Source organism: Peromyscus leucopus, chromosome 10 (genome assembly GCF_004664715.2).
Source record: "Peromyscus leucopus breed LL Stock chromosome 10, UCI_PerLeu_2.1, whole genome shotgun sequence".
Classification (NCBI taxonomy): domain Eukaryota; kingdom Metazoa; phylum Chordata; class Mammalia; order Rodentia; family Cricetidae; genus Peromyscus; species Peromyscus leucopus.
This window is the reverse complement of record NC_051071.1, coordinates 43,531,105-43,675,283: the sequence shown is the minus strand read 5'-3', so window position 1 is coordinate 43,675,283 and position 144,179 is coordinate 43,531,105.

The window sequence follows — 144,179 nt, the reverse complement described above, 5'->3', positions numbered from 1 at the left end:
CTTTGCACACTGACCCTCTGTGGATCTCTGTATTTGTTCCCATCTACAACAGGAGGAAACTTCCCTGATAATGGTTGGAAAAGTATGATCTATTAGTATAACCGAATGTCATTAGGAGAAGTTTCATTGCTTGGTTCTTTAGCATAACAGTAGTATTTGACTTTTTACATACTTCCATATTCCATTTATTCTCTATCATTGGCCACCTGAGCAGTGTCAAGAAGGGTTCTATCTCATGGACTGGGTTTGAAATCCAATCAGATCTTTATTGGTTAGTCCCACAAACTTGCTGTCACTATTGTTCTAGCATGCCTTGCAGGCAAGTTATATTATATATGTAAAGGGTTTGTAACTGGCTTAGTGTTATTCCCTTTTGGTAGAATGAAAACTACCTTCCCATGCTCTTAATACTATCACTAGGTGTGAAGTCTCTAGGCAGGCACGAGCTCAACTTCTCCATATTCAATGAGTTGAATAGGAATTGTCTTCAGCAATAATGCCCTGCTATCAGTTTGTGCAATCAATAGCCTTTGCGAAAGCCAAGGTTGTTTCAGAGATTCCCACTAGCCCTTTTGGTCAACAATCCAATTATATTTAACTCATTCAGAGAACGTGAGGCTTCACTTAATGATAAGATATGTTCAGTTGGGAATATGTCTTCCCTATTATTTGAAGATTCCATTTAAATTCTCTTCATATGTGCATGTGTTTTAGGAAACTTCTACTGTATTAATTTTCCATATGACCCCTTAAATGGCCCTTAATTTTAGCTGTACCTCCAGGTATTCTCTTCCTTACTCTTCTCTTTCCTCTTCATCCTGGTTTGATCTTCCAGTTTCAATAACCCGCCATCACCACTTCTTATCCATCCATAACTATACAGCTTATTTCCCATTTGCTGAATGTTCTAACCCTCCCTTAGTATCTTATTCTATCCTTAACCTTTGTAGTTATATGGGTGATAGCCTGCTTAGCAAAGATTTAACAAATAACTCCCACATATAAGTGAATACATACCATATTCATTGTGTTTGTTTGTTTGTTTGTTTATTTATTTATTTATTTATTTATTTATTTTGGATCTGGGCTACTTCAGTCAGCATGATTTTTTTCCAGCCTTTTTTACGTGCTCTTTCTATTAATAAAAATAAAGGCAGAATAGAAGATAATTTTTTTCCTGGTTTCAAGTCATCTCACTGAAACAAATAGCATTCGTTAATTTACACTCAATGGTAGTCCCAACTTCGGTATAAGTAATTGCAGCAGCCTTCCTTCATTTCATACTATTGTCTACAAAGCTATTTTAACTAATAGTAAAAATCCTTGAGTAGGGTAGACGTATTTCTCCCACAATTAAAATTTTATCTTCATTAATTCAAATATGTGCAAATTACTTTATCATAGCTGCTAAGGTACTTTTGATGATTACTTGATTTCTGAAACAACCCAGAGACATCTCTCCATCATTTTGACAGTAAGTATAATTTTGTGTGTACACTTTGGCTGTATTTCACAGGTCAGCACACTCACTCTAATATAGGTCTGCATCTTAGATTAGATCATAATTTCTTTTCTACTTCACCTTCATTGTGGCAGGCTATTTTATATAATTAAACAGTAAATCAATAGGTTAGCTTCTTTGTATCCTGTAAACAAAGGGGAAATTTGTATTCTGATTAACTATTAACTCATAAAATAGGACATTCTAAAGACTCATTTGCTTATTTATTTTATTAAACTAATTGTGAGTTGGCATCCAAGGGTCCTGATACTTATATATAAACCAGTAACTTCATATACATATAGACAACACTTAATTTTTTGGTATTCATTCTTCCTTTTCTTTGATTTCTTTTCTAAAATACATATTTTATTGTGGGAAGCATATGACATGATTTCAATACCTCTTTTAAAATACATACATACAGACTTATGTATATAATATGTAGATAGTATAAATTATGAATAGATTTGTATATGTTTACTATAAAATATAGTCATGAAATATAGCCATTGTAAAATGATTAAAACAAAGCTATATTTGTCTATCACCTCACATATTATTTTTTCATTCAAGAATATTAAAATCTTCCTTTAGCAATTCTTCACAATATATTATCACCTAAAAGTAAATTCTGTGTCATGGAGACTATTCCTATTGCTGGTTTAACTAAAAGTTTGTCTTTTCTCTATCTTATATATCTGTACAACTCCTACCTCAGGAAACTACCATTCTACTTTTTAATTGTATATAAATTTTACATTTTTTAGTTTATACATAAAACAAAGAGAATATTGTATCTTTATCATTGTATGTTTGTCTTATTTACATAAGGACACTGTGTGGATTTATAATATTTAACAGGATTTTTAAATTTTTATGTGAGTACTGCATTTACATTATCTCCCCCTTCCTCTTCCCTCTTTCAGCTCTTTCTGTACCCACCATTCCTTCTTAAATTCATGGCCTTTTCTTCTTTAATTATTACTATTACATATACACACATACACAAGTATGTGTATATTAACACACGCTTCTGAGACTATTGTTGTTGCTCACATGGATGACTGTTTTAGGACAGACTACTTGGGATTGGATGACATATCAGGATAATATAAAATGCTTATCCATGGAGAAGATGGATTTATTCACAGCTCAGTAGCCTCTGATTGCCTGTTCCCCCACCCATGTTAGCATGGTAACAGATGTCATCTATGTTGTTCTCCCAAGCATATTGAGATTTCTTGAGTTCAGCTTCCCTGCCATAAACATAAACACTACCTCACAGCAGACATCTTTGTCCTCATGCTCTTATAATCTTTCTTTTCCTATCCTGGATATTCCCTGAGCCTTAGGAATATGGGTTCTGTTGGAGATGTACCAATTAGGTATGGACACCAAGGTTAGTTTTTCTCTGAAAATTAACAAATTGTGAATGTCTGTGTTGTTTCCCACCATCTCCTGTGAAAAGAATCTTTATGTATGAGAACTTCCTTTATTGGTAAATTTCATGATTTGATTTTTCTGTATAGCTGAATATGAATGCATCATGTATATGGATTTCTATTTTATATTTTAAATTTCATTATCCATTCGTTTTTAAAAGGGTATTTACATTGCATTCATTACCTAGCTATTGTGACTATGGTGTAGGATGTCCAATAACTTGGGCATTAGCTGCAGAGTGGACTAGCTGGGCCATATGGACAATTTCTTATTGGTGTTTTGAGAAATAACCACATGGATTTCTAAAATGGCTACATCAGTTTACATTTACATCAAGAGTAACTTAGTGTTCTTCTTTTCCCACATTCTCTCCAGCATTTCTTGGTCAGTTGTTTTGTTGACTTTAGCCATTCTGATTGGAAGGAGATGAAATCTCAAAATTGTTCTGGTTTGAATTTCTCAAGTTTCTAAGAATGACAAACATTTTTAAAAGCTATTTCTTAGCTTCATTTATTTTTTCTTTTAGACTTCTCTGCTCATTTCCATATTTTTAATTGATTGTTTTCATGACTCTTTGTTTTTTGAGTTCATAATATAGTATTGGTATTACACCTCTGTTAGATTTAGAAATGATAAATATTCTCTCTTACTCCAGGTTTTATTTTGACTACAGAAGCTTTATAGTTTTGCATGGCACTATTTGGAACTTGTTGGATTTAATTCTTGGGTTAATGAATACTATACAAAATGTCCTTTCCTAGGCCTGTATCTTATAGGATACTGTCTATGTTTTCTTCTAGCAGTTTCAGCCTTTCAGAAATCACAATAACTTCCTCGTTCCATATGGAGTTGATTTTGTGGAGTGTGATTGGTGTGTGTCTAATTTCTTTCTTCTACATTTGGACATCAAGTTTTCCCACAATCATTTTTTGAAGATTCTGTCTTTTTTCAAATGTGTATTATGGACCATTTGTCAAAAATCAGAGAGCTGCAGTTACATATATTCATGTTTGTGTCTTCCATTTTGTTACACTGGTATATAAGGCTAGTTGTATGTGAGTACAATACTGGTTTTTAATGCTATAAATAGATAATATAGATTGAAATCTAGAATGATGATCACTTGAGTATTGTGCTTTTTGCTCCATATTAATTTTTCTATCTTGGGTCTTTTAAACTTTGATAGGAATTTTAGGATGTTTTTCTATTTCTGTGAAGAATGTGTGGGTAATTTGATAGAATTATATCAAATCTAAAAATTGTTTTTGATAGACTGATCCTTTTTACAATATTAATTCTACCAATCCATGAACATGAGTTGTCTTTCTTTCTAAATTGTTCCTAAATCTCACTCATCAGAGATTTGAACTTTCATTATAAAGTTTTACTTTTACTCATTGGTTAGGTTTGTTCTAAGGTAATTTATTGTCATTGAGGAGACAGTAAGTGAAAATATGTCCTTGATATCCTGGTCAGTATATTTGTTTGGTGATATATAGATGACACTGACTTCTGTAGGTTATTTTTATCCTGCAATCTTGCTAATATTATTATTCATTGCCAGAAATTTTCAGCTGAAATTTTTGAGATTTCTTGTATATATACAACATTGTGTGTTAATAGGGATAATTTGTCTTCTATTTGTATTCTCCTCGGGACTGGCCTCCTTTTGCCTTATTGCTCCAGTGAATGCTATGAGCACTAGATTGAAAAGGATTGGGGGTAGTTTAGAGTCTCTCTCCTGATTTCAGTGGGTTGTCTAGTGTTTGTCTCCATTCAGTTTAATGTTTGTTGTGAATTTATCATGTATAATCTTTATTATATTGAGGTTTGTTCCATCCATTCCTAGTCTCTCTGTGATTTTTATTATGAAAGATGCTAGATTTTGTCAAACACTTTTTCTATATCCATTGATATGATCATAGGGTTCTAGTCATTAATCTTGTTTTGTACCTATGTCCATCAGATACATACTTCTGTAGATTTGCTGTTGTTGTTATGTCTTTATGTGTTTTTAGAACACAAGGTCTTTGTTCTGGAGTGAATACAGGCAGAGGCAGAACACAAGATATGTATCTGCAGACTTGCCTGGGTGTATGGAGTTGGTGCAGGTATGTTTGGTTTTGGGCTTTCAACAGGAAAAGCCAGTGCATGCACTTTTGGAAAGGTGGTAGGCCTGGGAGTACGGGCAAGACAATGATAGCTGAAGTTCTAAGAGAGTTCTTAGTGATTTTTCTGTGTTGTCGCAAATGGTGTTTTTTTTTTTTGTTGTTGTTGTTGTTTCAAACTGTGAAATATGTTCTCTTTGACTATGTGATAAGCTGGCTTATACTAAAGTTCTATCCATAGTTTTTAGAGAAAATTATACTTAGTGACTAAACTTATCAGTATTTGTATAAGTATTCATAAGACATTGTATCCCACATATTTGCCATCATTTATTATATTCTGTAATCATATTTACCATCTTTAGCTAAAAGAAAATTACAAACCAAAACTGCAAGTAGCTTCTGTCTCTTATAGCTAATGATGGTGAACATTTTTGCATAAATAATAAAATTGTACTTGTTACGGTGTAAAAACAATTCCATTGTGTTTATGCACATTATATTGTCTTTGCCTTCCATGTGTTGATAGACACTTGGGTTAAACTCATAGACTGACTATTATAAATAATTAACATGGGCATTCAAGTATCACTGACTTATTGTTTGAAATTCCTTTTTATCTGTTCTTATAAGTTATGTCACTGGGTAACATTCAGAATTAGTTTAAAAAAATATTTTTAGCAATAAAGGTTACACAGTCCCCAGGAAACCTTACAGGCACAAGGCTTATTTTAGTAGGACAGATGAGTGCCGGGTGTGACTGCAATGAGACAAGTCCAACAGGGGATGATGCTTCAGGGGCTCTTTTTCTTGGAACCTGCCGTGAAATGTCAAAGTATTTCGAGATGTAAACATTGTGAAGTTCCTTCTTTTAGGAAATCAATCAACCCTAAAGGTAAGCAAAATAACGGCATACAATGGACCATTAACACGGAATCTCTCTTCACAAATTCATTAACCCACATAACCAAATTGTTAGTAAAGCTCTAAAAATCATTGTTTTAAAATGCAACATATCAAAATTTATATAGTATTTACATTGAATGAACTAGTAGTTTGGAGATAATTTAATGTGTAGGGGATAAATAGTATATCAAAATACTATTTCATTTTAAGTGGGGGCTTAAGCATTTTTTAAGTTTTGACATTAAAGGGGACCCTCAGAACAATGAACTCTTCTTTGATGCTAGAGTAAACATACACTTAAGAGAAATTTCTGCATGACAATAAGCGTTTCAAAAATGAAAAAATAAAATAAAACTCAGAACATCTCCATAAATCTATTTTTCTTTCTTCTTGACCATTTGTATCTCTTGTAGTTTGGACAGTCAGGACTTTAAAAGATTTCAAATGGTTTTTATTTTGTGCTGGAGGATGACTCCAGGTTTCTATAGTTGGCAGGTTGTGAGAATATATAGCTCACTGATGTTAGTAATGTTCTTTGGAGCTGAATTTCTTGAGAGAAGTTGAAACATTGTTAACTTTTAAGCCAACAACTGAACTAAAATTTTAATGTAGTAAGAAAAGCCTTGAATTAAGCAGTTATCTGACAGGCGCATTTTGCCTTCTTATCAAAAACTAATGGTCTTCCTACTGCACTCAACATAGACTGGTCATATAAGCAATTGTTCTTCCTCATAACTACTCTTAAACTTACTAAAAATCTCTTATCATCCAGGAAACAATAAAAAAGGGCATCTGTAAGTAGAATCAAAAAGGGCACTTAGTTCAGTGATATAATTCAGTAGACTATATTTATGTTCTTGTAGATCAAGTTCAGGAACTTGGGTTGAATTTAAAACTGCACTGTAACTTTCCTTTAGTGAAAGGAGGAAAAATGAGAAAAATTATCCCAATGAATTGTATTCTTTTTTCTATTTTCTTTTTTTTTTATTTTGCATACCGACAATAGCTTCCCCTCCCTCATCCAACTCCCATGCCCCCACATTCCCCCTACCCTACTTCCCTATCCATTCCTCAGAGAAGGTAAGGCCTCCCATGGGGAGTAAACAAGGTCTAGCTCATCAAATTGAGGCAGGACCAAGCCCCTCCCCTCTGCAGTAAGGATGAGCAAGGTATCCCACCATAGGGAACGGGTTCCAAAAATTATGTTCTTTTAAAAAATGTGAGACAACCATTTGTTAAAGATTTGTCTTTGAAATATAAATGAAATGCCAATAACCTGAGTTAGGAATCATTCATTCTTTACTAAAGATTTTTGGTTGCTGATAAACTGATTTATAGTGGAACCTGTAGAAGAATGATGGTTTCCCTGTAATTCTTTATATTAGGAGTAAACAGACAGATAATCATGAGGCTAAATTACTTTTTATTCATTATACGATCTCAAACAATTATAGTGTAAATTGTATTTTGTTGCCTTCTGGTCAATAAATAGAAACATGGAAATACATAAGAAATACACAGAAATAAGCATGATCCTGACTCCTATAATAATATATATGTTTACAAATGTTAAGACCATATATTAGTGTCTAATATAGAGAAGAAGACAAAAACAGCTTCAGCAAACTACAGCTGACCTTTGACAAACCTTGATACATTCTGATGTATGCACAAAAAAGGATATACATAAACCCATGATTTATTAGGCAATGCTTCACTAAATTGTTTATGAGAGGATAAAAATTCTGAAAATTCTAATATTTAGATTCAGACAAATATTGTGATTTGAAGAGTCCTCTCACACTCCTTGTCTTCAGCTCTCAGACTCACACATGCTAATTCACCCAGATGATAGGGTACTAATTTAGGAATGTTTTTATTATTTGTGCTTAACTACATCATTATCAGCTTAGAAAAGTTGTAGCATTCAAAATTTGTAGATGACAAAGGATCATCTGAATGACACATCACCCTTCATGCAGAAGGTATTCCATTATGGAAAGTAATGTGATGTTCATCTGTAATGAAGTGGAACCAGGACGACTTCTAAACAAGGTCCTTGGAAGCATGGATTTAGAAAGTCATGGATCACTGATCACCTGAGCATAGTTTTTTACTCAATAACCAGTAAATAAAGCCAAAAGTAGGTTTAAAGAAGCAAAGTAAACTTCCAAGAGTGAATTGGAGTTTTGATGTTAAATACAAAGTGTGGTTATATATGTACATTATCTATTACTGCTGATTCTGGAAGTTTCCTGTGTAGTAGGAATCTTAAAAGTTCTAATTAATAAAATCAAACCTGAGGCCAGTTATTGGGGTGAATGCTGGAAGATCAGAGAAGCAGAACAAGCCACAGCTACCTCACCTTGCCAGTTCCTCAGCTGATCCTGTTTCCTGAGACTGGAAGATTCTGAGTCCTCATCCAAATGGATCTCAGCTGAACTGCTGCTAGAAGCCTAAAAGCTTAACCAGCCAAATGCTTCTAGTTTCTAGTCTTCATGCCTTATATATCTTTCTGTTTTTGCCATTCACTCCCTGGGATTAAAGGCTCACTTATTGGGATTAGAGGCATGTGTCACCATGCCTGGCTGTTTCCAATGTGGCCTTGAATTCACAGAGATCCAGAGGGATTTCTACCTCTGGAATACTATAATTAAAGGTGTGAGTGCCACCATTTTCTAGCCTTTGTATCTAGTGGCTGTTCTGTCTCTGACCCCAGATAAGTTTATTAGGGTGCACAATATTTTGGGGAACACAATACCATCACATTTTCTGTATCTTCTTGATACTACATTTGCTTCATTTATCAGTGGAATCAAAAGCATCTATCATATAACTCAGTCATTTTCTTTGCATTTTTAGACTCTTATCTATTTAGTTAAATATACTTAAGATGATAACTTTATCAATTTTAATTAAAATTATAAGGGAATATCCTATTTACCTAGATGTGAAAATATGAATATATGTGTGGAGATATATTGTGCACCCTGTTAAAATTTATCTGGGGATCAGAGGACAAAGCCAGCCACTAGATTAGACATACAGGCCAGACAGTGATGGCGCACACCCTTAATCCTGTCACTCAAAGGGAGACAGAGATCAGTCTGGATCTCTGTGAGTTCAAGGCCACACTGGGAACAGAGCCAGGCATGGTGGCACATACCCTTAATCACAACATGAGATCTCATGCCATTGCTTGGGAAGCACACACACCTTTAATCCCAGGAAGTAATATGGCAAGGCAAAGAAATGTATATAAGGCTTGAGGAAACAGGAACTCACTGTCTTGAGAGTGAGGATTTCCTAGAGGTAAGAGCTTATGGCTGGCTTGTTCTGCTTCTCTGATCTTTCAGCTTTCACCTCAATATGTGGCTCTGGGTTTTTTATTATAAGATTTTTTTTTAAGATTCATGTTACATATATATGCATGCATATGTATGAAATCTCTAACAGTATCCTTGACATATATTCAATGTCACATATAACATTTCATGTATGTGTGTAGAGGCTGGTGAATATATAAGTTTCTGCAGAAAGTTGTATAACTATATATATGGAACAAAATGATGAAACTTTTACATATAAATAACTTGTAAAATGGTTGGTTATAAATATATTTCTAGTAGTTTTATTTACAAACTGAGAAGTGGGCACTTGTCCTAATTTAGATATGAAGAGTATTCCCCCCAAAAGATTCCTTTGTGGAATGTTTGGTCTCCAAAGGTGATACATATGAGGGAAGTTAATCTTACCATTAACACACAGATGGGTTAATAATAGCACAGGTCTATAATAGGGCTCTTTCCCATCTATCCTACTTAGAGGAATTAGGTCACTCGGGTGATACTTTGTCCCCAATCTTTTTTTCTATCTCTTGTTCCTTCGTCTTCCTGCTTTATATGGTGAGCGCTTATGTGAGCCATGTTCTTCCACCATGACATGTCTGCCTTGTCACAGACATTATGTGCTTTATCTACAGTTGATTACAGACTGTAATCCTGAAACAACTAGCTAAAATGAATCTTTGATCCTTTGTGCTGTATTTGCCAAGTCTTTGGTCATAGGGACAAAAGGGATGGTCACAGCATGGTGTGTTGAATAATGGGTTGATTTATTTCACCTCATTAATAATCTTATCAAGGAGTGTTTTTATTTTGTTTCACTTGCATCAGTATTTATCCAGGGTGTTGTTCTAGCTACCTTTGGTACAGAAAGCATTTTTCAATGTATATCCCCACCTAACTCTATGGATATACTTCCAGGCTCTTCAAGATTTCATAGCAATTATTATGAGGACAGGATACATGTGTGTAGAGGGTGTATATTAAATGATTCAAATATAAAACATATGGACAAAGGATTTTTCTTTCTCTCTTTTTACAACATGTATTAAAGGACTGTGTAGCTAGAGTTTTTCTGCCTGGCCCACAGTTAGGACAAATCTCTCTCATCCGCCAGTCCCACAGCCACTCAGACCCAACCAAATAAACACACAGGGACTTATATTGCTTACAAACTGTGTGGCCATGGCAAGCTTCTTGCTAACTGTTCTTATGTCTTAAATTAACTCATTTCTATTAATCTATAACTTGCCATGTGGCTCATGGCTTACTGGTATCTTAACATGTTGCTTCTCATCATGGCAGCTGGCAGCGTCTCTCTGCCTTAGCCTTCCACTTCCTGGAATTCTCTTCTCTGCTTGTCCTGCCTATGCTTCCTGCCTGGCTACTGGCCAATCAGTATTTTATTTATATAGAGTGATATCCACAGCACTTCCCCTTTTTTTTTAAAGGAAGGCTTTAACTTTCACATAATAAAATTACATATGACAAAACAGTTATCTAGCAAGAATTACCGTTACAATATCTAGTCTATTTGTAGCTAGCAAAATTAAAGAAGATATCCTATCTATCTTATATTTGTGAGTCTAAGGTTTCATATCCAACTTATCTCTTATCATAACTAAGGATATTCTTTGGGCAATCATCCAGATTTGTTTTTAGTATCTTATGTATACATTGCTAGATTGTGATTTTTCTTAAACTTCCCCTAGATAATAAATACTTACTTTTTTTCTTTCTGTTCTGAAAATCCACACAAATTCATATATATATATATATATGAAAGAAAATATGTTACATAGCTCAGAACTCAAAGCCTCACTTCAATGATTGTCTCTACTAACATCACTATTGAAAATATTGTAAGACATTCTATGCATAAGTTCTTTTTTTTACACATTACCAATCAGTTTTCTTTGGATTATATTCAGTGTACATCTTATACAGGTCTCAATATGACTTAATAAAAACATGAAATGTTAACTATGGAGGCAATCAAAGTAAGTCTAAAAATCTGTTGCAGTTTTTGTTAGAATTATTGTGAAGAAATATCTAATGAGACAAAACATGAGAAAGAACTGTTTTATTTTGACTCAAGGCATGAAGCTTGAAGGTTCAGTCCATCATGCCTGAAACTTAATGTAAAAAGAGATTGCTCTCTTTCTTTCCTTCTTTCTTCTTTCTCTCTTTCTTCCTTCCTTCATTGTTTCTTCCCTTCCCTTCCCTTCCCTTCCCTTCCCTTCCCTTCCCTTCCCTTCCCTTCCCTTCCCTTCCCTTCCCTTCCCTTCCCTTCCCTTCCTTCCTTCCCTTCCCTTCTTCCCTTCCTTTTTTGGTGGAGCTAAAAAAGAAGGGGGAAAAAGGCTAGCACCAATTGGGGTCATTCTCTATTTCTCCTCTCTCTCTCTCTCTCTCTCTCTCTCTCTCTCTCTCTCTCTCTCTCTCTCTCTCTCTCTCTGAGTTTGTTTAAAGTCTGGGGCTTGACTTTATATGTCTTCCACTATTATTCTCTATTTCATTTTTTGAGTCTCTCCCTGAACTTGGTCCTCACCAATTTGCTAGAATGGCTCTGGGGATTCCACCTGTCCAAGCAAGCACTGAGGTTACAGATGCATACTATAACACATGTTCCCCCCGCCCCACTCCCCGCAGGTGTAATAGCCAAAGAGATCAGAGAATTAGCGAAGAGCCACTGACTACCCTTATTCTTACCACGTAATTTCCCCCATGAGAGAGCTTCTTCCTGCCTGTTTTTTTACATGTGTTCTGGGGAGCCAAATACAGTTGTTTTTACTTGCAAAACAAGCACTTTACCCACTGATCCATCTCAGCCCCCTTTTCTTTTTGTTTAGTCTGGGACTCTGTCCCATTATGACCATGCTTCTCACACTAGTGGTAGGTCATCACTCAGTTAATTGTAGGTAGAAAAGTCCTCACAGAAACAACCAACCCCAGACATACACTGTGTTCAGGACATTTAATTCAATCAAGTTGACAACCAATTAATCATTACACTAAGTATTATGATCATGATAACACCATAAAATGACATTATAATTGCTTCTCTATCCCACATATATCAGAATATCCTGAACAAAAGCTATATTCAATGAAGAGTAATTTAAAAAATGGTATGAGATCTTATCACATGAAAAGGGACTTCAGGCAAAATAGAAATATGTAACTTTTATGATACTTTAACACTAGGTGTCAGATACACGTTTTGGGCTAATGCTTCCATGTTTTTTCCTTCTTTTTATTATTTTCTTCTTTCTTTCCTTCTTTATTCCTTTCTTTTTTTTTTTTAGTAAACTTGAGGTAATACCCAAGGAAGTATAAAATATGGTATACTGAAGGCAGAGTATTTTATAGTTCAGTCCATCAGTTTGTTATAATTGAATGAAGTTCTTTGAATCTGAGACCTAGTTATTGTAATTTGTGGGAAAAGTCTGACTACCAATTTAATATAATTCTTTTTCTAAGAGTGTAATGAACATTTGGAGGGTGGAATGAAAGCATGTCCTGGTTTAGTGTTGAATTATCTACTTCACATAATAAGCAAAGGAGAGAAAGAGAAATGGATGTTCTGTACAATTTTTCTCAAATGAGACAAATTGGAAGTCCAGTAATTGGCTGTAAATTCTGATTTCTGGTAAATTACCTAAATTTCAGATGCCATTTTATAGATTGACTTAACTTCTCTCTCTCTTCTTTCTATTTTTTTCTTTGAAAGTTTATTCACTTAATATAGTGCTTCCTACTTATATAATGATAATCTCAAAAGAATTTAATGTAATTTAAATGATTATCCAGTTAATTTTGATAATGTGACATCAAATTAGGTGGTTATGCCTTTATGATGATGGAAACTGAGGCAGAGGTAATTTCAGTTGCTTTCTTGAAATCTCACTCTGCCGTCTCTCTCAGTTTTGCACCTAGGAGGAACTGTCAGGAGTAGGTCACCATATTCAAAACTTTCCACAGACATTGCCAGCCAAAGCTTTTATGTTTTGCAGCTCATAAGCTGAGAGAGATGCTCCATTTTTTTTTGCCATTTTATGTACATTTGCTGAGAAAAATCTCAGCACTTACAAGCATAAAAATAAGGAGAAAATAGAGGATTCAATAACCTCTGTGGCATAAATGTGGTAAATTTATTTTCCCTATTATCAAAATATCAGGTTATGAAGGGAGACCCCAACATAAGGTAAGTAACTCAGTTCCTAAGACAATAAATAGCCTGTTGTGCCAACAGAGAATTTGGGTCTTATAGTAAGGTTTATTGAGATAATGTTAATGTTACTCCAATTTTTAATACATTTAATATATCAATAAATATAAATATTTGAGATATTAATACTACAATTATATAATGCTCTCTAAGTTAACTGTTTTCCTGTTTTCAAAATTAAAATAAAAAATGCCTTACTTCAAAACTTACCTGAATTTTATTATTGTATTATTACTCTGAAATGGAGAAACCCAACTTTTATAATGAAATTTGTCTCTTTATTCACAGCATTGTTTTCTAAAATACATGCATAGCTTGAAACACAATGCACCAAAGAAAATGTTAATATCTTATATAAAACTAAGGACATTTAGAGAGGTCATATTGAAACCTAACAGTTTAAATTATAAATAAAAATAATTACCAAGGAAATACTGAGCATAAATTGATAATGCCAGGCCAGAAATCATGGGTTACTAAACAGAAGGCTCAATTCATAGAGTTGTTTTTCATATTTTCCTTTTTTGTTAAGCTTTATGCGTTGGTGTCCAGAAGTCACTATTGCCTACTCCCTAAACAAAAAAATTATTGCCATTACCTTGGATTCCTACTAGAAATATGTGACAAAATCCTCCTGCTGAACCCACTCTTGTTTTAGAGTCAGAACAGAAAAATCAAGCTGGAACTAAACTGGAAGTTACTTCTTTATTGTCTAACTTTCCACAGTGTGATGGGAAAGTAAGTAACAAACAGTCTTTTTAAAACATGGATCTCGATGTAAAAGTACCTAACTGTCATAAAACATGTGCCTACTGCCTCAGGAGATGAATGACTTTTATAAATGTAAACAACTGTAGTCTTACAGGTATTGAGGCCTACACTGAAGGATGAAACTGTGGAATTGGTCAAAGGCCCATGGATGAGAAGATCATGTGTTCTAAGGTTAAAACTATTATTGCTTCTCTTTTGCTAAATGGACATGTCAAACTATTTCACAAATATTTATTTTTATCTTTCTAGACTATTGTTGCCATGAAACATGTTCAGAGATGCTTCTTAAACAGTAAGCAATGTTTAATGCACAGTGTCATAACTAGTCAATGTGCAGTGTAAAAGTGTGATTTTCTCCAATGGGACATTTATACAACATCTTCCAAACTCAGGGAGCATCATAGAAGAGAGTGAAGAAAGAATGTAAAAGCCACATGATGCGAAGGAGGTGGAAAATACTGTGTTGTCTACCAAACTCACAGAAACTACAAATGCAGTTTTCTCCTGGTTTTATTACTTTTCTACTGCAGTGATAAAACACCATGACCAAGATAGCTTATAAAAGAGTTTATTTGTGGATTAGAGTATCATAGGGATAAAGTTTGTGACCATCATGGTGGGGAATGTGGCAGTAGGTGAATAAGCATGGCACTGCAGCCTTAGCCTGAAGCTTACATCTTGATCCACGAGCATGAGGCACAGAGAAAGAGATTTGGAATGGTGTGAGTCTCTTGAGACCTCAATGTCCACTCCCAGTGATACACCTCCTCCAATAAGGACACATTTCCTAATCCTTCCCAAGCAGTTCCACCATCTGAGGGCCTAAGATTCAAGTCTTTGGGCCTCTGGGGTTTGTTCTTACTCCAACAACCACACCTGCAAAGTGCCTGCATAAGACTGGTCAAGTCAACACTTGGGCATGGATGGAGAGAGGCTCAGAGATCACTGGGGAACTTCTGGCAGTTGATGGCTGCTGGGGAGGAATAAGCCACTTTGTGCCTGTACTTAAATGGATACATCTATACTCACACCTATGAGGTAGCCTTAGTTACTGTCTGAATCAGAAAATGGAAACAAATGCAGAACATGAAGACATGTCAGGTGGAGGGAGATTTGTTAGGGTATTTGAAGGTGAGAGGACTGTGGACTGAGGAGAAAATCCGAGGATTCTTAAGATGTTTTTTCCTTTCTCCCCACTGCCCCTTTGTGAGAAGCTGAGTTTTTAATTAAATAAGTATGTATGGCTGAATTAGTATACTCCTATTAATAAAAACATCAAGTAGAACTAACATGTTGCCTACTGAGTGGCTCAAAGATTGTTTCAAGCTTTGATCCCATTGCTGAATCTATTACAAGTATTCGTTACAGGACATGGAGAAATCAATTAATAATGAACAGGAAGTTTCCTCCATTGTGACTTGCTTTCACAGTACTACAAAATACTATGCATGCTGTTGAAGGTTCTGAGGGAGTCAATAATATTATCTGCATGTGAATGCTGTGAACTGCTTTAGTGATCACCATATCAAGATATGTCTCTTAGTTGTTGTTCTGTTGCTTTAAAAAGATACCATGACCAAGGCAATTCTCATAAAAGAAAGAATGTGATCAGGCTTGCTTACAATTTTAGAGGGGTAGTCCCTGATCATCATGGGGAAAACAGACATGCATAGTGCTGTAGTTGTAGCTTAGGGCTTTAACTACCTACATAGGCAGCAGTCAGAGATGTCTAGACAGACAGACAGATAGAGAGAGGGGGAGTGACAGGAAGAAGGAGGAGAAAAAAGGAAAGGAGAGAAGAGTGGAAGACATGATGGGACAGGAGAGAATAGAGAGAAAGCCTGTGTCTGATGTGGGCTTTTAGAACTTCAAACTCCACCCTCAGTGACACAAACAGTTCCACTAACTGGAACAAGCATTTAAACATATGAGTTTATGGAGGCTGTTCTCATTCCAACCACTACAATTTCCATGGGTACAGTAATGGCACAATGGTTAAGAATTAATCAATGACTTTCTGATTTGATTTAAGACCCATTACACTGAAGGAAATATGTTTGGTACTTCAAATCTAGGCAAGAACGTATGGGTGGCTAATTTTCAGGCTTCAGGGGCAAATCGACTCCTATTTTGCTAAATGGACATAGTATCAAACAACCCTCTGAATTAATATCTTGCTACCTTTAAGTGATCATTGATCTCTGATTTTATAATAGAAGTTTCTTTATACAGTGGCTGATGGTTAACACAGAAACTCACATTGGGTCAAATATAGAGAGACAGTGACTGCAGTTTCCCCACAAATGAGACATCTATGTTACACTCCTTAAAAAGCTCAGGGAGAGTGGTGTGAGAGAGGATAGAAGGGTTATAAAAATCAGAGGTTGAGGAGGAAGTGCACAAAAGAATGTATTCTGGGCATGATAGGGCCACAACATTTAGAACTCATATGAATCAGTTGATTGCCCAAACTTTCTGAATAGAAATCCAATCAACATTCACATAGAGGAAAGTGGTACCCCAGTTGAGGGATTAAAGTTGATGGCCTCTGAGAGAAGCAGATACAGTGTTCTGTTATTAAGTATGTTGCTTGGGACAGTTCCACCATACTTCAATTGATGGTACAAAATTCAGAAGTATATAGACCATACGAATTGGACTAGGTAGGTTCTAAAATCTACAAATAAATAAGTAAAACTAAAAGTGACATCAAATTCTAGGTAGTAGGCCCATGGGGGCAGATTGTGAAGTGTTATCAGGAGAAAGCAAGGTTAAATATATTCAGTTTCTTGCATAAAATCTACCAGGTTGAACTAAATCCCAGGGGAGTCTTTGCCCTAGAGGATATGGGAATGGGGGATGGGTTGGAGGGGGAGCAGGGAGAAGGGGGGGACAGGGGAATCTGTGGCTGATACATAAAATTAAATTATAAAATAAAATAATAATAATAATAAATTCTTATTTTTTAAAAAATCTGGATATCTATCCATTTCTAGTGGTGACTTTTTCTTTTTTTATTTCATGATTTTGATTAGCATACAAAACTTTGAAGAATTGATGTTCTCACCCAGCAATGAAATTCTATCATTTATATATTAAAACACTTTAAAGCCATACCACATATTATATTCACTTGGTACTCTAAATATGTCTTAATGCATTTTAGAAGCATTTATATCTCACCTTTTGGGTGTGAGAGGCAATAGAGTGCATCCTGGGCTCAGGCCATAACTGAACAGAAAAAAAAGTGACTACTTCCATGTAACTGTACTTTTAAACATTTTCCAACTGAACCTTTTTATTTATTATTTTACATTTATAAGACATAGACAGAATATGATTTATTGTTTTATTGAAATTACAGTTGTTATTTGAGAAGCAGATTGTAAAATAGCATAAAGAGACATCCTTTGAAATATACTGTGGAATTGCAAAGTTTCAAAGAGAAGAATGTCTGTAAAACTACAGTCTTGGGAGATAAAAAATGAACAACCGAAATAGTGCTAGGGTGTCAATAAAATCAAATTTTGCCAGTTACAAGAATAATGAGCCTTTTTCTTGTTGTACCCAAAGGAGATTAATTTAAGAACATGGTTTTATGTATGCCCCTCACATTTCCCTATAAAATAAAAGTACTAAAAGTGGTCATTTGGGGGTGGTTTTAACTTTACTTTTTGTTCTACCTACAAAAAAGAAAGATATTGCATAACTTCTGTTATACACACACACACACACACACACACACACACACACACTCTCTCTCTCTCTCTCTCTCTCTCTCTCTCTCTCTCACACACACACACACACACACACACATACATTTTATTTGGATTCCTAAACAAATGTCTCTATGAGTATTCAATCAAAGAATATGTACTTATCAATTCAAATATCAAAACTGTCAGAAAAATCATATGATTTAAAAAAAATGACCTAAAATACTGAGAATATGCAAATAATCTGTAAAACTCTCCCTCCTTTCCTCTTTCTCTCTCTCTCTCTCTCTCTCTCTCTCTCTCTCTCTCTCTCTCTCTCTCTCTCTCTCACACACACACACACACACACACATATAAATGAGAATGAAACACAATGGCAAGAAAGCAAGGGATTGCACCCAATAATGACACTTTTCTGAAACTCTACCATGAGACATACTTTGCAGCCTGGTATCTCCAGCCCTTTCACCATACCTCCTTCCACTGTTCATCTCCAGGATTGGTTAGACATGATTTGGTTGCAACTGCAGTCATCCACTGCATTAGCAGTCCTCTCATTTCTGCTCTTTCCCCTTCAGTAACTTGAGCTTCGAAGCTAACCTCCAATGTTTAGATAACATTTTGGGTTTTCTTAAAGCTTTGACTTTTCTTTAAGCCCTTTTCTTCTAGATTTGCCTCTCTGTATTCTGCTCCCCATGCATTTAAGTAAAGAAAGTCTGAGTAAAAGTTAAAGCTTTATGTTAGCATGCATTACTGAATTTATATGATTATATTTTCAGGAAACATGCTTTCCTTTGAATAAGAGCACTGACTGTGCAAGCCCATGTTCCTCAAACTTCAGTGAGAACAGTATATTTGCATGTTCTGCGTATTCTGCTTCATGTTGTATGCCAGACACCAAAAAGCAGACACAGTACATTTATTTGTAACATAACATTTCAAGATTCCATATAAATTCAAACATATTTTTTTGCAATATTGACTAAAGTAGTCAACATTTATCAAGGTTTTAAGAAGTCTTCAAACTTCAAGTCAGCTACTCCCTGGGATAAGTCCCTTCTAGGTTACAAAAACTGAATCACTTCTTTAGAGAACATAGAAAGCAGGCAGGATTTTTCTGCTGTTATGTTAATTTCAATGAAAATGTTTGAAACTGACAAAATTCTGAAATTTAGACTTTTGGGGGATGACTATTCAAAACCCTTTTAGACCCTTTGAGTGAGTATAAAGCTTAATCCTGGAACATTTAAAATCAGAGACTAACATTTGTTTAATGCTTTGTGTTTATAATTGTTTTAAGTAATCAAGTCTTTTATAATCAGAAGAAATATGAGAAGCCTAAATATTAGGCAAATATGTAAAAACTGGCTAATGATGACTTCTATTTTTTAATACTCACTCAGAAGGAATTCCATTGCTAGAAATTCAATGATGGTATGAAAACTAGCTGGACATTACAAATTACTTTGAACTATCTATTTATATTACAGGTGAGCAGTGAGAATGTTGTAATTTTTTTTCTTTGGTTCTGTGCCAGTCGAGGTATGAACTGAGGACTATGATTAAGTGTATGGATAAAGAAAACTTTGTAGTTTAATTTAAGTAAGCAACTTTGAACAAGTAGACCTTCATGGCATTAAATCTAGGGAGAACTATCTCATCATTGTACAATATGTGTCAGTTTCATGATGGTTTTGTATATAGACTTTGTATATAGAGTGTAGAAAAAAGCCACTAGAAATCTTGTGTTTTGTTTTTTGTTTTGTTGTTTTTTGTTCTTAATTCTGCATCCTGTCCTCTACCCAGAAAACCTTCTATTTCTACTTTTTCAAGCATTAAAATAATAAAATGTAATCAATGACCTAGATAGAGTTCAACTACTTTTGTAGTGTCAAGTCTTTTAATACTTACGATCAAGAAAAGTCTTAAATGAAAAGGAAGATGAGCAGGTGTGCCACCCCTGCATTACGGAGCACTAGGAGTGAACAGAAGAGGTACATTGTGTCTCTGGAATATATGTGATCACATTCAAATTATAATTTTGTGTTTTATACCCAGTGAGCTCTAATTAGAATAATGTGGAGTTGCCTCCATGGCCACCACTTTTTAAAGGATTCTTAAGTACCTTTGGGATAGAAGGACCAGCTTTTCTATGAATTGAGATCCATTTTCTTTTCACTGAATTGTATGAGGCCCAGCAGTCACATATGACATGAAATAGAATGTATATAGAGTAGAATATGATCTTTACATTCTATGAAATGACCAACATACTTTTTCAGAAATTGATTTTTACACATTCATTTCTTCAGGAGTTCCTACTAAAGTCTATTTTTATCTATAATCGTATTTCATAGTCATTTTCTGTAAAAGAACTTTGTTCCTGTCCTAAAAGTCAAATTAAGATGTTAAGTGTTGTCAATATGCTTCTACCCTCCCCAACAGATTTTGATTGTTAGTGTGATTTACAGTCTTTCAATTCTCAAGATATTAAACTATGATGCTTCTCATAGGAATGTGCTCAATGTGTGCTAGCAAGCCTATTTGAAAAACAGACTAATAAAGAAAGTAAAATATTATCATTATTAGATTAATTAATATTTTATAATAGGCATTCTTTAAATTGTTATATTAAACAAAGCTAATACAGGATACCTACTATTTTGTAACTGTATGAAATTTGACAGTTTAATTATAAAGAACAGAAAACACCTATCAGAATCTCAGCCTCAGATAAAAGTAAAAGCAAAAGTACAGATTTCCATTAACAATAGAATTTTACTCAGTGAACTTAATTTTCAATTAAAGGAGAAGAAAACCATAGAAAGAGTTTTTTGTGAACTTTACTTAGGCACTGGGTCCTTCTGCACTTTCCCTGTGATGTCATAGGATTTTTGACAATGTCTTTCCCTTTATAGCCATAGTTCTCTGGTAACTAGAGTATCATAGAGGGGGAAAAACCCATTTCACCAAAATATCATAATTTGGGGAGATTTTATCAGTTAAGTTGTCAATTGTGTTTATCATGACCAAGAGAAACACTAGTTTTCTACCTTCAACATCTCAGAGAAAGAAACATTCAGTAATGTTTTAAAAACTATAATATTAGAAAAGCTTCTTCAGTCTTCTTATCAGCTCAACACCTTTGGTAATCATAGTGATCCATACATATTAAGGAACAATGCAAGATGTTCCTGAGTCAGTCTTGTCAATGGGTCCTGTATTATACCCAATATTGTCTGACTTACATGTACAGAATAAAATAATGTGTGATGCCTTATTATTTCAAAGACTCCATTCTTTCTGCTTTTGGAGCGACAGTGAGACTTCTGACAATTAAAAGTTATTAAATATACATTAATTTTAATTGCCGCAACTTTTATATTGGATGGGTATACTTGTTACTAAGTCAGATTCCTGACATAAAGCTCAGAACATTCTTTCTCAGCTAGACACAGGGAAAATATCAAGAATAAAATAGATCATAAAGTTTGGAGAGGGCTTAATGTGTTTCTGATTGAAATATTCAGCAAAGAATCTGAAAGAATTCCAGGAAGACCCTCACATCTGAAGCTCTTTTTCCATATTTTCTTTTTTGTTTTGTTTTTTGTTTGTTTTTCAAGACAGGTTTTCTCTGTGTAGCTTTAGAGCCTGACCTGGATCTTGTTTTGTAGACTATGCTGGCCTCAGACTCACAGAGATCTGCCTGGCTCTGTCTCCTGAGTACTGAGATTAAAGGCGTGTGCCACCACTGCCTGGCTCTGTTACCATATTTTCAAAGCAAGGAATGCTAACAAACACATTCTCAAGTGATATTCTAAATAAGTCTTCAGAAAATATCCTCAGGTACAAGTGGGATTTCTACTGATAGGTTAGTTAGCACTGGTTCCAATGAGACAAAGCCCAAGGATTGCTCCCATTAACAACTAGCTGAGTTCCTCAGGCAGCCCATAAGTCTCTCAGGTCACACTGCTGGCTGCTTAGTTCTGCTCCGCTCTGAGGGAAGTTAGAGACAGTGACCTTTCCAAGCTTTCTTCAATGCATCGGAGGATAAACTGTAAGAGGCATAGTTATTCAAAGGCTTCTTGTGAACTTTCTGGAGTTGCCTTAAGAAAGCATTACAAGGATCACAGCTCCTGAGCGCATCTCTCAATATTTCTTACTATCTAAAGCACACACAACCAAAGTGATGAGTGTGTGGCAAAAATCCACCCCTGTCTCTTGAAAAATTCTCTCTCTGGTACCTAAGGGACTTAAAAAAGTTGCCAATGTGTCTCTTTCCTAAAAAGTAGTTTGGGTAACTCCAGAATCTCCAAAGGCTAGAGGTGTAAAAAACAAGTTAACAGCAGCCTCTGGATCACTATTTCAATTCGTCTTGCAATAGTCATGTTACAATTAAATCAGCAGATTGTAAGGCGCCAAGGTCGTGCTGATATGCTAGTCTTGACTTCCTACCTGCTGTTGGCAGAGGGAGCAGAGAAGGGGCTCCTCATTTTGTGTAAGATGACAATGGTTCTAATGCCAGTTCTGTCACTAGGCAATTATGTGAATTTATGTAAATCATTTAATAGCTCTGGACCTAAGGGTCTTCATCTATGCAGACTAAATTATTTCTGAGCTGCCAACCAGGACTAAGAATCTATGATCTACACCTTCAATTTGCTTTTGCTTCTACTGCAGGCAGATTGAATGCACTTGAAGAAGTGCTAACCCTCCTTCATGGGAACAGTTACAGATAAGGATATTAGATAAATAAAACACGAGTTTCTATTTGCAGGGGGAAATGTCTCTGGACACTATGGCTTCCTATTAATATTTAATACCTTAAAGTCATAAACTCATGCATATAACATTTTCTATTCTCTTTATCTTATTCGGCCAGTATGGCTTTTGTGAACATGTTATGTCAGACTCTTAACATCTATTGTTTTTTTAATCAGACCAGGAACCCATTAAACATATTCTTCAGTATTTAATTGTATTTTTTCAATTAGATATGGTTTTATATTTAAAATTACCTTTAAATTAATTCATTGATAATTCCATGCATGCTTATATTATACTCTGATCAAAATCATCTCCCAAGCTTTTCTTATTTCCTCCCTACCTAGACCAACACCCCGCCTGCCTCCAAGCCCACTTTCATGTCTTTCCACTTAATTTTGTGTGTGACACATTGATTTTAGCCAGGACTCCTCATATGAGCATAGTTGAGAACTGTTGTAGAGCTCCATAGAGTGTGAGTAGTGTGCCAGTGACTACATCAATGAAAACAATGATTGTATCTCCCTTGACTTCGCAAGACTGACAAGAGTTCCCATGTGTTGGGTTTAGCTTCATGAATCCCTTCCCTATTTAAGTCAGAATGTTAATTTGGTTCAGTCTTCTGCCAGATCTGTGTAGACATCCACCATGTTTATGAGTTTGTGAATGCCACAGGCACCCCATCCTTATAAGACTGCCTTTGTATGCCCCCTCTTCATTGTCAGGATATTACATTCTTTCTACCCCCTTATGCAAGAGGTACACTGAAACTTGGAGGGTTTGAAATGAGTTTCTCATTTAAAAAAGAGTACTCAGTAGTTTGATCGGTGTGAATTTTTGCATTAACACTGTTCACTGCAAAGAGAAGCTTCTTTTAATAAAGCTGAGGGATATACTATTCCATGCATATCAATATAAATATTTAGGAGGATGCTTGACATATCTATTTAAAAAACAGAAGTAGTTTCACCTCTGTTTTCCACGAACTCCTTACTTATGGAGCCTTTTACCAGGCTCCCTGTCCTGGAAATGACTTTCTTCATTCAGAGCAGGCTTCAAATCCATCAAAAAGCCATCAATTACTCATAATAGTCATCCCACTATTGCACCAGTAGATATGTCTTGCCTTGAGAGCTGGTATTGTAGAATGCAAGGTTTGAAACTGGGAAAATCCATTGCCTACTTCTCTTTCCTAGCTACTGGTATAGAAACTTCCAGCACTATGAAAGCTTTCTAACAACTGTATTTTTGATGCTCAAATGACACATAATTTTGCTGTATTTTCTAACTCAATATATTAGCATCTTTTGAGAATCATTTATTCATAATCAGAATACTGATGAACGATATAGTGGTCCTTATGTACCAGAAATACAGCTTTTTTTTTTTTCTTTTATGGTTTTTCGAGACGGGGTTTCTCTGTGTAGTTTTGGTGCCTCTCCTGGATCTTGCTCTGTAGACCAGGCTGGCCTAGAACTCACAGACATTTGCCTATCTCTGCCTCCTGAGTAGCTGGGATTAAAGTCATACGCCACCACCACCTAGCCAAATTGCAGCGCTTAATCATGCGTGATTTTTTTCACTAATATATATCTAATACCCTAATTTATGATACCAGAAATTATGTATTACAGCTTCTATTTTCTCTGTGTATCACATTATGATACAGTATAAACTCATGTCTATCAACCATCAGACAGGAATTTCATAAGATTCTGCAGAAGAAAACTATTGCTGAATAATCCAGCAAACTAACTCCAAACATCTCTTATCTTGCCCTCATACTGAAAAACAATAGATCTGAAATGAGTGACTTCAGTGATTCTACTTTAACTGCAACTGTGAAAGTACTAAACAAAATAAATAGGTTAGCCACTGGAAATATTTTAATGATTAAAACACTGCAAATACTATATTTCTATGTGTAATCATTAATACAAGGAAAACCTACGTACATCCATATCTGAATGTCTTTCTTTTTTAATTCATACTTTCTTTCATTACAATCTTTGAAACTTTTATAAAATCTGGAAATGCATTCATAGTAAAAACTACATTGATTGCATTGGTAGTCAAGATAGTTGAATGAATACATGTATGTATTTTAAGACAGTAGAAGTATATTCAACCTCAGTTGGAATGCCTCACACTTTTCTGTGCTTGGATTGTCCATGGGAAGAGATAAGCTTATTATCTTGGGAATCTTTAAGGAGGAACACCAGATATATCATCAATTACCTCTGGAGAAAACAGAGAAAGAATTTGATTATCTTCTTGTACTAAAACAATATGCAATTTCAATCATGTTCTACTAATTGCATAGAAGAGGTGAGCTACTCTATTATACAAAATAGGTAAAACCTTCCAAGTCAAGGTCCTAGTTTCTAAGGTTTCAAATAATGAAGAAAATCAGAACAAAACAACTATCATTAGGATCAGTGCTCTTTGTATATCAAAATTTTAAAAAAATTAAGGATAGGGTAGCTTTTATTACACATACAAAATAATGTTATTAGATAGAGGACTTGGTGAGATGTCTCATAAAGCACTTATTGAGAAAGGATGAAGACCTGACTTCAAACCCTAGTACCCACATACAATTGGAGCATAGTAAGATATATCTATAATCTCAGTAATGGGAAAACAGATAATTGGAGCCTACCAGTCAGCCTGTTTCACCAAAATGGTGCACTCCATGATCAGTAAAAGACTCTGTTTAAAAAAAAAAAAAAAAAAAAAAACGTGGAGATCAAATACAGAAGATACTTGACATCAACATCTGGTATCCCTAAGCATATACACATGTGAACATGTTTATGCACAGAAATACAAATACAGACATACACACACACACACACACACACACACACACACACACACACAAAGTTAGTACAAGGCAGTGTAGACAGCTCAGAGGGGAAAATCACCCATTTCCAAGCTTGACAACTTAGGTTTGGATTCAGGAATCAATATGACAGACACTGAGAATCAACTCCCCCTAGTTTTTTTCTAACCTATGTGCAGACACTAGGTGGTAGAGACCTGCTATCCCACCAGTCATAACCTATACACACTATATACATAATACAAATAAATAAAATGGTAAAAAGAAAGTTTCTAGACAGATAAAATGATGCCATTATTGAAGTAATGTAAAAATTAAGACATTTACATTTGACTTGTATATACAAACTTTTGTGAATTTGATTAATATAAGTGAATCAATTAAAGTTGCTTTATAGAAAAAAATTATTGGTAAATCATAGCATGAAACTTAGAGTAGAAGTTAAATAATGAAAGATATTTGACATATTGTTCTTTCTTTCTCAACATTCCCCCAAATATACTATATATAGATCAAGTAAGTAACACTTCACTCAACACAAGAAAAATTCCATGTGATGATGTAAAGGTGAAGAGTGAGATACGGAATTTAGAGAAAAATGCAGTGTTTCTATTATAAGTAAGGATGGAACCTTATCAAACTATCTCCAGACAGAGCCTGTTAACAGGCACAGAAATATAGCTAATATGATAGAATATTAGGAACACTTGAGCATTAAATTCCATTTTTATACCTTGGGTATTTCAGTACCAACATGAATAGCTGTCATTCCTCGATAAATTCACATGCCTATTCATCCAGCCTTAACAAGACTGATTCATCTATGCTCCCTCCATGTGTCCTATCCATACCATATTCATTCATGCTGGTAATGTGGACACTACCTCTATGAGCAATTTTAGGAAATAGAGATACAAGGTAAACCTTCCATATGGGATGAAATTCTATGATCTCATTGAAGCACAATTTCATTTTTTATCTAGCATGATTTTGTTTCTAATCAGAATATCTTTGCAAAATTGTACATCATCATCAAAAAAGGACAAGAGTTGAACAGCTTGGTTGAAAGGAGAAAGGTATACCTGAGCTTTATTAATTCAATTTATAATTCATTAGATTAATTAATTAGAATTATACAGAATGCAGTCATGTTTCTCTTTCTCTTTACACCAAGGTAGTAGTTCCCAAATTAAAGATCTGAAATTAGCATGCATGTTTAAGAGCAAGACAGTATTTTTTAAAGGTTACAAAATGAGACAGTGTCAACATCGTTTTTATCCATCTTCTTCATGGAAAATCTAGATGTTGATATTTAAAAATGCTCATCTCAAACCCTGCCCACAAACCATCTGATATTCTTGCCTTTTAAATCCACTCTTCTTGCTGATGTTAAATCTCAAAGACTTTCTCACCAAAACACATTTCAGAGTTTTAACCTCAAGAGCCCCAAAGAAAATATGCACGATGTCTCCGAAGCACATCAAGTACATTTCTGCAAAGTGTACTTGACATGAGGAAAATGACACTCACGTTGTAATGACAATAAGAACTGGGAAAACAAACACACCAGCACACATAGGCTTAAATGTATCAATCAAAAATAAGTATTTACAGAGCATGTGTATTTGATTTTTTCTAAAAAATGTCACAAATAAGTGATTAAGATAATTGTCATCATTTTTAATTTTTGCATATTTTATAACCAAGGATAATTTTAAATGGGCACCGTTTTCATGTGAGGTAGACTACTCATTCAGTATGTACAATTATATTGTACCATTTTTCTGAAATACATATATAGTTCTGCCTAGGTATCATTGTTGCAATCAAGAACACAATGCATAAGCTGTAACTTCTACTATATATGTGTTAATTATTTAACTGTGAAGGCGAGTCAGGATGCAGTCAACTACAACAGATGCCAGCCAGCATATGCTAAGAGGCAGATGATTAGTTTACTAGTATAAGAGGTCTTTTCTGAATGTTAGAGTTGATGTTTAATTCTTCCCCAATGTTATCCAAGCTATTTTTATTGTTTTAATGACTGTTCAGAGTGTAAGTCTGTGCTCACTTTGAGGCTATTAAGTGTTCATTAGAAGCGGCTGCATGGGGAACACATAATGAAGCAATATAAAGAGTGTAGCAGTTTCAGAGAAGAACATGATAAATTGCTTTGAGAAGAGTGGGCTCAAAGAAGCACAGCGAAGGTAGGAAGAAACCTTCATGAAGAATAGAGGAACTCAGTTGTCACAGGTTACTGAGCTCATGGGAGAGAGAGACAGCGAAATGAGCTTAAAGCAGGTTTTACAGCATGAGCTGAACCCCGAGTCTAGAAATACATTCTCCATTAAAGAAACACATGACCATGCTTTGCCAAGACCTTATAATTCCAACAAATACAGACAAAGCATCTAAATGGGGGATGCACAGTACCAGCTGATTGATTTATTATACAAGTACGGCCCATACAAAGGACATAATGAATTTTGGAAGGAAACAGAGGGTGTTTAGGCTTTGTAGAGTCCCACTAACAAGGGCAGAAGACAGCACAGTGACAGGGACACTCCTAATACAGAGAAGTCCAGATCCCAGCTCTCAAACAACATCAATTTTGTCGTTTGTTATGGAGAAAAGGGGCAAACCCCTGTCTCAGATAACTTTTCATGCATATACTACTGCCAGAGGAAAAGGTGGACAGTGAGAGGGATAAGGGCTGCTGGAAGGAGAAATGTAGAGTCCCAGACCATCTCTTCCATAACATAAGATGAAACCTAATACTTATGTGACAGTTTCCATGGCAAACTGACAATCAGGACAAAATATTACTATTTTATCCTTAAAAATGAGTTACTTTTTATGTCTAAAACTGCATTAGTAGTAATCATCATATCATAAGCATTAATATCTTCATGAGTCATATTAATATAGTATATAGCAAAATGTAACTTCTTCATAGAACACTTGGCATAAATTTTCTCAATTTGAAACATAACCATATAGCTTTACAAGTTGAAGATTAGGCCTATGATTTAAAATAGTTAAAGAAATATGCTATAAAACTAGGTTTCTCTTATTACCTATTGTCTTAGTATATAAAGTTTCCAATCTGGAACAAGGATTGCTAAATGTGGAGCCAGCTGTCTATATTATACGCTATTCCTGAACATCTATGCGGTAACTTAGTTAAAATCGGTGATATAGAAGGATACTAGAAAAATGCAAACAGGTTTTACATAACCTGTTAACAGTGGACACTCTAGGTGTATAACACCATATGACAGAATTCTTTTTTTTTAATTAGAAAGGCAAAGGAAAGAAATACTGGAATATAAAAATGAAGTCTGTAGAAAGGGGTGAAAGTCCTTAAGACTGGCTCAGACATAGGAAAGGGAGAGCTTTGCTAGTCCCACACGTAGCTAGTCCTCTTTAGGAATAAAAAACAATATAGATAAAATATTTACATTAAAAATGTAATTGAAGGGACACTTGGCTTAGTCTGGGAGGAAGGGACTGGACCTTCCTGGACTGAATCTACCAAGTTGATCACAGTCCTCGGGGAGGACTTGTCCGGAGGAGTGGGAATGGAGGTGGCTGGGGTAAGGAGAGGGCGTGGAGGGGGAGAATAGGGAACCCATGGCTGATATGTAGAACTGAATGGTATTGTAAAATAAAAAATATATATCACACACACACACACACAAAAAAAATGTAATTGAAGAATTACTCAGTAAACACCAGAACTGGCAAGTGGTTGTAAAAGGGAGGAAACTTCTCTCCCACTCGAGAAACATTTTTCACTTACAAACCAGTCCTCTCCACCAAGCCAGCCACAGAACATTCTACCCATACCACTCCTGTCTGCAAGATGTGCTAGTGCAGAAATGGCTCAGAGATTGTGAGAAAGGCTGACCAATGACTGCTCTAACTTGAGGCCCAAGCCACGAGAGGGAGCCCATGGTCGGCACTGTCTAGATGGCAAGGAATCTGAAGTTGAAAGGCTCAGAAGACCTAGGGTAGACAAACAAACAAACAAAAATAAACAGAAAGAAAAGTCATTGAAATGATTCCTAACATTCTGCTATACTCAGACTGATGGAATTGACATCAGAGAGGTGTTCTTCTCCAGCAGGTGATGGAAGCAGATACGGAGACCTACACCCAAACACTAGGCCGATCGTGGGAACCCTGTGGAAGTGGGGAAGAAGATGAGAGGAGGCAGAGGTGTAGAGGACACCACAAGAACAAGGCCAACAGAATCAACTAAGCACGGATCATAGGGGCTCACAGAGACTGAAGCAGCAATCATGGATCCTGAGTGGGAATTAGCTAGACCCTCTGTATATATGTTATATTTGTTTAGTTTTGGGTTTTGTTGGACTCCTAATAGTTGGAAAGGGGTGTTTCTGACTCTATTGCCTGTTCATGGGACCTATTTTATCCTACTGGATTGCCTGGTCCAAGTTTGATATGAGAGTTTCTGTCTAGTCTTATTGAACCCTATTAGGCCATGTTCGGTTGGTGTCATTATGAAGCCTGCTCTTTTCTGAAGGAAATCGAAGGAGCAGAGGATCTAGGGGAGAAGGGAGTGTTGGAGGGTGCTGAGAAGAGTGGTTGAGGGGAGGCTACAGATGAGATGTATTGTATGAGAGAATAAATAAAAAAATAAATAAAAAATAGCTAGTTCCTCCTATGGAAAATAGTTCATAAGATGGTCCAACATGGAAACATAGTTGACTTATATTCTTCATCCATCAAATTTAGTTAACCTTATTAATACATTTTGTGCAATATTTAAATCACACTTCATGACTTTTAGAATTTGTAGTTCATGTTGGTATTAACAAAACATAAAACAAAAAAATCTATCAAAGTGTATATTTTCTGAATCTCTCATTTTTGCTCATCAAAATGTTAAACTCCTTCTCACATCTTGATTTCTTGGCCTTTTCCTCCTCTGCCTCTTGATTTACAATTCCCTACTTTTTCAGCTTTTTGAGTAACCTCCACCCTGATTTTCACAGTGGCTGTACCAGTTTGCACTCCCACGAGCAATGAATATGTGTTCCACTTCCCCTAAGCCCTCACCAGCATCTGCTGTCATTTGCAGAGAAGAAATTCAGAATTTCAGTGGACTGAAATGCCAACATGCAAATCACTTTCAGATAATAACATTTAGGGCTCATGTTTCCTAATTTCAGACATTCTTAGAAAAAAGGAAATTTATTAGTTAGGGTTCTCTAGGGTCACAGAACTTATGGAATGAATCTTTTTCTCTATCTCTACACACACACACACACACACACACACACACACACACACACAATTGGAATTTATAAGAATAACTTACAGACTTCCATCCAACAATGGCTAGTTGTGAGTGGAAAGCCCAAGAATCTAGTAGCTGCTTGGCCCCACAAGGCTGGGTGTCTCAGCTGGTCTTCTGTATATGTTGGAATCCCAAAGAAAGGAGGCTCCAATGCCTGTGAAGGAATGGATGTGATGACAAGGTGAGGGTAAGAAAGAGAAGAATAAACCCTTCCTTCTTCCATTATCCTTAAATTGACTTCCAGCAGAAGGTGTGGCCCAGATTGTATTTGTGACTTCCAACTGTCAGGTCTGCCTCCAGGTCTGGATTAAAGGCATACTGTCTTCTTGCCTCAAGATCCAGATCACAAGTTTACACTCCATTTCCAGATTATAGTTGACTCCAGATATGTTATGTTGACAACCAAGAGTAGCCATCACAGGAAGAACAAATGAACCACATAGCTAAAAGAGACAGAGGAAGAGACCATTGAGAGTTCCTTCTTCTAACCTGTGGTGGAACTGTGTGAAAATAACAACGGGATTAACTTTCAGTGGGGGGAATACGATCCACTACACACACACACCACCACACACCACCACCACCACCACCACCACCACCATGACCACCATGACCACCACCAGCACACTAAATTAAAAGAATAAAAAATAAAAAATGACTACTTTGGAAAGAGTTCTGAAGCAGGTATTTAAAAAAAAGAATTAATTTTGATATTAGAGAGTGTGACTCACCAATGCCATTAGACCCTTATTAGCATGATGATTTATTTACTTTTTGCATATCCATGGGTAACTTTTACAGATATGGGTATTACAACATATTTTCTTTCTTTGTTCATTTGCATACATAAAATGCATTTTGTTTGTAAAATTAATGGCAGTAAAATTTCTTTTTTTTTTTTTTTTTTTTTGGTTTTTCGACAGGTTTCTCTGTGTAGCTTTGCGCTTTCTGGAACTCACTTGTAGCCAGGCTGGCCTCGAACTCACAGAGATCCGCCTGCCTCTGCCTCCCGAGTGCTGGGATTAAAGGCGTGCACCACCACCGCCAGGCCCTTACTTTTTTTTTCTTTTTTGGCAGTAAAATTTCTTAATACTTATGTTTTTTATTCTACCACCCTAACCTGCCTCTTTGCACTGGCATATAGTCGATATTACAAAGGCACTACAATGCTAAAATACTTTGCACATTATTTGAAGAGCAACACTGGCTTGAGTGTAGGGCATCTTATTATCCATAGATAACTAACCAAAACATGTGTCCAGATATTTAAATATAACATTTTCTGACATCTCAACTGTGGCAGATATAACTTACATTATCAGTTTTTAATTGCCTTTGTTACTGACTTCATTACTTCTTTCCAGCATTAAAACGATCTTATGGGAGTTCATAGGGTTCAACTGCTTAGGGTAAGAGAGTAATGAATGTCCTTCCGTGGATTAATTTCTGGGATTTTGTTGTTATGCATCACACTCCAACCCCAGGTTATGTTAAATGAAGAACTAAAATGATCCTTGGAGTTTATGGCATGTGTGGGTTTCCTTATCAACCAAAAAGCCTTAAGGCATCCCTAGCTATCACATTTTCCCGTCTCTTCCTGTTCCCATCATCTTGTCTGGAGCCCATGGCTCAGCGTTATACCTTAAGGCCCATTTTACTTTTCTCAGATAGTAGATAGATTTTTACTGTCAATATTCTTCTCCCACCATTGAGATACAATTTATTTTTTTATGAAAAATCTCCATAGTGTCATGTTGTATTATGCAATGGGTTTTAAACTTCCTGAGAAATACACCAACTCCGAAGGGCTGAATTGAATATACAGGATCATATTTCCTTAGTTTCTGACAGAAAGTAGACAATTAGTTCTCTCTCATACATACACACACTGTGGGGCATAAGCTTTGCATGGATTGAATTTGTCAATAATACCTTTCCTAGAGGTATACTGTCCCCTAATATTATTTGATAATCATCAAGTCTCTATGTCATTTTTCTTTTTCATACAGATATTTTAGCTTCCTTAGTTTACAGGTTTGTATATTGTATTCACCGTGCTTATAAGAACCTACATTTCTATTTTCTTTTCCTTTTATTTAGGTTTTGTTAGAATACTTAATGCTCAATTGCTAGCTAATGCTTTTACACACATTCAAAGAGATTTAGTCCATACTGAAATTATACCAAAGCAGCTCTGTGAAAACAGTAAGTTTCAAGGTAGCACTTCTGAACAGTCAAAAGAATCATGTAGTGGGCAACAGTTGAGCTACTGAAACAGGCTAGACGTGCTAGGCACAGGACAGATTTGATCTTACATGATTTCTGATCTTAATTAAGAGATGTTAATGATAAATCATCAAATAAAGAAAATAACAAATGCAAAAAAAAGAGATGTTAATGAGTTTCTCTGATAAGGTCTGAATATAAAATGTGCTTTAGAGGCTTATGTGTTGAGTACAAACATTTGGGGAGATTGTGGTGGTACTGTGTTCACCAAAATATTGTGTACTCTAATAAAAATATCTGGGGTCAGAGAACAGACAGCCACTAGATACAAAGGCTAAAAAAAAAAAAAAAAGTCTGCAGGAAACCATGACCATGCCTAACAGTGACTTTGAAATCTTCAAAAAATGACAGGATCCTACAACGATGATTCCACATGGACTATGATAAAGCCATTAAGCCGATTAACACCATGGAAAAATCGACTTTGGACTACAAACTGGTCAGGACAATTTCGAGAGGACTAGCTGAGATGATACAGCCTGACAGACTACTCGAACAAGGACTTGAACAAGCCCTGAACTTTCCTTTTATGCAGAGAATGGAGAAATGATACAGGACTTGGCGATTAACCCAAAAATTTTCTTTTCAAGATTCCCTAAAGATATCTTCACCCCTAGAAAGCAAAAAGAAAAAGAGACTATAGATATGAGATAGATCATCGAATCTACTCTGAGAAAAAAGATAAAGAAATAATAGGATAAATAGGTGGATCATTGAATCTACACTGAAGAAAAAGGGGAAGATATAAAAAAGACAAAAGATAGACTACTGAATCTATTATGAAAAGAAAAGAGAGAAATATGGATATGATAAGATAAAAAGGGAGATTATGGAATCTACTTTTAAAAAGGAACTACTTGTTTTAAATAAGATAAGTAATGAAAATTTTTCGTCTGAGTTTATCAGATGTTACTGGACTGGACATTGTTAATATATATAATGGAGTTTTTTGTCTGGATCTGTCAAATGTTAATGGACTAGACATTGTTAATGTAATCTTGACTATATATTGCATATACTTATTGAAGATAGTTTTTCTTGTATTAGTTATAAGCTTTTTTAATTTTAGACAAAAAGAGAGGAGATGTAGTGGTACTGTGTTCACCAAAATATTGTGTACTCTAATAAAATATCTGGGGTCAGAGAACAGACAGCCACTAGATACAAAGGCTAGAAAATGGTGGCACTCACACCTTTAATCCTAGCATTCCAGAGATAGAAATCCCTCTGGATCTCTGTGAGTTCAAGGCCACATTGGAAATAGCCAAGCATGGTGACACACGCCTTTAATTCCAGAAAGCCAGCCTTTAATCCCAGGGAGTGGTGGTAGAAAGCAAAAAGATATATAAGGCGTGAGGACCAGAAACTAGAAGATTTTGGCCTGGTTAAGAATTTGGCTGGTTAAGCATTCAGGCTTTGGAGCAGTAATTCAGCTGAGACCCATTCCGGATGAAGACTCAGAGGCCTCCAGTCTGAGGAGACAAGACCAGCTGACGAACTGGCAAGGTGAGATAGCTGTGGCTTGTTCTGTCTCTCTGATCTACCAACATGGACCCCAATAACCTGCCTCGGGTTTGATTTTATTAATAAGGACTTTTAAGATTCATGCTACAGTAGATGATAGACCTGAAAGAGGCGAAAATAACTGATATTTTGTTAAGTGGACTTGTGAAACTGCCTCCTAAATGCTAATGCTTATATGCATGGGTTAGTGCTGCTCCCAGCATGTGGGCAGCAATGAATAAAGAGACTTTTAACTGGCTAAAGTACTGAGAATAAGTGACTGTATGGAGTTCAGTTCTGAAAAAAAAAAAAAAAAAAAAAAAAAAAAAAAAAGCCTCTACCTTTTCCCCTGTAAGGTTCAGAGATCATTAGCATGGAGGTAGACATGTAAGGACTGTTGGGACATGTTGTTTTCTCTACATGGCCTGACTTCTGTTCCCATGAACACATAGCAGCAGTGGCTACCCTACCCACATGAGACATGCAGAAGATGGGGCTCTATAATATGTGAATGATGGAGGGCATCATGAGGCTTCATCCCTCCCTAAGGAGCTATAGGCAGTGATGCTTGAAACATTTATATATATATATATATATATATATATATATATATATATTATATATATACATATATATATATATATGAAAATATATTTTTAAAATTTTAAAAAAATGTTTTAAATTTATATTTACATTTAAATTTTTCATATTTAAAATTTTATATATAATTTTATATGTTAAATATAGATATATATGTAAGGATATATGTAATGCTATAGAATTCTAAGAAAATCTATTGAACTGAAAAAGAAAGTGCTTTCACTTCTTTGGCTAGTGAAACTTTACATGTTACGTTGTACTCTTTATGAGGTCATCATGGTAAGTTTCCTTTTAGTAGTCAGAGTGTTTTTTTTTCCTTTATCTTTTCTAAAAGTCTCCAAAATAAATAGCAGTAATTAACTCAAAGCTCTCATGGAATAGCTTTCTTGCTAAGACAAACGATATAAATCTACAATTTTAGACTCCTTCACTAGCAACCAGTGGGCTCATCATTTCCCATCGCAAATAATGACTCTCATTGCATGGTATAGATCAACACATTCTAAAAATGAAATATTCAACTGGAAGTCTATTGCAAAAATTGCCCAGGCACTGGCTGTAGTGTTCCCAGAGCCTAAGGCAATGATAACTTGCCTAAATTCTGACAGAAATTCAAAGGACAGCTCTGCTGGATTGAATTCAGTTTTACTTCCCCTAAATTAATTCCATAGTTTTTTTTTTTTCCCCACCTGTGATCACCAAGATCGGCGTCCTACTGCCAATAAATAAGACTTCATTTATTTCTTGAAATAATTATTTGTATGCAGGAGAAACTGCAGGAGCCAGTTTATGTAGCCTGCAGCTATCTCTGCTTCACTAGGGCACTCTCAATTTGTTATCTTTGGCAATTACTTCTGTACCAGATGATTAACTTTCTAACCCAATCAATTTGGCCACATTGTCATCATTCCAAAATCTTTAAGCTTGGGGGAAAAAAGGCCTATCTCAATACTTTTTAGAAGAACAATTTCCATTTTACAGTTACTCATTGGGGCATATGGAAATGTGAAAACACAATATTTCAGTGGAATTTCTCTCTGATAATAGTATCTTAGCCCTCTGAAGCATCACATATCATGGGAAAGAGATATAAACAGTTTTAAATGAGTCCATGTGCTTCTTGAATTGCTAAAAGTAGGAACAGGTTTTCAGATGTTGCTGACATGTTTTAAGGATAAACTGTAGTAAGGGCTGGGCTAGTAAGTACTCTGTGGTCTGCTGTAGGTGAGTTCTGTTTCGACCTGAAGTTGAAATCCTAACTGTTAATATTTCTAACAGATGGGCCAAACTAGGCAAGTAAGGGAATGAATTGGGCATGAAGGAAGAACATTTCATAGTGCTATGACAGCAAACAAAAAGTTCCATTCAGTAAATTTACAGTTCATTATATTATTTAGTATAAATACTAAATGTTTCTAAATACATAAATTTAACCTTCTCTTTCCATATAATGTTACCTGTGTCTATATGATCTCAAGGCAACCACTTGGTACTGAACAAATAATTGAAAGGCTATTCCCTGAGACCATTTCTTCCAGTCTGCATTCAGAGGCATGGAGACCATCCCTTCCAGTCTCAGCATTCAGAGTCATTTTTTAAGGAGTGTTCTTTCTATTAGATCCCTCGGGTTCTGAGGGTATTACAAATGTGCAACTTGAACTTCTGACATACTTCATGTAGATCTGCTGGTGAATTATTACATTCTGTGTCTACCATTGGTGAGATTTCTTGCAACAGAAGTAAAAATATGATATAGCCTGGGGAGATTAGGGTAAGAATATTACAAGGAGATTGTTAAAGGACATGGTTGATCCAGAAGGGTAAATTCAAAAATTTGACAGTGGGGAACTTGAGTAACTTCGTAGATCTTCAGTCTCCTCTAAATAGCATTGTTTTCTTAAAACCTATATGCACATCCTGTGGCATGGTTATGGATATGACTGCCATCTTATAAATAAAATTTAAACTACAAAGTTAGAGCTGGGCATGATGGTTCATGCCTGTATTCTAACACAAGAGAACTTGAAGATCTTGAGTTCTAGGTCAGTCTGAGTACAAATAAAGAGGATGTCTCAGAAATAAAGTGATCCAAAAGTTGGAGAGTAAGGATTAGAGAATTTTTATCTTCATCATCTTCAAATTTTTAATAATTTAGCAAGGTAAATTGTGACATTATCTCCATTACTAATTAATGTTTAAAACTTCGCAGTTGTTATTTATTTCCCTTAATTGTCAATAACAAGATGTACATATTAAATTAACCCACTAAGGAATAAGCATAAGACTGAGATTTAGGAGAAGGTTTGTATATTACTATTGAGGACAGACTTTTAATAAGACTGGCATTCTACTCAATAGTGGTAACTTGTCAAGTAAGGGTTAGCTCAAGTATTGAGGCATAGCATCATATCAGTGCTATTCCTGTTTATTTCTGTGCTTTGTATTGTTATTTTACTGTCTGATGAATAGTCTCTCTAATTCATCCTACTGGAATAACTATAGCATTCCTTGTTTTAAGGATCTTGTTAGCTCCATTCATACATTACCAGTCTTGCTGACACGAGTTCAATATTAACTACTCCATGTGAATGTGAAATAAGACATTTCCCAGTAGTAATTATTTACTATCTTTGTGATATAGTATTTTATAGACAAATAAATTCTGAAGATTAGCTAAAAGCATAAATTACTATGCAACAGTTATATAAAAGTCATGGTAGTTGGATCAAGTTAATTATGACAATGACAAATGACAAATGATGCTTCAGTATAGTACCTACCAGAGTGGGTAAAGGCAAGCATATGTGAGCTCGTAAATTTTTCCTATATAATGTTCTATCACAGCTTATATTCAAGGCAACCATAAACAAGAACACAAAGTGAGATATGTTACTATAAATAATCAAATTTTGCAACCAAACAATAATTATCAAGAAATAAAGATTCTACCTCAAGAATCCTTGACATTAATGGGGACGATGATTATTGAATGCAAAGGAGCTTCTTTCATAAAACATGCTATGAGAAGTTGCTTTGTTCTAGGTACTGGAAATGTGTAGCATATACAAATAATACCTGTTCTTAAGGAGATTAGGCTGCACTTAGTATTGAAAAGGAAAACTAGAATAGAAATTACAAATTACTATAAGAATATTATTGCAGTTATAGTAAAAATGTTACAGAAGCCACTATTATTTTAAAATAAACAATGTAATGTGCTGTATTATGGATCATACAAACATAGTGCATTCTTCATTAAGGCAGAGACTACAGACATTTCACGCTTCATTATTTCCCTGGTACCTACTATATCATCATATGTATCCTGAATTTAATTTTTTTATATTGAATTAATTAATTAACTAACAAAAAACGCAACTTTTATCAGAAAATTTTGCATTTTGTTAGATGTTCTACAAGTATCTATAGCTTTAACTTTTATATATCTCAATATATATATATATATATATATATATATATATATATATATATATATCACAGAAAGAGCCAGAAAGACAGGGAGAAACAAAAGGAAGCAAGGAAGCTATGCCACCTGAGCTGACAGTGCTTCCCACAAGAAGGATAAACTAGGAAAAGTCCCATTATCAGGAATGACGAACTTCACTTTTGAATTGTTGGTCAGGGTTATCCATATCCATGTGATTTCCCAGACAATATAGATTATTAAAGTAGCTCTTGGTTACTTCTGAGGAGTTGAGGATCATTCTCTATTGCTATAGACACCACACATGTAGGACACAAGGCTGAGATTATTCCATCTGAATCTGAACCAAAACCCTTTATTCTGCTATCAGGCTTTTATGACTTCAAAAAAAAAATTTCTCTGCATGTTGCCAAGGGAAGGAAAATAATTACACAGTCCTACCCAATGGCAACACCTCTGAACCATGACAATGTCTAGCATGACAAGATATCAGTATAAGTGAAATAAGTGCCCCTCACATTTCAGTGGTAACCAACAGCTGTCTAATTGGACTTTAGGCCTACTCAACAGGAGCAAAATCATGGCTGGTACTGGAATCCTAGGCAGTTTCATGTAGCTAGTAAGATTATAGGCCATAGAAAAGAACCCATTGCCACCACATTGCCAGATAATCATTGTTCCTCATTATATTCTAAATTATACCCTTCTACACACAGAGAAGTTTACCTGCCATTCCTCCTTAAGAAGGTCCTCTTTAGAGAAAATGGAGAGCATTATAGAAAATCACAACTGGATGCAATGAAGAGATCAATGGATTGTGGGGATTACCAAAACAAGTGGACATGTCTATCACAGCTCCTGCATCTTAGGCTCAGGAAATACCTTGAAAGAGAGTGTGGAAAGATTTTAAGAGCCGGAATACCAGAAACTCTGTTCCAATATAGTATCTTCTAACCTGACACAATGAGAGAGGTAAGAGTGGTCGAGGTCACCTGCTTAGCTCTGGTCCTGGTAGTGTTCTCACACTCTTTCCATTATAGATCCTTTTATATATCAGCATCGATACAGAAGAGGATTCTGAAACATTTGTAATATCCTTAGAAGAGAACCACAGGACCATGTTCTTATCCATGGTTATATGAGCCTATCTGTTTCAAAGAGAACTATAACAAATAGACAATATAGTTTCTAGTGCTAATTGAATATAATATTTTAGGTAAATAAAAGATATGGTTCCTTAAGGCTTTTTCAAACATTCATAGTGTTGTTCTCCCTCCCCATCTCCATCCTTCTTGTTGGCCTCCTTTCCCTCTTCCCAATTAACCCCTGGTCCATTTCTCTCTTGTATCCTGTTATCACCAAAAAGCACTCACCCAACATTTTTTGTTTGTTTGTTTGTTTTTTGATACAGGGTTTCTCTGTATAACAATCTTAGCTGTACAGAAACTCTCTTCGAAGACCAGGCTGGACTTGAACTCACAGAGATCTGCTTGCCTTTGCCCCTGAATGCTTGGATTAAAGTCATGTGCCATCATGCCCAGCTACCCGCCCCTTTTACTTTGCTTATTTCTGGAGTTACTCCAGGTTATACTCACCCCTGAAAATTTGGAGTAGAAGCTGCAGATGAGAGAGAACATGTAGTGTTTATCTTTTTGGATCTGAGTCATTTCACTTAATATAATCCTTCCTAAGTCCATCCATTTATTGGAAAATTTCAAGTCTTCATTTTTTTCTTTACAGCTGAATTATATTCCATTGTATATATATACAACATTTTAATTATCCATTCATCTATGGAGGCACATTTAGATTGTTTCTATTCCCTAGCTATTTGTGAATATTGCAGCAATGAACATGAATGAGCGAGTATCTGTGAAATAGGATGTCCATTCCTTTGGGCACATGCCAAGAAATGGTATAGCTTGAGCATATGGTACATTCCCCCCACTGCTTTCCATAGTGATTGCACTGGTTCAAAATCCCATCAACAGTGAGTGAGAGTTCCTATTTTCCCACAAGCTCACCAGCATACGTTGTTGGTCATTTTGTTGTCCTTGGCTATCTGGGGTAAGATGCAATCTCTGAGTCATTTTTCCTTGCATTTCCCTGATTACTAATGATGGTGAACATTTTTTTTAATATTACTTAGCCATATTCTTTTGAGAAATTTCTGTTCTGATTCCTAGTCCATAGTTTATTTAGTTCGTTTCTTTTCTTAACTCTGTTTTTTGAGTTCTGTATGTATTCTGATGTCAGTCTTCTGTCGTATATACATCTGGCAAAGATTCTTTCCCACTATGTGGGCTTTCTCTTCACTTGACTGTTTCCTTAGCTATACAAAAGCATTTTAGTTTTCTAAGGTCCCAATGAAAGCATTACACTGCTTTCCAAACGCAAAGTACCAAAGTCCAAATTCCTCCAAACAAACACATGGCCAGGCCTATCATAGCTATATCCCCCTCCTGGTAATAATTTCTGTCTCAGTTAAGGTTTACTATTTCTGTGAAGAGACACCAGGACCATATCACTCTTATAAAGAAAACATTTAAGTGGTATGGTTCACTTACAGTTTCAGAGGTTTAGTCCATAATCATCATGAAGGGGAGTATGGCGGTGTGCAGGTTGACATGGTACTGGAGCTGAGAGTGCTACATCTTGCAGGCAACAGGAAGTCAACTTCTATGTCACACTGAAAGAAACTTGAGAAAAAAAGACCACAACACCCACCCCCACAGTGACACACTTCCTCCAACAAGGCCACACCTCCTAATATTGCCACTCCCTTTGGGGGCCATTTGCTTTTCAAACCACAAGTTCTTTTATATCCTTGGTTAGCTTTATTCCTTAATATTTCTGAAACTAGTATGAATAAGAGTATGTGTATGATCTCCTTCTTACCATATTTTATTATTGTCATATGGAAAGGCTACTGATTTTTGGTTAACTGATTTTTTTTTTATCCTGACACATTTTTCAACTTGCTGATAATATCTAGAAGTTTTTCCGAAGGAAATTTGGGTGTCTGTAATGTGAAGTATTTTATCATTTGCAAATAGGGATAATTTGATTTATTTTCCTATTTGTACTACTTTAATTTCCTTCTCTTGTACTTTTTTGTATAGTTAAATTTTGGCAAGTTTCCAAACTTGTGGTGGCTTGAACTTTCTTGTACATGAAGTTCTGATAAAAGATGATACCTAGCTTTCATGCTTACTGTTGGTATTAAATGAATCAATATGTCTTTAAAAAAAGAAAAAGAAAACAAAATTCACTCACTAAATTCCTAAAAGTGGCATAATTTGTGCAGAGAGTATACAGCTCATCTATATGATTTCACCTCAACAGAATGATATCCCTAGAATCTGTATCACATTTTCAAGTTCACTCACAACATCCTACATTTCCAAAAATGCTATATTATTTTGTGGGAGAAAAACAGAAAGCTTTAGTCATCATAGCTCTGTGGGCTAGAAGATGTGAAGATGTCCAAAGAATTAGGATATATATAATTATCCTAATATAAAATATAAAATATAAAATATCCTAATATAAAATATAAAAATATAAAAAATTATCCTAATAAAAAATAAGATGATTCCTTCTATGTAGTCAAGTTTCAGATAGGTCCATGGACTTGTGGCCTTGTGACTACATAACTCCAAATTCTACTTGTCTCCTCGTGGTTTTCTGCCTGTCTCCTTGTTACTGTTCTTCACTTGTAAGGAAAATTATTGACTTTAGAAAAGGCCATCCTAATTCTATGAAGAAATTCTCTTGAATTTTTTTCTATAAAGATTCCTTTTATAATGAAAGTCCATCTCAGTCACCTTTTAGGAGATCACAATTCAATACATGACACTTAGGTCTTTAGTAGCATTGCTGTGCCAGAATGTATCATATACTAAATATTTATTATTAATTTAATATATCAGAAATCAAAGATAAATAATCTCAAACACAAATTTAATACGCCATACTTATTTTGTATTTTGTAGGATATGTTGTCTTATATTATGCCTCCAGACCAGAAGGCAGGTTCATGAAAACAGACATCCTACAAATCATTTATAACAGTATTAATCCATTAATCTGCAACAGTGCTTACATTTAATTGATATGCTTGTCAGATATGTAAAATACTTATTGAAGAAATAAAGAAAAATCATTGGTGGCATTTCATCTTGTCAATGCCAAACTAACAACTGTTTTCTATTTTCCTATATCCAAGGAACAAGACTCTTAGAACAGTCTGCTAAAAGTTAATGCTGTGGAAATGGCTCAAAAATTATCCACTATTAGAAGTGCTCAAAAAAGAGAGAATTTACACAGAGAAAAAGAATAGTGTTAAATGGTTACTTATTCTGAAGCAGAAATCTAACTGGATTTCAATAAGGCCTTACTTATACCTTATTTTTTCTATAAAAGAAGAATAAAATAAACTCAAAGATTCTACATCAATGTGTTCTGATTCAATGTATTATTGGCCTTTTAATATTAAGCACATGATATAATATAGTTCAAAGAATATTGTCTAGAGTCCTTGGTAATATTCAACAATATTCTTTAATATATTTAAAAGTACATATTTATATAGATTCTAATCATTTGAAAATAGAATATTTTAAATGCCTATCAAAAGAAAAGACTCAAAAGTATTTTCGTAAATTAACTAATCATTTTATACTAGCTATTGAGAATTTATATGTTGAGTAAATAAAGCAATATTCGCGGGTATTTATTTAAAAATAAAATTAGTTAAGCAAAATTAAGTCTTATATTTTAAAATAATTACACAGCTCTTCCTAAGTACAAGTATACATTTTGTTCTTAAATTATGGTAGAAAAGAAATGGCAGTCAGCTTTCGTTTTTTAATATTATAATTATTTTTGAAAGACCAAATTGATAATTTCTACTTCATTATTTGCAGGTCATTTTATTTAAATGTTGTTTAACTACTTAGTGTTCTATCACTAATTTTAAAACGAGGAAATTATACAAAATTTTAGAAAGTCAATTTTTGTACCATAAAGAAAAACCGCATCACATCAAACAACTCAATCTTGTATCATATTAACATAACTTATTTACCCAGGATGTTTAGAGAAACTGGATAATGCATACAGATTCATAAAATTTCACACCATGAGCCAATTTTGTCTAAATCTTTAATTTCAATAGCAAATAAGACTGTGATATTTACTTATTTAGAGAAACATTTGCCTCTGAGCATACTGTATTATTACTTTTATATGTGGACATGGTTTCTTTCTCACACAAAAAAAATGTAACCTGATAACTTTCTCTTTTTCTAATTTATAATATATATGTATTTATATTTATATATACTATATCTGGAATAGAGAGATTGCTCAGTGCTTAAGAGGGTTTGTTGCTTTTCCAGAGGACCTGAGTTAGGCTCCCGGTACCCACATGTATTGACTTGTACAGTCATATAACTCCAACTCCAGGGTATCTTGTACCTTATTCTGGCCTATACAAGTGAGCACCTAGAAACATGCAGCATGCACATATACACAGAAATGTACACATACAAAGAAGATACACATACATAAATAAAACTGAAATAAAACTTTATATATATATATAAATATATATTTAACTTTACATATATATTTAATCATTGATATCCTTTTGGGTGTGTCCACTAACAATAACTTTCCTCAGATTACAGGATTAAATTAACTTTGGCTGGATTATTTTCTCTTTACTATTCTGTCAATAGCCTATCAACAGACTGGTCATGATAGTCTATAAATAGTTCTAAGTATGAAGACTTTATAATACTTTATATCTCATTTTAAATGTCATTTACCAAAACAATTCATATCTGGTAACTCCACTTCCTTGTTCCTTTACTTACAAAAGTAACCTAAAGCAAAGTGCCATGTGTGTTTCCATCATAGCACCACTGAAAAATAAAATATAAAATTAAGCTTTTGGCCTATAGGAATAGAAAAAGTTAATAGACATCTATACTTGCAAATGATAAAATGCCTAGTATGGAGTAAGTATAGATTGTAACAATAGCTAAAATATATTAAACTTAACACAGTGCTTCAGTTTCTGAAGACTACACAAACCGTGATATAACATGTCTGAAAATAAAGTTCTAGATAATTCCAAACTGAAAGGATGAACTTTGAATAAAGAAGAGTTATAACCCACAGGAAGAACCTAGGTATTGGCTTTGAAGGGTGGAAATAATCCACACTGATTTGAAGAAGAATGAGGACTAAGATATGGTTGAGGAAACCTTGTCTTAATCTCTGACATAACAAACTTTCCTTAAGGACTCTGAATGGCAAGAGATGAGAGAGTTCTCCTGTCATAGTAAATCAGCACAAACTGGACACCTTGAAGCAGGACAATGTGTTACCTCAAAGCTGACTCGAGTGGACTTCAATGGACTCGAGGTCCATTGAAATGTGGCTGATATGACTGTTTACTTAGTAGTTCACAAAATTTAAAGAAAAAAATCATGTCCCTCTTTCCAGACAGAGAATGGATTTAATTTAAGATTCAGTATTTCTGTAATAGAATTGGTACAATTGAAGTACCCATTTCTGTTGTGCACAACTAACGATTTTTCTCAACTTTAAAAGTTCTGACCATATCTTGTGGCTTTTGGACCCCTTCAAAGTGAGCTCAGTCTCATCAGATGCCTCTTACACTCAATTTTCTGCCTCATATCTTTAGCATATCTCTCCAATCATCCCTATCTTACTTTTAATGATCCTTGCTATAACATTGTACTCATTTATGTAATCCAGAATGTAATCTCCATTTTAAGGTCATTATATTAGTAACCGTAAATCTATCTGCAAATTCTCCACACAAAAATGTCTAGAGTAGTATTTTATTGAATAATGGAGAACAGAAATCTCAAAGAACATCTTTAGAAGTCTGTGCAGCAACACGAAGCAAGGGTAGCAGCTATGAAGTCACTGAATGTGTATAAATGAAATGTCATGCTTTCCAGAGATAACACAGTAGCAGTAGAGCTGCAGATAAATTCAAACATATGAGTAATATATAGTAAACTGAATAGAGAAAAAGATAATCACTGGAATATCAGATATCACAGCTACGCACATATACTGCTTTGAAATATGTTGGATTTGAACAACACCTATAACTGACAACTAATGTTTGTAAAGATTTTCATGGGGTTAATAAATCAATGCTGCCACCCACATATCCTGACTCCTTTAGGAAGTAATCCTGTATTTATGCCCTTATTTGTGGTTTCACTTTCAATGTTTTTATTTGCCAGGAGTCAACTGAATGACAACAATGGACATTTTTAAAAATAAGAAGTTTATTAGATGTAAACCATTTGTATAAGAAGATATTTCCAAGTAGTTTTATTTTATTGCTCATTTTGAGTATTAATTTCTTACAGTGCTTCAAAATGAAATCCTATCATAGGTATGCATGTGAAGATGTTCCTAAATTTAAGCACTAGTTTTGCTCAGATAAATGCACAGTAAGTTGACAATACTTAATATTGAATACACTTAGCCTAGTGAAATAACAGGGCACCATAGAGTGTTGGGGATTTCCCACTGCAGGCAACTACTTGACAGGGAGTAGCTGTTTCCTCATGATAGTGATCTCTGCCCTTGTCTCTTGCTTCATATAGCATACCTCACTGGTCTGTGGGAAAATCCAGACTTAATAAACATAAAACTTTGCATGGATCTAAGTAACCTTACTAAAACTATACGTGAATTTGGAAGGAATTTGATATTTTAGTTTCCGTTCAGGAATCAAATAAAAATAGGGAATAAAATACTCTCTTCCAGAATATAAAATATTTCCCTGAAGGTCATAATGTTCAAGATTAGTGCGCTTTTGAACACAGAAACGTTGAAAACGAATCTTATTTGTTCCTGTTCATTTTGAGTCTACAAACAGAAGTGGCATTTAGATATGTGAACAGCATATATATATATATATATATATGTATGTATATATATATATGTATGTATGTATATATATATATATATATATATAAAAAATCTACTGTTCATTGTGTTGAGAACTTGTCAAGAAAAATTTGTCTAAATATTTAATATTTAGAATCAATGAGATTGTTTTGTTCAATACTATTGAAAATAATACCAAATTGGTATTTTTGATTGAATGTGTCAACATTCAAGATACAGCATATATGTGTATGTGTGTGTATATAAGAGTATGTGAGTTTATGTGAAGGTGTGTTATGTGTGAGAGTGTGTGCACATAGAATTAAAATGAGAGTGAAAATGGAGAGAAATGATTTTTGAAAATGTTTATAAATTTTATATGAATCATAAATTGATATAACCAACAAAACATATGAAAAGGTGTTTTGTAAAATATGCAAATTCTTTTTTTCTATTCTAAAGATAGAGAGCTGAAAACTATTTTCTGAAATTTTTTCTTCAACATTTAGCCTTTTAGGGCTAAGTGCATTTACTCATACAAAATATATCTATCCAAATGCAAGTAAATGTGTAAAATATAAATCACATAAATTTTATATTATACAGGAGAAATCTACTAAATTAAGTTGAAAATAAAGGTACAAAATTATCTAGTGTATTATTTTATTATTGAAAAAAACATTTGCAAGTTAAGAAAAAATGTTAAATTGCTAAACACTAATTTGCTAGGAAATATATATCACAGACATAAAAAGGCATTCATTTTGTCAATGTATTAGTCAATTAATATTCATAGTCCTACATACTTTATTAATGTTTCTCAGAGTAGATTCATACACACTTATAAATGCATGGACATTTTAAGGTGTGCTTATAACCAATTATCTCTCATGTCTCTTAAATCTGTATAGGTCAAGATTATAGTGTCCTTACTGCTAATACTTATGTCAATATGTCAATTCAGTATGTGAACTTCTGATAGACATTTGCTTGGTGAAACCATCTGTTGATGTTTAGAGCATAGGCCAGACACTGCACTAGTTCTAGTAAAGAAATGCTAGGATGGGGCACCAAATATTCATTGCCAATAGATTCCATTCAGAAACTTAGAGCTGTCCTGCTTTTCATTGAGTTCCAAAATAGAATAGATAGCACCCTACATTAGGGAGTAGAAAAACCCAAATTATTTTTGTTTGTTTTTTTTTAAGTTTTTTTTTTTTTTTCATTTTACATACCAACCACTGTTCCTCCTCCCTTCTCCTGCTCCCCCAATCACCTTCACCCACACTCATCCACTTCTCATAGGGATAAGGCCTCCCTTGTGTAGTCAACACAGGATGGCAAACCAAGTTGGGGCTGGACTAAGCCCCTCCCCTCTGCATCAAGGCTGAGTAAGGCATTCTTCCAGCATAGGGAATGAGCTCTGAAAAGCCAGTTTATGTACCCAGAATAACTCCTGGTCCCACTGCCAGGGGCCCCACAAACAGTCAACCACATTGAGAGGGCCTAGTTCAGTCCCATGCAGGTTCCCTAGCTGTCAGCCAAGAGTCCATGGGCTCCCACTAGCTCCATTCAGCTGTCTCTGTGGTTTCCCCATAATAATCTTGACCCCCTTTGCTCCTATAATCCCTCCACCTTCTCTTCACCTAAACCCCAGGAACTCTGTCAAGTGCTTGGGGATGGGTCCCTGCATTTGCTTCTATCAGTCACTGGATATAGGTTTTATGATGACAATATGTCTTCCATTTTCACCATTTACATTCTGCATAAATACTTTATAATGATTAGAATATGATCCACAAAGGTCAGATCACAGGATGAAGAACATTTCAATATGTTCTCTATGTTAATAAGTTGTGGTCTAGAATGATATAGTAGAGAAAAACATATTAAATAAAATTTCATTTCCTTTGGTAGTTTTCAGAGAGTGGCCAGATGTACATAATTTATTCTCAGATTCTCTTAAAATGAACATTTATCCCAGGATAGTCATATCTAATATTTTTAACTTTGATCATCCTTAATCAATGCTTCTTCCTTAGAAATTACAGATATTTTCGTATAAAACAAGAAATATCTGTAACATCAAACCCTGGATAAATGTTCTGAAATGTTATTGATAAGTGGGGAAAGCATTACAAAATGAATCAAAGATCATTCTGTGCAGACTGGCACTGCCTTCTTTGTTTCTTTGTGGTTCGCGATTCCTACCTGTGCGTTAAAGAAAAGAATATACTAAATTAAATTCAGATTAAAAAAAAATCTGGCTTACTCAACAGTTCCTGCTGGTAGGTTTTGAGATCCTATGTGTTAGCAACTGCCTGGTGTAATGTGGATAAATGACAAGTATTTGAAATTCTGAAAGATGGAATGCTGATTGGCAGATCTGAGATGAACACTAACATCCTGATGTCCACAGTTCTCAGTTTTCCTATAAAATCAGGCTGTGAATACAACTTGTCTTCTGACATGTCTCAACACTTACCAATGTCATGCAAACAGTCTTGTGTACTGTATCATCTTTTGAAAACAGAGATAGAAAATGTTAGAAGACACTTGGTCATAGAGCTCCATGAATACTCAATGTTAACGTTGCACCACGAGTAAACTTTGAAGTATTGTAAAATAATAGCCCTAATCAAAACAAATATGTGTCTGAGCTAAAAATAATGATTTGAAAATATAAAGGATAAACAATTTCTATTTTAATGTTACACAAAATATAAAACATTGAAAATATAGAAATCAAGCATATTTCAAAATAAACTAAATTAATTTCCCCCTTTTATGGGAAATCGATTTTTTCTCATATAATACATGCTGATTATTGTTCCCCTCTACTTCTCACAGTTCCTCCCCAACTCCCCTCTCATCTGAATCCACTCCCTTTCTTTCTCTCATTAGAAAAGAAATATGTTTCAAAACGATTAGATTAAAAAATACAACAAAATAAAACATAAGATAAAACAAATCTATCGTGTCAGATTTGGACAAGACAAACAAGCAGAATGAAAACAACCCAAGATAAGGCACACATCACAGGTCCACTCATTTTGCACTCTAGAATCCCATAAAAACACTAGACTGGAAATTGTACTACATATTTAGTGGACCTGCCCACTGCAGGCCATGTGAATTCTCCTTCAGTCTTTGTGAGTTCTTATGGGCTTTGATAATATTGATTTGGAGGGCCTTGTGTTCTTGGTGTACTCCATCCTCTCTGGCTCTTACATTCTTTCTGCCTCTTTTCCTCTAGGGTTCCTTGAGCCTTAAGGGAAAGAATTTGATGAAGACATCCCATTTACGACTGAGTGTTCCAAGGTCTCTCACTCTCTGAATAATGCCTGGTTATGAGTCTCTGTATTTGTTCCCACATACTGCAGGAGAAAGCTTCTCTGATGATGGCTGAGCAAGGCATTGCTCTATAAGTATAGCACAATGCCATTAGGAATCATTTTATTACTACCTTTTAATAAATTTAGGACATAGAGTTTGGTGTACTTCTAAACTAAACTAAACTAAAGTAAGTTTTTTTCTCAAAATCATAACAAGAAAAATATACTCAGAAAAAGTGGATGAAAATGTCAATTTTCTATGACATTAGTACATGGATAATAAGTAATAATTCAAATATGATACTAGAAAACAAATAAGGGGGATAGACACTAAAGAAATAAAAATGTACACATCACACACATACATATTATATGTATTTGATTTAATAAAAAAATTACTATAACTCCAGAACAGAGTATCTCAGTATGCCTCATATTAAATTCACCTTGGGAATTAAAAAAACTACTAATGTCTGGATTTCAGCACCAGAGATTCCAATTTAATTGCTATGGGGAACAGCTTGAGCACTGGGATTTTCAAACCTCCCAAACTAATTATAATATTCCACCAGAGTTGAGAATTATTACTTATGGGAATTGACATCATTATTTACTATCATACACCAAAATTGGAACCTTTAAACACACCCAAGTGGGGAAGGGCATATCCCAAGGTGACATTTCTCATCCTATATCGTACACCCAAATAAAAACAAATACACACACACACACACACACGCACACACGCACACGCACGCACATGCACACACAGAGATGGAGACAGAGACAGAGAGAAAAAGAGACCTAGAAAAGGTAGTTTCTTACTTTCATACAATTTCGAAATCTAATAAACTCATTTGACACATGAAAGTTATGTTTGTTCATGTACCTGAGGGTAATTTTTATATTATTCTCTTTTAACTTCTTATCAAATTCCATGGAACTGGATTTATTTTATTGTCTATCCCCTTGCTCAATGATGCTTGAGACCTTATCAATCAAGATAAAAAGTACATGCTTCTTACAATATCTTCTCATTCTGCAAAACATCCTTTTCTTAAAATCATAATAACAGTTCATGATATGTACATATATATGTACAGCATACATATATAGATTGATAGATAAATAGATAGATAGATGATAGACTTATAGATAGATAAATAGATGATAGCTATAGACAGATAGATGATACATATGTACAAAATTTATTTTTTAAAGAAGGAAATACAAAAAGCCTCCAGAATGTTTTCATGATGTAGAAAAATTAGTTTTCAGATAAATTATTTAAAAACAGTTTTCCAAAAATGAGGATTTGTCCTATAATATTTATTGTTGGTAATCAATAGAAAAAACATATGGTATCTAGTTAACAATGAAATAAATTCCAATAATATAAAACTTTTAATGAAAGTGGAAAAGAATTAAATTAAACCCCCTCAAAAAAGAAAAATTTCAGACTTGTAGTTTTAAGGCATGATTATATAGAAATAGATCTAATCTAACTTCAGTGCAATTTTCCATTAAATATTTGTTTAATATCTGGAATAATTTAAGAATTTGTCCAGCAATAAGAATTAGAGGAATAACCTTTGTATGAAAATGTGTAAATACTTGTTTTGTCAGAAGAAATGGATATCTTGCAACTGAAGCTTTAAATATAAATATTTTAGGAGTACAAAAAACATAAACCTAATACATATTAAATAATGAATATATGTGGTGATATTTTATTTTTGCTAAAATGTGATGATATTTTATTTGTGCTTTAATAAATAAAATTTATCTGAGCGTCAGAGGAAAAGTCCAGCTTAGTAAACAAGGAAGTCAGGCAAAGGTAGCACACACCTTTAATCCTATTACTTGTCAGTCAGGGATCTGTCTAGATCTTTGTGAGTTCAAGGTCACACTGGACACAGAGCCAGGTGTGGTGGCACACACCTAAATTTCACCACCAGTTAACCATAGAGGTCTGCAGGTCTGTACAGACAGAGAAGAAGTGACAGAGCTGGGCAGGAAGCAGAAGTGATGTAGCAGGACAGAGAGATCAAATCAGATGGCAGAACAACAAGGCATATAGCATGGGTAGACAGGAAGTATCTCACATTTGGAAGCTGAGGTATCAGTGGGGTGAGGTTAGTTTGTGGCTGTTCCTATTCCTCTGACCTTTCACAGGCTTTAACCCCTATATCTGGCTCTGTGTTTTTTATTTAATAAGACCATTTAGTAATTCATCTACAAATATAAATTATTATTATTATTATTATTATTATATTTGTTATTAAGAACAATATTTAGCATATGTGACAGTTTTTTTACTCTGAAATATAAACAAATTGTCAAATTTTTACTTCCCCTTCTATCTCTCAGGGAGACCAAAATCCATCACAAGAGTTATTTTGTTTTTCCTTATTCCAGATCTAATAGTTGATCTGCTCTTGAAATCCATTCAAATCTTCTTCTCTGGGCATTCTTTTTAATTGAAAATAGATTTTTCTTCCCACATAATATATCCTGGTTATGGTTTCCCCTTCCTCTACTTCTCCAAGTTCCTACCTTCTTCCCCTGCCATAAGTATCTACACTTTTTGTCTCTCACTACAAAACAGATTTGAAAAAAAAAATAAGATAAAACAAAAAAATGACACTATATATATACATATATATATATATATGTATATATATAATAAGAACACAATTACAACATAAAAAATGAATACATTTTTAAAAGAGTCCTGACACAACATTATGAGACAAAGAACATCCAAAGATGGTGTTGAGTTAGTTTTCTGTTGACTATCTACTGCTAGGCATGCAGACTACCCTCAACAGTAGTTTGTTTTCCCAGTGAATTCCCTTAGAGAAAACGAAATTTTCATGTGCAAGAGATTGTCAGTTTGAGATAGCTTCTGGGTTGTGAATGGGGGCATGTGTCCACTTCTTATTTTAGTTCTAGGACTCTATCCAGTGAAAACCTGTGAAGGCCCTCTTCATGCTGCCTTAGTCTTTCTGAGTTCATATGTACATTGATCCTATTGATTTAGATTGCCTCATTTTCATGGTGTCCTCCATCCCCTCTGCCTATTACCCTCTTTCTGCCTTGCCTCCTCAACTGCAAGGTTCCCTGAGCCCAGAGGAGAGAGATTTGATGGACAAGTCTCACTGAGGGATAAGTTTTCCAAGGTCTCTCATTCTCTCCAAATTATCTAGCCATGGTTTTTCAGTATTTATTCCAATCTAATGCAAGGGAAAGCTTCAGTGACTGTGATTATGCAAAACAATGAATTATGAATGTAGCGTTATGTCATTAGAAGTTATGTTATCTATCTGTTTGTTTGTTTGTTTTGAGAACAGTAGTATTTGGATTCACTTTAGGTTTCAAGGCTATCTGGTCTCAGGTTCTTGGTCATCCAAGCAGTGTGTGGTGTAAGTTCCATATTGCATATTGGGTCTTAAGTCAAATCAAACAGTTGTTTATTCTCACAAGATTTGGGCCACCATTGTACACCATTGTACGAGTATATCATGAATGACAGACAGCAGTGTAGTTCAAAAGGAGTGCTGCTACCTTGGTGTTTATGTTTTCCTTTCGAAGCATGCAGAGTACTTTCCTATAACTAAGACACTAGCACATAGGAGTGAAGGATCTGTGTACATTCCAGATCAACCTCTCTGTTGAATGGCTTGTGAAGATACTGTTTTCAGCAACCAGACTTTGTTGTCAGTTTATGGAGAGCAGCCTAAATAGTCTTGGCAAAACTTTTGGTTGTTTGGAGCTTCTCATAGGGACCCCTTTGGCCAATATCTCAATTAGATATATCTCATTCCTGTCACAGGAAGCTTTACCAGGTGACAAGAGATATTCAATTGTGTGTCTGTCTTCTATATTATTTGGAAATTTCATTTAGATCACCTTCATGCATATATGGAAGCTTCTACTATATGAGATTACATACTATTCATCAAATGGACCTTTATTTTAACTGTATCTCTCTGCATTTTCCCATTGTCTTCCTCTTCGCTTCCTAACCCCTCTTGATTATACTGTTCCTGGCTGCCAAAATCATCCAGAACTATCTATTCGATTCCCCTTTCCTAGGAAAATCTGTCTTTCCCCAAGTCCCTTACTATATATCTAACCTCTGTGAATTGTACCACGCTTATCATTGACTTAACAGTTAATATCTACATATAAGAGAATAGAAACCATATTTGTCCTTGTTGGTCCAGGTACCTCACTTAGGATGGTTTGTTTATGTATTTGTTTTCCTTTTTCTGTTTTTCTGTTTCTATGGACTTTTTTTTTTATAGTTCCACCCATTTACCTGCAAATTTCTTAATTTTTTTAACACCTGGATAATATTCTATTATATAAATCTACCACATTATGTTAATCCATTTCTCTGATAAGCTAAATTTAGCTTGTTTCCAGTTTCTTGCTATTTTGAATAGAGTAGCCATGAACATGTTTGATAAAGCTTCTATATAGTAGGAAGAAGCATCCTTTGGCTATAAGCCCAAGAGTGGTAAAGCTGGATCTTGAGATATATCAATTCTCATCTTCCTGAAGAACTACTCTGACTCTTGTAGTGAGTGTACACATTTTCATGCCCATCAGCAAAGGATGATTACTCCACAGCTCACCAGCATGAGCTATCATTTGTTTTTATTGAATTTGGCCAGTCTGCTGTTACAAGACAAAAATATCATAATCGTTCTGATTTTCATTTTCCTGATGATTAAGGATGTTGATCATTTCCTTAACTGTTTCCCAGCTATTTGACTTTACTCTGTGGAGAATTCTGTTAATATCTGTATCCCACTTTTCATAGGGTTATTTGTTTTAAAGATTCTGAGTTTTTAAGTTGTATTTTTGATACCAGCCTTCTATTAGATGTGTAGTGGGTAAAAACCTTTTCCCAATCTGTAGGCTACTGCTTTTTTTTAAATGACAGTATCCTTTGCTGTACAAAAGCTTCTCAATTTCATGAAGTCCCATTCATTACCACATGATCTTCATGCCTTTGTTCTCTTCAGAAAGCCTTTCCCTGTGCCAATGAGTTCAAGGTTATTCCCCCTTTTCTCTTCTTTCAGATTCATGTATCTGGTTTGATGTTGAGGCTTTCTGATCTACTTTGGTCGAATTATTGTGTATGTGCAGAATGCTAAGTATGGATGTATTGGGATTCTTCTACATGCAGCCATCTAGGTGACCAGGGCCATTTGTCAAAGACTTTCATTTTTGCTACTACATATTTGTGATTTCCTTATCACAAATTAGATGTCCATAGGTGTGTGAATTTATGTCTGTGTCTCCAGTTCAATTCTGTTGATCAACATGCCTGTATCTGTGCCAATGTCATGCTGCTTTTATTACTATAGCTCTGTAGTACTTCTTGAAATCAGGGATGATGATACTTCTAGTAGTTCTTTCTTTACTCAGTATTTATTTACCTATCATGCTTGCTTTGATTTTCCCCATGGAACTGAATTTTTTTCTTTCAAAATCTGTGAAAAAATGTGTTTGAATTTTGATGGAAAGTGTGTCGAGTCTGTAGATTGCTTTTGGTAGGATGGCCATTGTTACTATATTAATCCTACCAACTCACTGGCATAGATCTTTCCATCTTCTGATACCTTCTGCAATTTCTTCTCTCAATGCCTTAAAATGTCCATCATATGAGTCTATCACTTGCTCATTAAGAGTCATCCAAAGACATTTTCTGCTATTTAAGGTTATTTTGATGAATGTTCTTTTCCCTGATTTCTTTCTCAATCCATTTGTCATTTTTATGTAAGAGGGCTACTGATTTTTGTGAGTTAATTTTATTTTAAGCTACTCTGCTGAAAGTATTTATCAGACATAGGAGCTTCCTGGAGGAATTTTTAGGGTTATGTGTGTATGGTATCATATTATCAGCAAATGAAGTTATTTGACCTGTTTTTTCCAACCATCTTCTCTCTGGCTACGCTGCACCAGGGTGATTGACATAAATGTACAACTTGGTCAATCTCTTTCCAGTGTGCTCTTGCTCCACCATTTATGTCTAGTAGAAAGCTTTTCCTGGTTGCTATTTACTGCTGATCATTTTGATCTGAGGTTTGTGGTACAGCCATCAGCTACTGATTGATCCTGGCTGCTTCTCTTTAGGGAATATGACACTTAAGCATTATTTTTTTAAATAGGAATAGAGACTACTTTAAATTCTTCCCTTTCACTGGTTTATAAGAAGATAGCTTCTAACCTACCTTCTTACGTGGATTATAACGTAAATAAAATTCTATTAGAATCAAAGGCAAATACTTATATGTTTGGAAGATGTCAAAAAAGTAATTTTAGGAAAAGATAAATTAAGAATGTTCTGAAAAAGAGCAAGGAAGGATATATGGGAAGGCTTGGAGGAGGAAAGGGAAAAGAAAAATAAACCTACATTAGAAAATCAAAAATATAACAGAAAAAAAAATACTTTAAATTTTCTCATATAGAAAATGTTGCAAAATATGAGTGTAATGGGGTTGGGGATTTAGCTCAGTGGTAGAGCGCTTGCCTAGCAAGTTTAAGGCCTTGGGTTCAGTCCTCAGCTCCAGAAAAGAAAAAAAATATGAGTGTAATAATGAGGACATGTGTTGTATTCTCACAACATGGCAAAACAAACAAAAAGTTGCCTCAACAGTATCAGAGGACACACTATAGGGTTAATCTTGTAAGAGTAATTGCTCTTTCTTTCTCCTCTTTACTGTAGTTTTCTCTTTTCTTATTGGATCTGTTTGTTCAGGACTGCTTTTCATAAGGAAATCTGTATTTCAGTTTTGCAAATGATTTTGAGAGTTCACTAGTTAGAATTGAGATTAGTTGTGAAACCAATAACCACAGAAAAATCAACTAAAGAAGGAAAGCATATTTGGAAGTGTAAAAGAGCAAGAAGAAATTTTCTGGTAAAGAGAGAGTTCTTCTTGATGAGCTCACAGATGAGTGAGGTAGAGCATCTTAGAGACACTCGAGGAAAGAATTAAAGGAAGGACAACGATCTCTGTGGAGTAATCAGAAAACTCAGGGTAGGGTGATTCTAGCAATTTTGTGGATAATGCAGGTAAATTGAATGAGTGCTTTGAATTGTTTTACAAGTCACTAGAAAGGCCCGGAGAAAAGACAACGGGGAGATGAAGAAGTAAGTGGAGGTGAGAGCATCGGTACTTCCAGCACAGCAAATGCTAGGTTTTCAGGGTGTTGACAGTGCAAGAAAAGACAAAAGCAATTATGTGTCACTGAAAAATGGTGTGGTGAGGAAATGATTTACAATGAATAGACTTTCTTTTTTCATTGTTGCTTAGGTTAAGCTGGGTAAAAGAAATCCACATAAACCTCTGCAGAGAAATCTCTACAGAGAAAACTTAATAATGGAAAAAGTTACTTAGTGGTCACAATTTTAAACTCAGTAGCCCATGCTTCAAAAATCTTTACACCTTTGCTTTATGAGTTTCTACCTTTTTTTCCCCCTCAAATACTGATAAGTAAAATATCACTCAGTAGTGGGTAACTGAACTGATGCAATAAATCAGATCAGGCCAAAATAATAATAAGCCCAGGTTTAATCTGAGCAAAATGTTCCTGGGTGGTCCCAGGGGAAGAGGAAAACCATCTGGCAGGTCTATGGGTCTGGTCTTAAATATCCCATAGGTGTGGTCTCAAGCACATCAGGAGGAGGAGCCTCCACCTGATGTGCTTTCTCAGAGATAGGGTTTGGAGAGAGAAAGATGAGCCTAGGTGAGTCTTCCAACTAAACAGTTACAGCACAGTATATATATTACAGTGGCTATGTTCAAAGATTTACACACAAAAAATAATTCACAATGTAGCATCTCCTTACATGATAAATATTTTTCTTGTTTATTTTATTTATTATTACTTTTTATTATTTATTATTATTAATGAGTAAACAAAGTAGCCAAGTATTTCAGAGTAATTCTTTTGCCTAACTATGTAATTTGATTTGCTAAAGTTCCTTGGGAAAGTCCCTTTGAATCTGAAACACTATATTATCACAGATACATTAACTAACTATTGTAGGTGAAAGGTTCACTGATGCCCTCTATATACAGTAGGGAAAATATAGTATGCCCCTATTCTCACTGAGATTATATTCTAATAGAATTCCAGTGGCTTTCTGGAGAGTTCCTTTGAGTACATAATGAAATACTAGATATAAAAAAGAAATTCTTTGTTTTATTAAGAGTTTTTCTATTCATTTTACATATCAATCACGAATTCCCTGTCCTCCCTCCTCCCACCCCCCAGCTCCCTCCCCCTAATCCACCCTGCATTCCCACATCCCCCAAGGCAAAGTCTCCCCTGGGGAGTCAGCAGAGCCTGCTATATTCAGATGAGGCAGTTTCAAGCCCCTCCTCCCTGTACCAAAGCTGAGCAAAGTGTTTCAGCATAGGTACTAGGTTCCAAAAAGCCAGCTCATACACTAAAGATAGGACCCAGTCTCACTGCCTGGGGGCCCCCTAAACAGTTTAAGCTAAACAACTGTCTTATTTATCCAGAGGGCCTGTTCCAGTTCCATGGGGGCTCCTCAGCTATTGGTTCACAGTTCATGTGTTTCCTCTAGTTTGGCTAGTTGTCTCTGTACTTTTTACAGTCATGGTCTCCATATCTCTTGCTCATATAATCCCTCCTCTCTCTCACCCAGTGGACTCCTGGAGCTCAGCCTGGAACTTGGCCGTGAGTCTCTGCATTCACTTCCATCAGTCACTGGATGAGAGTTCCATTATGACAGTTAGGGTGTTCAGTCATCCCATCACCAGAGTATGTCAGCTCAGGCACTCTCACGACCATTGCCAGTAGTCTATAGTGGGAGTCATCTTTGGGGGTTCCTGGAGACCTCTCTAGCACTCTGCTTCTTCCTATTCCCATGGGGTCTTCTTTTATCATTGTATCTCTTTCCTTGTTTTCCTACTCTGTTCCTGATCCAGCTAGGACCTCCCACTCCCCTAGGCTCTCTTTCCCCCAACCCTTACCCTCCATTACTCCCCTCACAACCTGTTTGCTTATGTAGATTTCATCCATTTCTCCATCACTGTGTGATTCCTGTGTCTTTCCTAGGGTCCTCTTTACTAACTAGCCTCCCTGGAGCTGTGAGTTGCAGTCTGGTTATCCTTTGCTTTACATCTATTATCTACTTATGAGTGAGTACATACCATGTTTGTCTTTCTGAGTGTGGGTTATCACACTCAGTATGATATTTTCTAGTTCCATCCACTTGCCTGCAAACCTCATGATGTCACTGTTTTTCTCTGCTGAGTAGTACTCCATTGTGTATATATATATTTCCTTATTCATTCTTTAGTTAAAGGGCATCTAGGTTGTTTACAGGTTCTGGCTATTACAAATAATGCTGCTATGAACATAGTACACTTGTGCTATGATTGAGCATTCCTTGGGTATATGCCCAAGAGTGGTATAGCTGGGTCTTGAGGGAGATTAATTCCCATTTTTCTGAGAAAGCACCATACTGATTTCCAAAGTGGCTGTACAAGTTTGCATTCCCACCAATAGTGGAGGAGTGTTCCCCTTACTCCACATCCTCTCCAGCATAAGCTGTCTTCAGTGTTTTTTATCTTAGCCATTCTGACAGGTGTAAGACAGTATCTCAGAATCATTTTGATTTGTATTTCCCTGATGACTAAGAATTTTGAGCAATACCTTAAATGTCTTTCATCCATCAACAAATGGTGCTGGCATAACTGGATGTCAATATGTAGAAGATTGCAAATAGATCCATATCTGTCACCATGCACAAAATTTAAGTTCAAGTGCATCAAAGACCCCAGTTCCTCTGAACCTGATAGACGAGAAAGCAGAAAATAGTCTTGAAGGCATTTTTACCAGAGATCATTTCCTAAATATAACACCAGTAGCACAGACACTGAGAGCAACATTTAATAAATCGGACCTCTTGAAACTGAGAAGCTTTTGTAGGGCAAAGGAAACAGTCAATAATACAAAACTACAGCCTACAGAATGGGAAAAAATATTCACCAACCCCACATCTGACAGAGGGCTGAGATATCCAGAATATATAAAGAACTCAAAAAACTAGACATCAAAATACCTAACAGTCCAATTAAAAAAAATGGGCTAGAGAGCTAAACAGAGAATTCTCAACAACAAAAAAGAAATTCTTATAAATAACCTAGCCATATAGTAAGATGGGCATCCATGAAGAGTCAGTTGTTTTGGAATGTGTTGTGTACCAGTGTCAAAGCAATATAAATGTCCAGGTTTTTATGAAATTATTAAAAAAAACAGCTCCAGAGAAATGCTCTAGAAATATACCTACTTGGCAGACAAAAGCTGTGTTTTGGGTGTGCCAATACAAATTATGGGTTAAACCATAGACTTAACACATCTTTCTAGTTCCTGACTGAAAGCATTTGCTTATTTTTGTATCCACTTCTTTGGGACTGGGACAAGCAAAACAAATAAACGAAAACCAATAATCCTTAAAAAAAGCTGTATGCCTTCCTAAATCTTACCTTATACAACAAAAATTGTACCCAACTTGCCTATGTAAATACCCAAGTGAAAGGAAAAGCTGAGGACTTTTTGCCCAAGTACAAAAGGATACATGACACATTACATAAAATTCTAACAGAACAGTTGGGAGATCCCAACTGGTTTCCTATCAGGGGCCAGTAATCCATTTCAAAACTTAAAATAACTACTTGCTCTAATATTATTCATAAGATAATTTTAGGATCGAAGCACTGCTTACCTGGCAGAGGTCAGTTAAATATCATTTCTGCTAAAAAAAAAAAAAAACTATGTTTCTTGAATTTGCAGCATGAGCAAAAACAGAGGTTAAAAACTTTCCTCCAAAAGCCTCTATCCTAGAAATGTCTCCTGCAAGTAAGAGCCCACTCTCCTGGGAGAAGTTGAAGTGCTCTAAGCATTTGTGCATCTGTGATAGTGTCTCAGGGGAGAAAGTTTCTCACTTACAAACAAAAGTCTTTGTCAGTTTATCGAGCTTTCCTTGCTGTGACTACAGTGAAGTTTAGGTCGTGTATGTTAGTATGTTGCAAAAGCAGAGAATCATGCCCAAGAGTCTTGCAAAACAGGAATGAATTGTCACACTTATTTCTGGTGACTGGATCTATGCCAGTGGAGGAGATGTTTGTTCTTTATGTTAAGGTGTGTTCCTTGGATGTAGCAGAAGGATGGATCTTGTTTTCCCATCCATTTTTTATTTACATTCTGACTTTTAATTGGGAAGCTGAGACCATTGATGTTGAATATATATCAGTGAGCAGTGTTTTGTTACTTTGTTGCTATGCTGCCTGTGTATGTGTTTGTGTGTGGGTGTGGTGGGGGTGCATTGATTTGATGGTCTATAATTATTTATTTCTTATGATTTTCTGAGTAAGCTAACCCTTTTAGGTTTGAGTTTTACTTCTAGCACCTTCTGTAGGGCTCAGTTTGTAGAAAGATATTGTTTAAAATTTGTTTTATCATGGAAAGTCTTTTTTTTTTTCTCCATCTACTGTAATTGAAAGCTTTCCTGTATGTAGTAATCTGGGCTGAATCTGGGCTGAAATCTGTTGTTTCTTAGGGTTTGCAGAACAATTGTCCAGTCCCTTCTTGGCTTTTAGGATCTACATTGAGAAGCTGAGTGTTATGTAAAAGGTCTGCCGTTATATGTTACTTGATCTCTTTCCCTTGCAGCATTTAACATTCATTCTCCAGTCTGTATATTTAATGTTTGGTTATCACATGTCAGGAAAAAACTTCTTTTATTGTCAAAATTATTTGACATTCTGTATGTTTCTTATAACTTTGTAGTAATTTCCTTCATTATATTAAGAAGTTTTCTTCTATGATTTTGTTGAAAATATTTTCTGGCCTTTGACATAAGTTTCTTCTCCTTCCTCTACTCCTATTATTCTTAATTTTGTTCATACTGTCCCACATTTCTTTGATGTTTTGTGACAGCATTTTTTAAATTTAATACTTTCTTTGACAAAGATATTTATATCTTCTATTTTCTTCAAGGTCTGAAATTCTCTCTTTCATTTCCTGTATTTTGTCAGGGAAGCTTGCCTCTAAGTTTTCTATTTGAGTTCCTTAATTTTTTCTTTTCCAGAATAAACCTAATTTGCTTTTCTTCATTGATTCTATTTCCAGTTTCAGATCTTGAACTTTTTTCTCATAACCTTCGACTCTTTGCTTGTGTTATCATAGACTACTTGAAGAGATTTATCCATTTCCATTTTAAGGACCTCAATCATATTCATAAAGGCCTTTGTCCTGTGCTTTTAGGTCTTTTAACGTCTTTTTTAAGACCTTTGTCTTGTGCTTTAGCTAAGCTACAGTACTCAGGGCCTAGTGTGGCAGAGAGTCTGGACTCTAATGGAGACATATTTTCCTAGCTGTTATTGATTGTGTTTTTACAATGATGCTTAGGAATCTGGGTTTCCAAAGAGAGTAATTTTAGGTACTGATATCTGGTCTTGTCTTTGTAGGGTAGGTGTTTTGTTCCTTTGGGTTGTAGCAGAAAGTGATATCACAATAGGTAGTCTGATAGAGCTCTGGAGAAGGGACTAAGGGCTTGGATATGGAGAGGAGGACTGAGAGTGAGGATCTGAGGCTTTCTTACCCAATTTGCTGGCCCAATTGTTTCTCTGGCAGCCTTCTCTGGCAGGTTTCCAAAGAATGGCTACTGGAATTGGGGGCTGGTATAAGAGGGTGAGTGGGGAGGAAGGTGATAGGAGAAAATGCAGCTGATCCCCAGGAGACTGAAAAGGGGGAGGAGGAAGAGAGAAAGAAGCCAGCAAGTGGTCTAGGACATGGGAGTGAGACTGGGGGATGGAATTTGCAGCACCAGAGAGAGAGATAAAAATCTGCAATGAGGCTACCTGCTTCCCTGGCCTATTCTACGCAAGTTATTTAATTTGCATACACCTCAGAAGACATTATTAATGGTAATATGAACTACTAAACAACTATATTATGATTACTAATAGTATTAAATAATTTGACTCTAATCTTAAACATACATTCGCCCCTTTTCAAAAACAGTCTGTTGTTATGAAAATTATTAAGAGAGGCAATAGCTTGGTTGCTCATTAATCAGAATACAGGGATAATATCAAATGACAGAACTTTTTCCTCTGATGAATGTATAGTGTGCACAGGAGCTATTCCATCCTTATGATCCTATGAAGGGCAAATTTTGAGTTCTTCTTAAGAAAAGCCATGTCTGGACTTGAACTCAAAATTGGCCCTTCATGACATGAATTCTTTTTTTAAATCAGGGGCAAAGCTCAAAGGCCCACACTCCTTCAAAGAAAGTAGGAGGTATTCTTCCCTCTATTAGTCTTAGGGGAGAGAAGGAGAGGAGAGGAGTGGAGAGGAGGAGAGGGGAGGGGAGGGGAGGGAGGAGAGGAGGGGGAGGGGAGGAGTGTTGCCAGAGACTTCCTGCCTTGCCCACAGTCAGGACAAATCCTTGTCACCCGCCAGTCCCACAGCCGCTCAGACCCAACCAAGCAAACACAGAGACTTATATTGCATACAAACTGTATGGCCGTGCAGGCTTCTTGCTAACTTTTCTTATATCTTAAAGTAACCCATTTCTAGAAATCTATACCTTGCCACGTGGCTCGTGGCTTACCAGCATCTTCACATGCTTCTTGTGCTGGCGGCATCTGGCAGGCAGTCCTTCTGCCTTCCTGTCCTTTTATTTCTCCTCTCTGTTAGTCCCGCCTATCCTTCCTGCCTAGCCACAGCCGATCAGGTTTTATTTATTGATCAATCAGAACAACTTGACATACAGACCATCCCCAGCACAGCCAAGTGCAGACCATCTCAGACACCTGCACTCAGGCCATGGTCCTAATCATCCTCTATGCGGACTGCTGGGTAAGCACAAAGGAAGGAGGACAGACATACAGCAGAGGAGAGGAGAGGAGAGGAGAGGAGAGGAGAGGAGAGGAGAGGAGAGGAGAGGAGAGGAGAGGAGAGGAGAGGGAATCAAAAAATTACAAGACCTAAATGGCAGGGTTAGAGAAGAATGACATGCTGGTAGAAGGGAAGCCCATGAGCTGGACAAGCTCAGAGTAGGGGATGGGGTGAGAAGAGCTTAGAGGAGCCACAGGTATTGAGTATGCCTGCAGATCCTTTGCTATGCTAAACCTTGTGTCCTAGGTTTCTTTTGAACCTGACAATCAGAAAGGTAATAATTTATATAATTTAGAATGATGACAATACTTGATGGATACTGTGCTACACAGCTAAGCTCAACCTTTAAGAATGAAGGAGAGACTGGATTACTGCCTGCAGCCATGCCTCATGTATCTTTAATACTTTTTTTTACAAACTAGCAGTTTATGAAGGTCACTTTGCCAAATAATTCCTTATCCTTGTAAATGCTCCATTGCTATTATAAAGTATGTCATAAATTAAATCAAAATGAGGAATACTTCCTTCTGTCTTAGGTTGACAAAGATTTCAACTTATGGCCCTTTGGGTCCTTTGATTTGGAGGATAATGAGACAGAAGCTCACGACACAGAATCCATGACATGGAGAAGCAATATAGCTTCATCATGGTACCTGGGAGACAAAAAAAAAAAAGAGAGGGAAGTGGGGTGATCAAGGTGTTCATGTGTCTTTCAGGGACATACTCAGTGATCTACCACACTTCTGTAAGGTTCTACCTAATGTTTCCACCAGAAACCAAAGAATACAGGTATTAATGAAAAGAAATATTTTACTTTGTCTTAATTTTCCTCAAAACGTTAATGACACTCAAGAAATCAATCATGTGAGTTCACTTCTCGTACCAAAAACACTTTCAAAACATTTTCTCTGGAGCCAGGGAGTAATCTGCAATAGAAAAAAAGTTTCTTAGTTTACAACCTCCAATAAAATGACAGAAGATAGTAGTAATTTAGCTCCAAATCATGAATATAATAAGCAGAGTAATGATACTGATTAGACATAAACACACTCAAAACAGACAAAGATAAAGCAACAAAACACCCAGAAAGTATCAATGATGCAAAGCAGAAGTATTTTGTCCATGTATAATCTCAAACCAGAATCCTTCTTTTCTTGAATTTGTTAATATATTGAGCATTCAATAATTCTTATGAAGATCCCGGTATGGCATTTACTATTCCTGCACAGCATAAAAGCTGAGACAGTCACTGTCTCACAAACAAGGAGGCCAGAAAGGTCAGAGTGCTCTGATAAAGTCCTCTGAGCAAACAACACGAATGCTCAAGATTTCAATTCTCTTGAAATCAATCAACTTCTGAATATGTCTGGGAAGCCATGCTCTTGTGAGTGAGGCCGACAGTTCTTCCCAGGTGCACCTCTGCCTTACCTTGGTGCTTCAGCACTTAGTGATCGATTAGATGTTACAAGAACTGATTCCCCCAAGGACATAGGCCCTTATCTCTGCTGCTCAGCAAGCTGAGGACTGGTGAGCTGGAAGCAGGCCAGTCATGAACAAACTTAGTAGTTCACCACATGGTAAAAGAGGGAAGAATGATGTGATAGATCAGCAGGATTTGGTGAGCTGCTTCACTTTTCCTGCCTATTCTGTGCTATAATCTCACTGTCTCACAGTCCTAATTACTACCTATTTTCCCCTTAACATGAAAGAATTATATTCCTAACTAAAATCCTTCACGATAGCAAAAGCATCAGATTCCCTATAAAATGAAACTTCCACCCAGACACATTAAATACCATCCAGAAGCTAGTTAACTGTCTCCCAGTGCTGGCTCAGTGCTCCCCTGGGAAGTCTGAACACTTACTGTAAGTACATTTGCACACCATGAAGTCAGAGGCAACTGAGCTAGCTGCAAATCAATTAATGCATTGCGTAAGTTGTGCTCAATTTTAGATGTAAATTCACTCAAATCCTCATTCTTACACAGTATGTTTTAAGTGCGTTAACAGCATTTGCAGATCGAAATATCCCATATTGAAGATAATATTATATGGGAAATTTGTAAAGAAAATAATTTTCACCCAAAGAAGTGCTTCTATTCAGAATTCCATTAAACAGAAATGATCTGTAAATCATAAATTCCTTTTCCTTTTCTGGTTTAATGATGAATGCTCAGCATCACTTAAATGTCATTGAACTGACAAGTAGATTCAGGCATACTCAAGCAAGTATTGATTCTTATATTTATCATATAAATATAAGATAACAAGTTGTGGTGAGTCAAAATTTTAAAGGGAGACCAACCTCAACATTTTTCTTTTAAAATCCTGTACCACATTATCAGCACTTTGATGAAAAAGCAGGTGGTAAAGTCAGACACTTGGCCGAGACTGCTTACTTTCACATTTACTGTCTCAGTAATCATGGACTAGTTTGTTTACTATATTTCTGCCTAGCTAATACATTTCATGGAATGGAATGAGAAAAGCACCATAAAATGTCAGAAAATATAAATATATATTCATACATGCATATGTATATTTTAATTGTACTCATATGCATATGTATATTTTAATTGTATATATACTCATATATATATATATATATGAATACAATTAAAATCTTAATTTTAATTTAAATTCTTAAATTCTCTGGTGGAATATTTTTCTAATAAACTTTGCTATTTTCTATAAAGCTGAACAGATAATTTATATATGAAACCTGTTGCCATTTACTTAAAATGAAAATTCTATAAATTCATACACCACTAGCATTAAATTCTCTAATAATAAATAGAACAATATTACAAGCAATCATTCACTAAAGGAAATCACACTATCATGAATAGTTACTGATACACACTATGAATCCAGGATAAGCAAAAGCCAATGAGAGAGCTTTTGTTGTATCATTTGTGTTTATTATTCTCTGATTAAAAAAATAAATCAATGAAAAGCTACTGTGGAGCAATGGGTCACCAAAGTTAGTCTGTTTTCAAATAATATATAAATTAATGAAAATTATGAGTGTCTGTAGTTTGTGATTACTATATGAAGAAGCGGTTTGTATGAGTTTAGTTTAAGTGTACTGAATATGATTAGTTTATCAAATATCCAACCGTGTCTCCAGCCTAGCAGCCATGGACTGCACAGAATTATTGAAGTTGAGATTTTGTCTACTGCAATAGTTCCCATAGTGAAAATTGCCTGGCTAAGCGTTTTGATAGAAAATCCCTAGGGGTGTATATACAGTGAAACACAAATAGGACAAAAAAATAACAGCTGAGAAGAAATTGGTAGAGGCTAAAAATACAGTGGGATTTTTTTTTTGATGTTTGTTTGTTTTCAGATTTCTGTCCATGGTGGCTGGTTTCCAATGATGTCCTTAATCGGTATACAAAACTCATATTTGGCAGGGACATGAAAATATGAGCACCACACATAATGCAGTGTGTAGAGGGATGTAACTAGGCAGTAGAGCCATTTTCTATCGTACATGAAGCCCCAAGTTAAATTGAATAGGTATATTGAATGTATAATAACACACACACACACACACACACACACACACACACACACACACACGTGCTTGAAAGAGTAGATGGAGGACTGGAGGATTTCTCGATCGGTAAAGCACTTGCATGGCAAACTCAAGAACCTGAGTTTAGCTCTCCCTTACCCATGTATAAAGGTAACATGATAGGACAAGTGCTGGTGAGGCAGAGATATGAGGATCCTCGTGGCCTGCTGGACTTGCTAACAGAATCCATGAGCTTTTGGGCTCAATGATAGACCTTGTTTCAAAAACTAGGGAGGAAATTCATAGAGGAAGATACCTAATTTCCACCTACAGTTTCTCCACACATACATCAGCATGTACGCTCAGCTCATTCATACATACATGCCCATATACAAAGAACATTTACAGAGAGAGAGAGAGAGAGAGAGAGAGAGAGAGAGAGAGAGAGAGAGAGAGAGAGAGAGAGAGATAAATAGAGAGGCCGGGGCAACAGCATAACAATGGTAGAAAAAGATAGATAATGCCATGGAAAAGGAAAGGAAGTGATACAGGGTGGTGTATGGAATAATGCGATTTATATGATAAACAGGTGAAAGTTAGAACCAAAAGAAATACAGCTTATGGATGAACCCAAATGCTAAAATGAAAGCAGCACCCAAGAAAGATAGTGAGGTATTAGAAAACAGAAATATCATCAGTGTCTTTGAGAAGAAACCGAAGTTTATAATTTGGTTTTGAGCAGTAGGAATTGAAAGGATATTTGCAATAAATTAATGGGAAGAGAGATTGAATTTGAAGTGTGTTTTTGTTTATTTACTATTAAATAACCACAGCTGAAGTCAGATAATAGTTGGTTTATTTCATATGAAAAGTGAGGTTTTAGAACAGGATTCCTGCTAAATGCATGCGAAGACAGACAGCAAACGGTCACATCTCTCTCTGTTCTCTGTCTTCAGTAAGAAAACTAATTTATCAATTCTCTAATTTGGTTACAGCACAAGTGAGTCTTCTCTCATGATTTTTCTAACTGCCACTGCTTTTAACACTTGCCCTGCTCCTTATTCTTGCCTCTATTCCGCAAACCCATTCCTTCAGAGTTCTCATTAGCGTTTTTTTCCATGGATTCCAAAAAAGAAAATATTTTAGCCCAATCATTATTTTGCTAGAATCTGTCATATAAAACAAGCAAATAAAAATATTTTTAGAAAATTTTACACATGCATGTGTATTTAAGTGACTATATACGTATGCACATATTGATATGCATATATAGCATTCAAATTACTCTTATTAACTTTAATATTTATTTTGTTTGTTGAAAGATCAGTGGCATCTACAATAATATTACTCCAGCCCAATAAATTATCTAATCTAATATATATTTCATCCAACCTTTTCTAAGAAAATATTACTACCAGGCAAGACTGCAACTCTTCAAGGTGCAAAGGATGGGTAATTGAAATAGGATTATAAATAAATTATGACACAAAATAAAATTGGAAAAATTTTAAAATTCATACTATGGTATCAGAAAGATTTTTTTTAAGTACTGACATAGAAATTGCCTTTTCCTTAGACTCATCAAACATGTCCAATTTATGACCATAGCATTTATAATTAAATTTATGTAATTTAGACAACATTTTGTTTATATTTAAAGACATAGCAGTTACCTAAAAATTACACTATTTACAAACACAGCCTTGTCATGGAGTGGCTGTGCTATTCTGAATGTCTAATGAATTAGTAATGAGTCTTTAATAGAGATATCCTGTTAGGTGTGAGAAATTCCAGCTGACTTGAATTTATATTGTGTATATTTCTCAAGGGAAAAGAAATCACCACCTGTCATATAGGATGAGGAATTCAGGAAATTGTCAGTTATACTTTCCAGATCTGATGACAGTTGTGAATGTGGGATCTTTCTCAAATTGGAATAATCTTGGATCCAATCTTAGAATAGTTCTCGGTTCAAAATGTGCCATTATTCACAATTATAACTTTTAGCAGATGCATACTAATTTCAGTTTATAAAGGGTTTCTGGGGTGTTCAGCATATGTCCCTCTTTTCTATGTGAACCAGGGATACCTTTTTGATACTTGTTTTATTAAACATCGTCTTCTCTGACAAAAGAATGGCTGATACTTAAAGCTGCTGCCATGGTTAGCACACAAATTGAAATAATCTACTATCTCTCTCTCTCTCTCGAGCATGTGTGTGTAATATGATATATATTATAAATACACATGCAAAGTGATGTTCTCGGAACAGTTTATATTACACTTTCAAATAAAATCTAGAGACAAGCAGTCTGAATAAACAAATACATAGCAAATAAGTGGATATATACTCCTTGTTAGGACTAACCAGGCTGTGGAAACATCAGAGCGCTCCCTCTAATAAAAGCCACATAAGCTAAAAACAACATTCATTCATATTTAAATCTATCAGAAAGCTGAGGATGCAGGAAATCTATTCAAACTAAAATTCAGAGAAATGGAAACTGATTATAGGAGAAAAGAGTTCTCTGTTCTCATTCATGGAAATGTGGTAGAGAGGTGAGAAATAGTCTTCTCATCAGTGGAGCAAGAAAGAGCCAAATTATGGGTTAACAGATTTTTAAAAACGTTTGTGTATACTGATGAGACAGATAAAATTTTCAAGGGTCAGGATACCCAGGATATGTTTCACCTGCTTTTCAAATTCTTACTAGTCTGCTAAAAAGAGTGAGCCCAATCATGGGGCAATTAGCAGAATAAAAATCTCTACATTTTAAAGGACAATTTAAAGATAACTTACCAAATGTCAGACACTCATGGTATGAAGCAGATTCAGCCTTAAAGTGGTTATTTTATATTCTTACTAATCTTTCCTGAATAATAATTCTGTGCCAACACTTACACAATCCTTGTACTGTTATTCAGAAAAATTTTGAATCATTACCTACACATAACCCAAATTTATCAATTTCTGTTACAGCTAGCATGAATCAAATAACTGCCAGGGCTGGGAAGAATCCCATACTTTTTAACTTCCCCCAAATTCTGGTCAAGTTTTTCCAAACATTTATTGAATCACTTAGGTAAGGAGACAGAGACAGAAGGATCTCTTGGGCTTGCTGGATAGCACCGTTGATCCATGTTCAGTGAACAATTTGTCTCAGAGGAATAAGGTAAAACTGATGGAGTAGTCATTCTAATCTGGTTTCTGTATGCACTGCTGTGCACGTATGTGTACACACCTCCCTATACACATGTGTGCACATGGGCACATGCACACACACAGACATACACACCTTAGTTAAATGAATGCATATAAGACTTAGGAATCATCTTGATCATTTTGTCAGTATTAAGCATAAAGGATGGGGACTCAATAGGCTCTTACCAATTAATTAAATATTTATGTGTCTTGGAAAATAATTTCATTTTAAAATTTTTACTGATTTGGTCAATATAAATCAATGAAAATATATCAACTAAAGTCACAAAAGTATTTTTCACCTTACATTTTCAAGTTAATCCATCCACAGAGAGATATTTACTCAAAGCTGCTACACAATGTTTTTATGCCATCTTGATGTTTCCTCGCTGTGTCCATGAATGAGGCTCAGACAAAGCCACTTGCCATATATCTTATTGGATTGCAGTTATAAAGCAAGATAATCGAATGACATCATTGTATAGCACAGATCTGTTGTTTATAGTTTCTATCTTTCTTTCTGTCTTTTCTTCTTTATCTTTTTATGCTACTATTAATGCCAGGTCCTAGTATATTCATAGAAAATGATGTTCCATCATTATCAATCCCTAGACATTAAGTTTTTTTGAGACAAAAATCTCAATATATAAACTAAGATGACCTTAAACTTAAGAATCACATGACAGTATTTACAAAGGATGTAATTTTTGAAGGTGACTTTCTTCTCATGTGCTGAGATTACAAGTGTTCACAGACATGGTTGTCTTTCTGTAATTTCAAATATTCTGGATATATATTTATATAGAAGCTACTTTCCTATTTATAATATGATAAGCAAAGGGCATATAGCTGAATTGTGTCCAAGTCAAAGTTTTTTCTTGATAACTTTATATATTGTCACAGTCTTGGATAATTAAGCCAACAATTTTCACGCACTTTTATATACTTTTAATAAATGTAACAGTAGCCATGTAAAAAATATCTTTACATGAATTTTACAATTTCTCCATAAACTGAGCTTTCTTCTTGTGTGAATTATTTCCAAGCCGTTTAAAGAACAAAAATAGTTGTATGTGTTTCATTCAAATTTAGGAAACTTGCCCACTAAAGTTGCCTTCACAGTGAGTTTTGCTATCAAGAAAGGGTTTTGAAAGTTGTTCTAAATGATAATAAAACACATTAGAAAACAAAGCAACACAAATATTAACATCCAATAAGGAAATAATAGTATCATTGACTCCTAAATTTACAGATGGTCGTTTGACAGTCTTCTTCATAAAAGCTTAACAATGAGAGCATTTACAAAGAATGTAAATTTTGAAAATGCCTTACAATAATTCTGTTTATAACATTAATTATCATTTACTGATATAACCTTTTGCTAAGCACATTTAAAATTAATAGCATAAGAAATACTGAAGACATATTGCCATAAAATCAAGAGACATTTGTTCACATTTCCACCTCTTTAAGCTGGCTTTACTTATTTTTAATTTAATTTGAGTCTTTCTTTTTCTTCCTGTCTATGTTTGTTATAATAATAATTACCTCAAAAATGCTTGTGAAAAGTTATAATGATAATAAAAATTTTCTTTTAGGGATACTGGAAAGAAAGGTCAGTGGAAAACAGCACTTGCTGCTGTTTAAGAGAACCCGAGTTTGATTTTTAAAATCCACATAGCAGCTCACAACCATTTATAACTCCAGTTTATCCAGTTACAAGGCATCTAGCATTTTTCTCTGGCCTCTTCAGGCAACAGGGACTCACATGGTATACATACATATATACAGGCAAAACACCTATATACATAAATTAAGAATTCTTACTACACAATTCATATCAGTGTATTTGTAGACTCACATGGCATGTGTGTGTGTGTGTGTGTCTGTGTGTCTGTGTGTCTGTGTGTCTGTGTGTGTGTAACTACATAGCATAAATCTGTGCCAGGGATGATAAACCCTCCTTTCCAATAATTGGTTAGGATAGTGTAAGTAAGTACCCAACTATAAAGACTATTAATGTAGTCCTTTGCTGCCCATCATGAGTTGAGGATGGACCATGGACCTTTATAGCTGAAAGTACTCCACACTTGGGACACAGAAATCAGATCATTCAAGCCAGGTCTGACCTGAAAGCACTTCTCCTGGGGCCAACTTCTATAGTATCCAAAAAATGTTATGCAAGCTGCCAATGGAGAGAAAGCATTAAACAGCTCTACCCGGCTGCAACATGTATGAATCATGAAAATGACAAGCACAGCAAGACATGCAAAAAGATTCAAGACTTGGTATTCACATGTCAGCATCAACTAAAAGTTATTTAATTGGATTCATGGCCCAATCAACAGGGAAGCTAACCAGCTTCCTGTAGCTAGTGAGGTTATGGATGTTAGAAAATTATCTACTGCAGCTAAGTAGCTTATCTTACCTTTCTACATTCTTATCTATTTTGGTTCCCACAGATAAACCACCCCTCATGAAAGAAACTGTTTTTTTTTTTTTTTTTTTTTTTTTTTTTTTTTTTTTTGACCACAAATGGAACCACAGAAAACCACACACTACACAGATCAACAGATTGTTGTGAACCCAGGTCCAGTGGATATATCAATGAATTATATACATCTGGCTCAGAGAACATTGAAGACAGGGAGGTGGAAATATTGTAAGAGCCCAAACACCTGGAAGTCTGCTGTGAGAGAATCTCCCACAGAATTTGCTGGATAAAGGAGGTGGAACGATGGTCATGTCAATGTGGGAGGAGAAAGTGTGCAGGGAAATTTTATAAAAAAAGGTCTATTTACATTAAAAATAAATATGTTAAATCTCACAGAAGATGGCCTCAGGGCACCATAATAGCACTAATTAACAAAGAATAGGGAAGTAAAACCTAAAATGCTATGGAAAGATGTCACAATGGGAAATTAGCTTGATCCATCTCCTGTCCTGATGTGTCATAAAGTGCTGTGCTTGAAGAACAGGTTCCTGTGAGATTACAGCTGATCTTGCTAAGCCAGTCAACACATTTAAAAAAGATGTATGTTGAAAAAGACAGCTGCCGACTTACCATGCTGGTCATTTTCATGGTTCATATATGCTGAAGCTGAGTAGGGCTGTTTAATTGTTCTCAACATTGGCAACTCTGCTAGTACAGATGCTAGAATCCCCCAAAAAGAGGCCTTCAGGCCAGATCCAGCTTGAAGAATCAGAGTACTAAGTATTCAGCACTGTTTGCAGCATTGGAGATCCATCCTCAACCCATGATGGGCAGCTAAGGATTGCATCAATAGTCTATATTGTTTTGGGGCTAATTCAACTACCCTAACAGCTGAGAGAAGGAGAATTAGCCTCTCCCAGGGATGGTATCCTTATTTGTTGTAAAAAATACATGGAGTGATCAGCTTTTAAACCATGAGTAATAATGTTAAAATAAATGGACACTCTGGAGATACCGACACACACACACACACACACACACACACACACACACACACACACACTAATAATATATAATATAATTAATATAATATAGCATAATATAAGATATGATATGATATATGATAATATATAGCATAACATAACATAATATAATATGATATAATTAATATAATACAATATATTAAACATAATATATAATATATGTATCAACTAGATAGATAGATAGATAAATAGATAGATGTGATGATAATAATAAGGAAAAGGAGGCTATCCATTTTAAGTGAGTGGGTGGACATGGGATAAGGGTTGAGGGAAGGTATCTGGGAAAGCATGGAAGAAGGAAAAAGGGAAGGAAGTAAGGAAGGAGGGAGAAGAGAAAGGAAAAAGATGTAATGTATTTTAATTAAAAACATATTTGAAATTATTATTCTTATTAGCTTTGATATTACTATTAAAATTAAAGAATTATCTTCAATATAGGAAAATTCTATATTTCCTGTGTATCTCCAATCTATCACTTTTGAATATAAAGAAGTGTTTTCTGCAGTACCACATCTCAAATATAAAAGCCAGTTGGTAAAGGCAACTTGGTAACATGGCAGTGTCCTAGAAAGCACTCTCAAATACAGAAGAGACTCCAACTATTGTGTAAATGAAGAAATTTTCATGAACATAAAAGGCACTCAACTTCACATCTAATATTTTATTCATTTTATTCACATCCCTTTGCAGACATCATTATGATCATGTGATGTTTTCCTATGATAAACTTCAAGGATGAGCATTGTCATTTACCTTAATCCTCAGACATAAAAATCCAAACATATGTATATATGACTACTGTCCTTTTGGAAGTCCCCTAGAGACTCCATACAATTAAGTACAATGATTTTCTCATGGTTTTAAGATAGTGAGTGGGATTATACGTGCTTACATAAGGTGTTCCAGGTGCCACTAATATCCTTCATGAAGATTCCCATGTTTTCCTTTTCAGTCAATGGTTTTCTTCGAGAATGAAATAAATAAAGTACCATATATTTATTTCCCCTCCATGACTACATATTGTTGTGTGGTGCTTATAATTTATCATGTTCCTGGTTGCTGAGTTTATAGCTGAGTCACACGAAAACAAAGGCAATTGTAAGGTTGAAGTTCAAGGAAATCATCACATAGTCGACATTTTAACCTGGCTATGAGTCAGAGTAGGATACAGTTCTGAAATTTTCTAATAATGGAATCCATAAGTAATGTTATGCTTTCTATCAAAAAGAAAATAAAAGAAGTCACCTGAAGAAGAAATATTTTAAATTGTCATTCATGAAGATTTTCATCTTCAATAATAGATTAAAAAAAAAAAAAAACTCCAGGCAAAATTTTGACATGTGTACTTCTCTTTTTCACTCTTTCCCACACACACACACATGCAGCAAGTCTTGGCTCTGCAATTGATTTTTAATGATGCAAATCCTCCAGATTTAGAGAAGAATAGCTTAAGGGCTTCTATCAATTCCTTTTTATTAAGCTAATAACTTTGTAAATGAATAATTTGCAAGAAGAGAACTAATGGGTTTGCAACTGTTGTTTTCACCCCAGTTTAAAAAAAGAAAAAAAAAACTCTTGAGGCAAAATACACTTTTATGAAAGGAATCTTTATTTCACATCCGAGAAAAGTAGTTTCCAATTATTAAAAAATAAAATAAAATTACCTAGGGACAAAAATCAACTTCTGTAGGTCTTACAGTTGCTTTTAACCAAAGACAGAAAGAGCCTGGCACATGTGGAATGTTGCATATCTTTAAGCACCCATTAATAAACACCTTCTTAACTTTTCTTTTCAACCAATTGCATAGTTTTTAAATGCAGTGCAGAGCTTTAAGAGCAATTTAGTCAAAATTCTGTTTTGGGACATAAAATAATATCTAAACATTTAGTTTCCTACAAACACTATTGTTATTTAAAGTGAAGAATTCCATTTTTTTTTAAACTGGGGTTTCTTGCCCTGATACTGAATATGCTGTAACATGTTATATGTGATTTAAATGGTGTGACATTTTGTATGTTGTGACTTAGATGTTGAGACAATGATCATCTTTGTGTATTCTGATTCTCTGATTCTTCATAATGCTGTTGGTGCCATCATGTATCTAGGATCATTTCAACATTAAAGAAAGGATAACTTAAGCAGGATTTATGGTTTTAAATAGTCCATAGTTAAGCACCAATCTATTTCTCTCTGTAAGCAACCCTTTTAAGGGGAAATACAGATGTACAATTTCTAGTGGAAATAGACACCAGTGACCAGACGATACTTTGAGAAGGGAAAATGAAATAAATAATAGAAAGTAAGATTTTGAGATAAAGTTTTGGGCTAAGAAAATGTTATCAATACTGTCTTGAACAATTCATTTCACTCTCAATTGGTGATTTCTCTAATTCTTTACTAGTAGTCTAAATAATTAGAAAAAATCCTTAGGTTATGAATTTATTTTTTGTTTTCCTTTTTAAACTTAAATAAAAAGGTTCATTGAATGTAATCATAAAATTATACAATACTATCTTTGTAGAAATTATCCAATAAAAGTACATTTTAATTAGTTAAAAATTACTTAGTTTATCTTTTACTTTGATCTTGATATGTTGATTCCATTCCAGCTGACATTGGTCTCCTCTGGTTCAGGGCACCTTATCAGGGAACCCTCTTCTAACCTGTTATCTCCATCCACCACAGTGGAGAAAGCAGATATGGCTCAGAAAATGAATCCCCATTTATGTGCAAATATGCTTCATTGTGTTTCCAAGGTGTCTGGAGAAGACAACCTCGTGATTAGAAGCAGGAGTCTCTAGAGATTAGTTACAGATAATCATCTCACCTACCAGTTGTGTGAGAACATAAATTACTCCTGAACATACAGTCATCAACCAAAGGGGTGTAAGTATAGCTACCACACAGAGTTGTTAAGACTTGGACTTATGGAAAGCACCAAACATAATGATCAGTGTAATTCTCTATTTTGTTTATCTGAGTATTTTTGTCAGGTAGAACAGGGCCCAACAGATACTGTCTGTATCAACTTGATATTGCTATTAAAGTGATAAGCCAGTGCCACGAATGTAGTTTAAACAATACAAATTTATTATCATTTAGCATTAGACATCAGAAAATCTAAAATCAAAAGCCATGTTTTACTTTTCTTCTTTTTTCTTTATTTCATTGAAAACAGATTTATTTTTTTCTTACAATATTCTGAACAATTTCCCTTCCCCTAGTGTAATGGCTGGTTTTGTGTGTCAACTTGACATAAGCTAGAGTCATCAGACAGGAAAGAGCCACAGTTGAAGAAATGCCTCCATGAGATCCAGCTGTGAGGCATTTTCTCAATTAGTGATCAGTGGTGGCGTGCTCAGCCCATGGCAGGTGATAACATTCCTGGGCTGGTAGTCCTGGACTCTATGAGAAAGCAGGCTGAGCAAACCATTAGAAGTAAGCCAGTAAGTAGCACCCCTACATGTCCTCTGCATCAGCTCCTGCCTCCAGTATCCTGCCCTGTTTGAGATCCTGTCCTGAAGTCCTTTAATGATAAACAGCAATGTGGAAATGTAAGCCAAATAAACCCTTTCCTCCCAACTTACTTTTTGGTCCTGATGTTTTGTCCCAGTAATAGGAACCCTAACAAAGACAAGTGCTTCTCTGAGATATTCCCTCTGCCTTTCCTTCAATCAGAATCCACATACTTTCAGCCTCTCTGAAAACAAAAAGGTATATAAATAATAACAGTAAAATAAAACAATATAAAACAGAACAAACAAACAAAAAGAACTAAAACAGCCAAAGAAAAATATGGAGATACACATGTAGATGCAGAGTCATGTTTATATGGACAGGAATCTCCTAAAAACACAAAGCCGGCAGCCATAATATAAATATAAAAGACTGGCAAGGATAAAAAAAAAAGCCAGAACAAAACTTGTGAGACAAAAATATCCAAAGGAAGATGTCATTGAGTTCATTTTGCATTGGCAATCTACTACAGGGCATAGGATCTGGCCTTAAGAGTGGTTTGTATTCTCACCGGGATTTCCTTAGAGTGAAATAATTTTTCACTTGCCAGGGGTTATCAATAACAGATTGCTTAGGCATTAAGGATCATGGTTTGGATCCAGTCATCTTCTGAGCACTAGAACTCAATCTGATGCAAACACAGGTAGACCACAGTCATGCTGCCACAGTCTCTGAATTCGTATATGTGTCTGTCCTGCTGTATTCAGAGGGTCTTGTTTCCTTGATGTAATTTGTCCCTCTGGCTCTTAAGACTCTTTCCACTTCTTCTTCATCGGTGTTCCCTGAAACCAGAGGATAGGGATACGATAGAGACATCCCTTTTAGGGACTGAGTGTTAAAAGATATCTTACTCTTGCAAGTTGTCCAGTTGTGGATCTTTGTATTTGTTCTCATTTTCTGCAAGAAGCTTCCCTGATGATAACTGAGCAAAAGCTATTAATATAGAAGAATGTCCTTAGGTTCATTTTATGGCTACTTTCATTTAAGAGAGCAGTAGTATCTGGTTTTACCCCAGATCGATCCCTGGCCTATCTGATCTCAGGTTCTTGGACACTCAGGCAGTGTTGGAGATGGATTCCATCTCAGGAAGTGGGGCTTGCAAACAATGAGATGCTGGATAGTTACCTCACAAGCTTTGTGCTATTCTTGCACTTGCACATCTTTCATGCAGGTTATCACTATAAATTAAAGAATTTGTAACTTGATTTGTGCTTACTTTTATTCTTTGATAGTGTTCAGAGTACCTTCAAGTACCATGAAATGAACACAAGTCCATGGGGTAAAACCTGTATGTAGGCACCAACTCAATTTCTCCATGTTCAATGAATTGTGTATGTATTCTCTTTAATAATAGGGCCTTAACACCAGTTGTGGATGTCAAGCGATATCCTTGGGAATAGACTGGTTTGTTTGGTGGTACCCATTCCTGATACTGGAAGTTTCATTTGGAGAGGAGAGATGAACAGTCGGGGCTCCATCTCTCTCATTATCTGACCATTTCATTCAGATCACCTTCGAACATGTATATATTTTAACAAGCATCTACTATATTAGTTTTCCATGTAAACCTTTGAATAACCTTTAGTTTTAGCCATTTCTACACATATTCCCTCAATTCTACCACTCTTTCCTCTCTCTTCCGATTTGTTCCTCCCATTCCTGCCCTCATGCAAGGCTTGTCCATCCACAATTTTCTACACTATTTCTCTTTCCAAGGAAGATCCAACCACCCAATTGCCTTACCCCTATATGTAATCACAGTGATTATGTGGATTGTAGCTTGCTAGTTTGATTACCAAAGACTCAGCAGCTAACAACTACCTTTCATCAAACATATACTATATTTATCTTTCTGGGCCTGGGTTACCTCATTGAGGATGATTTTTGTTTTAGCTCCATTTACATGTGAATTTCATTATTTTATTTTATTTAATAGCTGAGAAATATTCCATGTGTAAATGAGACACATCTCCTTTATTCATACATATGTTGGCAGGCATCTAGGCTCTTTCTAATTTTTGACTATAATGAATAGAGCAGCAATGAACATAGTTGAGTAAGTATCCCTGTACTATGATGAAGCATTTCTTACATACATTTCTAAGTGGGTATAGTTTCATCTTGGGGCAGAATGACCCCCAACTTCTCAAGGAACCACCACACTGATTTCCAAAGTGGCTATAAATGTTTGCTTTGTTATAATTAATGGATGAGTGTTCCCCCCATCTGTTGCATCCTTGCCAACAAGAGCTGTCATTTGTTTTATTGATCCTGCCTATTCTGACTGGCATAAGATGAAACCCGAAAGTAATCTTGATTTGCATTTCCCTGATGACTAAGGATGTTGAACATTTCTTTAAGAGCTTCTTAGTCATGGCTGTTTCTTCTTGAGAACTCTCTGCTTAGATCTGTACTCCTCTTTTACGTGGGTTATTTTATTTCTTCATGATCAGTTTTTTTTGAGTTTTTTGAATATGTATTTTTGGATATTATTCTTCTATCAAATATGCAGTTGGTAAAAATATTTTTCCATTTCTTAGGCTGCTGCTTTCTCCAAAAGATGGTATACTTTTCCATACAAAAAAAATTAGTTTCTTGAGGTCCCATTTTTTCATTGTTCTTTGTGTCTGTCCCCTTCTTACTTTCAGATTCTACACTGAAAAATCTGGTGTTATTCTAATTGGTCTGTTTTATATGTTATTTGATGTCTTTCCCTTGTAGCTTTTAATATTCTTTCTTTGTTCTGAATGTTTAGATAATTGTTGTGGAATACTCTTTTTATATACTGTGAAGATATGTCTTTGCCAAGACATCTTCTGATTGGTCTAATAAAGAGCTGAGTGGCCAATAACTCTGCAAGAGAGGATAGTTGAGATTTCTGGGGGAAAGAGAGGAAAAGGAGGAGGAATCTAGGCCAGCAGACATGGAGCATGGCTGGCTTTACTGAGGAGAGTTAAGCCATGTGGCAGAATATAGATGAAAAAATTATGGGTTAATTAAGACAGAGGAGTTAGTTGGAAACAGGTCTAAACTAAAGGCCATGCCTTTATTATTAATAAAAAGTCTACATGTCATTATTTTGGAACTGTCAGTCCAAGAAAGTCCAAAAAAGAAAAGTCCAACTGTATTTATGGTACCCAATGTCCAGCTACATATATCCACATAAGGCCTCAGAAAGCTTAAAAAAACAAAGGTCTCAACAAGCAGGTTCCTGGCTACCATCATCTTTTGGTTAAGCTCAGCATACAGCGGTATATCTCTTTTACTAGGCACTGCTGTGCAGCTGAGCACTTGAGCAGCCAGTACACTAGGCACAAATGTCTGCTGCATTTTGAACTCAGCAACTTCCCAGAGCTGGGGCAGTAAAGGTGGTTACCACCAGTGCTGGCATTAGACTAGGCTCTCCAGGAACCAAGAAAGGCGAGCCAGCCTCCAGAGACTGCCGACAGTAAGCAGTTTAAGATTTGGCTCATGGAGCCAGAGAAGTCTGCAGATGTGTAAAAAAATCAGATACAGTCCAAAATCACCTCTGAACAGGTTACAGTGCACTTAGAAATGCATTTAGATGTTAACGAATAAAATGGGTAGACAGTCATAGAAAATAATAAATAAATAAATAGTTTAAAAATAATAAAGTCTTTTAAAAAAGAATAAAGTAACATTTAAAAAAAAAGCCATAAAAGGATGGGAAATATACAGGGCATCTGGATCCTGTATGGTGCTGTGTTAATTTTGAATTTTTGAAATACTATCAGAGAATAACTGGATTGTGGAAGGGACTGCTAAATTAAACAGCCTACATACTTTAGGATTATCTCGGCTTCAGAATAGAAGTTGAACAGTATGTTGCATTGGGAGATGGTTATGCTTTCATTTCCATAGGAAACAAAAACTATAGATTCCTTCTATGTTAATCGAGATCAGATTTGACTGGGGAAGTTCTCCTGAGAATCATGGTTTATAGACAAGAAAGAATACATGACAGGTGACCAATATGCTGATTTCTTGACATGGGAACAGCTCTAAAACTGGTTGAGACATGATAAACCTTGTTGACTGTAGAATCCAAATGACCTACTACTACATATCATTCTTATGGCTTGGGTAGAGATTTGTATTACAGTTTGGTTATGCAGCCCAATCAGAATTATGAAGTTGTCAGATGCCTTTTATCTGCTCAAACATAAAACAAACAAAAAATCATCTTTAGCTGACTTGTGCACATCATACATCCTGTACTTGTGTCAATGCAGATATATATGTTACCTTTTAAGTTTTGTGTATTTTCAGAAAAGCAGGACCAGATACCAATGAAGACAAGTATCCCAGGTAATCCAGCCTCTCAGAATGCCTCTGTTACAGTTTCCACAAAATTCTGCATCTAGAACAACTTCAAAGCTGCTCGCTATGATGATCCAGCCTTACAGACCACTCCAGCCAAGACTTCAGATAAGGTCTACATTTTCCCATCACATAGAGACTAAACAAAATCAATACAGCTAACTCTTCGAGGACTTGACCATTATCCCAATTTTTTCAGGGTCCCCTAAAGATGCCTTCACATACAGACAAAAGATAGCAGTCTAGAGAACAGGACACCCACATTCCTAAAAGTTGGGATGGATTGTTTCTTTTCATTCCATGGATATCTGTCATTGTTTAGTGGGTTTAGTGGTAAGTTGTTATGGCTCATATTCAGAAAAGAACTAAGCAAAGGAAGTTGGATTAAAAGATCTCCTTTTTGAAAAGAAAAAAAGAGAGAGATAGGAAAAGGTAGATTATTGAATCTACTTTTAAAATAGGAATGGTAGGATAAAAGGGTAGATTATTGACTCTACTTTTAAACAAAAAAAGCAACTACTAGTCTTAAATATTTTATGCTGCTATGGATTTTTGCATATTGATAAAAATCTAAGCTTATTATTGTTATAATGTATATCTGTTTCTACTCTTGTTTAAGGTATTGTACCTATGCAGTTCATTTTTAAATGTACTGTAGAATTTTAGTTCTTGAAAGCTACTTATGATAATAAAGAATGACAGGTTAGTATTTCAATCAAGCATATAGTCATGTTAGTATGCTCTCAAGGTCAAATGAAGATATATTTTAAATAGATAGATGGTCTTCAAATACTTCAGAGGCCTACAGAACATGGCATATAAAATGTTTTAATAACATAAGGCTTTTCTTGACAGTGAAACTCATTTGTTTCTGAAAATACCAATTCACTTCAAAAAAGATGATGGCCATCCAAGAACCTCCATATGGACTTAGCTTTCATTGTGTCAGTTACCCATTGGGCAAGAAACTGCCCTTACCTTGACTGCTGACAGATGTGGAACAAGGATGACTGGACTGCTACTCACATCACCAGGGAGGCTACCTGGAAAACAGGACCCCAAAAAAGACACGGGGATCTCCCAATGATGGAGAAATGGATGAGATCTACGTTAACATCCTTGACATGAGTGGGGGTAATGAAGGGTGAGAGTAGAGGGAAAGAATTGGTATTTTTATAGTGTCACAAATTTTCCATTTTTTTTTGCCAGGATTTCCTTTACACTTAACATTTTCTTTGACTGAGGTATTCATTTCTTTTGTTCTCTATTCAGTGCCTGAGATTCTTTCTTCCATCTGTCCTATTCTGCTGGTTAGGCTTGCCTCTGAGTTTATTGTTTGAGTACCTAAATTATTGATTTCCAGTTTCCCTCAGTTTGGGTTCTATTTTTTAATTCCATTTCCATTCGCATGACCTTAACAGTTTTCTTCATATTATTCTACTCTTTGTTCTTGCAATTATAAATTTCATTAATAGATTTATTCATATCCCCTCTAAGGTCCTTGGCCATATTCATAATAGATATTTTGAAAGACATGTCTTGTCCTCCAGCTATACTGCATTTCTCAGTGCTTACTTTAGTAGGGTTCTGGCCTCTACTGGAGACATATTGTCCTGGCTATTATTTATTGTGTTTTCATGCTGGCATCTGGGTATTTGGGTTTGAGATAATTATAATTCTAAGTGCTGATATCAGGTTTGGTGGGTTTTTTTCCCCCATGCTGGGCGGGATGATAATGTTCCATTACTTGGTTTCTGTTAGCATCTGTGGTTCTTAGGAGTCTGTTGTAGCTGTGAGTTGATTACTTCTGATATTCTGCAATTTGGCCATTGGTGTCCTTTGCATAGTATATTTCTAGGATTCAGTCTTATAGTATGTATGGGTATGAACTGGGAGACATGCTACAGCGTCAATAGAATGAGGAAATATGAGTGTGCCACTAGGATCTGTTTAGTCCCCTGGGAGGGGTGCAGAAAAGAAGGAAAGGTCATATTAGATGTTCCATTACAAAGCTGTAAGTAAGACCGGAGGACTGAGATTGAAGGACAGAAGGAAACTGAAGATCACCTAACTGGTTTTCGGGACAGTGCATAGCCTCTGGCCCCCTTTTATTATTCTAAAAGTAGCCTGAAATTCTAATTCTTGTTTCATTGCCCGCCTATCACAAATCACTTGTGGCTTTTACTGAGCCAAGATAACTCTGAATAATTGTTCACCTCAATAATTTGAAAAACATCTGCAAAATTCTTTTTTTTTTTTTTTTTTTTTTTTTTTTTTTTGGTTTGGTTTTTCGAGACAGGGTTTCTCTGCGTAGCTTTGCGCCTTTCCTGGAGTTCACTTGGTAGCCCAGGCTGGCCTCGAACTCACAGAGATCCGCCTGGCTCTGCCTCCAGAGTGCTGGGATTAAAGGCGTGCGCCACCACCGGCCGGCCTGCAAAATTCTTTTACTCAAAGTTCCTTTGACTGGGAAAGATAAGATGTTGGCAAGCTTATAGGATTGGCAAGTAGGTTCACTGAGGTATCTTTATTCTGACTGATCTGCCACAGGATCTTATTAAAAATGCTTGCTATAAATTATCTTTACATTGTGTGTAAAAGCTGCACCTATCACTTATGCTGCATCTATCTCATAGTTGGGGGAGGCCAGCACCCACCTTTTCCAGGGTTCCTTTGAGGAAGAGAGAGGAATAAGGAACTTGCAGATAGAATGATAAGCTTAGCCAAGAAGGAGAATGACAGAAACACAGGATAGCTTATGGAGGACCTTGACCAATAACCACTGGCCCAGAACTTTATTTAAAAGAGATTTTTATAACAATGCAAAGGGGTGGAGCAAAGGACCTCCCCCTTTCTAGAAGTGTAGAACCTTCCAAACACCTGGTACCTAGGCCTATGGTCCAGTCATCCTCTGATGCAGCTGTATTGGTAAAACAAGCTCAGCTCTCACTAAAAAATTTCTGTGTGCTCCCACAACTAGTGTTATTAAGCACTCATCATTACAATTTGTATTCACTCACCTGATTAAAAATTTAACTTGGCAAAATTTTACTTTTTACAATGTTTATTTCAAGTTATTGTTTAATTTGTTGTTGTTGTTTAGTTTATGTTAAATTTACATAAAATTTTATGGAACTCATTAGTTTTTCCCAAAATATTTTAAAAATTTTATTCAGGATTAACACTTTTCTAAGCCTCAGTAGATCCAAAGACACAAAACTACAGAAGAGAGAAAAAAGAAAACAGTAATGAGACTGAATACTAAAATCATGACATATCTATGAATTGTTGGAGATGAAAGGATGATTGACATAATGAAAGGAACAAATGGAGCCTGTAGAAGAATATGTTTGTGCTTAAGCAACAACAGTGAATAGCAGTTAATAGTATGAAGTGGAATACTTGCATTTATGGGATAAATACAAATGTTACACATTTTTATAATTATTTTAATAGGTAAGACTATGTAGTGTGAAAATTTCACAGGATGCATTTGTAGCTATGAGCAAAGTAAAACAATAGCAATGGAGGTTGTATATACACATACATGCATATTGTCTCTGAGATATTGAGAAAAAATAAGCAAATATATAGAGATTTGAGAATTTTGGTTAAAGAAAATCTATGCTTTATTTCGTTTTTTCCTAAAAGGTATCTGTAGCAAGCTTCTTATTGGATTATCTTTGGACTTCCGCAAGCAAATAATGATGTGGAGACTTACTATTAATTATAAAAGCTTGGCCTTCAGCTTAGGTTTTTCCCAACTAGCTCTTAGAACAAGTAGCGTGCACGCACACACACACACACACACACACACACACACACACACACACATTTAATCTATGTTCTGACACATGGCTTGGTTAGCTCTACTTGGTATGTTACATTTGACTTGTTCCAAGTGTGCTGGCAAAATCTGTTGTCCTAGATTTCTCCTCCCAGTTTCTTGCACTCTGCCTGGAAGTCCTTCCTATTTTCTCTTGCCTAGCTATTGGCCATTTAGCCTTTTATTAAACCAATCAGAAGGCACCTTTAGGCAGAGTCACATCTTGACAGTGTAAACAAATATTCTGAAACAGGATCCATTGAAAACATAAAGAGGATGGCAAGCTCTTTTACCAAGCTTGGAGCAGCATGAAAGCAAGACATGGGCATGTAAATCAGATTAAGTTACAGAAGAATGGATATCCCTATCATGGGAAATTTGTCAACAATGAGGGTTATTCATTTGTATTCTGAGCTAGAGATATCCCACTGGGTGGGGTTAAGGAACGGAATGGCTGTTTTCATTGTGAAAAGATGGATTTACTTGATCTGTGGTGATGACTTGATGAGAATGGTGAAGAGCAATCAGATGGAAGCTCTAGATAGGTATTGAAATAGTAAAAAAAGAAAAGAATTACTATTGCTAAAAAACAAACAAAAAACCAAAAAGTGAATATGTGCAAAGTATTCATATCGATAAGGCATCCAAAAATATTTTGAAATGATTTAAAGTCATGCTTTTGTCATGAAAACTGATATATCTCAGAGTCTAGAAAACAATTAAAAGGAGTTCATGTCACCTCCTTCATTACATGTGTTCAGTTATTTGTTATGCATAACAGATTCACATTTATTGCAGGATTCTTGTTATATTTTCCATGTCAATATTATACCATTCAATCATTTTTAATGTTAATTAATACAAACAAAGGAGGCATTATAAACAGCAACTAGATTTACTTGTGAATATAGTAAAACTCAGCAATGGTGATACTGAATGTTTTCTAATTCTGAAAGAAGCATTGATTTCTTGGAATATTAGAGACAAAAAAAAGATTGCTTGCATTTTGTTTGTTGTTTGTAGGCAGTTTTAGGTTTAAATTTAAAAATTTAACTGAAGAGATTTTCTTCTCTAAATTATACAAAGTATAAAATGAGAATATTTCATTTTGTTCAGATGAATAAAATTCTTATGATAATGGGGATGTTGTAGCATAATGCATTTTAATCTTGTTATTATTATTATTATTATTATTATTATTATTATTATTATTATTAAGAAATTTTCTATTCCTTTTACATGCCAGCCACAGATCCCCTGCCCTCCCTTTGCTCACCTCCCATCCTTCCCCTCCATCCCAACCCCCATTCCCACATCCTCGAAGGGAAGGCCTCCCATGGGAGTCAGCAGAGCCTGATACACTCAGTTGAGGCAGGACCAAGCTCCTCTCCCTGCACCTAGGTTATGTAAGGTGTCCCACCATAGGCAGTGTGCTCCACAAAGCCCACTCCTGCCCTGGGATGGATCCTGATCCCACTGCCAGGAACCTCCTTAAGCAGATCAAGCTACATAACTGTCTTGCCTATGCACAGGGGCCTAGTACATATTCTTCATACTGGAACTCACTTCATAGAACATGCTGGCCCGGAACTCATAAAAATCTGTCTGTCTCTGCCTCCTAAGTGCTGGGATTAAAGGGTGTGCCACCACAGCCCAGGAGTGACTTAGTTTTATAGATGATTTGACTATGTATATGAAAAGGGACAGGAGGGAAGGAGTGAGGATGGGAAGAAAAATAAGGGAGTCTTGAAGGATGAACTCTGTACTACTTTGAATTGTTAGTGAGGCTCATGGAGAGCAAAACAATGAACGAACAGTTATGGATTTTAATCTGATAGAAATTACTGTCTTGGACACACATACTCACTCAGATCATTATTTTTGTTGGATTTAGGAGTTCTCAATTTTAAGGATTTTGAATGATAGGAAGACAAGCAATTACTTCTGACAAGATTTGTAAAGCATCTTTTACTTTTTATAATCCTAAAACATTGTAAAATGTCAATTTATGTTCAAATCTCATTAGTAAATTAATTAGGCTATAGTTAAAATCTGCCACAATAATTGTAAAACAAACAAATCAAGTAAGTTATCTTCTACCGATGGCAGTAAGTAAATTTTCTTTTAACTCAAATGTGTTGGCACATTACCAATTAGTGTTAATTTAGCTGTTCCTTTGTTGTTCAATAATACATTTAGCCTGCCTCATATTACACTAAATATCAGTTTATTTTATTATTATTTCTTGTGAGTAACTCATTTTTGTTGTCTACATGGTCCATAGACTGTGCACGATGTCAAATACTTCAGGTCATCTTTCGAATCTTGTCACTCCATGTTGGTCAGCATTGGTAACTGTTTGAACTGTGTTGATGTGTCTAACAGTGTCAGAGAGCTACCGTGGAAGCAACTGAGGGTGAAGACCAGGCCTGCAGAACCTCTGAATTAGTTAGGTTTTAAAAATAATCCTAACCTTGCAAACACTGCAAAAGAATACAACTTAATTTCTAAAGCCAAATCTTTAAATCTTGTTTTAAAGAAAAGTTCAGACAACAAACAGGAACCAACTAAAGGAACCAGTGACTTTCCAGCACTGTAGACTAGTAAGGCAGCATTTTTTTCATAACCAATATTATAAGAAATTATTTAACTTTTTGCTTATGTACTTAAGAGCATGTACTGTGCTAATGACCTGCATGACCTCATTAGGTTCCCAGATCCAAGATTGGAGACCAGTAGCATCTACAACCTTTCTGTATGAACATTTTATAAAGATGACCATAGTAAGCAAAAGCTAAATCAATACCACTTCAGGTTCTTATTAAAATCAAGAGAGGCTTCAGGTCACCTCACCAAGGAGAGCCATGCTCATCATGAAGGCACACAGAATGGGATGTGCCTTCCAGCTGCCCAGTTGATGCTTTACATAACAGTCATGTATTACCTTCATCTGTCTGAGATAATGTATTTGCATGAGCTACATGAACAATGGCTGTTAAAATCACTGGATTTTGAAATGATAGGTAATTAAAGTAATAATTTCTTTCAGTATATAGGCAAATGTAAGTCCTTTTGTTTATTATGGTAGAGTTGATATAGTCCCAGAAGTTACTATATCAGCTACAAAACTAACTTTGTCTAGACTGATGTTGAGATTAGGTCATTTTCCAGAGATGCACATGATATGTAAAACAAAGACAAGTTCATGACATTAAAAAAAAAAAAAAAAAAAAAAAAAAAGATTGTTACCAGGCAAGTAGTCTGCAGTGACCACTGCTTAATCCTTACTTTCTTTCAGAAAGAGCAAACCACATACTCATATTAAAGACCTAGATGTGGAAATTGCTGCAAATTGACCTAAGGTCATAAAGATAAGTAAGAACTATTAGAGAAAATTTTAGCTCACCAAAGATCATATTAACTATTTCATAGTCTTTTAGATAAGTTTGAGCATAAAGACCATGTTAAAAGGGTTTGTGTCCAGTTTTGCATTTTGTAATCTTGTTAAGCTAAATTCAGTGTATATCCCTGGGAAACTTGTTCATTTTTTTTTTTTTAATGGAAACAGGTTGATCTGAGAAAAACAGAGGGAAAGCGTGATGGGTGATGCCACTCTGTATGCTTTGAATGTTTTGCACTGATTGGTTGATGAATAAAAGGCTGATTGACCAATAGCCAGGCAGGAAGTATAGGGAGGATAAGCAGACAAGAAGAATTCTGGGAAGATGAAGGCTGAGACAGGAGCTGCTAGACTGACACAGAGGAAGCAAGATATGAATGCAGAACTGAGAAAGGGTACCAAGCCATGTGGCTAAACATATGTAAGAATTATGGGTTTATTTAAGTGTAAGAGCTAGTCAGTAATAAGCTTGAGCTAATTTACATACAGTTCATAAATACTATAAGTCTCTGTGTGTTTACTTGAGTCCAAGTGGCTGTGGGACTGGCAGGTAAGGGAGATTTGTCCTGATTGTGGGTCAGGCAGGACACAGTAAAACTCCAGCTACAAATGACGCCAAAACATGGGGCAAGAATTTCCACTTAAAACCTGAGAAAGCTTTAAAAAACACTTCTAAAATGGAACCAAGAGCAGCTTTCTAGTTGTGTCTTTCAGGAAAGCTGTGATACAGAGACTCTGTGGCATGGAGACTTGAGCTACAGTATGGCAGATTCACAGTATGCAGGCTTGAGCCAAGCAGCATAGTGGATTCCTGCCATGGTACACAGAAGTATCTCTAAGCTACACGGTATGCTGCAGGGTGGATTCAGTTTTTGCTAGATAAAAAAAAAAAAAAAAAAAAAAAAAAAAAAAAAAAAAAAAAAAAGGTTTTAAATGCTGCTAGGTGAATATATAGACCCACTGCCTCCCAGAGTCCATAGGTGAGCATGTTTCCCCCAAAGCTAGCAATAAACATAATTCTACCATGTTAGAAATCTGAGATGGGCAGAGCCAGCAGCCAAAGCTGCTATTTTAGTCCTAGTAATGCTGCCATTTAAAGTAACAGATACACAACAAAACAGATTCAGATGAAATAAATCTCTAAATGGTTTACAATGTGTGTAAAAATGTACAGAGTCTTGGACAATGGAGAAAAAGGAATATAGACAGTTATATAAAGAAAAAGTTTTAAAAAATAGGTTTAAATAGAAAGTAAAAGTTATATAAATATAAATAACATTAAGATGGGAAACACACAAAGGGTCTGGATTATAGTGTCTTTGGGATTTTTAACTGCAGAAAGACATTTGATTGTAAAAGCTGCTGAGTTGAATCAATATGTATATTTTAAAGATACCTTGATTTCAAAATTTATGTCTAAGGATATGTGCTGGGGATGTCTTTTTGTATTCTGTGAAAGTGTTGCTCTGATTGATAGATAAATAAAAATTGGCCAGTATCCAGGCAGGAAATATAGTATAGGTGGGATAAGCAGAGAAGAGAATTATGAGAACAGGAATGCTGAGTCAGGAATCCCCAGCCAGACACAGAGGAAGCAAGATGTAAAAGTACCGCTAAGCCACAAGCCACATGGCACCTTATAGATTAATAGAAATGGGTTAATTTAAGATATAAGAACTAGATAGCAAGAAGCCTGCCACGGCCATACAATTTATAAGTAATATGAGTCTCTGTGGGTTTACTTGGGTCCAAGCAGCTACAGGACTGGTGGGTGAGATTTGTTCTGATTGCAGGCCCTGGCACAACTGGAGAAATCTCCATCTACAGAAACATTGCTTTGGAAGAGAGGTTCTGCTTTTGTTTCCACAGAAGATGAGACCCTATGGATTGCTTCCAGGCTAATATGGTTTGATCAAGGAAGACCCGCTGAGAGGGCTCCAGATGATCCAACATCCAGAATACCTTCAAGGCAACTGCCTCAGAGAATACAGTAACACAGAATATTACAGTCAGGACTTGACAATAATTCTTAATTTTCTCAGGATCCACATAAGAATACAGTGCCCTCAATTTGCAGGGAGTGCCCTAGAATACTAGGTCTACATTCCCCCAAAATGGATTATGAATGTTGGTCTTTGTTTAGGTTGTTGGTTACAAATTGTTATTGGTCATAGTCAATCTCTTTCTAAAAATGAAAGGGGGATATGATATAGAAATATAGGCTATAGATATGATAGGATAAATTTAAAGAGCAACTTCTTTTAAATTGCTACAGATTTTAGTTAATTTAAAGTTAATTTTGTTATACTCTATATTTCTAGTATTGTTTAAGGTATTATGTTTGTGCAGTTCATTTAAATTATAAGGGATAATTATGAAATACAGATAAATAATTAGTCTTCTATGATAGTCAAACTTATGGTCATATTAAGTTTTCTAGGTATACATAGATATATTTCAATTAGGTAGGTAATCTTCAAACACTTCAAAGACCTACAGAATATGGCATTTAAAATGTTTTAAGAAGTTTGACTTTCTGGACCTTGAGACATTTCTGTTCCTGGCAACATCAAGCTACTTCAGAGAAGATAGTGGGCACTGAAGAAACTCATTTTGGAGTTGCTTACTTTGTGCAAAAGTTAGCCACTGGGCAAAAAATTGCCCTTGTGCTGGTCAAATGCTTAATAATATGTTGTATAAACTGGACATGCAGGACCCATAGGAAGGTGACCACTGAACATTGAAAGGCAAGATGGTCCTTGGTAGATGAATTTCCAAATTGCCTATTAAATAATAATAATAATAAAAAAAAACACGGAGCCGGGCTGTGGTGGCACACGCCTTTAATCCCAGCACTTGGGAGGCAGAGGCAGGCAGATCTCTGTGAGTTCGAGGCCAGCCTGGGCTACCAAGTGAGTTCCAGGAAAGGCGCAAAGCTACACAGAGAAACCCTGTCTCGAAAAACAAAAACAAAAAACAAAAAACATGGAGCAAGACATAGGGGTGAAAGCCTTAGTTCAGAGAAGTAGATCGTCAAGGGCAGAAGGAAGTTCACATATGCAGTATCCTGTTACATACTGATTATTTTTAGAAAACTTTGATACACAAAATGGGACCATGAAACATAGTGGTTTAGTGGAGTATTATTTTAAGATGGGTTTAATGTCTTAATGCTATGGACCATTTGTTTAATGATGCAAAGACACGATGCATTCTTTTATCTTGCATTTGTTTAACTCTGTGAAACTGTCTGTCTAAAACACCTGATTGGTTTAGTAAAGAGCTGAATGGCCAATAGTGAGGCAGGAGAAAGGATAGGTGGGGCTGGCAGTCAGAGAATAAATAAAGGAGAAATCTGGGAAGAGATCAAGAAGCAATAAAAAGAGAGGAAGACTCTAGGGGTCAGCCACACAGCTACACAGCCATCAGTGGAGTAAGAAGTAAAGAAAGGTATACAGAAATAAAGATAAAAGTCCAGAGGCAAAAAGTAGATGGGATAATTTAAGAATAGCTGGCTAGAAATAAGCAAAGCTAAGGTTGGGCATTTATAAGTTAGTATAAGACTCCATGTGTGATTTATTTGGGGGCTGGGTGGTGGACCCCCCAAGAGTAAAAGCAAAGAGAAAAAAACCCAACAATATAGTGGTTATTTACTCATTCATTCATTCATTCATTCATTTATTCATTCATTCATGTGCACCACCCAAATTCAGAAAGGGCCCTCAAAGAAAACAAGAATGTTTTGTTACCTTGAACTGTAAGGAATTCTGTTTTAAGTTATACAGAATTCAAATTGAATAAATGTTTTTGTTTGTTTTAAAAATCACCTGAAAATTGAAAGGGGCATCAAAATCATGATGGGTAAACCTACCGAGATAACCAAGCCAAACTAGGAGGAACTCATGAAATTTAGACCAACACCTGTGGAGCCTTCATGGGGCTGGCCTAGGCCCTCTGAATAAGCAAGACAATTGTGTAGCTTGACCTGTTGAAGAGGCATCCGGGCAGTAGCAGTAGCAGTAGCATCAGGATCCATCCCTGGTTCATGAATTGAGTTTTTGGAGCCCAGTACCTTTTGTAGTACACCTTGCATAGCCTTGATGCAGGGGAAGGGCCTGGACCTGCCTCAACTGAATCTACCAGGCTCTGCTGACTCCCCTTGGGAGGCCTCACATTTTTGGAGGAGGGAACATGGAGTGGATTGGGAGGGGGAGCCTGGAAGGGTGGGAAGAGGGGAGAGAAGGGGGTCTGTGGTGGGTATGTAAAATGAATAAAAAAAAATTCTTAATAATAAAAAAATTTTTTAAATCGAAAACACTTTATAATTCTATCATTTTCAGCACACTACAGCACTATACTAACACCATGTCTATCTCCCTTTAAAATTGCTTGTTTTATTTATTTATTCTTCTCTCGTATATAACATCCCCACTACTGTTCCCCGCTTCACTCTTCTCAGTGACCCTCTCACCTCTCCTCTTCCCCAAATGCACTATTCCTCTATTTCTCTTTAGAAAAGAGCAAGTCTCTCAGGGCTGTCAACCAAACACAGAATAGCAGGTTACAGTAAGACTAAAAACACAAACCCTCCTATCAAAGCTGGACAAGGAAACCAAGGAAGAGGAAAAGGGTCCCATGAGCAGGCAAAAGAGTCAAAGACACCCCACTTCCACTGTTAGGAGTCCCACAAGAACACCAAGTTACAGGTCCTCTGCATATATGTTATGGTTAAAAGTATTTTTTAGGTTTTGTTTTTTTAAACAACCTCAGCTCTACTCCTAATGACTCCATAGAAGTGGAAAACAAATAAAGACAAATTTCCTCATTTTAAATAACAGTTTCTTCTTACATGTCTTCAAAGTAAATTTGGTAATTTTTCATTATATTTTAATCGACCTGCATATTTTATTTCTATTTATAAGCACTATGTTTTATTGTGGAAAGAATTTTGTTAATAAGGATCATACTTACTTATTTTAAAAATCTTCTGGGGAATGAGATACGTAATTTTCATGATATTTCCATACAAAGTTAGAAAAGTAACTTTATAGTCAGCATTTGCTGAATATATATCTGGATTATAATTTCCCTTGATTTCTCATTCAATTTAATCAAAAAAAGAAAATGCCCTAAGCAGTTTTAGATGGTAGGAGAGTTACTATACAAAAACAAATAAGCACACATATAATAGACGCATACAATTTTCATTCATATTGTTGCAGAAAAGAAAATTACACAAATCATTTTCTATGTTATAATTTACTACATGATTGCCTGAAATGTTTTTCAAGGTAAATTGGTATTTAGTTCTATTCTACAATGCCCATGTTTTACCTGCTACTGAGAAAGAAAGGAGGTGACCTCCCAGAGAAGCTTTTCTTACACAGTTGCTGCAGATTCTTACTTCTGAGCAATTTAGACTGTAACAATAGCAACTGCCTTTGAAAGATGCAGTAAGAAGCAAGAGGTTAATTTTCTCAAAAATGTAAATCTCCAGCTGTTCCTTAATAATTTAGAGGCTACAGGAAAAGGAGATTCCATGGTAACTGAAGAATACCCTGGAGGTTAAATGAGAATTTTGATAGTTTTATTTCTGATCATGCTTGCATGTATAAAATGTGTATTTGAAGGAAAATGCTTAGATTGAACTGGCTTTTTCTGAGCTCTTAATAATGGCACATCTTCAGAATTCATATTATTTCAACTTCCCAAAGAAATAATTACTGTAAGAAGATATTTTGCTCATTTAATTGATGAAATTTATACATATATGGAGATGCTGTGGTTTAAAGAAAGAGAATCTACTGTACCACCACTTTGAAAGACCTGTATAATTGCTAACTATATTTTAAATCTTATCCTTATACACATGGACAACTGTAGCTAGTACCCCTCATCAAAGAAGGTTTTCTTTCTAGTAAGTGGAAATCATCACTGAACACTCCAACTGAACACAATGACTTTGCCTGATCAAGAAGAGTCTAGTCCCAAAAGACGCATTCACATCACAACTCCTGCATGTAGTGATGTGAATCTATAAAGAAGGGGTCAAGAGATTTTCTGTCCAAAAACAGCTATATAAGCAAGAATAAAACATTTGCAATGTCAATGTGGAAGAGGGAAATTTTTGTGTGGTCTCACCCCTAGACAAAGAACTATATGCTTGCTGGGCTGTGGTGGCACATGCCTTTAATCCCAGCACTCAGGAGGCAGAGGCAGGTGGATCTTTGTGAGTTCGAGGCCAGCCTGGTCTACAAAGTGAGACAAAGTGAGTTCCATGAAAGGCACAAAGCTATACAGAGAAACCCTGTCTGGAAAAAACTTAAAAAAAAAAAAAGAACTACATGTTGCTATTGACTGTTACTAGAATAATTAGGCATACTCCCAGGGATGAGCTTCCTTATTGGTTGTTCAAAACTTACTGATTTGAACAAAAAGCAATGAATATAGACTTGGTATATATATATATAAATTCCTTCAAACACAAAAACATTCAAACATACATATAAATGTAGTAAATATAATCAAAGATAAAGAGGCAATAGCTTGAAAGGAAATGGGAGGGATTAGAGGGAGAGTGACAGGGAGGGACTAGAGGGGAGTAAGGGGGTGAAAGTGATGTAATTCTATTTCAATTAAAACACTTTTTACAAAAGGGAGGGAGATGATCTCTGTAACAACTACATATTTTAGATATAGGAGATTTATGTGTGATTTCTTTCATAGTCCCTTTATCTTAGAAACTTGAGCATATCATTTTACATTTCACAGTTGTCATCTGCAGTAAAAATGTTGATGATTCTAGTAAGCAGTTCAGAGAGGGGAGAGAGGGAGGGGGAAAGAGAAAGAGAAAGGGAAGGAAGAAGGGAGGGAGGGAGCGAGCAAGAGAGAGAAAATGCAGTTACAGAAATTCAGATATATTCAAGAGGATGCTTGCCTTATGAAGAAGAAAAACAGGAAAGCCACAGAGAGTCAAGAGATAGAATTAATACTCAAGTACATGCCTATATGTAATTAAAATGATTGTTAGCAACTGCATCTACTGTGCCTTGTTAATTTATTGCAAAATATCTGGTCTGTAGAACCATACTGTTTTGTTTTTGAGACAGGGTTTCTTGGAATAGCTTTGAAACTTTCCTGGAACTCACTCTGTAGCCAGGCTGGCCTCGAACTCAGAGATCAGCCTGCCTCTGCCTCTGGAGTGCAGGGATTAAGGCCTGCACCACCACCACTAGCTCATACTGTTTCTTACTACATTATTTATAATATTAAATGAGACAACTGATAGAAAACACTCAGAATGATTTTAGTATGTTGAAAACACTTAAAGTAAACATTAACTAATCTTAACATTTATAGATGGTATCAGACAACACATGTTAAATTAAAAAGATAGTTAGAAAGTCAAAAATGAAGAAAAAAATTATGAATGGTGTTAAGACCGAAACTCTCTTTTATCCCAACTAACACATCTTGCTGACAATTCAGTTTGGGAGGCAACTAGGCAGTGGGACCAAGTCCTGTGCTCATTGCATGAGATGACTGTTTGAAACCTGGAGCTTATGCAGGGACACTTGGCTCAGTCTGGGAGGAAGGGACTGGACCTCCCTGGACTGAGTCTACCAGGTTGATCGCAGACCTCGGGGGAGGACTTGTCCTGGAGGAGGTGGGAATGGAGGGTAGGCTGGGGGTAAGGGGGGGGGGTGGGAGAGGGGAGAATAGGGGAACCCATGGCTGATACGTAGAACTGAATGGTATTGTAAAATAAATGTCAAGGAATGTAAGCCTGATGTTCTTATCTATTTGGATGAAAAATACAGTTTTCTTTTCTTTTATAGTTTTTTCCTGTCACCTAAAAGTAGCCATTTTCAGGCTCTTCATTTATTTGTCTTTAGGGAAATAGGCAATGATTTCTTCAGGTGGGTAATCCATTGCTTTTAATCAAATGAATACAACTTTCATCTGACTGATATATTTTTATCTATATATTTTGGCAAGCTTGGAGATGCTTTTTTTTTTCTTTTTAAGTTACTGGCTCTGTAACAAAATCTCTGAACTCCCCAAAGTGAGATATTGACTGAGGATGGGCTGCCATATTACACCACAGTTTCTTTTGAGGATGCATTTTGACAAACATTTTGGGCATCTACAGGACCACGTGTTCCTGAATCTGGAAACACTCTTTCCTTGGATACTGATTTTTTTTGTTTTGTTGAAAACAGTTCCTCCCTTCTTACATAATACATCGTAATTATGGTTTCCTCTTCATTTATTCCTTCCAGTTCCTTCCCATTCCTCTCTCATCCAGACCACCCACATTCTGTCTCTCAGAAAATAAACAGGCATCTACAGGATAATAATAAAAACACAATGGTATAAAACAACTAATACATCAAAATAGGATAAAATAAACGAAATGATGGAAACAAGTTCAATAAAAGGCATATGAAAGAGATAGAGACATAGACCCACTAGTTTGCACACTAAAGAATCACATTAAACCACGAAACTAGAAGCCAATATATATATATGACCTGTAAGATGAAACAAAGAGAAAATTTATAATAAAATTTAAACTAAGATAAAGTATTAAAAAATGCCATGACACAGCATTCTAACACAAGGGGTCTCTAATTATGCCATTGAGTTCATTTTCTATTGGCCATCTACTGCTCAGCATTCAACCTACGCTTGAGAGTAGTTTGTTCCCCAGTGAGAAAATTAAAATTTTGTTTACAGGTGTTTATCAGAGATAGCTCCTGGGCTAGAGATGAGGCCATGTGTCCACCTTTCTTTTTAGCTCTCAGACCTCATCTGGTGCAGAATCCTGCAAGTTCTATGCATGCTGCCTCAGTCCCTGTGAGCTCATAAGTACATCGAGCCTATTGATTTAGAGAGAGAGCCTTGTTGTGTCAGCATCCCCCAATTCCTCTAGCTCTTACATTCTTTCTGCCTGCTCTTCTACAGGGTTTCCTGAGCCCTGAGGGGAGGACTTGATGGAAATATCCTGTTTAAGGATTAAAAACACCAGGTTATTAAAACTGCAAAGTGAGACATGAGTGAAAAAAATTATTCAATGTAATATAAATCAAAGGATAGACTATTGCAGTGTCTCTAACATAAATTTAATTTAATTTAAATTAAATTTAAATTTAATTTGAATGCATGACCTTTATGGAGAAGGCATCATCTTCCATTACTAAAAGCTATGCTAGAGTCTATATGAAACTCCTGACTATTATTGCACTATAAATGTTATCTTTATTGTAATGCTGAGCAAACTTTAGAAACAAAAATATAAATAAGACAATTATTTAAGATAATAACAATTTTAGAGCACCATTAAAAGGAAAGATACATTGCTAAATCTTTATGGAGTTGATGATAAGGACCAAATCTGTTATGACCTGTAAACTGCCTTCTATGTTGTGTGTTCCTTAGTAAGGGTACATCTTGAGGCAAATCATTTTAATAAGCAGGAATTTATTAATATATCAATATTAGAGCACACATGGCTGCAACAAAATTGTTTTTGTGTCAGTAAAGATAAGTTGCTTTGCTAAATATATTAATAATCATCCTGCATATTGTTCGTAAAACTACTTTGCTATACTTACAAATGATTTTATGATAATGGTAAACTACTAACCAACTCTCATTTAAATTTTCATAAACTTAGAATTGCATAATACAATATGGATCAAGTTCAACTGAAGCATTTCAAATAAAAATTATATTAGCCTCAGAGGAAGCAGGAATTACCTGTGAATTCTGCTGCAAATTTATTGTAAGACACTTATTTTAGCAATACTCTCTACTCTCCATACTTAAAGGAGTACGGTGGATTATTTTTCACTTACATTAAATTAAATTAAATTTTATTACAATTATTAACAATTTAAATATTCTGTGTATAAATTAAGAATACTATCACATAAAATATTAAATTATTCAAAATTCTGATACACATACATTGTTTTCAGGACTCCTCAAAGACAAAGATTTTAAAGGAAATTTACAATGCATAAAAAGTGAAGCAAATGATGTATCACATTTCCCAAATGCTTTCAAGTTGCATCTGCTGCAGATGACAATTAATAGTAACCCGTTTTGATTGCAGAACTTAGAACACAAACAAAATGTTCTTCTTGTAAAATAAGAAACCCTTCTTTTTATTTTATCTTTTTTTAAAATTTATTTTACAACACCATTCAGTTCAACATAATAGCCACAGATTCCCCTGTTCTCCCCTCTCACCCCCTCCCCTCCCCCCAGCCACCCCCATTCCACCTCCTCCAGATCAAGGTCTCCCCGAGGACCGGGTCGACCTGGTAGACTCAGTCCAGGCAGGTCCATTCCCCCCTCCCAGACCGAGCCAAGCGTCCTGCATAAGTCCCAGGATTCAAACAGCCAACTCATGCAACTAGCCCAGGACCCGGCACCACCGCACAGCTGCCTCCCAAACAGATCAAGCCAAATGACTGTCTCACCCATTCAGGGGCTTGATCCAGTTGGGGCCCCTCAGCCTTTGGTTCATAGATCCTGTGCTTCCATTCATTTGGTTATTTGTCCCTGTGCTTTATCCAACCTTGGCTTCAACAATTCTCGCTCATATAAACCCTCTTCTTTCTCACTAATTAGACTCCCAGTGCTCCACCAGGGGCCCAGCCAAGGATGTCTGCATCCAGATTCCTCAGTCCTTGGATGTTTATGGCACAACTATCAGGTGTCTGCATCCATCACAAGTAGTCATTCCTGCGTCTTCGAATTGCACAGTTTTTTTATCTTTGTATCTCCGTGGTCCTACTCTCTGCTTCTTTCTATGTGTCTTCATTTACATGTTCTATTCTTGTTCTTTTTTTTGATCTATTTTATCTTTTTGTGGAGATACTTTTCAACATATTTATTGGCATCTACAACCTTAAAAGTGTGTTAATGAATACAATGTAATTTTTTAACATTTAAATTTTGGTATCAATGAACTCAGAGTTTAGTATTAATAATATGTAATTCTTTGAAGATGATCTATAAATCTAAAATTAAGCTGAAGAATTTTAGTCACTGACAAAAGGCATGGCATATGCCACAAACATGTAGCACTATTCCCTCAATAGCTTTGAAACATTGAAAGCAGGGAAGTGCATGCAACTAGCATCCAAAGCCTACCAGTTAGCCAACTCTCATTCATGTTTCATTAAAATAGTATCAACTTGTGCAATAAAATTACATGATTATTCTGAGATGATCTTTACTCTAATTACATATGTTAAAGATCATCTCAGAATAACTTGGAAGTACTTTTATTTGATTTTAATATATTAATTATATGATTTTAACATGTAAGTTATGATAGAAATGACTATCTTTGAAAAGTCGAGTATAGCTTTGTGAATGTCCTATAGCCTGACTGGTGTTTAATATTTAAAATATGAAGGGAAAGAGAAGATTGTATATTGCTTTATATCACTTTATACAAAAAATATTTATGAAAGTCAAGGATTTTTATAGTTTTTATTTGTTATGAGGATAAATACAAATAACTTTTTTTCTATTTTTCAAAATATTATTATAAAGAATCTCTTCAATTTAATATGATTTCTATTAACTATATATTGCAAAGTTAAAAGAAAGTAAAAGTTGAAAAAATTTGTGGTGATGGATACACAATACTTTTATTTATTTATTTTTTTCATTTTACATATCAACTACAGTTCCCCCTCCCTCCCCTCTTCCTGCTTCCCCTCCTCCCACCCTACCTCCATCCACTCCTTAGAGAGGGAAAGGCCTCCAATGGGGAGTCAACAAAGTTTAGCATATCAAGTTGAGGCAGGACCATGCCACTCCCCACCCTGCTTCAAAGCTGAAAAAGGTATTATCCCTTCATAGGGAATGGCCTTCAAAAAGCCAGTTCATGAACCATTGGTAAGTCATAGTCCCACTGCCAGGGGCCCCACTAACAGGCCAAGCCACACAAATGTCATCCACATTCAGAGGGTCTACTTTGGTCCCATGCAGGCTCCCCAGCTCTCAGTCCAGAGTCGTATGAACTCCCACTAGCTCAGGTCAGCTGTCTCTATGGCTTTCCCTATCATGATCTTGACCCCCTTTGCTCACATAATCCCTCCTCCCTCTCTTAAACTGGACTCCAGGAGCTGAGCCCAGTGCTTGGCTGTAGATCTCTGCATCTGCTTCCATCAGTTACTGGATGAAGGCTCTACAATGACAATTATAGGGTAGTCACCAATCTGATTATAGTAGGTGCCTCAGCTCAGCCCACAGACAAGCATGAAACCAACTTTGCTGCTGCTTGCCCTGCTGGGAGGAGGAGAGAATAGGACTGTAAATACAATGGTTATACCCTGGCTATTGACAGAGTGGCTAGAACCAAGGACAGAGTACTATACAGCAGCATGGAGGTCCTGCATCAGACATGCTGCCAAACTGCAAGATCACCCTGAGTCTGAGCAACAAGATATCTGTGGTGAAGAATTGTTCATTTTCTGGACTAAGTCTCCTTGAAATATTACCATGGGCTATGCTGCCACCAGAGCCATGCTGTTGTTCATGGTCTGTGCTGCAGCAGGAAGCTATTAGGAGCTTCTTGTAGCAAAAAGCCATGGGAGTATGCAGCAGGTGACAACTAGTATTCAGAAGGTCAACCTATCAGAACCAAGGGTTCTGTTGGAGGAAACCATCACAGAAGGCATTTTGGAATTACTGCCTTTTGAATGAAGTGGCTGTTTCTTGTTGTAAACTTCTTGCACAATAACAGCTATGATCTCCACATTACCATGCATTTTCATAAAATGTATATATGTAATCTCATGATTACAATTATGGAAGATTGTTTTGCTGGGTGCAGTAGTCTAGATTGGCCTTCATGGTGCTTTAAGACTTATAATGATTTGCTCTGGTCCTAGGCACTCTGCTTTCAGTTTCTAAAGAGAAAATAGTGGCTATTCTGATGGGTGTGACTTCATATGACACTTTAATTTCTTTCTCTTTCAGCTTTTAATACTCTTTCAGTGGAAAATCTGAAAGAAATGGATGACTTTCTGGGTAGGTACCCCATACTAAATTTAAATCAAGACCAGATAAACTATTTAAATAACCCAATAACCCCTAAGGAAATAGAAATGGTCATTAAATGTTTCCCAAACAAAAAATGCCCAGGAACAGATGGTTTCAGCAGAGAATTCTACCAGATTTTCAAAGAAGAGCTAATAACAATACTCTTCAAATTGTTCCACACAATAGAAATAGAAGGAACATTATCAAATTCTTTTTATGAGGCTATAGTTACCCTGATACCCAAACCACACAAAGATGCAACAAAGAAAGAGAATTACAGACCAGTCTCCTTCATGAACATTGATGAAAAAATACTCAATAAAATACTGGCTAACTGAATCCAAGAATACATCAAAAAATTATCCACCATGACAAGGTAGTCTTCATCCCAGGGATGAAAAGATGGCTGAACATATGAAAATCTCTCAATGTGATACATCTAAAAAACCAACTGAAAAGGGGCGGGGCGAGTAATAGATGGAGCAAGCAGGCGGATCTCTGGAGTTGAGGATGGTTACAAGAGTCAAAACGAAAGCAACAGAAAAGTCCGAAAAAAAAAAAAAAAAAAAAAAAAAAAAAAAAAAAAAAAAAAAAAAAAAACCAACTGAAAGAAAAAAATCACATGATCATCTCATTGGATGCTAAAAAATCCTGTGACAAAATCCAACAACCCTACATGATAAAGGTTCTAGAGAGATCAGGAATATAAGGAACATACCTAAACATAATAAAGGCAATTTACAGCAAGCCAACAGCCAACATCAAAGTAAATGGAGAGAAACTTAAACCAATTCCACTAAACTCAGAAACAAGACAAGTCTGTCCACTCTCCCTATACTTATTCAACATAGTAAGTGAAGTTCTATCTAGACCAATACGACAACAAAAGATCAAGGGGATACAAATTGGAAGGGAAGAAGTCAAATTTTCATTTCATTGCAGACAATATGATAGTATACATAAGTGACCCCAAAAACTCTACCAGGGAACTCCTACAGCTGATAAATGCCTTCAGTAAGGTGGCAGGATACAAGATTAACTCAAAAAAATCACTATCCCTCCTATATACAAATGATAAATGGGTTGAAAAAAATTAGAGAAACATTATTCTTTATAATAGCTACAAATCATATAAAATACCTTGGGGTAACTCCAACTAAGCAAGTGAAAGACTTATATCATAAGAACTTTAAGTCTCTGATGTCATTGTTTTTCTCTGCTGAGTAGTCCTCCATTGTGTATATGCACCACATTTTATTTATCCATACTTCAGTTGAAGGATATCTAGGTTGTTTCCAGGTTCAGGCTATTACAAATAATGCTGCTATGAACATGGTTGAGCATGTTTCTTGTGGTATGACTGAGCTCCTTGGGTATATGCCCAAGAGTGGTATAGCTGGGTCTTGAGGGAAGTTGATTCCAAATTTTCTAAGAAAGTGCCATATTGATTTCCAATGTGGCTGTACAAGTTTGCATTCCGACCAAGAGTGTAGGAGTGTTCCCCTTTCTCCACATCCTCTCCAACGTAAGTTGTCTTCATTGTTTTTTGTCTTAGCCATTCTGACAGGTGTAAGATGGTATCTCAGAGTCATTTTGATTTGCATTTCCCTGATGATTAAGGATGTTGAGCAATCCTTAAATGTTTTTCAGCCATTTGAGATTCTTCTGTTGAGGATTCTTTGTTTAGTTCTTTAGCCCATTTTTTAATTGGACTGATGGATATTTTGACATCTAATTTCTTGAGTTCTTTATATATTCTGGATATCAGCCCTTTGTCAGATATGGGGTTGGTGAAGATCTTTTCCCATTCTGTAGGCTGTCATTTTGTCTTATTGACTGTGTACTTTGCTCTGCAAAAGCTTCTCAGTTTCAAGAGGTCCCATTTATTAATTTTTGCTCTCAGTGTCTGTGCTACTGGTGTTATACTTAAGAAGTGATCTTCAGTGACAATGTGTTCAAGTGGATGGAACTAGAAAAAAATCATCCCGAGTGAGGTAACCCAGACTCAGAAAGACAAATATGGTATGTATGTACTCATTCATTTGTGGATACTAGATATAAAGCAAAGGATAACCAGACTGCAACTCACAACTCCAGGGAGGCTGCCTAATAAAGAGGACCCTAAGAAAGACCCAGGGATCGCCCAATGACAGAGAAATGGATGATATCTACATGAGCAAACTGGGGTTGAGGGGTACTGGAGGGCAAGGGTCGAAGGAAAGAGAGCTTAGGGGAATGGAGGGTACCAGCTGGATCAGGGGAGGGCAAAGGTCGAAGGAAAGAGAGCTTAGGGGAGTGGGAGGTACCAGCTGGATCAGGAGCAGAGTGGGAGAATGGAGAGAGAGATTCTATGATGAAAGAAGACCCCAGGGTAATAGGAAGAAGCAGAGTTCTAGAGGGGTCCCCAGAAATCCACGAAGAAACTTCCACTGTAGACTACTTGCAATGGTCGAGAGAGTACCTGAGCCAACCTGCTCTGGTGATCAGATGGCAAAACAACCTGGCTGTCATGATAGAATTCTCATCCAGTGTCTGATGGAAGCAGATGCAGAGATCCATGGCCAAGCCCCAGATGGAGCTCTGGGAGTCCAATATGTGTGAGAGAGAGGGGGGTTTCTATGAGCAGGAGAAATTGAGACCGTGATTGGAAAAAGCACAGGGACAAATAGCAAAACTAGTGGAAACACATGAACTGTGAACCAAAGTTTGAGGAGCCCCCATGGAAATGGACCAGGTCCTCTGGATAAGTGGGAGAGTTGATTAGCTTGAACTGTTTGGGAGGCCCCAGGAAGTGGAACCAGGACCTGTCCTTGGTGCATGGGCTGGCTTTTTGGAGCCTGGGTCCTATGCTGGGACACTTTGCTCAGCCTTGGTGTAGGGAGGAGGGGACTGGACCTTCCTGGGCTGGGTCTACTAGGCTAGGCTGACTCCCCAGGGGAGACCTTGACTTGGAGGAGGTAGGAATGGGGTTGGACTTGGGGGATGCCTGGGGCATGGGACCAAGGAGGATGTGGGAATCCGTGGCTGATATGTGAAATTAAGTTAAATATAAAATAAAAATATATATACAGAAAGAACTTGAAATCTCTGAGGAATATTGAAAAAGATATCAGAAAATGAAATGGAAAGATCTCCCATGCTGATGGATAGGTAGAATTAACATAGTAAAAATGGCAATCTTACCAAAAAGCAATCCACAGATTCATTGCAATACTCATCAAAATCCCAACACAATTCTTCACAGACTTGGAAAGAACAATACTTAAGTTCATATCGAACAACAAAAAACCTAGTATAGCTAAAAGAATCCTGTATAATAAAGCAACTTCTGGAGGCATCACAGTCTCTGACCTCAAACTCTACTCTAGAGCTACAGTAATAAAAACAGCTTGGGACTGGCATAAAAACTGACACGTGGACTAATGGAGTCCAATTGAAGGCCCTGACATTAATCCACATACCTATGAACATATGATTTTGTGACAAAGAAGCCAAAATTGTACCACAGTAAAAAGAAATCATCTTCAACAAATGGTGCTGGCATAACTGGATGTCAACATGCAGAAAATTCCAAATAGATCCATATCTGTCGCCAGACACAAGATTGAAGTCCAAGTGGATCAAAGACCTTAACATAAATCCAGTTACACTGAACTTGATAGAAGAGAAAGTAGGAAGTAGTCTTGAATGCATTGGCAAAGGAGATCACTTCCTAAATATAACACCAGTAGCACAGACACTGAGAACAACAATTAATAAATGGTTCCATGGAAACTTGCTAGCAGTGAGGGACCCTAGGAGGGACACATGGATAGCCCAGTGAAGAAGGGATAGATGGGATCTGCATGAGTGGGCTGAGAGTGGGGAGGGTCATAGGGGGTGGGGAATGGGGGACGGGAACATAGAGAAATGGAAGGGTAGAGCTGGAACAGGGACAGAGTGGGAGAGCAAGGAGGGAAATGCTATGATGAATGAGGACATCATGGGAAGAGGCAGCATGCTGGGGAAGCTCTCAGGAATCCACAGGGATGACCCTACCTTACTCTACTGGCAATGATTGAGAGGGTGCCTGGACTGGTCTACTCTAGTGACCGGTCTAGTGAATACCCTAGCTGTCATCCTGGAGCCTTTATCCAGTGACTGATAGAAGCAGAAGTGGAGATCTATGGCCCGGCACCAGGCTGAGCTCCAGGAATCCAGTCAGTAAGACAGAGGAAGGATTCTGTGGGTGGGGGACGTCGAGATCATATTGGGAAAATGTGGAGAGATGACCAGCCATGCTAGTAGAGACCTATGAATTGTGGACTAATAGCTGTGGAGCCCCCATGGGACTGGATTATACCTTCTGGATATGGGAGACAGTTGTCTGGCTCAAGCTGTTTGGGGGAAACCCAGACAGGGGGATCAGGATCAGTCCCTGGTGCATGGGCAGGCTTTTGTGAGCGCAGTGCCTATGGTGTGACACCTTGCACATTGGAGATGGGCTTGGACCTGCCTCAGTTGAGTGTGCTGGGCTCTGCTTACTCCCCATGGGAGACCTTGATTCAGAAAATGTGGGGATGGTGGTTAGCTTCAGAGGGAGGGCTGAGGGTGGGAGGAGGGAGGAGGTGGGATCTGAGGTTGGTATGTGGAGTGGAGAATTTCTTAATAAAAAAAGTAAAAAAAAAAAAAATAAATAAATAAAATGTACAAACCATTATGAAACCCCCCTTGTCTACAAGCTAATTAAAATACAATTTTATTCTTTAAAAAGATACTCTTTCACTGTTCTGTATATTCAGTGTTTTAACTATGGTATGCCTCAGGGAGTTTTATTCAGAAGTTATCTATGTGTGCTTGTTGCATATGTCTTTCCTCGGTATGGAAAAGTTTTCTTCTATGATATTTTGGAATATGTGGTCTGTGCTATTAGTCTGCAATTATTCTTCCTAATATGTGTCTATAACTTGAAAATTTGAAGCCTCAGGTACTTATATAAAGTTTATTGAACTGTTTCATTTTTTTATCTTCCTCAAATTTCTTGTATTATTTAATGCATTTTCTGATGGTTCTCTTTAATTCTGTGTGCTTGGGTTAATCTATGTAATTCTCATCTTAAGACATTCCTACAAACCTGATATATTTAGGGGTGATTTATTTATTTATATTATTTGTATTTTGATAGTGAGTCTTGAGCCTGTGGATATCTTTTGTGAGTATTTTGTCAAATATGGATGCAGAAGACTGGGAAGGATCACAAGACCAACAGGTGGGTAAGGCCTGAAGTTTGGATGTGGCATGGGTGAAAGGAATTCAGGGAGGACAGAGTGAGCAGGACTGGTACACAGGATGTGTTCCCTGGTCCAAGCCTGTATGTTGTGGACAGTCAGTGTGGGGCTAGGTGGGCAGTGTTGCTGTGTTCAGGACTTGATCTAGGTCTGGAGATTTGGGAGAAGAGTTGAGAATAAGTTATATAGATTCTCCAGGATGGATCGTGAAATCTAATGTGTTCGATCAGACTAGTCAAGGAATTTGATTGTGGTAATGGAAGACTGAAATCAGAAGTCATTCTGAGTCTATGCTGGTGTACTGTATGTACATCCTGGCCTAAGCATGGTGACTGGGGACAGTGCAGCCAGGCTATCCAACAAAGCTCAGCACTAGATATGGGACCCTAATTAGGCAAGGAGATTGTGCCAGATGCATGGAGAGTAAGATCTGGCAGATTTACTAGGCTGGGTCTTGACACAAGATGTACAGGTCCACACTAGGCAGAGAGGCTGGGTGTGACGTACAGGAGGATAAAATCATGTGGTAAATGAATGCTGTACAGGTACACAGGATGTATGTGCTGGCTATGCCCTGGCCAATTATTCTTTCTGTTGTGTTTTCAGTCAGACTATAAAAAACAACTTCATTTCCAATACAAGGGCTAAATATTAAATCACCTTCTAGAGATAGGGTAATTTCTTAGTGTAATTGGATAATAAGGAATTCTAAATAAATACTTGTTATATAATAAATTGATCATCACCATGGCACTTGTTTGAGTTTTGTGGCAGAGATAATACTCTTATAACTATTTTGGAAAGAAAACTCTCTTCACATCATAAAGAAAATTAACTTATGCTTTTGAAGTCAATAAGTTTTTATTTTAAGCCAAAGCAAGCAAAATCCTTCATAAGTAATATGTACAAAGTCAACACAAGCTCTGGTAGAATAAATTCAGGTTCTGAATGCCAGTACAACTATAATTTTGCTTAAGAATACATAAAATATTAGAAGCTATTCAATAATAAATTCCCTGGCTCATGTTATTTATTTCAGAAATATATAAATAACCAGTGTTATGAATTGGAGAAGCACTATTCACACACAAGGTTTTCAGAAATGTTATTTACCTTTCAGTTTTTTCCTTCTTCCTTCCTTCCTTCCTTCCTTCCTTCCTGTCTTTCTTTCTTTTTTTCCTTGCTTTCTCCCTTCTCTGCCCTCTGTGTTAAATTGTGGACACCAGACAATCATCCAATAGATTTTGTTTTATTCCATGCACCTAAAATTAGGAAGAATGCAATATCATTAATGTTGACTATGAGACTATTAGACTGTGTATGGAAGTAGAGGAGGAAAGTATGAATTTACATCACAAGGGGAAAAAAGCAGAAGATGTGCCTTTTAAAATCTTAGTACCACATTTGCATTACAAATATTTCTAAAATATGTTTGACATTTTAGAAGTTTTCAATGTTATAAATGTTATGAAGCAAAAATATATGTTTGGAATCAAAATTCGATGAAGTTAAGGCCTTTTTATACAAGTGATGGAATTGCCATGGTTATGAGCAGTTTAGTTGTAGTACAGTAACATTTATTTTTCCACAAGGATGTTGTATCACCAGAAAAGTCATCAGTGAAGGATTTCTAGCCCTTCTAGAATATTATTTTCTGTGACAGTTTCATAATGCATAAGATCTCTGTCATTTAAATGACAATTTAAATTTGTATTTGAGGTTTTGCCTTTCAAAGGTTTGACTATAGGAGTGATTTTTGAGATGTGGTGGTTACAAAAGTTGGATACAAAAATCATTAGAGGGATTCTAGACTAGAAACATTACATAATAAGTTCCAAGCTTTATCTAAATTTTGCACCCCAGGAGATTTATAAGATAATGGTCTTTATTAGAAATATACCTCACTCTGAGATTTAAACAATGAACAATTTCATACCAAGTTAAGAGAATGTATAGGGACTGGAGAGATGACTCAGGGGTTAAGAGCAATGGCTGCTTTTCCAGATGTCCTGAGTACAATTCTCAGCAACCATATGATGGTTCCTAACCATATACAATGAGATCTGGTGCCCTCTTCTGGTGTGCAAGCATACATGCAGCAGAACACTATATATATAATAAATCAATAAGTTTTGAAAAATAGAAAAAGAAATCTAACTCACAGAGATCTGCCTGGCTCTGCCTCCTGAGTGCTGGGGTTAAAGGCATTCGCCACTGCAAAAGAAATTGATGTTCTTCCCAACAACCAGGACAACATAGTTTTTTGGGTTTCTTTCTCAGAAATTGATAAATAACAAAATATATTTCTCTTTAAAAAGAAGCATGTTCATTGGAAAGGCTTAAATGCAATCTGTATTTCACTCACACAATTAAAAAGGAAGATGGTTTCCAGCAAAAAAAAAAAAAGAAAGAAAGAAAGAAAGAAAGAAAGAAAGAAAAAGAAAAACAAATCTAAAAAAATAATGTGTAAAATGACATTACCCCCATTAGTGTTAATTAAAACAACGAACAGGTAACCTCAACTGTTCTTTTTTTTTTTTTTTTTTTTTTTTTTTTTTTTTTTAATTTATTTTACAGCACCATTCAGTTCAACATAATAGCCACAGATTCCCCTGTTCTCCCCTTCTCGCCCCCTCCCCCTTCCCCTGCCCACCCCCCATTTCCACCTCCTCCAGATCAAGGTCTCCCCGAGGACCAGGGTCGACCTGGTAGACTCAGTCAGGCAGGTCCAGTCCCCCGCTCCCAGACCGAGCCAAGCGTCCCTGCATAAGTCCCAGGATTCAAACAGCCAACTCATGCAACGAGCTCAGGACCTGGCACCAACACACAGCTGCCTCCCAAACAGATCAAGCCAAAAGACTGTCTCACCCATTCAGGGGGCCTGATTCAGTTGGGGCCCCTCAGCCTTTGGTTCATAGATCCTGTGCTTCCATTCATTTGGTTATTTGTCCCTGTGCTTTATCCAACCTTGGCTTCAGCAATTCTCACTCATATAAACCCTCTTCTTTCTCACTAATTAGACTCCCAGTGCTCCACAAGGGCCCAGCCATGGATGTCTGCATCCAGATTCCTCAGTCCTTGGATGGGGTTTATGGCACAACTATCAGGGTGTCTGGCCATCCCATCACCAGAGTAGGTCAGTTCCTGCCGTCTCTCGACCATTGCCAGCAGTCTTTTGCAGGGGTATCTTTGTGGATCTCCGTGGGCCTCCCTAGCTCTCTGCTTCCTCCCCTTCTCATGTGGTCTTCATTTACCATGGTCTCCTATTCCTTGTTCTCCCTCTCTTTTCTTGATCCAGCTAGGATCTCCCACTCTCTTTCCCTCGACCTTTGCTCTTCATTGTCGCCACTCATGACCAGGCTGTTCATGTAGATCTCATCCATTTCTCCGTGTCTTTTTGGGGTCCCGTTTTTCAGGTAGCCTCACTGGTGATGTGAGTAGCAGTCCAGTCATCCTTGTTCCACATCTAGCATCTTCCTATGAGTGAGTACATACCATATTTGTCTTTCTGAGTCTGGGTTACCTCACTCAGGATGATTTTTTCTAGATCCATCCATTTGCCTGCAAACCATATGATGTCATTGTTTTTCTCTGCTGAGTAGTATTCCATTGTGTATATGTGCCACAATTTATCCATTCTTCAGTTGAAGGGCATCTAGGTTGTTTCCAGGTTTTGGCTATTACAAACAATGCTGATATGAACATAGCTGAGCAATCGCTCTTGTGGTATGATTGAGCATTTCTTGGGTATATGCCCAGGAGTGGTATAGCTGGATCTTGGGGGAGATTGATTCCCAATTTTCTAAGAAAGTGCCATATTGATTTCCAAAGTGGTTGTACAAGCTTGCAATCCCACCAGCAGTGGAGGAGAGTTCCCCTAGTTCCACATCCTCTCCAGCATAAAGTGTCTTCAGTGATTTGATCTTAGCCACTCTGACAGGCATAAGGTGGTATCTCAGAGTTGTTTTGATTTGCATTTCCCTGATGATTAGGGATGTTGAGCAATTCCTTAAATGTCTTTCAGCCATTTGGGTTTCCTCTGTTGAGAATTCTCTGTTTAGTTCTATAGCCCATTTCTCAATTGGACTGTTGGCCGTTTTGATGTCTAATTTCTTGAGTTCCTTATATATTGTAGATATCAGTCCTCTGTCACATGTGGGGTTGGTGAAGGTCTTTTCCCATTCTGTAGGCTGTCGCTTTGCCTTGTTGACCGTATCCTTTGCTCTACAAAAGCTTCTCAGTTTCAAGAGGTCCCATTGATTGATTGTTTGTCTCAGTGTCTGCGCTACTGGTGTTATATTTAGGAAGTGATCTCGTATGCCAATGCGTTCAAGATTACTTCCTACTTTCTCTTCTAGCAGGTTCAGAGTAGCTGGATTTATGTTGAGGTCCTTGATCCACTTGGACTTAAGTTTTGTGCACGGTGACAGATATGGATCTATTTGCAGCCTTCTACACGTTGATATCCAGTTATACCAGCACCATTTGTTGAAAATGCTTTCTTTTTTCCGTTGTACACTTTTGGCTTCTTTGTCAAAAATTGTATGTGCATAGGTGTGTCAGGGTCTTCAATTCGATTCCATTGGTCCACTTATAGGTTTTTATGCCAATACCAAGCTGTTTTTATTACTGTAGCTCTATAGTAGAGCTTGAAGTCAGGGATTGTGATGCCTCCAGAAGTTGTTTTATTGTACTGGTTTCTTTTAGCTATCCTGGGTTTTTTGTTTTTCCATATGAAGTTGAGTATTATTCTTTCCAGGTCTGTGAAGAATTGTGTTGGTATTTTGATGGGGATTGCATTGAATCTGTACATTGCTTTTGGTAAGATTGCCATTTTTACTACGTTAACCCTACCTATCCATGATCATGGGAGATCTTTCCATTTTCTGACCTCTTCTTCAATTTCTTTTTTCAGGGACTTAAAGTTCTTGTCATATAGGTCCTTCACTTGCTTGGTTAGTGTTACCCCAAGGTATTTTATGTCATTTTTGGCTATTGTAAAGGGTGATGTATCTCTAATTGCCTTCTCAGCTTCTTTGTCCATTGTATATAGGAGGGCTACTGATTTTTCTGAGTTGATCTTGTATCCTGCAATGTTGCTGAAGGTGTTTATAAGTTTTATCAAGTCCTGAGTGGAATCTTTGGGGTCACTCAAGTATACTATCATGTCATCTGCAAATAGGGAAAGCTTGACTTCTTCCTTTCCAATTTGTATCCCCTTAATCTCCTTATGTTGTCTTATTGCTCTGGCTAGAACTTCAAGTACTATATTGAATAAGTATGGGGAGAGTGGACAGCCTTGCCTCGTTCCTGATTTTAGTGGAATTGCTTTGAGTTTCTCTCCATTTAATTTGATGCTGGCTGTTGGTTTGCTATATATTGCCTTTATTATGTTTAGGTATGTTCCCTGTATTCCTGATAGCTCCAAGACTTTCATCATGAAGGGGTGTTGGATTTTGTCAAATGCCTTTTCTGCATCTAGTGAGATGATCATGTGGTTTTTTTCTTTGAGTTTGTTTATATGGTGTATTACATTGATGGACTTTCGTATGTTGAACCACCCTTGAATCCCTGGGATGAAGCCTACTTGATCATGGTGGATAATTGTTCTGATGTGTTCTTGGAGTCTGTTTGCCAATATTTTATTGAGTATTTTTGCATCAATGTTCATGAGGGAAATCGGTCTGTAGTTCTCTTTCTTTGTTTCATCCTTGTTTGGTTTAGGAATCAGGGTAATTGTAGCCTCATAGAAGGAGTTTGGTAATGTTCCATCTGTTTCTCTTATGTGGAACAATTTAGAGAGTATTGGTATTAACTCTTCTTTGAAGATCTGGTAGAATTCTGCGCTGAAACCATCTGGTCCTGGGCTTTTTTTTTGGTTGGGAGACTTTTAATGACTGTTTCTATTTCCTTAGGGGTTATTGGACTATTTAAATAGTTTATCTGGTCTTGATTTAACTTAGGTATGTGGTACCTATCCAGAAAAATGTCCATTTCTTTTAGGTTTTCCAGTTTTGTGGAGTACAGGTTTTTGAAATATGACCTGATAATTCTCTGGATTTCCTCAATGTCTGTTGTTATGTCCCCCTTTTCATTTCTGATTTTGTTGATTTGGATTCTCTCTCTCTGTCTTTTGGTTAGTTTGGATAAGGGCTTGTCTATCTTGTTGATTTTCTCAAAGAATCAACTCTTTGTTTCATTAATTTTTTGTATTATTCTCTTAGTTTCTAATTTATTAATTTCACCTCTCACTTTGATAATTTCCTGGCATCTATTCTTCCTGGGAGACTTTGCTTCTTCTTGTTCTAGAGCTTTCAGGTGTGCTGTAAAGTCACTAGTGTGGGATTTCTCCAACTTCTTTATGTGGGCATTTAGTGCTATGAATTTCCCTCTTAGCACTGCTTTCATAGTGTCCGATAAGTTTGGGTATGTGGTGTCTTCATTTTCATTGATCTCTAGGAAGTCTTTAATTTCTTTCTTTATTCCTTCCTTAACCCATTAGTGATTCAGTTGAGCATTATTCAGTTTCCATGAGATTGTAGGTTTTATGTAGTTTTTGTTGTTGTTGAAATCTAACTTTAAACCATGGTGGTCTGATAGAACACAGGAGGTTATTCTAATTGTTTTGTATCTGCTGAGATTTGCTTTGTGGCCAAGTATGTGGTCGATTTTAGAGAAAGTTCCATGGGGTGCTGAGAAGAAGGTATATTCTTTCTTATTAGGATGGAATGTTCTGTAGATATCTATTAGGTCCAATTGGGTCATGACATCAGTTAAGTCCTTTATTTCTCTGTTAAGTTTCAATTTGGGAGATCTGTCTAGTGGTGAAAGTGGGGTGTTGAGATCTCCCACTATTAATGTGTGGGGTTTTATATGTGTTTTAAGCTTTAGTAATGTTTCTTTTACATATGTGGGTGCCCTTGTGTTTGGGGCATAAATGTTTGAAACTTCATCTTGGTGGATCTTTCCTGTGATGAGTATGTAATGTCCTTCTTTATCTCTTTTGATTGATTTTAGTTTGAAGTCTATTTTGTTGGATATCAGGATGGCTACCCCTGCTTGTTTCTTAAGACCATTTGATTGGAAAGTCTTTTCCCAGCCTTTTATTCTTAGGTAGTGTCTGTCTTTGAATTTGAGATGTGTTTCTTGTATGCAGCAGAAAGATGGGTCCTGCTTTCGTATCCATTCTGTAAGTCTATGTCTTTTTATAGGTGAATTAAGTCCGTTGATATTAAGGGATATTAATGACCAGTGATTGTTCATCCCTGTTATTTTTGGTGGTAGTGTGTGTGTACTTCCCTTCTTTGGGGTTTACTGTTGTGGCTTTATCTATTGCCTGTGTTTTCGAGTGTGTATCTGACTTCCTTAGGTTGGAATTTTCCTTCTAGTGCTTTCTGTATGGCTGGGTTTGTGGATAGGTATTGTTTAAATCTGGCTTTGTCTTCGAATGTCTTGTTCCTTCTGTCTATGATGATTGAAAGTTTTGCTGGGTATATTAGTCTGGGCTGACATCCATGGTCTCTTAGTGTCTGCATTACATCTGTCCAGGTCCTTCTGGCTTTCAAAATCTCCATTGAGAAATCGGGTGTTATTCTGATGGGTTTACCTTTATAGGTCACTTGGCCTTTTTCCTTGGCTGCTCTTAATATTCTTTCTTTATTCTGTACATTTAGTTGTTTAATTATTATGTGTCAAGGGGAATTTTTTTGGGGGTCTAGTCTGTTTGGTGTTCTATAGGCTTCTTGTATCTTCATAGGCATTTCTTTCTTTAAGTTGGGAAAGTTTTCTTCTATAATTTTTTTGAATATATTTTCTGTGCCTTTGAGTTGGTATTCTTCACCTTCTTCTATCCCTATAATTCGTAGGTTTGGTCTTTTCATGGTGTCCCATATTTCTTGGACATTTTTGGTTCATGACTTTGGTGGCTTTAGTGTTTCCTTCGACTGATGGAACTATTTCTTCTACTGTATCTTCAGTGCCAGAAATCCTCTCTTCCATCTCTTGCATTCTGTTGGTTATACTTGCATCTGAAGTTCCCGATCTTTTACTCAGGTTTTCTATTTCCAGTATTCCCTCTGTTTGTGTCTTCTTTATTTTTTGAATTTCCCTTTTCAGTTCTTGGACTGTTTTCTTTGTTTGTTTCATTGATTTTTCATGATTTTCTTTCAGTGCTTTATTGTTTTCTTCCAGGACTTTATTGTTTTCTTGGAGGGCTTTATTGTTTTCTTCTAATTTGTTTGCCCTTTCCTCTAGTTGTTTACAGCGTTCTTCCAATTTTCTTGTCTTTTCCTCTACACAAGCCTCTACCTTCTTCATGAAGTTACTCATAAGGCTACTTTCTTCTGCTTCTTCTAATTTTTGGTGTTCAGGTCTAGATGTTGGAGGCGGGCTAGGTTCTGGTGATGCTGTATTGCTCTTTATTTTGTTGTATGTACTTCTGCCTTGACGTCTGCCCATCTCCTTGTGGTTCCTTCTTGGTCTTATCAGTGTACTTGTTTCAGAAAGAGCTGACAGATTCAGGAAGACTATCTCTCTTGTCCAAAAGGGAGTTCTCTTGTCCAACTCTGGTCCAGAGGGGAAGTCGGGGGCAGGATGGGAGCTGGGGGCTGGTCTCTAAGTCTCAGGAAGTGGCTGGGGTCTCGGGCAGATGGGCGTGGGGGCAGGGCACGGAGATTGCAGGGGCTGCTGGGGGGGCGCTTGGAAAAGGGGATCCCTCCCAGTGGGGCTAGAAGGGGACCTGCCCGGTGGCCAGAGCCTGGGGCCGAGTTGGGCGGGTCTTCCTGGAGTGGCTGGTGCCCAGGGATGGGGTCTGGGTTGGACCCGGATACTCACCTCTGGTCCAGAAGGGAAGTTGAGGGCAGGATGGGAGCTGGGGACTGGTCTCTAAGTCTCAGGAAGTGGCTGGGGTCTCGGGCAGATGGGCGTGGGGGCAGGGTGCGGAGATTGCAGGGGCTGCCGGGGGGCTTGGAAAAGGGGATCCCTGGTGGGGCTAGAAGGGGACCTGCTTGGTGGCCAGAGCCTGGGGCCGAGTTGAGCGGGTCTTCCCGGAGTGGCTGGTGCCCAGGGATGGGGTCTGGGTTGGACCTGGATACTCACCTCTGGTCCAGAAGGGAAGTTGGGGGCTGTTTGGTTTCTTTTTAATATTACCTAATTTACAATAGGAGGCAAAATGGTTTGCACTAATGGTAGCCTCTTAATTATCATCTTAAACTCAATAACACTGAAATCAAGAAACTTTTACATATCTGTAAATATGTATCTAATGCATTCTATATTTTAAAATGTCAATTTTATTTTCTCATTGCTGAGAGAACTACAATATTAATTTCATAGCATAATTACTTCTAGTGTTAAGAAAAACAAACATTTTAAGAAAAGAGTAAGCTATTTCAGAAGCCAATTCACACTCAACACTACTTTTTCAAAATAATGGTACTTAAAGCCCAAATGGCTAAAATGAATGACAATAACTTTTCCTTTTTTATAAAAGCCTGTTACTTATTAAGTCTGAATAGTAAGTAGAGACATAAGAGCCTTATAATTCTATGATTTTCATCGTGGGAATATCATTTTTCCCTTGAATGTATTTAAAATACTGAGAACAAGAAGTTTATATGCAATTACAATATTTTAGAGTGTATGGTGGTAATTCAAATCTATTAAATATTAAAGAGACATTTATATTCAAATATTTGAAGGTGTTACAAACCTGATTTCCCTTTTATTTCCCATCCCATCATCTTGAAAAAAAAAAAAAAGGCATTCAGAAGTAAAGTCAACTATAAGACAATTCAGCCAGCAGAGTTTTTACTATGTATAATACTAAAAAAGTCTTCTTAAGGAGACTTTTTGTGGTTGTTATGATAGCTTAAAATGTAAAATTTTAAATTAAAATATAATGTTTTTATAAATAAAAGAAAGCAAAGGAATACATATTTTTTCTTTTTAAAGAAAGCTATTGCAGAAGTTTGGATACAAGAACCCTGTAAATTTCACCATGAAAGGCATGAGCCCCAAGGGGGTGTCATTAGGATATGCTATGGCTCTCAAGAGGAATTGGCAAGTGTGAGGTTCTTAGGTCGTTGTGGGGGGTGTCTTCGAAGTGCATTTGGCCATATGACATCATTCTGTCTCATATGGTAAGATGTCTTCTTCCTTGACATTGCCATCATGCAAGGCCACAAACAAGAAGAACAATGAGTTCATTTGATCCTTGCTTGGAATCTTTCAAACTGTGAGCAAAATATAACTTGTCTCTGTTAGAAGTAAATTTTCTCATACATTCTATTAGAGCAATGAAGAGCTTAATCTCTGGTATGCTTTTATTCAAAATTAAGAAATGTTAAAATTTATCCTAATCAACACAAATGTTTACAATTAAAAATATATCAGCAGTATCAATTCTAGTTTAGGAAAGCTTATATTATGCAGAGCACAGGTGTGAATGAGCATACATTCCACTTGCAAGAAGAGATTAAGGCAGTGAAACTATTATACTTAAAAGTAGACTTCTTTGCAATTGAAGCTTTATCATGTGTCTTGAGACTCATACTTTCTTTAGAAAACTCTATCATCAGCCAGAGATCTTTTCTTATGTATTATGAGTACATAGAGTAATCCCTAAAGTACACCAGAGTTTCTAAGCCTCATTTAATTATTCAAAGACTTTTTATACAAAACTGCTCATTTCAATCAGAAGCCAGACTACAAACAGCATTTTCCTGTTCCTTATTGATGCCAGAATATTTTCATGTAGCAGTCTCCTAATTCTTACTAAAGACTATCCATGCAGCAATGTAAATAGGAACACTGCATCTGACTAGTTCCAGTGTGCACCTGTAATCTATTTCTTTGAAATCACCACAGTGAGGAACAGATGTGATCCATTATCCATACTGATGATAAAAGAAAATTCTTTTTTTGTTCTTTTGAGACAACATCTTTTTAGCTTGTACAGGTTAACCTCTTACTACTGATCTTTCTGCACCCCATAGCAGACACTGACAAAGAAGAATGTTTTAGTAAACAAAAATCTTTGCATCAATCAGTTTCCTCACAGAAGGAAAGAGATGAACAAGGATGTTCTTATCTACGGAACAGAGATTTGAATGGAGGTTTATCCTACTGGACCAGCAGACTGAACCAGAGTTGGAACCAAGCTCATTACTTTTCACACTAAAAGGCAGGTGAGGGAAAGAAAACTTTGCTGTTTTCCTCTCAGTTACTCGAGTTTAGTTAACGGAGAACATGGGCTCTGGTAGAGACAGCCTGTATTCTGTGTGACGGCAGTAGTCAGTGACTCCTAGGACTCACTCTTCACATCTTTCCCTTTCAACATTTGCAGATAAAAACTAATCACACTGTGTTAACCCTTGGAAACTCACAAAGTTACAAATAAATGAAGCTCATTCCCAACTTGATGACTATTTTATTGAGCATTTATGAGTTACTCCAGGTTATATATTCGGAAGTGAATTGGTCTAAATCTTTTGAACTTCATAGTTTTCATTTGTAAAACCACCATAATGAAATTATGTCGAATGTTTTGTGTATGTATCTGATAAATAAATGTTGTGTTTTTTTTCCATTTTGTTTCTTCCTTTTCTTTTCTTTCTTTCTTTTTGCTTTTTTTTTTATTTTTAGGAATGTACTCATTGCCAGATTTACAATAAGGACTAAAGTCTGATAATTTATTATTAAATAGTAAGGTAGGAAAGTGTGTCAAAGCAGTTTACATTCCTGGAAATCAAAACATTATGGAAAATCAATATGCAAACAACTTCAAAAGTATTATTGCCAGACTTATTTGTCATATGATTGATAAATTGATTCAGTTCACATTAGGAAAGAATCTCAATAATCTATCAGTCAAAAGAGAAAGTGAGTAATTTAAAAGTGAGGAATATGATGTAATCAATTCCTATTTATTTTATAAATATTTAATGAGCATCTACTAATTTCAAAACATTGTTAATAAATTAGAAGGAAAAACTCATTTTCTTAAATGTTTACTTACTGAGTAGACAAAAATGATAAGACAGTTAACAAACACAGACACAGAAAATACTGAAAAGGCACAGTAAATGAAAGGGGCCAGGCCACAGGGAAGTTCTATTACATCCACAGAGTATTAACTGAAACTCTGTGATTACATTTGAGCAAACGTTTATGTGTAATGATGAAGGTTATTGTAAATGGCTCTCAACAGAGTATTGATTACAGGGAGAAGAAAAAAATCCCACAGCATAAGGCATGAATGAAATATGCATCATCTACTCAAATAGCAAAGGTTCATTAGATATAAGAAGAGAAGTATAATTTAGCCTTTTGGTTACTGCTTTATAATTATTCATAGGTACTGGGGATGTGCAACACGAATTGCTACATGGTCTTATTAATAGAAAACCCAGAGTCAGATATTAGGGTAAAAGTTGAAAGATCAGAGAAACAGAACAAGCCAGCCACATTCTTACCTCTATGAAGTCCTCAGCCTATAGAGAGTGAGTTCCTGTTTCCTCACATCTTATATACCTTATATACCTTCTGTGTCCTGCTATATTACTTCCTCGGATGAGAGGCATGTGTGCTTCCCAAGCAAAGGCATGAGATCTCAAGTGTTGGGATTAAAAGTGTGTGCTACCACACCTGGCTCTGTTCCCAAAGTTGCCTTGACCTCACAGAGATCTTTATCAATCTCTGTCACACAAGTGACAGGATTAAGAGTGTGTGCCATCACTGTCTGGCCTCTATGGCTAGCTCTGTCCTCTGATCTCCAGATAAATTTTATTGAGGTGAACAAAATATTTGAATTCATTGAATTTAGAATCTGGTGCAGCTTCGTCACTTATCAAATGTGTGACCTGCAAAAATTTGATAACACTACAAATTTCATGGAGTTTTTTTTTTTATATTACAAATGATCAAGTATATATAATTAAAATTATATGTCTACAATAGAATTAATTAAAATGTTTTTGGGAGGAAAAACAATCTTAGAAAAAATGCAGAAGCTCATCTTATACAGGATTAGTCAAAACTTCACCTTGAATTCACCTCCCAAGGATCACATTAACTCAGTCTTTGCTGGCTACACTAAGAACCAGGCTAGCACAATGGATAGTTTTAACCACTTTCAGGACAGATACCCTGCAAATAGTCATGGATGTTTGTTCCCTTTTACTGTCTCTTTTACATAGGCTTGAGAAGTTAATGTCTGCAAATACTCAATCACACATTTGAGGAAGAGGGGAGCCAGCTGTAATGGAATCCTTTCCCTGATGAAAATGATGATAATCTTGGTGAACAAGCCTCCTGTTGTTCAGATAGTTGCTGCTTTTTGCAGTGCCTAATGAATCACTGTGCAACCTGTCACTGCATGCGAATTTATGCAAATTGACAATGAATCAAGGGGCTATTTTAGTCAAATCAATCAGATATTGTATCTATTTGAAACGATAATATAAGCATAATTGATGGTGCATAATTAATGATTAGCTGATGCTTTTAGTAATTAAAAGATTTTTTTTTTAAGATGAGAAGTAGGAAGCCTAGAAAATCAGGCCTAAGCCATAACCTGAAGAGAGCAGATTTGACAAATTCCTCCAAGTGAGGAAATCATTGAATACTCTCCTTGTTGTATTTATAATGGTATCCACATTTGGGGAGCAAGATCATTTTTCTTCTCAATAAAGAACTTTCCAAAGGTAATGAAATACCGCAGTTCCAATGTAAAATGCTCCCAGAGGGACATGTGTTTGTGCATTTCTTCCCCACTCTTTGACACTCTTTGGGAAAGCTATAGAAATATTAGAGGGTGGAGACTCTCTGGGGGAAGGTTTCTTGTTCATGTTTTCTTCCTAACTGTGGATCTTATTACCAGTCAACTTTCCACTCCCGCCTCCATGCCTACTCCACCATAGTGGAAGATAACATCTGCACAATGAGCCCTCCTTCCTTCACTCACTTCTTTCAAACATTTTTGTCATTGCAAGAAAAATGAAACCAATACACAAAACAAATAATAGTGTTGGTGTATTTTAATCCTATAACATTCTGTGTTTGAATTCCTGTATTAACACTAATCAGCTACATGAGCTTTGGAGAGATAATAGAAACACAGATGCATAGATATATGATATTAATCTGTGAGCTTCCAGATTCCTAATTTGTATTTTTATTATAGTATAATATCCTACAACCATTCATGTATAATAACGATGAGGACAAAATCAAATATTAATTATAAATGACTAGTTTAAATACTAAATATATTCTTATAAGCAGTTACTATAATTATTACAATAATATATTAATAACCTTTGCTTCTTTTTGAGACATAGAAGTCATTGCATGACTTACTTTATCCTCAGATTCAACTTGTCCCTAAATCTTGTTCAAAAAAGTCAAGAAAAGATTTGTGTAGTCACACAACTCCCAATGATGAACTTTGTGATAGAAATTATGGATATGCTGAACCTCGAGATGAAAAGTATATGCTGTATAAAATACAGTGTCATATGAAAAAAAACAGAAAACCCAGAGATGAAAAGATAGCATTTACCAAAGATTTAACTGATCAAGGAATATTATTTAAGTATATTATATACTTGTCTTAAATTTAACAATGAATTAACAAATGATCCCACTAAAGAAGATATACTAATGACAAATAAACCATTAAAGGTGCTCCATTTAGTATATCGTCAGGGAAATAGAAATTACTACAATGAAATTTTCCAGTACACATGCTAAAACAGTAAAAATACTGAACACTCACAACACTAAATTTTGGAAATTATGTGGAGAACTGGACCAGAATCTCAAACAGTACAGCCTTTTTAGAAGACTTTTTGGAAAGTTTAATATCATCTCATCACAGGAACCAGAATCACACTTATGATATGTAGCCAAAGAAGCTAAATTTTATGTCAATCTTTAAGTCCCAATGCTCTTATATAGTAGGATTATTCATAACTGCCCAAACTAGGAAGCAACCAAGTTGTGTTTCAGTAGATGAATCTTGGTTCATCCAGACACTAGATTGCATTTATCTCTGAAAGCAAATACACCATAAAATTATGTGAATTCAGAGGCAAACTGTATATATTACTAAGTAAAGGAAGCCAGTCTGAGAAGGTCATGTTTCAAAACTCTAACAGTGATACTCTGGAAAAGGCAGGACCACTCATTAGGGTTAAGTGATTAGTGGTTGTAAGGAGTTAAAGGTGAAAGAATGATGAATAATATGCATGATGCAGAAGGCTTTTGGTACCCGACAGTGCTCTTTATGACACATTGATAGAACACAGCTCATCAGATGTCAAAACAAATAAAATACACCACAAGAAGATGTGGACAAGTACCTTCCTTAATATAAGGTTGAAAATGTAACAACTAGAAATTGTATTTATTTTAATAGTGCTCTCTAATTACTCTGTCAAAATATCATCAACTGTATACAATCACCCTTTAATTACTTCATGAGTCTGTGAACAAGATAACTAGCCTTATTTGGATATTGCTTTCTGTCAACACCATATTCAGACCCATATACTTAACCCCAATGCCATAGACTATAAGCCATTGTAGGCTATCTCTATTTGTACAGTGGCATTGGGGATCTCCTCTCAGATTGAGTATGTAAATGTAATCCTAAGTATGTTTTCTTGGAGATGAGTGTATAAAGTCTCCCAACCTAGTCTTAGGAAGTTGTAAATCAACGAGAGCCTGCTTCCTGGTTCATAGATATCTTTCATTATACCTTTGAATATCAAAGCAACTTTCAAAATTCTATCTGATCATTGTTATAAGGACACTAATCTCATTTACCAGGGCCCCATCAATACTTTCCTATGTCCCAACCTCCCAATAACATCACCATGAGTATTAGGATATTAAATGTAATTTTTGAGAACACCATCATTGAATCATCAATGTCCCACATGCACTGAATTTGTCTGTTCACCTTCAAGAAAAGGAAGGATGATTTCTTCAGGTTCTCCATAGGAAAAAGAATCAAACCATATAAACAATTAACTGAGAGTTTCAACATGCTCCTGTTGACTAGAAATAATACACTATTAAAAACTGCTAGGATGTTTATAAAGATATAGTAAATGGCAATTCAAATGATTCTTAACATTTCTTAAAGCTCTTAGCAGCTAACATGACACATTCTGATTTCTATAAGAAGCTTTACCAGTTCTACTCATGAAAACTGTATGATAAGTGTAGCCATTGGAAGAGAAGACATGATACAACTAATTCTTGGAGACTGTTTTAAGTGGTACAATGAATGTGAATTCTCAAAACTGAAATATCTATAAGAAGATCACTCCCAATTCTCTAACTAGAGATGACTCTTAAGACCTAACACAGACATTTGTCATTTTAAATCATGACATTGTATTCTATAACCTCACAAGATGTCACTGAAGTAAGGAATATATTTACTGCTGCTTTAATTTATGTAAGGAAACAAGTTGATACTGACGTGAATTAGACACTTATAGCTATTTATTAATGCAAGAAAATACTATAAATGTTAGAGAAAGGAAGTCCAGGATGTATATTCCATTTCTGAAAATTATTAGCATAAGCTTTGTATAACTAGCTTATTTTCATCAGCATCTTTACTTCCTCATTATTCAGTTAAACATAAAAAATGTAGTCTTGGCTTTTAAGAAACAATAAAATAGCATATTTAAAAATCAAGCATATAATAGATAATAACTCAACACAGATACTTTTAATACAATAAAAACATTCTATTAAAAGTAAGTGTTACACCATTTCCTAATAATGAATTGAACAGGAAAATGGCAAGTCCAAACAACCAAAGTCCCAACCACAATTGCTGTGAAACTCTTTACAATCTAATCTTCATGATAGAAAAAACACAGGGTTTTTAGTAATTAAAAAAATTGCATGGGAGACTTAGTTAAGAAGTATTTAACTTGAGAAAACAGTGGGCAAGCATCTGTGGCAAGTCAGGTAACGTGCTCTAGAGAATCTCTTCCCCAAACCTGCCATCAGTTAATAACCTTCACAACCATCCCCTCAGCCACAGTGATGCTTTTGGGATGTGAGCAAGCTCTTATGTGCTTGATGAGTATGGATCTGATGTGAAAAGGACCGGAAATGTCACAGCTGAAGTGCTCTTTTTCCAAGACAGGTTTCTGTGATTTTAGTAGAACATTGCAAATAAATGAAGAAAAATAGCCTTGTGAATCACCCCATTCCCCGCCCATGGCTCAAATGGACCACCTGTTCTATTTGGAGAATAATTGTCCTGATTTGAATGCATTTTAATCTCATTTTCCAGAATTCAGCCATTCCAATCTTTAAAAATAGGGAAAATATTTTATTTATATTTTGTACCTATATTCTCAGTTGCTTATCCCTTACCCTTTAAAGCAAAGCCTGACATTTTAATGATTGGGTTATTTTGTTTGTTTCTTTCTATTGGATTTAATGCATCTTCTTTAATTATGCCAGTTTTCTTTAGAATATAATTGTTTCATTGGGATTCTGTTTTCATTACATTTGTGGTGATCTGTTCCCAATCTCATTTTTCCCATGAGCCCCATATTTTTCATGTGCTTTTACTTTAGAAAATAAGTTGTAAAGATTATTTCCTGGGAGTCACACTGGGAAACAATTTTATTTACAACTGTCCATAAAAACCAAAGAAATGGGAGTAACACTAGTACCCTCACTTGTCCCACTTGTCTCTAAGAATTGTACCTTGATTACTAACAATACCAGAAAACATCACTCCAGCAACCAATCTCTCCTACTGCAAGATTGCTGCCTTGATATCAAACCAGATAATACTTTCTGTATGGTTCTTAAACAATGATCACATATGATATCTTTTTCCCATTGATTCCTGTCTTAGTCACAGTTCAGTTGCTGTGAAAAGACACAGGAACTCTTATGAATGAAAGCATGTAATTGGGGCATTGCTTATTGTTTCAGAGGTTTAGTTCGTTATCGTGGTGGGAAGCATGGTGTCAGGAAAACCCTATAGCAGTAGCTGAGTGCTAGATCCTAATCTGCAGACAGAGCAGGGGAGGGAGTGAAGAGAGAGAGAGAGACAGAGAGAGAGAGAGAGAGAGAGAGAGACAGAGACAGAGAGACAGAGACAGAGACAGAGAGGTGGGCTTTTGCAACCTCAAATGCCACCCTCAATGACACACTTCCTCCAAGGCCATACCTACTTCATCAAGGCCACATATCCTAATCCTTGTAATCTTTTCAAATAGTTCCATTCCATGGTGACCAAAGATTCAAGTATATGAGCCTACGTTAGTCAGTCTTTTAAAACCACTATAATTCTTCAATGTCTGCACCACACAAAAATTCCAGCACCAACGCTAATAGTTACAGAGTTTACTCACTTGAACATTGATAGCCTCAGTATAATCATATCACCAGAGGCTTAGAAAGCTTCCTCAAGATAGGCCACTCATATCTCCTGAGAAGAAACAGACCATGGTAATTAACAATTTCAAATGGTGATTTAAATTCACCGTTTTTAACTTTTTAAAAGTAAGCATGTTTCTATATTTGCATATTTATTGGGAAGAGGGTTGCCACAGTGTATGTTGTTTCATAATGTGGATCCTAGTGATGAAACTCAGGTCTCCAGCCCTGGCCCCCAACACCTTTACCCGCTGAACTAATTCACCAACCCCAGACTTTTAACTTTTAGAGAACACTAAGTTCCAATTATTTCCAGAATCCCCTTCTATTTAACAGCAATAATTCTTAAATTTTTCCAACATATTATGGGTGGAGAAAAATGAGAAGCTGTGCTTTTATTTATTTATGTAGATATTCATTATCTTGGCAGCCAACTCAAGCATTCTATTTCCCAAGCCAGATCTTCCAGAATCACTACAATTATGTCCAGGGACGCATGCTCAGTAAGACTTATGAAAGGATTATTTAAACACAGCATTTTGATTCCAGACACATTATCTTTCTGTTCCTGTGGGCTGAGTAGAGCAGGAATTAACATATCATGTATGGATTAATGCCTTCATTTAATATCTCCACGGAGAAGGTTTTAGTGTATCGTGCAGTGTTTTACAAATACTGATTTGAGGAGGCAGGAGAGGGAATGGTTATTTGTTGACATTTTGCTTTTGGTAAATAAAGTGACCTTTAGCTTTCATCTGTATACTTGAATTTAAGAAAAGACAAATGAAAGTCTGGAAATTGTGGTTAAAAGCCAAGTATTTAGAATGTGGTACTTTGTGCCTGGAAAAATATATGTGTTTATTTTTTTGGGGAGGGAGCTACTTTAAATATTCAGATATCCATAAAGAATAGATTAGCAAAATGATCTCATCAAATTGTCTTTGAAAAGATATTGATGGTATAACTTCTTTAACAGAGCAGGTTCCTGATATAGATAGAAAGTGTTAAGAGTCTGACTACAGACAGCACCTGTACACTTTTACATTTTTCAAGAAAGATGTATTCGGTGTATTCTTCTATCTGGATAGATACTTTTATAAGTTTCCTGAGATTAGAAAACATAATAAATTTCTATGCCTTTTAAATGAAGAGGTGACTTATTATCTTCTTTTATGTCTATATATTGGGAACATACTCACCACAACAGATAGAATTAAATCCACTGGCACCTTTCCAAATGACTACTATTTCTTCTACCTGAAAGTAGCATTGCCCTCACAAAAATCTTTTAGATTTGTATTGACACAGAAGACATGTTTTGAATTACATCTGCACACAAGATAACTATCAATAATGCTGCTTTCCACACTACCTATTCCAGTTCTTGCATCCTTATCACCAGTTCCAGACCATCACCAGGAATATCAAGATCACCAGACCAGTTGATAAGACGCAATATATAAGTAGAACACACACACACACACACACACACACACACACACACACACACACACATAATGGTGTTCTACTATCCCACTGAAATAGGACTAATGCGTGACAAGGATAAGTAACAGAAAACATAGGAGCAGAGGGAGAGAAAAAGACAGAGTAGCATTTCCCATGATTGAATATCATATTGTTTATGTAAGAAACACAGAAAGAGAAAGATGCAGAGACAGAAAGATAGAGATAAATAAAGGCACTCTGTGTGCTTTAATTCTCTATATTGAAAGTCTTTCACTATTTTGGAGTTCTGAACCTGTTATACATAGAATACAGAAACCAAACCTATGCTTTACCTCACCAATGCCACATAGGATTCCACAGAGTATAATGTCTCATTTCAAAAACTTTGTCTGTCTTTAGTACCCCAGAATTCTTTATTGGAATAGATCAAGAATAAGTTTATGATAGATATATTCACGTGTAAATCTGAGGGTATATGAAATACATTGATATTTAGACAAACTTTATTCTGGGTTTGTCTGAGATGGGAGAATCTGCATGGTCATAGACTCAGTAACTCAGGTAGGCCTCTATAAGGTGAGTAGATGTCATCAAATCACCCGAAGAGCTTTATAAAATAGAGGCTGTACATGAGAATTTTTCCTATCTCATTGCTTAAGCAACACATGAGTATTTTCTGCCTTTAATCCAGACTGAAGATTCAGCTCCTCCTCAGTTTGCATATTTCAACTTTTTATGTCATAGATTCTCCTTGTTCTTAAGTTTCAAATATGAAAGGTAAAACCACACAGGATCTTCTGTGTTTCATCCTGTAGGCATTAGGTGGTGGAATCTCCATTTTTCTATCTCTATTAGTTTCTGATTCTATCTTCCTGTCTTCTGTCTGCTTTGGCTAGGTTGCATACATACATACATACAAACACACATACATATATATTTTCATGAGTATATTATTACACATATATAAACACAAACAGAAGTATAATTTTATTCATATATGTGTGTAAATGTTTATATGCACATATATCTATGTTATACACATAGAAAAATTAGTTTTGATAAGTATACTGTTGATTCTATTTCTCTGGTAATCACCTATAAGAGACATGGTCTCATTTGAGTCTTTTTTTTTTTTTTTTTTTTTTTGGTTTTTCAAGACAGGATTTCTCTGTGTAGCTTTGTGCCTTCCCTGGGACTCACTTGGTAGCCCCGGCTAGCCTCCAACTCAGAGATATCTGCCTGGCTCTGCCTCCCGAGTGCTGGGATTAAAGGCATGTGCTACCACCACCTGGCTTCATTTGAGTCTTATGGTAGCAAATGTATTATGAAATTTTTATTTCCATTTCACAACTCCATTGATACTCCAGTGATACTCAGCTCCATTGATATGAACTCCAGTTTATAGTGCAAAGCACATGAGTGCATACAGACTCATATACTCACTCTGAGTGCCCTATGCAAAAGAAGAAAAGCATTTTCTCAAAGTTGACATAATCTATAGTTTTTACCCTGTGCATCATTATCCTCATAATATAGCAAATAGACAAAAAAAACCCTGATGTTGTACTCACTGAGCAGAAATTTTGCAATTCCATTTTTCTCTTTATAAATTAGATTGGATAATTGACTATTTGCAATGACTAACTTTGGATGTCAAGTTGACATGCTTGGGAAGAGAAACCCACCTCAGCTGAGGAATTGCATGTATTAAATTGCACTGTTGGTGTGCCTGTGTAAAATTTATTAATTGGTAATTGATGTAGAAGCACCCAGCCCACCACGGGTATCACTCCCCTTGGGCACATGGACATGGGCTGTACAAGAAAATTAGATGAGCAAACCAGATAGCAGCTCTTCTCCATGACCCCTGCCTCTTCTGCTGCCCAGTTCTCACCTTGATTTCTGTCAATGATGGACAGTGATGGGGAAATGAAAGGAAAATAGACCCTATTCTCCTTAAGTTCCTTTTGGTCCGGTGTTTATCACAGCTACTAAATAAAAACTAAAATAACAATGGTCCAGAATACTGTACATATACAAAGAAAAACCGCAATTAACACTTGTTCTGCAATTCACTATATAACCCCAGAGTGATCCTTGGGCATCATGAGTAGCTTTGCTCGGGCCTGCAAGCTTCATCTTGGCCATGTCTTATGCTCAGAAGAGTAGAAACTCTCTATGACAAGGCTAGAAATCTAAGGCCAGGGGCCTCTTTTCTTTTATTTTTTGACTCATAATCCAGCTCTAAAAACACTGCCAGAACAAGTTGTTCCTCGATAAGAACAAAAGCATTGCAATAATTCTTGCTTTAAAAATGCATTTCCTTAGGGCCTCCTAATGCCAGAAACTGTGAGGAAAAAAAGATGAGTGGAATGTGCAAGAAAGAAAGCTGAGATGAAGCTGACTTTGACTGTAACAGCAGCTACAAATATCAAAATAGTCTGCTAAGTGTTGGCTACAGGCAAAGCAACAAAATATAGTGGGCACTATGACCTGTATTTTTTTTTAAAGCTCCTTGTGTTTAAAGGAAAATTGCCTTTTCTTTTTCACTTTATATTCTTATCATATGAAATAAAGCCAGGAGGCAGAGTATTTCACTATCAGGGTCATCAAAGTCTTTTATTTTCAACAAGGAGAAACATCAAAATTAAATCATACATGGAGCAGATGTCCCAATAGGAATATAATTATTTCAGAAAAAAATTAATTATATGTTGTGTGATAATTTTGTTTGTGTTCTGACAAATACAGATGGTCTGGAGATCAGAGGACAGAGCTAGCCACTAGTTAACCTAGGACTCTGGGTGGCAGTGACTCACACCTTTAACCCCAGCACTAGGGAGATAGAGACAGGAAGTGATAAGTTGAGGTGGAGACTGGATATTGGTCCTATTGGTAGGGAGATCCAGAGAGGTAAGAAATCACTGGTGGCTGCTCCTCTGTTTCTCTGATCTTTCAGGTTATTACCTTGATATTTGACTCCTGTTTTTTATTGATGAGATTAATTAGATTTATACTTCAAGTATAGCTTTTTAATTCAAGTGTACCAGTTCAATCATGGTAGCCATATATTTTGTATTCATTAAAATATTATTTATAATAATAGGAAACATCAATTCACCTATTGGGGAACCCAATACTAAAAATAGCTTATTTTCTTATTTTCCATTTTTGAGAAATTATTTATTATAAACACCCATTGTTGAAATGAAAAAAATGCACATAAATGTATTCAACAGTAGTGAGTAATATGAAAGAGTGACAAAGTTCTAGTATTATTGCTTGTGGCATTGTGAGTAAAATTGGTCCCTGGATTTTATAGTTTATTGCCTGTAAATGCTATATTTTCAAAAAATAATTTAATAGAAAATTTAAGTAGATTCATAAGTAAATATTAACCACCACATAAAAGTCAATGTGGTTTGAGTATAAAAATCATGTCTAAGGGTATAAAAGTCAGGAAGAGTATGTAATGTTTGCTCAGCCTAGATACTGAAAAGCTCTGTTTAATTATGTCTTCAAAACAAACCCATGACTGGTTCTACCTATTACCATTATTAATGAAGACTTTTGTGGAAACCCTATAGTGCCTATGTACCACAACAATGACAGACAGCAAATGTTAGAGTAACAATCTGGTTAGTTTTATGAGGAATCAATTTTCCTATCAAAGACATTATGTCATATGAAAGGAAAAGGAGGAGAAAAGAAAAGCAAGAGCATAAAAGGATGTAGAGTCAGTGCTAGGCTCAGTTGAACATTTTTATCACAGTACACATTTCTGGATTATATGTCTCCCTTATGAAATAACTGCCTCAATTCTGGCTTCTCTTTCTTGTGCTCTAACTTTGAACTTTTTTGTATATTTGAAAGGACTCCTTCCTGACCTAAGATGATACACCAATTTTTCACAGGCAGCCTAATCATATTTTCAATTACCATAGACCAACCTCTGAATAATTTTACTTTTTTAGCTCTAAGATCTAGAACCTTGTCATGTTTTATAAGTACAGGCAATTATGTGTCCAGGAAGAAAGTGCAAGGATATGTTGTAATGGGACACTCTACTGCCAATATTGAAGAATATAATCAAATGAATGGATTAGCTTTAATTCTTACTTCTGGTATGTGTACAATAAGTGACCACCAGGTTTTAGGCTGTAAATGGACAACTCTTTCCCACATGACAGTTCCAAAATAACCACTCAGGGTCTTAATATTACTTATAAATGCTCAGATGGTAGCTCAGGCTTATTACAAACTAGCTCTTACACTTAAATTAACCCATAATTCTCATCTATATTTAGCCATGTGACTTGTTACCTTTTCTCAGTACTACATTTTCATCTTGCTTCCTCTGCATCTGACTGGCAACTCTGGACTCTGTTTTCTTTCTCCCAGATTTCTCTGTGTCAAGACTGTATCACTTAATCTCTTTTTGTCCAACTGTCAGCCAATCAGATTTTTATTAACAACAAGAGCAATACACATTTACAGTGTACAAAGATTGTTCCACAGCATTGTTCCCTTTTTAATTAAAAGGAAGGTTTTTAACTTTAATATAGCAAGATTATATACAACAAAATAGTTATCAAGTAAGAATTATAGTAACATTATCTAATCCATTTGCATTTGGCAAAATTAGAGAAAATGTTTAATTATTTATTTTATCTTGGTGATTCTAAAGTTTTGTATCTAATTTACTTTCTATTATAACTAAGGAAAACTATAATTATGACTATTTAGTCTTCAACTCTATCAAAGAATCCAGAAGGGTAAAATGTTACCTGATGACAGGGACCTCAAGCTACCTGGACAGTCACCCATAATTTCTCCACAGTGTTGGTGCATCTGTCTTCAGCCTAGAGGAGTAGCATATCTGACAGACTTATCTGTGAAGTAGGATTTTTGAAGGACTGTTCCATCTTGTCTTGGTAAAGTTCTGTAATCACTTTCTTTGTTTCCTGCTTGTCCAATTTGGACAGCATACTGTCATCAGTTGAGGCAGTTCCTTGTCCACATGGCTAGCTTTTGCCATAAAGAAAACAAACTCTATATGCAGTTTCTTTGATGCCCATCCTCCTCTTTGAAGTAATTGGTGCTGTCAGGAGCAGATGTGTCTCACTGTCAAGAAAAGTCTAAGTTCTTAAAATATTTTACATGCCATATTCTATAGGTTTTTGAAGTGTTTGAAGATTGCCTGTCTATCTGAAATATATCTCTGTTTGACTTTGAAAACATACCTACCATTACCTAAGTTTGCTCTTATAGATGACTATTACTCTGTATTTTTTAATTACAGATTTCATTTTTAAATGAGCTACATAAACATAATATCCTAAACAAAAGTAGAAATACACATACAGTATAACAAAATTAACTTTAAATATGTATTAACAAACCAAAATCTATACTAATGTAAAATATGTAAGATTAATAGTTTTTTTTAAGTATATTCAATAATCTACCCTTTTATCCTATCATTCCTATACCTCCCCTTTTCTTTTTAGTACAAGATCCCTGAATATAATCTCTTTTGCAACATCTGACTATTTCCACAAAATGAACAAATCACACACACACAAATGGTGACAAACATTCATAATTTATTTTGGGGAATGGATTCACTTCCTATTGTTTGGGGGCACTGGTAATCTTTTGGGGACCATTAGAAAATTTATGATTATGGTCAAGTCCTTACTGGAGTAATTTGTGAGATTGGATCATTTCAGCGAGTCACCTTGAAGCTGTTCTGGATGTAGAACTCAGAGGAAACTGCAGCAGAGGCTCTCTGAGACATTGGATCATTGGGCCACCTGTTCCTATTGGAGATTTTTCAGGGAGTCTTCCTCAATCAAACCTGATTTTTTTTAACCCAGAATGAATCTAGATCCTCTCATTTCTATGCAAATGAATGCAGAACCTCTTTCCCAAAGCAACATATCCCTTGACTTATATTTTGAAGTCAAGACATTTTTAAAATATATGTTATGTTTAATGTTTATAATCAAATGTCCCTCAGCAGTTATTATTTGTTCATTACCCATCAAAAAATGTAAAGACGGCACAATAACATATAGTATCAAGACTCTCTGTGTATTTTCCATCTTTACATGGCTTATTATATTTTTTATTACACCAGTGCTTTTTTAAAGGACTTTCTCTACCCCTTTTCTTTTTTTTCTCCAAAGCCTACATATATTTTTAAATACATTGTAACCCACTTAGAGGTTTTGTTTTGTTGTCTGAGTCTGTTTTTACTGCACAGCTCTATCTTTTTCTGATGAAATGATTCTTTAAATGGTTAAGTAGGTGTGGCTAGGACTTAAGTAGTGGCTTTGGCAGTTGGCTCTGCCAGCTCCTTGGTCTAGGGGAGCTTAGCTACCTGGCAGAAGTACTAATGGGAACCATGTTTACCACCCCAACTCTGGTGAGTTTTTGGATCCAAGATATCACCAAGTAGAGCACCACTCACTGCTCATAAATGCCATTTAGGTATTCAGTATCAGAACCTCCCAAAAGAGCCATCTATGTTGCCAGCATGAACCAGGAAGCCACATCTTAAAGAAGCCATGCATCTACTCACTGCCAGCAAACAGAGCCCACCAGAGAAAAGCAGTTACTAAGAAGCTGTTTCACTCCATTTTTGCATGTTTAGAATCCTTTTTTAAGCTTTCTCAGGTTTTATGTGGAAATTCTTGCCAAATGTTTGGGTGCCATATGTAAATGGATGGTTCTTTGCTGCCAATTCCGAATAACCACTCAGAGGCTTAATATTACTTGAAAATGCTCAGCCAGTAGCTCAGGCTTATTACTAACTAGTTCTTACACTTAAATTAACCCATAATTCTCATCTATATATGGCCATGTAGCTTGTTACATTTTCTCAGTACTGCATTTTCATCTTGCTTCCTCTGCATCTGACTGGTGATTCCTGACACTGCCTTTCTTACTCCCAGAATTCTCTCTCTGTCAGACTGTCTCGCATAATCTCTTTCTGCTCAGGTATCAGCCAATCAGCTTTTTTATAACCAATGAGAGCAATGCATATTTACAGTGTACAAAGATTGTTCCACAGCAAAATAAGGAAAATATAAGAATGTCTTATAATAGACTCCATTAGTCATTTACTTTTTGTTTAACTACTACTACTACTACTACTACTACTACTACTACTACTACTACACACACACACACACACACACACACACACACACATACACATATGAAGAGTGTGCCTCCTGTTTTAATCAAGCAACTTTTTTTCGGGGGGGGTCCACTTTGCAAAAAGAAACAATTTTCACAATGCCATTGGATGTTTGAAAATTGTTTTATTATGCATTGGTTCTCATTTTGACTCCACTGAGTAAGTAAATATAGATATGTCAAACCTTTGGAACATCAGATCAGGAGCTAAATTTACCTGCTTCTTTGGACTACCACAAGGCATCTCATTCATTCAATTGCTTATCAGTTATTTAATTGTATTTCCAACTCTTAATCCTTCAGAGGAAATATCAACTTCTTTCATAAACATTAAAAGCTATCATAAAAAATAAGTTGGCACATGAAGGAGGGAGAGAATTTAGGAGTTTTCTGTATTCCCTTCATGTTTAATTTCAAAAGTTGTCTTTTAGCATATGAATGCTTTCTATCAAGTTGATAGAAAACATTGGAAAAATAAGCATATCATCACTACCATTGAGAGAAAGAATGGTGTAAAAGGAATTCATAGGTGAATGATGTTATAGATCTGTGTACCTGGTACAAGAAAATAAACCCATTGATTCCAGAATGGTGTGGATGATGAATACTCATGGTCCAGCATGGATACTCTTGAAGATTAGGTGAACTCAAGCACAGAGAATCTTGGAAGATAATATCAGTTTATCATGGAGTACATTGGGGCACACAAGGTCCTGCACAGGATTTTATGAAGGACAGGGGCAGTCTATCAGGGAGTATGGTGAAAAGAAAGAAATATCCAGCATGCAAGTCTGGATCCCTCTGTGAGTTAAGCATTTTAGTCATTGCTAGTTTCTTTTCCAAAATGAATGAATTAAAAATTTCATATTATAACATTATATGAAAACAACCAGGACAATTATTAGTATACCTTAATGTAATATTCTGTTCACTATTATTCTTTATTTTCTCAAGGACTATTATCACCACTCTCTATCACTGACATATGTACAGAACACACAACTCTTCTTGATATTTAATGTTTATTTGCTAAGCTAATGTGTTGGCTAGATTTATGCCAACTTGTCACAGGCTAGGGTCATTGAAGAAGAGGGAAACTCAATTGAGAAAATGCTTCCATAAAACTGGAGTAGAGAAACCTGTAATGCATTTTCTTAATTAATAATTGATGTGGGAGGTTCTTCACCCTTGGGCTGAAAGCCCAGGGTGCTGTAAGAGAGCAGGCTAAGCAAGCCATGAGAAGCAAGCCAGTAAGCAGCACTCCTTCATGACCTCTGCATTAGCTCTCTGCCTCCAGGTTCTTGCCCTGATTAAATTTTTTCCCCTCACTGCTTCTGATGGAGACCTATTACATGGAACTGTGAATGAAATAAACCCTTTCATCCCCAAGTTACCTTTGATCATGGTGTTTGATTGCAGCAACAGTAACCTTAACTAAGACAGCTAATGAGAGTAAGGAATGTAAGGAATGGAGAGTACCTTGTTGATAAGGACAGGCTATTTCAAGCTGGTGTGGAGTCAGTGCATACTCCCAATATCAGGCATTATGTTCCAAAAGAAGGTGACTTGACAATGTTAATGTTTTACTTAAGAATGGTGTATGTAATCAGAAGAACAATGTTTCTCTTTATTTCCCTGGGTCTCATTTGCTTTGGCAAAGAATAATTAATGTTGAGTAGAGATTAGTGTTTATCATTCTTTTAGTGAATGCCTGACTTAAAACATATGATGAGTGGAATCCAAATGTCTCCTCAGTCCTTAAAACATGAAATAATTCCAATGATTTATTGCTTACTACTGGGAATGAGGCTGGTTTTTTTGCATGGCACATATGACAAAATCCCAGAATTAGAAATGAAGATGAGGCAGCTGGTCATATAGTAATTGATGCTAGAGAATAGACATCTTGGTTACTCATTTGCTGATATGGTGCCACAAAAAATAATTTTTTTTATTAACCTGCCTTAGCTGAATCTGAAATCAATTGTCTCATGCCTATGTCTAAGATAGTGATATTTATACAATTTGAAAATGAATACTTAAGCGAATGATTTATTATTACACATATGTTAATTTTTTTAATATTTTTCTTAACTATACAGTGCTTTTAAGAGTACTTCAAAAACTGTGGGATGACTTTCTGTATGCTGTGGATATATGCTGCTCTGATTGGTTGATAAATAAAATGCTGATTGGCCAGTAGCCAGTCAGGGAGTATAGATGGGCAAGCAGACAAGAATTCTGAGTGGAGGAAAGACAGAGTCAGGAGTCACCAGCCAGACACAGAGGAGGCAAGATGACAAGGCAGAACTGAGAAAAGTTACCAAGCTATGGTGCTAAACATAGATAAGAAGTATGGGTTAATTTAAGTGTAAGAGCTAGTCAGTATTAAGCCTGAGCTAATGACTGAACAGTTATAATTAATATAAACTTCTGAGTGATTATTTTATAAGTGGACCACAGAACTGTGGGGCCTGGCAGGACCAGAGAAACCTTCCAGCTACATAATTAAGGTAGCTTTGCAATTCACACTATAAAAGGAGTCTTAGTTTTAGTTTAAAGATCAGAATCATAAATTAATAAGTGGATAAGTTGTGCAAATATTATTCAGAATACAACAAACCAATCTATTTACAGCTTACTTCAAAAACACAAGTTTTGCCAGGCTGTGGTGGCTCTTGCCTTTAATACCAGCAGTTGGGAGGCAGAGGCAGGTGGATCTATGTGAGTTTGAGAATAGCCCTGACTACGGAGCAAGTTCCAGGGTAGCCAACCAAGGCTACACAGAGAAACCTTCTCTCAAAAAACCAAATAAATAAATAAGTCAACAAATAAATAAATATTATAAACAAGCAAACAAATAAATAAAAAATGTAACTTTCAACCTAGAATAATCATCGAATAGATCAATTGATCTGTACTGGTTTCTTTTTCTCTGAAGTGTCAGAGAGGGATAATAAATATTGATTGTACACTGTGTTTCTTACATACTGTGTCTGTCTCTGTCTCCTCTCTCTCTGTCTGTCTTTCTTGTATCTAAAACCATATATTTTTTCATATAAAACTTGATGAATCAGAAAAGCTGTATTCTCTTTATTAATGTTCATTATTAATTATGCAATACTTCTTCATGATCTTAAAAGTGAATTCATTGGCCTGAATTTTTATTTAAGTGTTTTTGATCATCTGTTGATCTATGACAACTTCAGATGATTGACAGTGTAAAAAGATCATACTTCTTTCATACTTGTTTGTAGGCCGCTTAGAGAAGTTCTACTTTTTGCTAAGGTTCTAGTTAGGGCCCTGATCACCCTTCTGTGTCTTACTTTAAGAGCTATGAGCATGCAGGAGCAATGGTTTCTGTAGTTTAAGATGTAGACACAAGGACATCTACTGATACAATCAAGGTCTCCTTAAAGCTGTGCTAGGAATTTGGCCCATGCCCATTAATCAAATAGAATTGGATGAGTGATCATCAAATAAATAGCAGTAGATTATACTACACCTTTTCTAGGAGCTAATTCACAAGGTTATTATCATGGGAACATAGCTACAAAGCATTTAATGATGTTCACCCTTCCTCTTTCTTGATTTTGCATCTAAAGCACTCATCTTATTCATGTAAAACACTTTCAAAATAATTCAAAATCTTCATCTCTCCTTTTCCTGTCACAGGAAGACATTCTGGAAGTTCACAGACTCCAATATCTCTATTTTGTTTCATACTTGTCTTATGTTTTTGCTTTTGGTTTTTACAAATGTTTTTTATATTGACATGTTTTCTAAAAAAAAAAAAAAAAAAAAAAAAAAAGATAGTAAGGAGAAAAATGGCCAAAACATTGCTTCCAAGATTCAGATTTCAGGACTTCAGAACAGTCTCCTGGTTATGAGTACTATTGAAGAGGACCTAAGTTTGGTTCCTAGTACTCATATCAGATGGCTCACAGTTCTCTGTAACTTCAGTCCCATGGATACAGTGCCTCTTGTTTCCAGGATTACCTGTACTCACATGCATATATACCCACATACAGACATACACATGTATAACTAAATATTAAATATAACTAGACTTCCCAAGATCATAGTCAAGACCACTACTAGCAGCATGTTGCATGACCCATACATATTTATTTCCTTATCTTTAAGATACGGGAAATATTCTTCCTCAGTAATCTCATCAAAGTTCCAGTCATTCTTCCATGTTGCTGTTACTATTTCATGCCATGAACTGCTATCAAGACACTTCATCACCTTCGTTATGAATCTGAATAAACTTTTTTGTTTTAATAAATTTGTTATTCATTTTATATACCAAACACAAATCCCACTCACATCTCTCCTCCTACTCTACCCTAGCCTTCTCCCTCCGCCCCGACTCACCCCTATCCCGTCTTCCAAAAGGGTAAGGGCTCCTATGGGGTGTCAGCAAAGCATGGTACATTCAGTTGAGGCAGGACCAACCCCCTGCCCCCTGCATCAAGGCTGAGCAAGTCATTCCATCATAGGTAATGGGCTCCAGAAAACCAGCTCAAGCATAGGAATAGATCATGATCCCACTGCCAGAGGCCCCTAAAACAGACTAAGCTACACAACTATCTCCTGTATGCAGAGGGTCTAGTCCAGTCCCATGCAGTTTCCACAGCTGTTAGTCTAAAGTTCATGAGTTCCTATGAGCTTAGTTCACTTGTCTCTGCAAATTTACCCATTATGATATTAACCTTCTTTGCTCATATAATCCTTCTTCCTTCTCTTCAACTGGACTCCTAGAGCTCTCAGCCTGAACTGGCCTATTCTGGTAATTAATTGTTGAATACCCTAGATGCCATCATAGAGCCTTCATCCAGTAACTGATGGAAGCAGATGCAGAGATCCACAGCCAAGCACCCATGCTGAATGAAATTTTAAAGAAGAAACCCTGTATCCGTGTGGATTAGCACTCAGGGTCTTTTCCCTTTGAAATCGCACTTTGGTCCTTGCAAAAATGCTGTAATGACCTCATCATTAAAGACCTTAATCTGGCCACCATCAAGTTACTTTTCTTCTCTCTTACCATTCACCTCATTCTGCACCTATTCATTAGTCTTTTAATGTCTATCTCAGGTCTCAACTTGCTGTGTAATTCTTCCCTAACACTTAGGTGGGAACGCATGGATTTTTCTACCACATTCTAATTATTTAATTCAGTATACGTACAACAATTTCTCTAGATTTAGAGTCAGTTTTAGTAGTGATATTTTATTTGTGCACCCCAATAAAGCTTATCTGATGATCAGAGGAAAAAGCCAGCCACATATTTAATATAGAAATCAGGCAATGGTAGCACATGCTTTAATCCTAGCATTTGGGAGGCAGAGATTCATTCAGATCTCTGTGAGTTCAAGGCCACACTGGGAACAGAGCCAGGCATGGGGGAATATACATTAAATTCCAATACTAATTAACCATAAAGGTCTGGAGGTCTGTACAGATAGACAGGAAGTGACAGAGCTGTGCAGGAAGAGGAAGTAATGTAGCTGGGTGGAGAGAGGAAGTGAGATTGCAGGGACAGAAAGGCATATAGACATGGGTATACAGGAATTAGGTCTCTTTGGAGCCTGAGGTGTTGGTGAGGTAAGGTTGGTTGTGGCTTGTCCTATTCCTCTGGTCTCTCAGTGTTTCACCCCAATATCTGGCTCTGGTTTTTGTTTGTTTGTTTTTTGATTTTTGATTTTTTTTTTTCTTTTTTTTTTTTTTTTTTTTTTTTTTTCGAGACAGGGTTTCTCTGTGTAGTTTTGCACTTTTCCTGGAACTCACTCTGTAGCCCAGGCTGGCCTAGAACTCATAGAGATCTGCCTGACTCTGTCTCCTGAATGCTAGGATTAAAGGCATGTGCCACCACCACCTGGCCTGGGTTTTTTATTAATAAAAGCATGTAGCAATTCAGCTTACAAAATTTACCCAAGATGTATTATCTGTTGAACTTGAATCCCTTCAAAGAAAAACATCAATAATCTCATTATAATTTATAACTGTATCACATACATAAGAAGTATTATAAAAAGTATAAAATATTCTTATCAATATTTGTTTATTTGACATGAATATTATAAGGAACCTGGTGTCTAAAATTCAAAGTTTAAATTGCAATTATTTTAGGTATATATTCATAATTTGGGTAATGCTATCCATGTCTGTTAATGTTAAAATATTCTATATCTGCTCTGCTTTATTTATGTGACAAATGTTTGCTATCCAAAGAATGTGTATATTTATATATGCTTTAAAAGTTATTTCATTCAAGTCAATTTACAACACAATATATATAAGAGACTGGGGCAAGTAAGGTGTAAGGTTCCTTCTCTTAGTAGATTTCATGCAATTAAGTTAGTAGAAGGTATAGTTGCTGTGGTGTTATTGTGTTCTCCAAAATATTGTGTACCTTAATAATTTATTGTAGAAAAAGACTAGATACAAACTAGAAATGTGCACTCACACTTTATCCTAGCATTCCAGAGATAATCTCTGGATCTCTGTGAGTTCAAGCACATTGAAACAGCAAGCATGGTGACACGCCTTTAATCGCAGGAGTGGTGTAGAAAGAAAAAGATATATAAGCGGCGTGAGGACCAGAAACTGGAAGATTTGCTGTTAAGCATTTTGCTTTCAATTCAGCTGAAGCCATTGGTGAGATCAGAAGCCTCCAGTCTGAGAAAACCAGCTGAGGATCGGTGAGTGAATAGCTTTGTCTGTTCTCTGATTACACATGGACCAATAACTCGCTCAGTTTGATTTTATCATATGACTTTTAAGATTCCTGCTACAGTTGCTATTAGGTCCTTGGATTTTTTTTTTTTTTTTTTTTTTTGTCTTTTAACTGAAGTTTGTGTTCCTTGATCCTTGGACCAGGAAGTTTCTATTTTCTCTCCCTGAGACCCCGTTTCTGAAAACCACATTTAACTTTCTTTTTAACCCTATGGGGTTAATTGTTTTAGTATCCACTTGAAAGTGAGATTTAGGGATGATTATCTCACTTTACGCACTGTCTTCCTGGTTCATTTATCTTGCCACAGAGGTCATTGATGAGCATGATATTCATTCTTAGTTTGTCACATGTAGCCTCTTTTTGTGAGCATTTATTATTGAGTAGAGTTAGATTCAAATTTGTGACTCAAGAAGGCATATTCAGTATTATAGAAGAAAAATCAAGAACATTTTGCAAAAATGTAAGGATATACAAAAATACAGTGAATTTCCTTGATACTATGCAGAGGGAATTCTAATTTATACTAACAGAAGAATTGTCAGACATACTAATGCAGTAATCACAATTCATATTTATTTCTTGAAGGTTTCTTCCATATTTTATATTCTGTCACTTTTAAACTCATGTTGATTTCATTTTTTTTTCTTTATTAAGAATTTTTTTATTCATTTTATATACCAACCACAGACCCTCCTCTCTTTCCTCCTCCCTCATCCTGCCTCCACCTTCCCCCAACACATCCCCCATTCCCTCTTTTGAACAGGTAAGACCTCCCATGGGGAGTCAGCAAAGCCTGGTATATTCAGCTGAGGCAGGTCCAAGCCCCTCCCCTCTGCATCAAGGCTGCACAAGGTTTCTCACCATAGGGAATGGGCTCCAAAAAGCCAGCTCATGCACCAGGGATGGATACTGATGCTACTGCCAGGGGGTCCTTTAAGCAGACCAAGGTACACAACTGTCTCCATTATGCAGAGGGCCTAGTCCAGTCCCATGGAGGCTTCACAGCTTTTAGTTTAAAGTTCATGAGTTCCTACTAGCTTGGTTTGGTTGTCTGTGTAGGTTTCCCCGTCATTATCTTGATTGTCCCTTGGTCATAGAGTCTTTCTTTCCTCTCTTTGACTGGCCTGCTGCTTGGCTGAGGATCTCTGCATCTGTTTCCATTGGTTATTGGATGAAGGCTCTATGATGACGGGATATTTGCCAATCTGGTTACCGGAGTAAGCCAGCTCAGGCACCCTCTCCAATATTGCTAGTATTCTAAGCTGGGGTTGTAACATGAATTGCTAAACAGTCTTATTAATTGAAAAAAAACCCTGGAGCCAGATATTGGGGTGAAAGCCAAAAGATCAGAGGGATAAAACAATTCAGGCACAAGTTCTTACTGCTAGAAAATCCTCAGCCCAAGTGAGAGCTACTTCCTGTATACTCACACCTATATACCTTTCTGTGCCCTGCCATCTTACTTCCTCTCTCTGCCCAGCCACATCACTTCCTCTTTCTGCCCAGCTCTATCACTTCCTGTCTGTCTGTATAGACCACCAGACCTGTATTGTGAACTAATGCTGGGGTTAAAGGTGTGTGCCACCACGCCTGACCTTGTTCCCAGTGTGGGCTTGAACTCACAGAAATCTGCATGGACCTCTGCCTCCCAATGCTAGGATTAAAGGCATGTGCTACCACTGCCTGATCTCTATGTTTAATATAGTGCTATCTTTTTCCTTTAACAACCAGGCATGCTTTATTTGTTAGAGCAGAAATAAAATATCATCACATGAGGTCAACCTTGTGAAATTCTGGAAACTTCCCTTCCACCAGGTTTCTCCATATCACCATGATGTCTCCCTCTATCAAGTTATCTCTTTCATTACTCTTCCACTCCATCCCTGTTCCAGCTTGACTATTTTGTTCCTTTGTGTTCTCATACCCCATCCCCTACCCTCTATTGCCTTCCTCACCCCCAGTTTACTCGTGGAGATCTCTAAATCAAGCTGATGAATGCTTTCTTTAATTTGTCGAGATGTGACCCTGCTCAACTCAGGACTTTTTGGAACAACAAAAATATTTATATGTGATTTGGATTTGGTAAAAAACATTATAAAGATGGTTTGAGGGCTAGAGAGATGGTTTACCAGGAACAGGCACTTATCACCAATCTTGATCATCTGACATCAATCCCTGAGTCTCACAAGATTGAAAGAGAATAATGACTTCCTTAAGTTGTCCTCTGAGTTCCACATACCTTCATATGCATACCATAGCATTTTCCCCCTTCCCCCCCATCCCCACAGTGTGTGTGTGTGTGTTTGTGTGTGTGTGTTTGTGTGTGTGTGTGTGTGTCTGAGAGAGAGAGAGAGATTGAGAGAGAGAGCTGAGAACAGAAATACCAAAGCTCATAGTGAAAAATTTGCTAGCATTCTTTTTTCTTTATTTGAATATCTTATCCACACTGTAAAAGTGTACAACAAGATAGAAACTATCATGTTCAATGAATAGTATCCCTTATATTCTCTGATTTTTTTCAACAATATTTGCCAAATCACTCCTCTCAGTTTTTGTATTATGCTAATATCTCTCACAACCCTTTGCCTATGTTAGTCTTCCCAAGTGAATGTATATGATTGTTTGTGTATGTGTTTATTTATAAGTATATAGATAAATACACATATAAGTATATGTATATTTATAACAGAA